A 101068-nucleotide genomic window follows, 5' to 3' on the forward strand; every position below is an offset into this window, starting at 1 on the left:
ATTTCAACATTGACATCTATTTCAAATCCACTGACTCCCACAACTATCTGGACTAGACCTCCTCTCACCCACACTCCTGCAAAATTATGATCCCTCACTGCCAACTCCTCCGCCTCATCTGCTCCCTCGATGAGGCGTTCCACTTTTGGACATTCCAGGTGTCTTCTTATTCAAGGACTGCAACCTCTCTCCCTTCCGGTGATCAAAAATGCCCTCAACTGTATCTCTTGCATTTCCTGCACTTACACTCTCAAACCCACGCCCTCCAACAAAATAGTCAGAATCTCCTTTGTCCTCACATACCACCCTACCAACCTCTGCATCCAGCCTATCATTTGCTGCCACTCCCGCCAACTACAACTCAACCCCACCACCAGAGATATTTCCTTTCCCATCCCATCTGCCTTTCATAGATTGCTCAATCCGTGATTCCCTCGTCCACTCCACACTCCGCACCTTTCCTTGCAACTGCACAGTGCTACACCTGCCCGTAAACCTCCCTCCTCACCTCCAAGGGCAAAATCAAACCGTTCATATCGAACAAGGGTTCACTTGTAGATTCTCCAACTTGGTCTACTGTATGTGTTGCGCCCTATGTGGACCCCTCTATATCAGTGAGATGATCAGGCGTAAAAGTGGAGACTATTTTGAGGGGCATCTGCACTCAGTATGCGACAAGCATCACCACCTTCCGGTCCCCAAACATTTTAACTCCCCCCCCCCCCCCCCACTCCCTCGGTGACATGTCCATCACAACGACACCACACGCAAACTGGTGGAGCAACACCTCATTTTCTGCCTCTGGAGCCTACAGTCCGATGGCCCAAAACATAGGATTCATCAGTTTTAAAATCTCCGCACACTGCCCCCCCCAACCAAAATCGGCTTCATCTCGCCTCCTTGACCTGACACAGCCTGTCCATCTTCGCTCCCACCTATCTGCCCTACCCGTCCTGCTGACCAATCCCCAATACCCACTATGTGCATCCAACCTAACACCATTCCACTTACCTTTCCCCAGCCCCATGCATCCTCCCTCCCACTTCCTTCACCCAAGCACATGTCCGTCTTCTCTCCCACCTATCCGCCCCACCACTCCCTACCTGCATTCACCTATCATCATCCCACTTACCTCCTCCTGTCCCACCACCCCTCCATTCACTTTCCAGCTCCCTTCCCCCTCTCAAATTTCTGAAGGGTCCCAACCCAAAATGTCAACTTTCCTGCTCCTCTGATGCTGCCTGACTCTCACTCTACATCAATTTGCATAGCATTCAAGTAATAATCCAGAGACCACAAAGTTTGAGGCTTGCCTTTTAATTTAGTGCTCTAGCTTCTCATACCCTCTATGCAGAAGTTCTTACCCAGCTTTATTTGTGTCATTCGCACCCAGCTAGATCACAATTTGATGATCCTGGTCCTGCGACAATTTTGTCTTTAGTCTGAGGAGATATTTTGTTCTCCTGGTACAAGACAGACAATGCAGTTGTCTGGACTGTCATCCATTGCTGAAGAGGATAAACCAATCCTCTTGAGTATACTAACTATGACCACAACAACACTTCTTGTTCTGCATGCTCCACTCCCACCCCCCTTACCTGCCTTACTCTGTCACATCTTCCCATCTCTGACCACAGACCAAATCAAGACGCTGTTCAAAGTAATGTGAATATTTCTTGCTACAAAGAATTCAGGTGACCTTTCTCCTCCCCGACGCATCTCAGCTCACCCGCCAGCACATACTGTGAGCCAAAGCAGTTCAAGCCTAAACATTAATAAATGATAACAACATAGAGTCACTGAGGAAGTAAAACAAAAAGGTTTAATGGAATACCATAAGAAATGAGAAGTTACGCCTGTCCAGAAAGATTGATTTAGCTCAAGTTCTTTTCTAGAAAAGAGGTGACTTCCAAGTGGCCTAATCGAGATCTTTAAGGGTAAGATCAGGGAGATGTTGCATTGCAGTTAGAAGGTTGGCCTTGTTACCACATTGAGTGGTTGAGTAGATGAACACATTTTAAGAGAAGTTAACTAAACACTGGAAGAAAAGGTTAGAAGGATGTATTGTTAGGATGAATAAAGAAGAACAGAAGGCAAACACTAGATATTTACTTGTATCAAGCCACTTCAAAATGGTACAGTTTCAATGTGAGTACAAAAGCAGAAGAAAAGAATAAAAATTGATCTGCAGTAGTTCAAGGAGTCCCCTACCTGTTCGGGGCAACTAGGAGTAGTACAATAACTGTTAGCCTTGCCAAATTCCCCTAGTTTAGAGAATAAATAAAAAATATTTATATCCAGAAGTGCAGTTCTTCATAGCAAAGCAATTCAAGCTATGCCAGCCAAAAAAATGTTCATTGTTCAAATCCCCACTCACTCCTCTTCCCCAACACATGCATCACAAAAGGACTTCACTGCAACACTGCATTTTTGATTTGTAGACACAGCAGCCTATTTGCACACAGCTGGCTCCCATAAATGGGCAGATTTCCCTTGGGTTACTACATCCCAGATGTCCTGATTCAGCAAGTACTTAATTCAGTGATCGGAGTAGAATTCTAGATTATACCCTTGCAGTAAGCTTTATAATCAATATCACACAAAGACACTTTCTAATGCAGTATTCCCAAAAGTCACATTGCCTTTTGCCCAATGTCAGTCATGTTAATTTGAGCTGAAACACAAATATTTATTGAGAAGTGATATCCTACAAACAGCTTATATAATCTATTTTTTGATATCATCTGTACCACCATAGGAATAAATTTACATGCCAATAATGTTCGCTTTAAACTCCACATTAGCATATTAAACAAAATGATCGCATTATGTATACTGGTGACTGCTCTGTGCATTAGAATTCATTTACAGCAATGATGGGCTGCACAAATGTAACATTGTATATACCTGAAACTAGTTTTATTGAATTTTAGAAAGAAGAATCATAGAATTTTACAGTTCATTTGACCCATGGACTGTCTCCCAAAAGAGCTAGCTGGCTAGTCCCATTCTTCAGCCTTATCCCATAGCCCTCTAAATTGATCACTTTCAAATACATATGCAGTTCCCTTTTGAAACCTCATAAGGAATCAGTCTCCACCACTATCCCAGGCAGTGCATTCCAAATCCTAACAGCTCTAAGGAAAGAAGGGTGTCATGAATCGTGGCTGACAACATTAAAGTATGATAACAAAGTGTGAAGCTGGGTGAACATAGCAGGCCAAGCAGCATCTCAGGAGCACAAAAGCTGACGTTTCGGGCCGAGACCCTTCAACAGAGAGGGGGATGGGGAGAGGGTTCTGAAATAAATAGGGAGAGGGGGGGAGGCGTACCGAAGATGGATAGAGAAGATAGGTGGAGAGGACAGTAGAGGTGGGGAGGGGATGGGTCAGTCCGGGGAGGACGGACAGGTCAAGGAGGTGGGATAAGGTTGGTAGGTAGGAAATGGAGGTGCGGCTTGAGGTTGGAGGAGGGGATAGGTGAGAGGAAGAACAGGTTAGGGAGGCGGGGACGAGCTGGGTTGGTTTTGGGATGCAGTGGGGGAAGGGGAGATTTTGAAACTTGTGAAGTCCACATTGATGCCATTGGGCTGCAGGGTTCCCAAGCAGAATATGAGTTGCTGTTCCTGCAACCTTCGGGTGGCATCATTGTGGCACTGCAGGAGGCTCATGATGGAATTGTTGTCTAAGCATGGGAGGGGGAGTTAAAATGGTTCACGACTGGGAGGTGCAGTTGTTTATTGCGAATTGAGCAGAGGTATGACCCCTTAATTACTGACAAACCAATTAATGGAAAGAAAATATCCTTCTTTACTCTGTCAAAGTTGTTCATAAATTTGAATATCTCAATAAAGGTCATTTTTTAAACCTTTACTGTTCAAGCAGAATAAATCAAACTCTCTCATCTTTCCTCATATTTAAAATCCCTCATTTTACATAATATTCTGGTAAATCTTTGCACTTTCTCCAGGGCTTTAACATCTTCCCTGAGAAGCGATGCCCAGAACTGAACATAATATTCCAAATGTGGTCTGATCAATGATTTGTCGATGTGTACCATCACTTCCTTGCTTTTATACTCTTTGCCTCTATTTATACATCCAAGGATCATTGAACTTAACAAACTTAACAACTGTTTTCAACCTACCTGGCCACCTTCAGAGAATTATGCACTTGAACCCTTCTGCTTTTGTACTCACGTTGAAACTGTACCATTGAACCTTAAAACGTCTCTTCGTGTTTCTTCTGCCAAACCATTACTTTAGCTTTCTCCATACTGAATTTTATCTGCCAGGTATCTGCCCATTTGGCCAACATGTCAATGTCACTCAGCATCATCTTCAAAATCCATTACTCACTAGTTTATCATCATCATCTGCAAATGTAGATATTTTGCCCCCAACACCCATCCCCAAATTATTTATATAAAATCAGAAAGTAAGGATCCCAACACCAATCCGGGGAGCACCACTTTCAACTCATCTTCGGTCTGAGAAATGCCTATCAACTCCTACCAACTGTTTCCTATTTTTAAACCAACTTCTAATCCAGGCTGCAAAAGGACCCATCAATCATAAACTGCTCTAATTTGCGAACCAGCTTGCCATGTGGCAGTGTCAAATGTTTTCTCAAAGTCCACATATACAACATTCACAACACGAACCTCATCCACTGTCTGTGATACCTTGTCAAAGAACTCAAATTTGCTGGAGATGACCCACCCTTGATAAAGAAAAATAAGTTAATATTAGACAATCAGCAATGGTTAAGTGTATAGGTATCTCATCCCATATTATGGCCTCCATTAGTTTTCTCAATACTGATGTCAAGCTGTGAACATAAAAGCATTGTAATTGCAGAAGGAACTTGTTAAATTCCATAAATTTTCAACATATTAAAATACAAGCAATATACAAGATTTTTAAGTTTGAAAAGGAAACTTGAACACCTAATGATTAATTTAAAGAAATATGTACAAAATTTAATGTTTTAAACAAAAAATAAATTTACCATTTATAAAATAAAAAACCTATCTTAATACTTTAGTTTATCAAAACTGAATATAATGCTCTCCTTTTACTGTCTAATTCTTCCAAAGTTCCCCATATTTTCCAGGATCTTGAGGATTGTTTTACTTCTCCTTCCTTAACCAAATTGTTCTTTGGAATTAACTTTGATTTCTCCTCAGTGTTCCAACTATTCCTTAAGATACAAGATTTCATGGAGATTCATCTATTAGCTCCTGGCTAATTAGCCCTCCGATTTTCTTTCAAAAATCTTACTATTGTGAATTTCACTGATTAAGCTGGAATCTGACAGTATTTGTGTTTCGTGATTTAAAAATCAGGAATATTCTATAGCCAAAGGTGTGAATTAGGTTGTACCATTGTCCCAATGATGAAATTCTCCCCTCAAGTTTACCTGAAGTTTGAATTGCATTTTAGAACATAGAACACAGAACAGTACAGCACAGAACAGGCCCTTCAGTCCACAATGTTGTGCCAACCATTGATCCTCATGTATGCACCCTCAAATTTCTGTGACCATATGCATGTCCAGCAGTCTCTTAAATGACCCCAATTACCTTGCTTCCACAACTGCTGCTGGCAACGTATTCCATGCTCTCACAACTCTCTGTGTAAAGAACCCGCCTCTGACATCCCCTCTGTACTTTCCTCCAACCAGCTTAAAACTATCACCCCTCGTGCTAGCCATTTCTGCCCTGGGAAATAGTCTCTGGCTATCAACTCTATCTATGCCTCTCATTATCTTGTATACCTCAATTAGGTCCCCTCTCCTCCTCCTGTTCTCCAATGAAAAGAGACCGAGCTCAGTCAACCTCTCTTCATAAGATAATCCCTCCAGTCCAGGCAGCATCCTGGTAAACCTCCTCTGAACCCTCTCCAAAGCATCCACATCTTTCCTATAATAGGGCGACCAGAATTGGATGCAGTATTCCAAGTGCGATCTAACCAAAGTTTTATAGAGCTGCAACAAGATCTCACGACTCTTAAACTCAATCCCCCTGTTAATGAAAGCCAAAACACCATATGCTTTCTTAACAACCCTGTCCACTTGGGTGGCCATTTTAAGGGATCTATGTATCTGCACACCAAGATCCCTCTGTTCCTCCACACTGCCAAGAATCCTATCCTTAATCCTGTACTCAGCTTTCAAATTCGACCTTCCAAAATGCATCACCTCGCATTTATCCAGGTTGAACTCCATCTGCCAACTCTCAGCCCATCTCTGCATCCTGAAAATGTCCCGCTGCAGCCTACAACAGCCCACTATACTGTAAACGACACCTCCAACCTTTGTGTCGTCTGCAAACTTGCTGACCCATTCTTCAATCCCCTCATCCAAGTCATTAATAAAAATTACAAACAGTAGAGGCCCAAGGACAGAGCCCTGTGGAACCCCACTCACCACTGACTTCCAGGCAGAATATTTTCCTTCTACTACCACTCGCTGTCTTCTGTTGGCCAGCCAATTCTGTATCCAAGCAGCTAAGTTCCCCTGTATCCCATTCCTCCTGACCTTCTGAATGAGCCTACCATGGGGAACCTTATCAAATGCCTTACTGAAGTCCATATACACCACATCCACAGCTTGACCCTCATCAACTTTTCTAGTCACATCCTCAAAAAACTTGATAAGGTTTGTGAGGCATGACCTACCCCTCACAAAGCCGTGTTGACTGCATTTAATCAAGCCATGCTCTTCCAGATGGTCATAAATCCTATCCCTCAGAATCCTTTCTAACACCTTGCAGACGACAGACGTGAGACTTACTGGTCTGTAATTGCCGGGGATTTCCCTAATTCCTTTCTTGAAGAGAGGAATTACATTTGCCTCTCTCCAGTCCTCAGGTACGACTCCAGTGGAGAGCGAGGATGCAAAGATCTTCGCAAGTGGCGAAGCAATTGCATTTCTCGCTTCCCAAAGCAGCCGAGGACAAATCTGGTCTGGGCCTGGCGACTTGTCAATCTTAATGTTTGACAAAATTTTCAGCACATCAGCTTCCTCTATCTCTATCCATTCCAGCATGCACACCTGCTCTTCAAAGGTTTCATTCACTACAAAGTTCATTTCTTTCATAAAGACAGAAGCAAAAAACTCATTTAGGGCTTCCCCTACCTCCTCAGACTCCACACACAAGTTCCCTATGCCACCCCTGATCGGCCCTTTGACCGATCCCTTGGCTCCTTCCCACTAGCTGGTCTACCTCTTGCTACGGCCTCACCTGCATCAACTCTCACCTCTGGTATACAGCTCAGGTTCCCACCCCCCTGTCATACTAGTTTAAACCCTCTCGAACTACTCGAGCAAACCTTCCACCCAGGACATTGGTCCCCTTCCAGTTCAGATGCAACCCGTCCTTCTTGTACAGGTCTCACCTTCCCCAGAAGGCATCCCAATTATCTACATATCTGAAGCCCTCCCTCCTACACCAGCTGCGTAGCCACGTGTTCAGCTGCGCCCGCTCCCTGTTCCTCGCCTCGCTATCTCGTGGCACTGGTAGTAAACCAGAGAACACTACTCTATTCATCCTGCTCTGCAGCTTCCATCCTAACTCCCTGAAATCACTTTTTATATCCTCAATTTTCTTCAGGGTTTGTTTCTCTCAGTTTCAATACAGTCCTAGATTTCATTATTATAGCATTAGCTTCAATGTTACAATACTGAGAATTTAACTTCATAATAATGGCTAATCCAATGAGAATAAGATTACCTATTATTACCTAAGTAATTACTGGTTCAGTGTTTAAGGATGTTTGGTGAATTGCTGCAGAGCATTGTGCAGATAGTACACACTGCTGATACAGTGGTGGTGGTGGAGGGAGTGGATGTAGTGCCAATCAAGCTGGCTGTTTGTTCTGGATGATGTCAAGCTTCTTGGTGTTGCTGGAACTGCACCCACCTATGTACGTGGGGAGTATTCCACTACTCACTTGACTTGTGACTTGTAGTTGTTGGATAGGTTTACAGAAATCAGATGAAATACTTGTCACAGTATTCCTAGCCTCTGACCTCCTCTTATAGCCACTGTTTATGTGATGAGTCCAGTTGAGTTTCCAGCTAATGGTAACCCAAAGAATGTTAATAGTGAGGAATAGTCATGGTAACACCATTGAAGGTCAAGGGACAGTGGTTGGATTGTATTTTATTGAAGATGGACATGCCTGGTATTTGTGCGGTGCAAAAATTATTTGACACTTGTCAGCCCAAGCTTGGAAGTGGACAGGATCTTGTTGTATTTGAACTTCGACGGCTTCAGTATCTGAGTCATCACAAAAGGTGTTTAACATTGTGTCCCATCCCCACATCTGAGATGACGACAGAAGAAAAGTCATTAATAAAGCAGCTGAAGATGGTTGGATCTTGGGCACCAAACTGAAGAATTCCTGTAAAGATGTCCTGATGCTGAGATAACTAATTTGCGACAATGATAACCATCTTCCTATGTTCCAGATATGACACCCAGCAGCAAAAAGTTTTCCCCAAATACAAACCAATTCCAATTTTGTTACGGCTCATTGATGCCAGACGTGAGTGGAATGTGGCCTTGATGTCAAGATCTGTCACTGCCACCGCCACCAGCCCTGGAGTTCAGTTCTTTAAGTCCACATTTGAACCAAGGCTGTAATGAGGTTAGATGGTGAGTGGCCCTGGCAGAACCCAAAATGTGTCACTAGCCAGGTTATTGCTGAGCAAGTGCAGCTTGATAGTACTTCTGATTTCACCCTCCTTCACTTTACTGATGATTGAGAGTAGACTGAAGGAGTGGTAATTATTTGGGGTGGATTTGTCCTGCTTTTTATAGACCGGATACATACTTGGGCAATTTTTGCCATCGTCAAGTAGATGCCAGTGTTCTAACTGCGCTAAGAGAGCTTGCCTAGGTGAGCAACAGGTTCTGGAACACAAGTCTTCAGTATTATTACCAGAATTTTGTCAAGGCCCAAACCTTGGCGGTAGCCAATGCCTCCAACCGTTTCTTGATATCACGTGAAATGAACCAAATTGGCTGAAGACTGCTATCTGTGAAGTGCGGTACCACTAGTAGAAGCCCAGAGGGATTTTTCACTCAGCACTTCTAGCTGAAGATTGCAGAAATGCTTCTTCATTGACATGAATTTCTGCTATGCATCCCTAATTACCCTCGGAAACCCCTGCCATTGCAACCTTACTATCTTCCCCACTAGGGTCCTCTTCCATTCAACTCTGGCTAGTCTCCTACTCATTTCATCATAGCTACTTCTGCTCAATTGTAATACTATTAGTTCTTATTCCAGCTTCTCTTCCCAAATTGCATGGAGAATTCGATCATATCATGGTCACTGCCCCCAGGGGTTCCTTCACATTAGGATCCCGAGTCCTGTCTGCCTCATCACAGCACCAAATCCAGAACTGCCTGTTCCCTAGTGGGTTCTACCACTAGGTGCTCCAAAAACTAGAACGATCCAGACTTTCCACAAATTCCTTTTCCACTGAAAACCTGATTTTCCCAGTCCATCTGCATATTGAAGTCCCCTTAATTATTGTAATAACAAAGACATGTAAGATACTATGTATCCCCTGATTTACTTTCTTCCCTGCATCCAAACTACTGCTAGGAGACCATTACAAAACACTAATCAGTGTCTGTTTTCTTTCACTGTTCCTCAACTCTACCAATAGATTCTACACCTTCTGCCTTTATATCACTTTTTGTTGTTAATTTTTTTTAAATAAAAGAAATGAAATGAAGACACAACCCCATCCCCTCTGCCCATTCTTTTCAATAGGATGTGTATATTGGATATTTAGTTTCAGACCTGAAGCCCTTACAGTCATGTCTCTGTGATACCCACAACACTGCACCTGCTAGTTTCAACTGCACTACAAGCTCACTTAGCTTGTTTTGTAAACTGCACGCATTTAAGTATAACACACAATACCCCTATTCCTGCATAGACTTCCAACCCCGCCTCCAAATCATCCCACCCCCACCCCCCTTCTGTTGTCCCCTCAACTGCTGTGCCTTAAGTTCGATTTCTGACTACTTCCACACTCTGTGGTATTACTGGTTTTGGAAACTTGAACAAGCTTCTGCTGAGCTCTCTCATCTTTATTTACTATACAACTGAACCCACCTTGTTATTATTTATTTTAAAACCCCAATTGTAATTTGCCAGGACTCTAGTCCCAACATGATTCAGGTGGAACCCCTCCCATTAGAACAGCTCCCTCCTTCCCCAATATTGTTGCCAACATCCCATGAATTCCAACAATTTCTCCCACACCAATCTTGGAGCCACATGTCTACCTCTTTCATATTGGTGACCCTGTGCCAATTTGCTCGTGGCTCAGGTCGTAGTCCAGAGAGTACCACCTTTTCAGTTCCATTTAATTTAGTCCCTAGCTACTCATATTCCCTCTCCAGAGCCATTCTTCTTTCTACCTGTATCATTGGCACCTCTGTGGACCACAAAACTGGATGTTTTCCCTCTCATACATAAGGTTCCTCTGCAGCCTAGAGGAGACATCTTGAACCTGGGCACCAGACATGCAACCTAGCTTTTGGGATTTCAGTCTGACCACAGCTAACAGTGACTATTTCCTTGAATACACTGTCATTATAATTACATTTCTCTGTTCTCCGTTCTCTTGAATGGCTCCTTGTACCACAGGCCTACGGTCAGTTTGTTCATCCACCCTACGTCCTCACTCTCATCCTTATAGGGAGGAAATAAAAGATCCTGAACCTGTCAGACAAGCTCCTTCAGCAACACTTCCTGGATGTCTCTACCTACATTGCTTGGGAGTCACACCCTTCTGTCCCTAACCACACACCAGATTTGACGTAGTTAACCTAAGGGGTATGACTATCTTCTGAAACAATGCATCCAAGTAACTCTTCCAACCACCCTCCCCAATGTGTTGCGGTGTTCAGATCTCAGGCTCAAGCTCATCGAATCTGAGCCAGAGTTCCTCAAGCAATTAATACTTGCTATAGATACCACTAACAACAACAATGGGGTCCTCCAGCTCCTACATCATGCAGTAACACACCGCTTAGCTCAGCATCTGCATTTTAACCACAGTTCTTAATTTTGTTTTTTTTTCCTAAATTGTACTGGGTCTTTTGGTTTGTAACCTGTAAATATTTTGTTTATTTACCTTCAATCTGAAAGTATCCAATAAAAAATAGTCAAATTAGTACATAATCAACAACTAAGGAACTTGTAGATTATCTCTGATGTCACACTTATGCAGGGGCCCTGATCCTAGGCTTCAAATTATCCTGTTGCAAAAACCTTACAAACTAGGAGTAAAAAAAAAAGCAGGCAAAACCACCTGAAATTTGTCAGTGTATGCCTTTTAAATCATGATTTTACCATTCCCCTTCATGTTTAATTACTAATGTTGCTCTTCACACATGACACTTCTGTAAATTCCCACCTTATCACCAAATTCCCTAAATTATAAATTTATTAGGGCTGTCTCATACTCTGGATACAATCACTGCTTCCTGACGCTGCAAAACTTATCGATCTTGGGCAATTGATCAATAGCTGCATCCCTGAGGAAGCACGGAATACTCTGGGTCTCCTAATCTCCAGTCATCTTTTGGAGTTGTAGCCTCAGCTTCAGGACTGTATAATAACCATCACACTGCTTGACAAACCAAGCCTTCCTAAGGATCCTGTTTACTCACATCCGCTCCAGAAAGCATCCTGAACATCTGCCACTGTCTGGGCTAGAACCGACCCCTTTTTGTATCCAGAAGTGTCCACGCTACAGAACTCCCAAACTCCTGAACACAGACAAGTTATCCACCAGCTGTAACAAACGTCAACCCTAAACATTCCAGCAAATAGTTTCCCATTTCCTCGACATTTCTTTCCTTGCTCTGAGGCAAAGTTAACTTATTCTGCCACGGTTGTTTCTACAAAACAGCGAGGGCAATATGAAGTGGGTGCTGAAACATTTATTTGCTGTTCAGAACAGAGACACGCACGAGAATTCCTACAAGAATGGCATTCCAACCGGAACTCCATCAACAAACACATTGGCTCCAAATCAATCTACCATCCGCTGAGAAAAAGAACAGGAATTGACATCACCAATGCAGGAAATGACATCACCAACCCAAGGAAACCTAAGCAGATAAATTGAAAGCAGGACATAACACCAGCGCTTCATCAGAGGCTCACTGATGATGTTACCCGGAATGGTGATGAAATGTCCGAAAACCTTCCAGCTCAGCGAGCAAGCTCACATCCAGAATCTCACCCTGAGCTACAAATCTTCTCAAAACTCGCTAGTTCAGAACAGTGTATGACACAGATTTGAACTAGTGCCACTTTTGTTTTCCCCTCACTTCTGAGTGAACTCTTTGCTGGTTCCTCTTTAACATGCTTAATTTCAGGCCATCAGGATGAGTGCGCTCCAGGTACTAGTTATGTCTGCTGTTGCACCAAGCCTGCTCAGGCCTGTGTCCTCCAGCAAGCACACATGCAGAGAACATAATTAGTGAGACTAAGTGGTGTGTAGTCAGAGGATTGATAGTTGTCAAATGTGAAAAGAAACATTAGTAATTAAACATGAAGGGGAACAGTAAAACCATGATGTGAAAGGGATACACTGACAAACTTCAGGAAAGGTGCAGGAGAACAATGAAGTCCCTTTGTGCTAATTAACAGGATATGTCTGTGACACTTGCTGGTATAGTTGGAATTAGGACTGAACTAGCTTGGCTCAGGATAAACCTCTCTAATGACATACATTGTTATTAAAAGATCCTTATTCACTGGTATGAAGGCAGATATATCTATTTACAACCTCATTAAAAGCAACTAATTACTGTGCAGGGGTCTGAAAGGGTTAGTAGTGAGGGTCATAAGCACCAGCTACTATGAGGGTCTCATACAGATGTGTGGTCAAAACATTTTAGGATTTCCAGACAGTGAGACCTAACATCCAGCACTCTGTCTCTGGAAAATTTATCATATTAACATAACATATAATTGATTGTTAACATGCAATGAATTACATCTGGTTAGCCACAAGAGATTCTTCCAGATAGACCAGAGAGTGGTTCCCCACCTCTCCAATCACATTAGACCAAAGCCTCGTAGCTTCTTATGCTTTTAAAACAGGATGATGGCAACAACCCTCACTGCAAGCAGCTGCACACACAGCTAAGTGAGTCAGAATGTCCATACAACAACAATCTCCATTCAATACATCTTGCTGGAATAACCACTGCTTTCACTGCTCGACTTTGCTGTAATTTTCAGACCCGAGTTCAATTTGTTATTGTTCATGTTTGCAGACGGTGACAATTCCTATTGACACACTTCTATACAGTGTGGGGTAAACAACTGGACCAGAGTAAAAGTCTTTATTTGCTGTAAAAGAGAGTCGCATTGCATGTGGAGTCCTCATTGTGTGACAGTCAGCCACTGTGCTACTGACAAACACACTGGATTCTTGACTAGCTTGGTAACCACGATGATAGAGCCTTCAGGAAACAGGGTGTCATCTGAGATGTATTCATTCGGATCTTAATTAAATTTTCAAGCCAATTCCCATCTGAACCCAGAAATGTTAGAGGAGTGACAAGTGCACTTGTGTTCCTTCAAACTTACAAAGTAACCTTAAAAAGGGAAAAATGGACACTTTCCTGGGCATCTACTGGCCACAATCCCAAAAGCCACCAAATTTCAATGATTAGCCAAGCAGTATCTGTGAATGATGCAATATGCAATCTAAACTGTCAATAGTGTAAGCACACCATATATTTAAACATCCTAAAGCTGCCAGGAAGCAGTGAGTTTGAACAGTGGTGGGACCAATATCAGGAATACAATTCTAAATTTATAACATTGAACTACACACTAGTCCATTATTGGTCAGTATATGCAGTTAAATTTGAATCTATTATCAGAGAAAATCTCAAAAGAATTCTATTAATCTTTAGACCTTTACTGCAATTTCCAAAAGACGATGCTAATGTCATCACCACGGGGAACATTTACATGAAGATACGGTAATAACGCTAAATGAACATTAAAGAGCAAGGCATAGATTTTGAGATTATCAGTAAAACAAATGTGTTAGCCACTGATGTCCAAGGAAGCTGCTCAGCATAACGATCCAACAATTGATCTGTGGTTTGGATTTCCCCTTTCCTGACTTCATTTTGAATCTGGCAGAGATAAAGAGATCTCCAGGCATCCAAAAACAATAATGTAATTACCTAAACATCCACATCAAACTACTGCCTCAGACAGCAATTCAGATAGCAGTAGATTACTTGTATCTAAAACTTTACAGAACAGAATAAATGGGAATGATATTAGGGTACGGGAAATATCAAAATAAAATCTTAAAACAATTTTAAAAAAATGAATAATAGAGGAAGTTTGACATTGAACAAATACATGCAGTTTTTAATGGAATGAAACTGTGTAGCAGTAAATAAAAACTCACTGTTAAAACCCCTAACACAAAAGGACCATCAGCATCCGGGAGTCCTTCCACTCACAAATCATCATGACTTGCAAGTATCCTTCACTACCGCTGTGAAAAAATCTTGGAACATCCTTTCTAAATGCACTGCAAGTGCAATCACATAACAAGCAATTCATTCCCATTTTCTCAAGGCCAGTTCGGTTTGGACAATGAATTCTGGCCTTGCCAGTGACGTTCATCTCAAGGAGAAAGAAAAGTTGCATTGCTTCCAACGAGTTTCTTTAAATTACTTCACATTGAGATTTGAAATGTAAAAAGGAATGTTTGTTAGTTCAGTGATTTTTACTTGATTGCAGTTTTGGTGAACTTCGACAAAACTCCATGAGAAAATGCTGAATTACTGAAAGCAACTTCTAGATTTTCACTTTCAATTTGTCGATGTAGGAACTCCCGGAGCTTCAGAGGTTCAATGACAATAAATCATGTCAGTTTTTTTATCATTACTGTTTCAAAATCTAGCTAATAGAATCAGGCTGGTATTCAACTGACAAAAATCTGCTTCAACTGGGTCATGCTTGATAACCAGATGCATAGAATATATACATTCTATGTGCATTTTCTTTAAACTGCATGGGGAGGGCGGCAAAAACCTGCAAACCTGTACAGAAAATCCACTGACAATCATGTAATCTTCCATGATTATAAATGCGTCATACAGTCTGCACCCAGATAAGATATACACATATGTACACCATTTACTTATCCATTGTTTTATTATTTGATTAGAAACTCACCAACTCAAGGATGAAACAATTTTTTTCTTGATGCAATTTCACATGCATGCTAATGGTTTTCAACTACAAATACTGGAAAAAACTTCTACCCACTGCGCATATACACATTGAAAAATCATTACTTACCAAATGAATCTTTTAAATAGCTAAAAAAAATTAGTACCTTTGTCTAATTACTGATGCTCCCACTACAAAATTGCACAGAAAACCCCACAAATATGATAAATGTCACTCAAATTTAAATTCAAGTGGTTTCTTGCTTGAACTGCACAAAGCATGTTTGACATCCAAACAAAATTCCCTTCATGTATTAGTTACTTAAGCTCAATATGAATACCTTAATTATATTTCACAATGAGAAACTCAGAAATAAGTCTTTTTGATTAGAAAACCCATTCTCAAGTTGACTCAACCTTAAAAACGTAAATAAATGTCATGAGTATGTTTCTGAAAGTATTATGCTAAACTTGTTTATAATATTGTATGCTTAGTGCATCACATTGTGCATAAGTTAAAGATATCAAAAAATATACTCAAGACAAAATAATCCAAGATAGCTGACGTTTCAGGCCATCTCTTGAAACAAAATAATCCAATTTATATTTGGGGCAGTGCAACTTCAACATATACCTGTATGGATTAAACCTGTTACTTGGATCTCAGTACAAACAAAATGAACCAACTTACACATCCCAGATGCAAGCTTAGTAAGAACTGTTTAAAGGCCAACTGCAAAATCTGAATCAATTAAAATGATACATGGAAATTCTAAACACATTTTTAGGATAAAAAAAGTTAATTTAACCAGATCCTATAGAACAAATTGATAGCTGTCTCAGATGTTGGTCATGCCTTAACTCAAAGCAACAATTTTCTTTTTAAACACTGTATGAGCCTGCAACACCTTTTAAAGTTTCAAAGATAGGGTTGGTGCAGTTGCCATAGAACTTTTAATTTCAAGTGCTTGATGGTACAGAACTTAAATACTGCCAAAAAGAGAGAAGTTGAAGTATTGTCCTGGAATTGAAGCATTTCTCACAACTATACAGCATGGGAAGAGGGTACAGTTTGATACACTGTGGTTAACATGGAGATGCAGCAATAACACGTAACTAAATCCACTGCATTCAACCAATCAGCACCCTCTTCTTATGCTGTATAAATTGATGTGCCATTTTGAAGTTTGGTTTCTTGTTGAATGCAAAATGAAAAGCTTCGACTCTGTCTCTCATTTTAGCAACATTTATAATTTTATTAGTTCTTAGCTTACCTTTAATTTGATCAACCTCTGACATATCAGAATTAACATTAAATACATTGAAAGAACAATAATCATTACACTTCAGTATATCTGAGCACTGACAAACTTAGAGAGAGCCCTTAAGATCCTTGTGCATTTTGGCACATAATCTGGACAATTATTACCTACAGACATCCCTGGTTATTTGGTAATTTAGTTCAGAGCAGTAAGTACACAACTGCCCATAGTAAGAATAATTGAAGAGGTACAGATAGAACTCTGGCCTAATATGCAATTGATAGAGCTTCACTGGGTTATATCACCGGACATGAAAGACTGTTGTACTAATAATGCAGGTACGCTGAATTCAAATTAGATGAAAAAGAAATGAGAGTATGTCACTAGCCCTTTCAGTCTGCTCCACCATTCAGTAAGATTACGGCTAATTGTATCTTAACTTTATCTCTAATTTCTGCATATCCCGATAATTTTTCATCGGTCTTAAAAAATATTTCCTTATCTGAAATAGACAATACCTTACTTTTCAACTATGACCCTTAGGTCTACATTCTCCCCCAAAAACAATATTCTTTTCCTCATCCACCCGTCAAGTACCCCTCAGGATCTAACATGTTTTGCTTAAGTCATCTGACTCTTCTAAACCCCACAGACCGCAGGCCCAGCCTTTTATCATAAGGTACGTGGCTTATTCCAGGTATTAGTCTAGTATTAGACTACTATTCTCTCAAATGCTTCCAAAACATCTACCTGGCAATCTGAGAATTTGGTTCAGTTTAAGACAATCTGCCAATAGAAAGCTATATTGAACCTGTCAGATTGTTGTAAATAACTATTCGCCTCAATAATGTCCTTCAAAGAGGTCTGATCTGCATACGATTCTAACATGGATAATTCTCAACTGATCTCTGAAGTAGTCTAGTAAAGCAATCAGCTTCATCAAAACCATTGCAGTAGTTCAAGTAAGCAACTCATCGATAATTATGGGCGACTATTGTTGATGTGTAAAAGGTCTAGCTTTGCCAGTGTTACCTGTACCCCAGGAATGAATAAGAAATATTTGCCAAATTCGAATGAGTACATGCCTTAGTATATAAGCTTTCATAAGCAAACTAATCTGACACACTTCTGCTCAAAGTGGAACATCTTTCAAGTTCATTTTACAGCTTGTCTCTATAGTGACTAGAGAAAATGTTTGAGAATTTGAAACTCAACTAGAGATGCCCCAACAGTCTCGTGAAAAAAATGCTCAGGCATCATATTATATGTTTTGACAGTATATATTGACAAGCATGGAGTACTTCTGGCAAACTATGAAGATTATCTAAAAAAAGACAATTCTTAAGAGGCTTGTGAACACCCCTTTCTAAAATGTGAAGTAAAGATATTAAGTGTCTCAAGTCACCATCCCAGAAAACAGTGACTCTACTTTCAAAAACCTATTAACAGCTATTGCAACAGCCCTTCAGAAATAAATGACTTCACTGAGATAATTGCAATGTTTTCAAAAATGTAGGGAGTATGGATGAACAGAGAAGTGTTTATCTTTTGACCCAAATTGTTCGCACTTTCTAAACAGTGTAATGCACTACTTCCAGGTTTTATAATCAAGTTGATGACAACAAGATCTATTAGAAACTTAAAGCAGAATGGCCTAATTAAAATACAAACTGCAGAAAATGGAAGGTTGACACATCTAAATAGGTGGAGTTTATATCAACAATTTCTCCAGTCAGTGCTTTTATTGTAAATGGACTTCATTTCTTTGTAGTATTGTCCTAGAAGTTACATCAAAACATTCAACTTTGTACTTTGTGTAGAACCTTTAATTTGTATTCCATTGGGTGGCACCATAACAAAGACCTTGGCTGAACTGGACTGATCGTAATATGCCCCTTAAAAAGCAGTACAGCAAACAATCTGACATTTACCTATAATAACAAACCTCATAACTTAAAAAAAAATCAACCTATTAAGATCAACCTTTTAAACATAAATTATCGTAGGTATACATATATTAAATGTCCCCAAAATTTTACTGAACGTTTTCTTATTTAAAAAATTAATCCCAGAAGGGATTACTTGCATCCATTCTCGCTCCACTATAGCGCTGGATAGGGCTTTAAGAGAACAACTCCAACTTAATCCTGGATACACTGAACAGCCATAATATAACCAGAGAAACTATAGATTATTGAGGTAGCACCTCAGAATATTTCAGTACAGTACCCAGGAGGCATATTTTACTATGTTGTTCGCATACATTAAAAGCACACTTAAAATTCACTGAGTCACAGCATCTCAAAAGAATCTTCTGCCAATTAATTACATAAATAATTTTCTGGGTATATTTCCGATAATCTAACTTGTGAAATTGGTTGAAACACATACAGATATGGATGGACATCCCTCAGATGTGTATGCTGTTTAATGCTTTGAAGAGGAAATAAACCACATCAGCCTTGAACATCCTTCCTGAATGGACACGGAATTTTACAAGAAGAAACATTACCACTCCCAGTTAAGAAGGCAAACTTGTACTTTTGAGGCAGTCTTGCTTAATTTTTTTTGCAAATGTATCTTAAAAATAAACTGCATGCAAGCTTTCAGTTCATCCACAGTTTAACTAAACAGGAGTTGTTCTTTAAAGGCTCCATCATAAAAACTGATCTATTTCATGCATTGTCACATCTATCTTAATTCATTTCAGATGAATGCTAAGATAGGCTAATCATCCCAAGAGATATTATGACTGTATACATCTTGTGTACAATGTGGATTTTCTCTAGTTTACTAATTCTTTTTTATTTTGAATTCTTCTGTCTACATGTAATGTGATGAAAACAGTGCCCTGTACAAGCTACCATCAGCAGTGAGTACAACAGCAAAAAAATATTATACATTTTATACACACTGAAATAAAACTTCAACTTTAGAAGTAACTGGGTATGAACTGCATTTGCCATTAACGAAATCAAAAAAATTTAATACAATATGGGCAGTTTTACAAGTGCCCCATCAATGGATGTTTACTGAAATAACTTCTGTCGTTCCGAATATCCAATGATAAAATATAGCAAGTTCAAAAAAGCACATTCTTGACATTTGAAACATGTTCGTTTTATTTGGGAGATCCCAGTAAAGGCTCTTCTCAGCAGAATATTGCAAAAAGCAGGGCAATAAAAGTAAGGCAGCTGGCAGCTGCAGTTCATTCGACCAGCTTTATATACCCAATCCTTACAAGCACAGAGGTGCCAAACACTTTTTTAAAAAATGCCATTACATCAACATTGAGAATCGGGGAAGAAGAAATTCGAACAGTTACTTTATTTTTATTGATGGTATTTCACGTTTTCTAGATTTTATTTTATTTTTTTACAGTACTGAAAACAAAATGAAAACACATTCACATTTTCCCGAGGAACTGTTAAAGATGATCTCTACATGGGTAAAACAGTGAGCAACCAGAAGTTGGGTCCATTTTTGTTCAAAATTATCACAGGGAATGAGGGCTTGATCTGAATAATCTAGTACACTTACTGCAATTTATTTGGAGAAGGTCTTCTTAATATTTTTAAAATGAACCTCCCAGTTCATGCGATTATACAGTCCAGAACAGATAAACCTGTTGAATGCATTTTAAAAACAGATAAACCTGTTGAATGCATCTTACGCTACATAAGTGTATACTTTGCGATCCTCAGGTGTTCGTGCCAAGTATTCTCTCTCGATAAGTCCCTCAATTCTTTTTTTAATTACCACGGGGCTTGGTAAGAAGCGAGCCTTCAGTTGCTGGGTCACCTAGTGATGAAAAAGTTAAAAGTTAACTTAAGTAAAATAAATCTCAAACTGTTGAAAATTCATGATTTCTGTAAATTAAAAGTGTTACTCTGGATTTTGGCAGTATCAAGGAGGACAAAGTTCTGGGATTTCACAGGACAGGAATGAGGGCCTTGCAATATTATAGAATTTTAAAAGCAGTGTAGAGGAGGATACTAGTTTTAGAAGATACAATGAACTGCAGACATGGTATGCAAGGCTTGATTCGCAGGAAAGGATGGGGAAGGCAAGGAGAGACTGGGGGAAGAAGCAGGGTTCCTGACAATATGGAGTCCCAATTTGCAACGGTCTACGGCAGCATTAAGGAGAACTGTAAATTCTAACGACATTGTGGAGACTCCTGGAATGTGGCAACATGACAAGGACGAGCAAAACAGTGATGGAATCAAGGGGACGTGTCAAAGGGAAACATCCAGAAAAATAATTTCTCACATCACATGGACCTAAAATATAGAGGTATATATAATCATTGTTGAATCACAAATAATTTAATCATTCTTGGACTTTGGCAGTAGAAAATACTTACTAAAATTAATTAAATGCAAATGAACCTTGTTTATTATTAGATATTTCACATGTACTTTTTGTTCAAATAAAAAGTTTTACCTCTGCTACAAGAACATTATGCTGCATCTTCTTCCTTGATTTCATGATGCGGACAATGGCAGCTTCAATTTCATGCTTTCTGTCATCATCTACTTTCTGGCGTGTTTCTTTTCGTTCTGGGTCAGACTCTCCTTGTTTGGCAGCAACTGTAAATTCAATCCAATATCTAACTTAAATGTTTATGAATCAATAATATATCAGTATCAAATATTATCCATGTTTAATATTGATATTATGTAATCATAACATCAAATCTCTAAATTTCTGACATTTCAATTTATGCTGAACCTAGCTTTCCTTCAGTGAAATCAGAAGAAATTAATTTATTTCAAGTAGGCCATGTGTACAGTACAACACAGAAAACTAATACTATCTTGAATAGTGGTGTTACAACATTTAAAATATCAAACCAAAAGAACAGTGAGGATACATGCTCCTGCAAATGCCAAGAGTCTCCTTCCTGTACGGTACTCGAGTAATTCATGTGAACACTTCTAAGTTACCTGATGAACAGGTGACTTTGGCAAAGTGAAATATATTGTAACAGAGTAGAATACAATCAAATAGAAAACAGTGAAGACTCAATTTTCTGATTTAGGTCAGATTTCAGATCAAGCACTTCAGAGCATGAGGACACAATAGCATATGCTGTTTTCACCAAAGGTTTCTACAAACACTTATTCCATTTACAGGATACAAAGGGAGACAAAATATACAGGTACCAAGCAACATCATTTCATTTCTGAATGCACTTTTGTAGAAAATTCTTCAATAATAGCAATGATGTCTTTCAACGTAAGATTTTTACAATCAATTTATTCATCGAAAATACTATGAAATTACAAGGATTCTGGTGTTTTGCACAAAAAATAATTTCAAGATATGGTAACCTTAACACTACCATGATTGTTTCTTTTAATAAAACTGGAGAGATGTTCTAAAAGAATGGGAGTTTGATATGTCCAAAAAAATGGAAGATATAATAAGGCAAGTTGCTGAAAGGAAGGTAAAGAAGCAGTTGTCAATGTGAATTATCAAAATTTGAGCTTCGAGGTGATCTTCAAGTCATCAGGAATGAAGAGAGAAGACTGAAGAAAACAAAAAGGATGAAACTCAAGCTAAAGAGTCGTTATGAGTTAGAATCCCTAGAGTGTAGGTAGATGCCATTTGGCCCATCGAATCTGCGCTGATTGTCCAAAGAGTATACCCCCAATCCTGTATTTACCGCAGCTAACCCACCTAATTTGCACAACATGGGGAAATTTAACATGGACAATCCACCTAATCCGCATATCTTTGGACTGAAAAAAAACCGTAGCACCTGAAGGAAACCCAAGCAGACAGAGGGAGAACATGCCTACACTACACATACAGTCACTCAAGGCTGGATTTGAACCTGGGTCCCTGGTGCTGCGAGGTAACAGTGCTAACCACTAAGTTACTGTGGTAATTATTCCACATCCATATTCTTGAACGGTTAATGTTTATGTTTTAACAAACAGGTAGCACTCTCAAGCAGAGGGACTGACCATTTAAGAATGAGATGAGGAAACATGAATCAGACATTATTTCACTCAGGAGGTCTGTAAATCTTTGAGGATTGTTGATGTCCTATCATTGTATAGGATTAATGCCAGGTCAATCAAATATTGAGTCGCTCATGGAACCAGGAAAATGAGCAGCAGTTTGGAAAATGAAGCTCAAGATCAGCCCTGATCTTACTGAATAGCAGCACAGGCTTAGAGGACCATAAGGTCTGCATCTGCTTTTGATTCTTGCCTTCTTCTGAGTCAGTCTTTAGATCGTGCAGCCCTTCAACAATTCACAACTTGGATGATTTTCTTGTACCATCAGAACAAACAGCAGGTATTTAAGATGCTGGCCTTTATCAGATGAGGCACAGATTATAGGAGTAGGGAGGTTACGTCACAGCTGTACAGAACTCCAGTTAGACCCCAACTGGATTGTGCATGCAGTTCTGGTTACCATATTATACAAAGGAGGTGGCTGCACTGGACGGGGAGCAGGGAAATTCACCAGGATATTGCCTCAAATGGACCATTTTAGCTAGAGAGGCAGGCTGGATAAGCTTGGCATGTTTTCTCTGGATAACAGAAGGTTGAAGGGGAACCTGACAGATTATGAGGGGCACGGACAGACAGATAGACAGAATCTAGCTGTCCCCCTTAGTTGAAGGGTTGAAAAGGAGGTACACATTTGAAGTAAAGGCAGGAGCTTCAGAGGGGATTTGAGGAAAGCATTTTTCGCCAGAGTGTAGTGGGGGTCTGGAATGCAATGTGTGGTACAGTAGCTGAGGCAAGCCTTGATACAACGGTTAAAAATTACATGGGCAAACATGAAGTATCACAACACTCAAGGCTACAGGCTTAGTGTGGGAAAATGGGACTACAATGCCAGCTGTCGTATATTTTCGGCAGTATAGATTCATTGTGCCAAAGGGATCTTCTGTACTGTACAATTCTATGAATTGGGAATGACAGAACAGCATGGAAGAGGTAAGGGCAAACATGAGCCAAGATAAATACTATCATTAAACAGAGGCCTTTAGTTGGCCTCCCGTATGAGGTATTAGCCTCTCCTCCTACTGAGTTGTCCAAGGGAGCAGCAGCAAGATGGGTGGCACCAATGCAAACAATCATTTAAATGCAGTAGGCAGCAAAGAGGCAAGATTGCAACAATTACAGTAATTTAGTATCGTACTCAAACTGGTAGCAGGTTATGCAGCCAAACACTGACTCCCTTTTTTTAAAAATCATATTGTGCTCTCTATGTCATAACCATGTAGGTACATGGAGAAGACTCCACTCTGCCATTTCAACACATGGATATTATTTTGCTGCTCGCTTGTCAGATTAGCTCATCTGGCAGTCTTCAATCAACATTGATGAGGAAAGACTCACTTGAAATGTTTTCTTGATTAAAATTTGAAGCAAACTCCTTCCCAAGGAAAATGGACAGGCAGCAAGAGGCTCTAATAATACTAGCCAAGCATTTCAGATCTACAGAGAGAAATTGCTTGTAGATCCAGACTCACCCGAGATTCCAGAGTAGATTGTGCATGGTTAATTTGAGGCCCGAGAGAAACCTAATGCTATTTTTAAAAAATGTATTAATCAGCATTAGATACAGTTGTCTCCTGAACATTTGCTGAAACAACTTCCTTACATTTAGGTCAATGGGATGCCAGATAGTCTAAAGGTGTGCTGAGCAAAATTATCCTTTGAAACTGAACTTTTCTTAAAAGGCCAAAAAAAACTGAACAGACGAAAATATTTTCAATGATCCAACTGAGGTACAGAAAACATCAACCACAGAAAACAGATAGTTGGCACACATAGAAGGTTTGAATACTTTTTCCACTGCTTACTTCAACCTAACTATCATTGCATACATCGGCCCCTACTTCAGCCCAACTAACACTGAAACCCTTACACATACCTACCTCTATCTCTTCCAGTCTCAACCATTTATACTCAAATTTCATTTCTCTGTACATTCAATCTGCTCAAAATCTCTGCTGCTCAAATCCTGCCAGATCCAAGTCTCTTCACTGATCACCATTACCCTGAAGTTGAACTGGATTGCTTTTGTGGAACTGAAAAGCAGTGTTAATTGCCCTGGTCTATAAATACTACCACAGTCTTTCCACTACTTTTAAAGTCCCAAGATCTACATCTGATTTTGTCATCATATCCAGTGGTAACGGAGTTTCGGATGCCTTGTTCTCCATTCTTGGATTTTCTCTCCATAATTAGAAGCCTCAAGGCTCATCCACTTCAGTAAAACATTAAGCAACTTTGTATAATCTTGTCTATTTTTGTTTAACCCATTTTCCTAGAGTCTATTTTGTAAGTGATTTTGGACTTCATTGGTAAATTATTCACTCTTAATTGGTTATGTATTTGCAAAAGATATTAACTTAAGCCTAATAACTTTCCTTTTTAAAAAGCAAACCTGTTTGAATCTTGACTCTGTGCAACTTTGATGTGAACTGATCGTTCACTATAAAAACATGGCCAGGCTCAATTTCTTTCGACTTGGGTTCTTTGCTAAGGACTCGTTGCGTTGGTTTTCCACATGCTAATGACTGAAGCGCCCTGATCAATTCTCGTTCAGGAATATCTGTCTCCTGCTGAATTTCCTGTAAAGACGTTACAGTACTTTAGAAAGAGCATATTTACAATTATATCACATTTCTACATGCATTGTTTTGTTCAGCATGAGGAAAAAAGTGGAAGTAATTAAGTAGAACACTGCTAATTCTGACTCAGTCTACATTACTATAGAGTGAAAATGTTTAATGAAAAAGCATATTATAGGAGAACAGAAAATGTTGTAATGTGGAGATAGATCAGTGCTATATCGCAGACATCCTCATAAGTACCATCTTTGGTACTGTTATTTTCGGTCTATGCATCAACAAGAAAAAAACGAAACATCAACATCTCTCCTATAAATACATTCTGGTATAAAACTTGCAAGTATCAGTGTGAAGAAAAACACAAGCTGAAATGACAAAAATAGCATTAAAATTCTGGTTTTCTGGGGTTTCACCAGAACAAACTGACAATAAAACATGTAACTACTTTACACCTTCTGTAGGCTCAGTTCTTTGGTGGGTCTCTACCAGCTGCTTTTGCTTTGAACCATCCCTTCTGTCAATCAAGCTGTCCTGTTTTGTAACCCATACTGATCTTCCCATTTAATTTCCTCCTCTCATTTCCTGAAAATCTATGAATTTCAAACTCTTTTTCAATTCTTAAATTAACTATTTTTTTCTGTCCACAGATGCTGCCTGACTTGAGCACATTGTTTGTTTTCTGATTCGGTGCACTGCTAAAACCTTAAGTAGCAATACAATTCTTCAGATCACTTTACTTAATTTTTTACATTAAAAACTGAGGTACAAACTCATTTGAAATCAACCGGCTATTTGTCCACTCAGGAACCTATTAAATTTAGTAATGCAATTTTCTGTTAATAATCATTCATAACATTTGTCAGTCTATACGGAAGCACATGAAGCAAAAATGATTAAAAAATAACCTATTTTACGCCAGCAATTGAACACATGACTTTTTACATGCAATTATATTGTGGTTAAATTGCCATACAACAATTTTGCAGGAATCCAAGGTCACGCCCTGTGAAGCCACTTCAGCAAAAATATATTTTTCCTAATATGACAGATTAACATGTATTGCATTTGTGTCATTCTCACCTCAAATGTGTATTTTTCTCTATTGTTAAAGAGCATTAATATAGTCATTTGGAAAGTTGATACTTGTAATATGTGCTTTCTGGTATTCGAGCCAGTTACTTGAGCTCCACCTACTCCAACCTCAGAACCATCTTCCTGTTAAGACAAAATGTATAAGTGACCGCATGGAACATATTTCAAAATGACTGCAACATTAAAATGTAATATATGATTTCACTGTCTTGAAATGACTGATAAACACAAGTTTTCCAGTTTAAAAGTGGTACAAGCTTGGCTGCATCTGAACTTTACCGACTAAAATTCACAGGCTCCACTTCAGTGAGTGCTTAGTTGTAAAAGTAAATTATGTAAAGCTAGGCATTTTCTTTCTACAAGTTAACAGGCCTGAAAAGGAATACTACACGTGGCTTTACACCAAGAAAGAAGAGGTGACTGTTTTTCATATTTCCTTTCAAACAGAAGACAAACCGAATGCTGCAACCGATGGTGTCCAAAACTGCAGTTAATTGAGACTAAACTTCAATTCACTATACAAACATAACGTTTCCCTACCACCCATTCAAACTGATTAGTGAGCAGTTGGTTACAGTCTACCACCAGAAAATTATAGTATGCTTAACCAACAAGTCATTTATCAGCATGCATATAAACTCAAATTTTAAACAAACTCCATAGTAGACTAAAAGCAACTCTGACTTGCTTTACACTCTAAAGTCTTGGGTTTTACGATGTTTTTAAAAATACAGACACTTAGAAGAGGTTAAACCCTTCCACAAAGAATAAAAAAAGGCAAGAATACATCTTCTGTATTTTTATTAAAGTTTAGATTGCTTAACCTTGTGCTTAAAACTGTAACTATTCAGAAAAAATACTGCAGATGCTGGAACTCAAAATGAAAAAATAGTGGAAGCATCACAGGTTAAGTAGAACACAGAAAATGTTAACATTCTCCAACTGGAACATTGGTTAGAATTTCGAAGAGTCACCAAACCTGAAGTGCTTCATTTACTTTCATGTCTCCATAGATGCAGTTTGACCTGAATGTCACTAACCTAACCTATACAATGATAAATTTAGCACTGCTACATAATTTTTCTGGAAAGCATCAGCAATTCTCAGGATTTTGCACAGACGCAATACAATTGATTATCCATCGTGCAATGTCGTAAAGGCATATTAGCGCAGGTAGAACATGATTAATTTTAATTACTTTTTCTTAAAAGGCATTAATATTAATTGCCTGTAATCAGCACTTGATATAACATCTGTTCAACTGACTCGGACGTTCTTGTGCACTTAACCAAGATATTTAACATTGAATTATTGAAAATAATACAGTGGAAATAGTTTTAAAATATAAGTGGAATCCTCTATAAAACTATTTTTTACTTCATTATACACAAAACGGGCTGAGTTCTCAATGCTGAAATAAACATTTCCAAAGATTAAAAGTTTTAGGTAAACCTTGAAGCCTTATTTCCAGTTTCTGAAAACTTAATTTGCAATTAAATTTGTGTAAATTAGGGCTTTTACCATTTCAAAATGTAATTTATGGACCATAACACCACCTTTGAAGTATTTTCTATTTCAATTCAACAGCTAAACAAAAGTACACATAACTTTTGCTAAATAGAACCAGACTGAATCAAGACTGCCAAGGTGAGAACTGCTCCCCTTACTTCCAGATTATTTTAACAATTAGCACATTTTCCTTTGCTTGCCTATAAACAATTTGTAACAATAGGTGTTTCTTTCATTAAGGCACTTGCCTTTTTCACAGGTCCGTAAAAAGTAGCATTCAGATCGGCTGAACCCATGTGGTGTTGGAGCGTGAGCTGTCGACCACTGTGCTTTGCCAAGTAGAATCTGCAATTAAAAACAAAAATCAGCATTTCCAAACATGTTCATAAATATTGTCATGCTAAAACAACACCACTTAATCATATTTCAGCATGATTATGATCAATGAAGTAGTTGATAAGAATGTATTTATCCTCGGTTGGTTTTGACCACAGTGTTATAACATAGGACTTTACAAAAGTGTGTGTTAATGAGGTTTCCTTTAGTTCGACCTGAAACAGTAGGCTGAAGTTTCCCAAAGTTTGGCTAAGTCTGAACTTCAGGGAGTTTCATGGAGAGTTTCTCAAGAGTTTTTGAGAATTGTTTCACAATTTTACACTGCTCGTCACCTTAATTATTTACAGTACTACTGCTGAGGTTACCAAAAGTGCACACTGCTGCTAGGACTTAAGGTTTCCTGCCACGGACACAAAAATTAGAACAGCGCTGTACACCAAATGCTACAAGCTAGGAAAAGTCTTTCATCGTTCCAGCTTGAAATGAATTGCATGGGAGGTGGCCAGAGGCAGGTTAACACCACACTGTGCAGACAGGAATGTGGGGTCCTGGAGAGAATGAAGAGCCAGATGGATTAGAATTGCCAGAGGAGACCATAACGCCAGATACTCCCAGCCTGGTCTGATGTTGCACAGATCAGTGTGGTGCCCGCATCCAGAGTAATGCCAGCAATGCTCTGCTCCAGAAAGATAAGTGCTATTCTCCCTTCCCTGCGATCTCACAATCTCCAACTCTGCCACTGCACACACCTTCCACGAAGGATCATTATCTACATCTCCCACTCTTACACACTGCATCTTCATTCAATTGCTCTCACCTGCCTCAGTCAGACATTTGACTAGCCAATGCACTTTCTACTACTCGTTTTATCTCACCATCGTTACACCATCCGCACCAACACTAACAGCTGAGCAATCACTTTTATCCAAATCTATCTCTGCCCTTTTCTCATGCCAGGAGAAACTAACCCACAACAGGGAAAGGGGGTCAAACCGGCTGGAGCAGTGATCAAGACTCGTCTGTTCACACCCAATGGAAACAGAATTCTTGTCTCAGCAGCAGCTAACGTGACTGCAGATGTGGCGATACCAACACCTCTGTGTCTCAGCAATCAAATACAATTCATTGTTAAATGCTGTGCTGCTCTCCCACAACCATAGAATATTCTTAACACATCCAAGCTGCTTCTCCTTTTTTGCAACACATCCCCCTCCTTTGTCTTGTGCAGGCATGAACAAAACCCAAGCAGATTTTACCCTTAAGAAACCAGCCTCTACAGACATTAGTTCCTCCTTCTCAGTGGAAGGTAACATAGATCCCTCAGAAGCAGCACTGGCAAAACTGTGCCCTACACCCTTCACCAGCTCAGATACTAAAATGGTGGATTAAATTAGACTTGGGAGCACATTCTGGTCAGCACATTATTGACACAACTCCACAGATGGCCAAAGAAGAAACAACACAGTCACTCTCAGTCAAGAGATAATGGGAACTGCAGATGCTGGAGAATTCCAAGATAATAAAATGTGAGGCTGGATGAACACAGCAGGCCAAGCAGCATCTCAGGAGCACAAAAGCTGACGTTTCGGGCCTAGACCCTTCACCCTGATGAAGGGTCTAGGCCCGAAACATCAGCTTTTGTGCTCCTGAGATGCTGCTTGGCCTGCTGTGTTCATCCAGCTTCACATTTTACACTCTCAGTCAAGGTTAGCTGAGACAAGCACCTGTTGAGCACCGAGTAGGTGGAGCCCACATGATGGGAACAACATGAAATTACAAGCACTAGATTAAAAAAAAGTCAAAATCAAATCGATTACCAAATACACAAAGGAATGTTGCTTTTTAGGAAGCTTTACCTTCTAAAGACTTCAAAGGCGTGTCGCGGTGCAGGGGGGATATTACATTTTGGTGTAGCAGACTGAGTAGGCCAATACCCTGTAGTCAAAACTCTTACTGTTAAGTCGACACCTCCTAGAGAAACCTGAAGTGAAAAATGAACCAAGCTCATTTCATACATTTCTATATTTACAAGAGGCACTGCACTTGCAAGTATAACAGCTTAGGTTTTGCTGTGAGTGGCGAATGATGTCGTTCCAGCTGACCGAAGAGAAAGGCCATAAGAGAGTTTGATGGTGTTGATTTCATCTTTCATAACATTAGTTTGATCTGAGAGGATTCATACAGTGGATTTTATTGTTAAGTAAATTAAGTAGCCAATCACAGAAGTATTTTCACAGATAGCAAAACACTAAAGTAAAAGGTACTGCTTATCTTTCACTTCTTAAAGATTGGGGCATACACTGCAGGAAATGGTAGAGATAACAACTTGGTAAACTTTTAAAACACAGAAACCTATTCAATTTAAGCAATGTTAAAATGTAACAGGCCACAAAGACACATTCACACAGCCAAACAGCTGTTCAGCAGTGTTTCATAGACTATTAAAAATCTAAGTTACTGCTTACTTAACAAGGTGGAGAGTTTTCATTTTCTTTATAACAGCAATATTACACCACAAAGGGGAAGCTCCTGCCAGCTGAAGTGATTTCCAAAGACTACAATTGCATGGGCATCCAAAGTACACCCCATGGAGGATGAGCAGCAAATCCCAACAGCGACTTCTGGATTTTGCATTTAACTGCATTAGTACAGGCTGTCATGGTTACCATCGGTTTCATAGTTATAATGGGAACTGCAGATGCTGGAGAATCCAAGATAATAAAATGTGAGGCTGGATGAACACAGCAGGCCAAGCAGCATCTCAGGAGCACAAAAGCTGACGTTTCAGGCCTAGACCCTTCATCAGAGAGGGGCATGGGGTGAGGGTTCTGGAATAAATAGGGAGAGAGGGGGAGGCGGACCGAAGATGGAGAGAAAAGAAGATAGGTGGAGAGAGTATAGGTGGGGGAGGTAGGGAGGGGATAGGTCAGTCCAGGGAAGACGGACAGGTCAAGGAGGTGGGATGAGGTTAGTAGGTAGATGGGGGTGTGGCTTGGGGTGGGAGGAAGGGATGGGTGAGAGGAAGAACAGGTTAGGGAGGCAAAGACAGGTTGGACTGGTTTTGGGATGCAGTGGGTGGAGGGGAAGAGCTGGGCTGGTTGTGTGGTGCAGTGGAGGGGGAGGGGACGAACTGGGCTGGTTTAGGGATGCAGTGGGAGAAGGGGAGATTTTGAAACTGGTGAAATCCACATTGATACCATTAGGCTGCAGGGTTCCCAAGCGGATTATGAGTTGCTGTTCCTGCAACCTTCGGGTGGCATCATTGTGGCACTGCAGGAGGCCCAGGATGGACATGTCATCTAAACCGGCGGATCTGCTCCCACGATAAGACATTCCACTCCTGCACATCCCAGATGTCCAAGTTCTTCAAGGACCGCAACTTTCCCCCCACAGTGATCGAGAACGCCCTTGACCACGTCTCCCATATTTCCCGCAACACATCCCTCACACCCCGACCCGCCACAACCGCCCAGAGGATCCCCCTCGTTCTCACACACCACACCACCAACCGCCAGATACAACGCATCATCCTCCGACACTTCCGCCATCTACAATCCGACCCCACCGCCCAAGACATTTTTCCATCCCCACCCCTATCTGCTTTCCGGAGAGACCACTCTCTCCGTGACTCCCTTGTTCGCTTCAGACTGCCCTCCAACCCCACCACACCCGGCACCTTCCCCTGCAACCGCAGGAAATGCTACACTTGCCCCCACACCTCCTCCCTCACCCCTATCCCAGGCCCCAAGATGACATTCCACATTAAGCAGAGGTTCACCTGCACATCTGCCAATGTGGTATACTGCATCCACTGTACCCGGTGTGGCTTCCTCTACATTGGGGAAACCAAGTGGAGGCTTGGGGACCGCTTTGCAGAACACCTCCGCTCAGTTCGCAACAAACAACTACACCTCCCAGTCGCAAACCATTTGCACTCCCCCTCCCATTCTTTAGATGAACTGTCCATCATGGGCATCCTGCAGTGCCACAATGATGCCACCCGAAGGTTGCAGGAACAGCAACTCATATTCCGCTTGAGAACCCTGCAGCCCGATGGTATCAATGTGGACTTCACCAGTTTCAAAATCTCCCCTTCCCCTACTGCATCCCTAAACCAGCCTAGTTCGTCCCCTCCCCCCACTGCACCACACAACCAGCCCAGCTCTTCCCCTCCACCCACTGCATCCCAAAACCAGTCCAACCTGTCTCTGTCTCCCTAACCTGTTCTTCCTCTCACCCATCCCTTCCTCCTACCCCAAGCCGCACCCCCATCTACCTACTAACTTCATCCCACCTCCTTGACCTGTCCGTCTTCCCTGGACTGACCTATCCCCTCCCTAAATCCCCACCTATACTCTCCTCTCCACCTATCTTCTTTTCTCTCCATCTTCGGTCCGCCTCCCCCTCTCTCCCTATTTATTCCAGAACCCTCACCCCATGCCCCTCTCTGATGAAGGGTCTAGGCCTGAAACGTCAGCTTTTGTGCTCCTGAGATGCTGCTTGGCCTGCTGTGTTCATCCAGCCTCACATTTTATTATCTTGGTTTCACAGTTATGATCATTATGGACATTAGTGCTTTTCCATTAATGCAACTGTAAAATCTGGCCCTTGTCCATTGTACACAAAGATTTAGCTTGTTGCAATTTTTAAAAAAAATGTATTGCTATTACAAACTTTAAAAAAGATTATCTGTAAACTATTAAAGACAAAGCTATCAGTCACCCTATGCTTATATTTTGATGCAAAACCAGTTCCAATGGTGATTACGTTTCACCAGTGGATGGCTAGGTGGATGGAGAAAGGAGGTCAAAACTTGTTGAATAAAGAAAATCTACACTTCTAATTATGCCATCCTTATCAATCTTAGTCTACAAACTTTCAACCATTAATAGATATTAGGCCAATAGATCACATGTAAAAACAGAAACTGATTTTCAAATCACTTGGAATTTTCCCACACCCAGTACTATCCTATACACTTCGTGGAAATATTTTCTCACCCCAGTAGTTTGTAAGTGTTGTCGAAACTCATCCATCGTTGTATTTGAGATACTCATGTCCCTGAACATTCCTTCCAGTTTAGATGTGAACTGGCAGCCACACTCCGTCTGGAGAAGAAAAGAAACATTTAACATGATTCAAAGTCAACAGATGTAATCCTAACATACAGAGAACAATTTAAATCCTAAAATAAAAACAAAGTTTCCGGAAAAACTCAGCAGGTCTGGCAGCATTGGTGAAGGAAAAAAACAGAGTTAACGTTTCCGGTCTGGTGACCCTTACTCAGAACACAACCTGCCAGACCTACTGAGCTTTTCCAGCAACTTTATTTTTGTTCCTGATTTCCAGCATCCGCAGTTCTTTCGGTTTTTATCAAGTCCAAAAATGTTGCTTTAAAAAAAAGGAAACAACTTTGCTGATTGAATGACAGTTACATTTTGCCTGTCCCAATCTCTGTATTCAAAGGATTAAGTTGAAACTAAAACATAACTCAAGATATCACAAGCTACAAAAGAGGCCTTGTTTAAGATTAAATGAAAATCATACTAGATTATGATTTTGTAAAGAAGTTGTGCAACGAAAGATATTTTGAATATCAGCAATGAAGGTATTGACAATTAACTTACTTGCATTCACTTCAATTGAATAATATGGAATCTGGTGAAGTATTGTGACATGCCCACTGAAATAAACAGTATGTTTGACACATTTGCTGCTTTTGCTGAACATTATTATTTTAGGTATTTAAGTTCAATTATATCGTGTTATTAGTATGTAATCCAAGCAAAGCTGTACAGCAAAGTACAGCTAATGACAACGTTTCATGCAGGAATGTATTCAAGTAGCTTTTGCTTAAATAAATAGGAACTGAAGGTAAATTAATTTTACCCAATTAAGTCACCGTTTGCCCAGACAACACATTTGTGGATCACAACAGATGGCCTTACTTCACTTAACACTATAGAAATATGCATTTTGCTAGCTTAATATAAAATTATTTAGACTTGAAACAATAATCACGCAATTTTCACACAGCTAGAAAGCCAACTTGCATAGCTATTTTTACTAGAACAAATATTAAAGTTTCAAGCTTGACTCTATTTGTGAAATCAGTGCTACCACATTTTATGGTAGTCTTGAGTGCTAAACTTTTCACTCTGCTTTTAAGAGTGTTTGGCAAGAATAACCATTTAAATCAGTGTGAAAGCTTTAGTAACATGTCACATTCTACTTGCAAAAATATCTTATTTTTAAAAGCTTATTTTGAACCTCACTATCCCTAATAACCAAAATTGCAGTTATAATTCACTGCATAATTTTTCACATTGTATCTTTTACTTTTTGTATACCGCTCCCTCGAAACAGTACGTAAAGTTAATTACAATTATGTCTTAGCAGTGGAAGATTATAGGAATAAGATATTCACCAGAATGAATGTAAATGTGACTAGAATGCTTTCTCTTTCAAATACTAGGCTACCATAACTTATCAGTTACATTTTTACCTTAAGTTTTGAGATCATATTTTTCTCCGAGTCATCAGAAACACTTTTGTTAGTGAGAAGCCTTCTCGCCAGGTGTTGCTTGTAGTATCGCTCAAACACATCTTTCTCCTGCATAAATCGGAACAGTACCATGGCTTTGTCCAAGATTGTCTCAACTTCTTGTTCTGTCAACTTAAAACAAAAAAAAATCACTTTCAAATATAACGTAGATTAAATTCCATTTTAAACATGAATTCAATTTCAACACAGGGCATTTAATTGTTTCATATCTGTGAACATAATTAGAGTTTAAATCTTTGAGTTCACATTATGTCTCCTCAGAGTTAGCAATTCAACCCAAATATAAAATCACTTGTTTGACCAAATGGATTTTTTTTTCCCCATTTACCTGTTCTTAATAACATATGGATAATAAAAGGTGACTGAATTTTTTGCAAGATTTTCATCAAATAAAATTGCACCTGGTATGAACCAAATGAAATAGTGGTGGTTGCCAGTATTTTTTAAAAATGGTTGTGGCAATAGCCATTTTATGCAGGAGGACTTTATGTAAATTCAAGGATTCATTCACATGAAGGATCTAGCACCCAGAAAATTAACCATGCCCCAGGTCAGAATGCCAAGTTTCAGATGACTGCAGTCATTTAGGATGTTCGCTGGCACCCATGGTCAAGTGAAATCAGTGTCAAGTCACTTGTATCTGAAGTCTGATCCAGGTCCAATTTTCTTGCAACCATGACCTGCATTCAGATGTCAGTAGTGAAACAATTGTTCACAAGCCCATCAGGAAGTTGTGATGACGTAGCATACTCAAGACCCTGCTGGAAAAGAAACAGATGCATCCTGTCATTTGATTCCTTGACCAGACCGTCAAAGTCATTTGGCAGAATGTCTCAAGACCAGAACTTTCTGACAAGCACCAAGATATTAACTGGTTGGTGGTGAGAAGGACACTACTTGTGAGATCCTTCTTGAACACTTGACTGATCTGCGCCACCTTCAAAGCAGCTGCATGGGGCTTGAGACAATCACACATTTTCTTCTTGAATGTGCCGTTGCAAAGGGAATCTAGAGAAAGACACTGGTCTCTGTGCTTTATGGTCTGTTTCCCAGGATGCACACATCAACTGTGCCTGGAGGACCATCAACTCTTTGAAGGGCGCTCTTTGGTTTGCCCAAAACTTGTTAGTCTTCCAGAACAGTGATTTGCCCGTGATCGAGTGTTACTGACTGGCACATTCCAAGATACTGGACTATGTGCTGAGGGACACACTAAAAAGGCTAGGACAGCTTCCGCTGAGACACAGTGGGGAAGACCCCTACCCAAGGTCTTCCGATCAGTTGTTGGATTCTCCAAGTGCCTCAAATGCACAATGTTTGTTTCTTCGAGATGCTAATACACACAGCCGAATTGCATTTGTGAAGAAGTTATTTTTATGAATGAAGTATATATTTTGAAATTAAAAAATAAGCAGGGCTCACTGTTGGCCTCATAAAATGCTATCAGAAAAATCTAACAAACTCCAAAGATTTCCTTTAACAAGATTAGTTTGAAATGGGTGTCAAGTCGAGGGCCTATCGAAGAGTCCAGCAACAGCAGCAATGACACTAAGCAAGGTAAGCAGCCAATCAAATTTTAAAATTCTCAAACAGCCAAGCAGGAAGTACAATACTCTAACTTTTCAATTTTAAGTCAAAACTTCACAAAGTGAAAGAAGTTATTTGGACATGTACGTGGATTTAAATTAGAAGGTGAATTATCAAATTTAAAGAACTTGACATCTGACTAATATAAAATTAGCTTTTCAGAACCAGTGCAGCTGCTCAACAGCAATTGTTATCTTAGTAAACCACATTCAACAAAACACAGTCCAGAGGGAAGACATCCCACAGCAATTCTGTGCCAACAGGGACCTTCTGAATGGTGCCTGCTGCTGTGACTGCAGCAGGCCCTGGATTAGTCAACCAGGAGGTAAGTGAGATCAATGTTCACTGGCACTCAGGTACCCTCAGCACGTAGCTGCTGCTAAAAATGGTGTGGGCGGGGCCTCCATAAGTAAGGGTGCCTGATCAAGACAGTGATTGCCACAATTCCAACCACAGAGTTAGCAATGAGGCAGCCAGGCTTTACTAAGCAGTCTCTGCAGGTAAAGATCCCATCCGTCACCGGTAAAATACCGACAGTAAGAAGGGATACATGTAGCAACTAATCAGTCACTAATGGACTTAATTAGCCTAAGGGCAGGCCAGTCATCTACCAGGTCACTGACTGAACACCAGAAGAGACAAGATGATTAAACCCTTTCATGTTTTCCCACCTTCCAGCCTGCAAGTTGGGAAGTATAAAATTCTGGCCATAGGATCACTGACAGCAACTTCTATATTTCCATGTTCAACTGCACACTTCAAATATTACAGGCACTTTCAGGGGAATGAGAAGTGAATACTGTCATTTTCACGATTATTAGGATCTCAAAATCTTGTGCAATTATTTTCAATTTGGTTTTGATTAGTTTAAATTGAATTAGATAAAACCACTGCACAAATTCATGTTTTCAATTGATGGTCATTCTGTCCTACTACCCTACTACAAAACAGGGTAGATCAAAGCAAGTTGAATTCAATTAACTAATTAAAACAGATCAAGAGCATTAAAAACAGCCAAAATGAAAAACAGCCCATTTCTGAATAATTGCACACTTCTGTGTTTCAATCACAGACAGAGAAGTGTTTCATTTCATTGGGAGATTGCAGAGTTGAGTTTATCCTATGAAAGTTATTGTGGAAAACTGTGCACAGCATCACCTCAGCAAATGTGCACATCGTGCTGATTGGCAGAGAGATTTTCGTGAGATGAGGGGGGGTTTTGGCATTTAAAGGATCAAAAATACACGATTAGGAATATGAGTTCACAAAGGACAAAATCAGCAGATTAACTACGGAAAATGTCAAAGACTTAATATAATTGTTCAATCCAAAACAAATGGACCAACTTTATTAAGGATTGAAATGTCAGGCAGTAGCAAACAACCTAAGCCTCGAATACAATCATGTCAGGCTACACTACAACAGTCAGAGTGTAACTGAGAATCTTGGATATTAACTATCAAGCAGCAACAGCAGAAAACAAACTGTACCATTTGCTTAAGCTCAGCATTTTCACTACAGTTCTTAAGTTATGCAAAATGCTGGCATATGCTTAGGAAGGATTGGAATATACAATATGTAGTTTAAAATGCATCAACAAAACATCTGGTAGAATGGCTCTCAAAATAAAGCAAAAGCTAATTTTGATTTTTGGACTGAAATCTGGAGAAAAGCGTCAGCTTGATGTTTGAGAACGAAAGTTTTGTCTGTGGTTTACATCTAAATTTCAGGCTGAATAACTCAAATCCCGCAAACTAAGTCAATATTTTCCTCAGTCAGACATTTTCCTATTCTATTCTTCTAGTCATCAATATTAATGGAGTAAAATTAAACAAAAAATTTAAACAATTTAGTTAGGTGTTGCATTGGTACAATGCAGCTCTCTACAAATTACCAATCATTCTGATTTGAGTGCCACTCTCTCACACTCTAAATGACCCTTCAGTCCCAGCCAACTTGGTAGACTGTACTTAGTACAACATTCCACAACAAACCAGTATTTAAAAATACAAAACTGAATATTCATCCATCCAAAGGTTCTGCATGTAAATTGCAGATATTTTATTGTGGCTCATACAGCAACTTGTCAAGTTTATGAGATCAAAAAGCAATTATTTTTGGTGAATTTATCAAGTCATTTGAAATTACTTGATTTAACATTGTACAAAAAAAATGCACTCTTAGAGTATTCCTCACCTTCAAGTGATATGAGCAAGTTAAAAACAGAGTATGAATTACCATGTTCAAAACAAACCCTGCAATTCAGAGGCCACTCCAAACAAAAAGAAACAGTGTACAACACTTAAACAAGCCTTCATAATATCCTAGGTTCTTTCCCTGCCCAATGTAGAGTTAGTGAAGCAAAACCTCAATCTTCAAATTCCTTTAGTTTCCAAAACTGACCTGCAGTACTTGATTACCCTGCCTATACAGTTTACACCATTCACAGTACTTTATGCTCTCACTGCATCAGACTAAAATAAACTCTTGCTTTCAAATCTCTTGTTCTATCTGGTTCACCCCAAGTCTGAAATAATCTCCACACTATTGCTCGTGTCTGTACTCTTCACTATTTTTTATTATCCTTCCATGTAGCCCACCTATTTAATCTAAATGCTGGTGCTATCTCAAGCTTGCCTCTTAGGAACTACCCCCAGGTTCCTTACTTTCTTTAATAACCTTGCTCTGATATTTTCACTAAATAATTTAAACATTTTTTCCTATTGCTTTATAATGTGCTGAGTCTCTTCCTAAAAGGGTAGAATGAGGATAAGGAAATTTGTTCACCATTCAAATATTTATCCAATCCCCAAACCATCCTGTCATGTAGTACAATTTAAATCATAATCACTGCATTAAAAATTCTCATTTTTGTAAATATCTAACAGAAGCAGAAATGCTGTAAAAATTCAGCAGGTCTGGAGGCATCTATGGAGACAATGCAGAGTTAATGCATCGGGTCCAATGATCCTTCAAGATTTCTTCCGAAACCTTTACTGATCATGATATTTCTAGTTTCATATTGATGCATATGAAAAAGTGCACAAAACATGCAAATTATTGTGGCAACAACATTCATGCCCATCAGTGTTTCTAGTCCAAGGGACAAGTGATGGTCAGGACATTGCTGTGCTATTACAATAAAAGGGCAATCGTTTCCTTCTATGCTACAATGGCTCCACAACCAGTGTTCTTGACTGCTATGCTACACTTCTAAAGTGGAAGCAGTAAACCCTTATTATTCAAATAGCATTAAGATTCTTGAGGTACTCAGATTCAAGATTGAAGCCTTCCTCGGAGTTAGGAGGATGGGTTCAAGTTCCACTTGCTCCAGAGTTGTGCAATAACATTTGATTAGAAAATATCAAAATAGCCTTTGAATGAGGTTTAGACATTAAAAATACTGAGGGAAAGTCCAGAAAAACACTAGATTCCACAATCCCGTATTACCGTCTCTTAAAAATAAAAAGGGAAAAATTGAAAGAAATACTTACGCCTTTTACTCCCTTCTTAAGTTTGTCATCAATAAATAATGACAAATACTCTGGGGATCTGGAGTTGAGGTTAAGAAAGTATTCAAAGTCACCAGCTATGGTCTGTTTAAAAAGACGATCATTGTTGAATGAATCTTGAAGGAAGCGATCAAATCTGCCTTTCAGATCAAGGAGACCCTGTTTGTACAAAAATATGTTCAGTATGCAGGCCATTAACTGCACTGGGTTCTGGTTTCAAAAGCCTATGATAAATCCTCATATTGCACTTCAACTAATTATTTCCAAATTGTATCTATCCTAGAATGATTTAAAATGGTTAGAAAATTTACATTTTTGACAGTTTAGTCATTCAAATATTTTAAAAACCACCTGTCAACTACCACAGTCTACATTTTTTAGAACACAGGAGTAACATTTGTGATGGCACAGCTGGGTCACTTATCCCAATAGCAAACTCACATCCACAGACGTATGGATCAGCAACAGTACTATTGTTTTAATAGTGCCAGCAGCCACAAATTACATATATCATTCTTAAGCAGACTCTCAGGATTGAAGATGACTTTCTTCCACTCAACAGTAGTGACTAAATACCCAATGCTGGATCTGCAAACCCTGCCACAGGTGAGGGAAAGCACTGTTCAAAGACATACTTGGGCAGGATGTTTGTGTTTTTGAATATTCCTTCCAATATTTGCACCTGACCTAACCGAGGTCTCTTGGAGATACTCAGAATGGGCTTCACAGACACTTCTCTAGTTTTCATGGTCTTTGAGCTAATGATTCCCAAAAATTGGGGGAAGGGAGGGATATTGCATTTTTCAGAGAGGCTTTGAGGACGACCTTGAATTTTTTTCTTGCCCACATGCTAACCACTTACCTTAAAGTTCAGAGTAGAAAGCTTAATTTAGAAACGTTGTGTTAGGTGCGTAGATGATGTGGTCTAACGTGACTATCTATTACCAATCCTTAAATAACTAGGGATGTGCAACACGAAAGCATCATCTGAAAGCAGCAATACAACGACAGAGGATAGGATGGTCTTAGCTCTGGACTAGTGGCAACACAGGTTGCGAAGTTTCCTGTACTTCCTGTAGACTAACTCCATACCAGCAGGAAGTTTCATACATATAGGTTTGACAATCATAATAAGGAAGATGAAGTTGAGTATTAGTATAATGAGCCTCACTTGATCACAGTTTGCACACATTTTGGTCTGTGGTACATCCATTACTGAGGATCACAGCTTGTATGTCAATTTGCAGCATGTAGAGAAATTCAGCACCATCCTCTATGTAATCAAATTTGAGGAGAACATTCCATAACTACTGCTGGCTTACAGGATCAAGACTTCTGATTAGTCCAAGAAAAGCAATGCATAGAAGCTGCTGTTGCTCTATCATGACGACAATGCCTATTACAGATAAAATCTTCCGTGAGACTCTGGTAGGAACACTTAATCACTGGAAGGAGACCATGAAGAATTTTTGCAATGATTTTCCCTGCAACCAACAGAATAACACTCTAGTTAGACTTCTCCTTTCACGAAGCTGGCCACAATTATGGAGTCTCAGAAATTCATAGAATCCCTACAGTGTGCAAACAGGCCCTTCAGCCCAACAAGTCCATACTGACCCACTCCTCTATAATCCATCTAAACACTATGGGTACTTTAGCATGGCCAGTCCACCTAGCCTGCACATCATTGTACTGTGGGAGGAAACTGCAGCACCGAGCAGAAACCCATGCAGACACGGGGAGAATGCGCAAACTCCACACAGCCAGTCGCCAAAGGGTGGAACTGAACCTAGGCCGTGGCGTTGAGAGCCAGCAGTGCTAACCACTGAGCCATCATGCTGCCCCACTCCTTAGATACCCTGTACTTTTCCCAGATAAGGAAAACAAAGTTGTGTACACAAAGTGCAATAGTGATATTTTTCTTATTTTGTGAACGTGTATGCCCAAATCTTTGTGCATTGGCCCATGCAGATATATTTAAGAAGAAATAACTGGATTGCTTCTTCCTCCTGCCAAAACACATGACCTAACATTTTTTGTTTAAAATCTATTAAAATTTAAATGACAATTCCACAAATTTATTATCGCCTTTAATTTTGCAGCTTTTCCTTAGCATTTCCCTTTCCTCATCAACACAGTAATTAAGCTATTTAACTAGCACCAATGTAAAATACCTCAGTTGTAAAAGTACACAGGTACATCTACAGAGGTCAGTCATCAAACCTCTTTCAACCACACAAATTTAAATTTATACTCAACGTATTTCTCCTCTTATTCGAATTTAAAATATATCTGATTGGAATAAATGTTAAGACATTTAATTCAATATAACCTGCAAACACAAGTGAATGCTAAACAAAAGCATTTCTAACATTCCACCAAGTACAAAAAAAATGAAAATGTATTAATAATTTTTTGGTAGCACAGAGCTTGAGCACTGAGGAAAACACATACTTTGTCATTTCGTTTTCTATTCATCAGGACAATTTGCAAGAAATACTAAAGGGGAAAAAAACACATACTGTGTGAAAGGAGAGTGCTAATTGGTTGACAAGTGGACTTGGTAATTCTTGCAAATTATCTTCAGTGCAAGATGAAAAGCTTCAGTACGAGTTTTTTTTCAGCAATACTAAAGCACATTTGTTAACTGTATGGATTGGTGAACCAAAAAGTGATTTTTAAAAAGCATATCCCAATCTAACTTATTTGCCAAATTTGATTCAGGTTACAAGCTTGTTTCTAGTTAAAAGGACCGAATTGTTCTGTGCTGACCTGAATGTAGTCCACTGGGTTCTTGCCTTCACCTTCTTCAGACACGAGTGCTTTGCCCTGTTCTCTCAGGTAGGAACTCATACATTCACACATGGTTTTCAGTCCATTTGGCACACGACTGAAGAGCTTGTACATGCATGCTAAGTCTGAAATAGGATACAAAAAGGAATTTTTTGTACCAGCTCGATTGTGCACTGCAAAATGGTTCCACGGCGCTATTTCTTTTAAAATACATACACAGAAACATAACTTTAAAAGGTTAACAATGACAAATATAGCTAAAGTGCACAATCAATCTTGTAGAAAAGAACATTGCAGCTAAATTAAAATTAAATCAAATCAGAGAGACTCAGATGCTAGCTTAGCTTGATTTGCCATTCAACATTTCCAGATAGCTCTCAAGATTTTGATCACTAAGTAGATTCTTCAAAAAAAAAATTAATGGTTCCAATAATCAAAAATGAGAAGCTCAACGAACTAAACGATGGACAAATACTGTACTTACATATACATCAGTCCACTAGGATTATTACTCTATTCTAAGAGGAATAAAAGTCTGTATGCATAGCAGCTTGTCAGATGACTAACAAAACACCCATGACTGAAGCAGTTCTACAGACACTACTTGATCTTAAAAAGGTATTACTTCTAGTTCTATTTCTCAGTGGTTTGTACACTGGGTCTAATTCAATGTATTTGTTGATGGCGTTCTGTTTGGAATGGCATGCCAAGAATTCCCTGGTATGTCTGTTTTGCCAAGCCAAACATGGTTTTCCAACTGGAACTCCATCAAATACATTGAATTAGACCCCGTGTATGAACCGTGGAGAAAGAGAACCAGAAGTAATACCAACCACCGCAGCAAACTGAGACTTCAAAATAAAAAGCAAGACAGAACATCGATGCTTCACTGGAGATGCACTGACGATGTTACCTAGGCAGGGTGATGAAACATTTGCATCCAAAACCACCAGCTCAGTGAGCACGTCTACAACCTCATCCACAACCCAAGCTACAAGTCTTCTTGAAAACCTTAAACTGTAATATTAGATCAAGTCCCAAAGTAAACTGGTCCTTGTCTGGCAGAAGGAGCTCCATGTTGTGTTGCTGAACATAAGTACAAGTTTTTTCAGGTAGCCATCTGTTAGGCTTGGAAAAAGTGGCTGCCTTTCAAATTGTACTTAAAACTTGGCCCGTACGTACTCAAGGAACTACTGTGAAATCGTGTTTACTTTTCTGCTCAATACATTACAATGTTTATGCCAGTAAAAACAAATGCAATGCTAGTTCTGACTAGCATAGGTAATATATTCCTCCACATTTACCCTTTGCCATTCCTTCAAAATTGGCAGAGCTGAACACAATGTCCTGTTTTTAATTCACAGGAACACCTGTAAGAGTAGACCACACTGTCTCACAAACACGGTTTACCATTTAATATGATCTATGCTGATCATGAGCCTTAACACCAAGTTCTCCACATTCCTTCATTCCCTGAAAGCCTAGAAGTGTTAAGTATGCAAATAAGTAGTGAAGAAGCATCCATAAGCCCCTGGAATAGAAAAATCCAAATGTTAACCACCTTTTTAATGAAAGATGTTTCCACCTCAGTCCTATAAGAAAGATCCCTTATCCTGAGACCCTGATCTGTAAGGGAAAGCAATCTTTTCACAGTCCTTCATACTTGAATAAGATCATGTTTTATCTTCTAAACTCCAGAGAATACAGGTTCAAATTTACTACATTTTTCATCACAAAATGAACCTTACCATCCAGTGACCCTTTGCTGTACTGCTTCCAATGCAAGTATATCACTCCTAAACGTGGCAACAAAACGCAGTGTACTCCAAGTGCAGTCTCACCAAACCTCTAAAACTATAGCCAGACTTCTTTAGTCTTGAACTTCAACACCCTTGCAATACATGGCATTTGTTTTCCAAACTGCTGTCTGTACTTGCATGCTAACGTATTGCGATCTTATTATACCCAAGTCCCTTTGAAATGCCCAAGTCTGATTAAAATGGCAGTCTGAACAACGCTGCAACTGTGATAATTTCCAAGAAATCAATGACTTTATTAATGTGGGAGACCCCAGTAATTATTGCTTGGGTCAACAGTCTTAAAAATCTCCATGGCTTGTACTCAAACTCATTTAGAAACTGGTCAAAAACACAGACAGTGCCAAATTAAAAATCTGAGAAGTGGCAGCTCCAAAATTATGCAATGAGCAGAATCTTGTGAAGGCTTTCGGTGTCTTGCCTGCCACCTGGACAGCTAGTGAGAGACTTGAGCTGCCTCTTCCAAAGAAGGGCCACCAAGCCACCCACATCTCTCCCACACACCAATACAGATGACAATCAGCCACAGGGTTGCAGCTAAAGCGAATGCAGCATAGTGAAAGGCCTGTCTGTAGGTGGGTTCATTCCATTCCTGGCGGACTGAGGTACTTCATGGTCCTAAATTTGTCACTCAAGGGGAACAACTGGCAGAGTGGGCAAGTCAACCATGGGCCTTCCTGACCAGAACTTATTTTTGGAAGGAGGACCTTGTGGTGCCAGATTTAAGGCATGACACATCCAACCACTATAGAGTTATAACAACAAAGCCACCAGAATACTTAATAGTATAGCTAAGGCAGAGAGGACAAAGTCAGATTCAAACACTGGAGTGTTCATCAGACCACACTAAAGCACGATGATCAACTCAGGTTGTCAATAAGAGAGACATTCAATGCATACAGACAGAAGTTGGAATTACAGTGTTAGGAGTTTAACTTTAGGAATAAACATTCCAAAGTGAAGCTTTTTGTCTTTCCAGATAAGTTTGCTGAAGCATATGAATGAAAATCATCAGCCATTCATGATTATTTTGACATGATTATTTTGAAGCTTGAAAATACAACAATAGAGTCTGCATTCAAAATATGATCAATGGACTTTACTGCAATAGATGCCTCTTAAAAAGTTCTTAACTTCCTAAGACAGCAAAAATGTGTCTGCTGGTTACAAAAAACTTTGAGAGAAACAATGGGGAAAGAATGGAAAAAGAGAGAAAAATCGTTAAATTCCTATAACTAATCTAAAAGCCCTGCGGATTCATGTTGAATGGAATCCCTGCCCAGAGACAGATGGCGCAGTAGATTTCCAGCAGCCTTGGGTAACTGTTTAAATCCAGGTTAAGCATCGGGTCAAAAAGGATATACGGGCCATGAAGATCCCAAGTAAATTTCATTCAGCATAGTTCCACACGGGCATGGTCATGGTCAAAATTAAAGATTCTAATTAGGCATTAATTATAGATCAGACTCAAAGCCAGAAAATAATTTTTGCAAAAGAAAATATCACAATAGCGCAGTTGGGACAATCAAAAAACAGAGATAAAAAGAAGTGATAGAACAGTATAGAGACAGTTTTGATATTGCTGTGTGTTATGGAGAGGCATTGTTGGTGCTCAGTTCCCAAATCCCAACAATGCTCAGATCGACGCAAAAACTGTACCTAGTTTATTGTAAGATTTAAAGAGGTGCACACAAGCAAAAAAAAATTGTTACTGAAAACAGAAATATTCAAGTTGAAAATCAGAAGTTTGTACACATTGTATTGAATTTGTGAAGTGTGTTCAAGGCTACCAAAGTGTTTGAATAATATTCAGAAATAGCCTTTACGATATCAACTTCAATTTTGCCTTCATTGCATAGGTCATGTAAATTCATGTGTTACAATCTTATGTCAATTCAAAGCCCTCCATTATTCTCATTGTAATTTATCTAAGAGATACATAAAACTTTAAAAAGGTAAGTTTGGAGTAAGATAATTACAGCCTTTAACTCACTCTCTAATGATCTACATTAAAAATTTAAAAACAACTTCTGTTTCTTACTATTCTTGGGATGGTTCTAGTGTCTCCGTACTGTGACAAAAGAATATTTTGTGGTTTCTACACAAAGGAGGCCAATAATGTCTGTTATAAATAAAGTTATACTTTTTTTCATAACTATAAATTTTAATGCCTTTTCAATTACTCAGATCATCTGTATAATTTAAGTTTTAAAAAAATCGATATTTGAAAGTTATGAGGAAAATCCTCTCTCATAATAATAAATGTTTAAATAAAAACAAATATTTGAGTCCATGCGACCAAACAATAATTAGATACTCCAAATACACCAGATTCAGCACTATAATTAGTACTTAGAGCTATTTTTGCCACATTCTTTAAAAAGGTACCTTATCTTCTTGTCCTAACTAAAGCAGTTTTTAAAATACAAATTGGGCCACACTATTCTAAGTGGCTTTGCCTGCTGCACTGGGGTGTGATAGCAATTTACTTGAAATATTTGTAAAGAGAAAATTCTATTGTATAATAGAATAAATGGTGACGGAAAGATAGTAATTCTTGAAGGTTTAAAAGACATGAAACCATGAATTTATTGGAAAATTATCTATGATCATGCAAATCCAAACAGTCTGTTATAAGCTTTGAACACATTCCCAAATGACCATTTTGCAACCTCAAGCAGTGCCATTCAGATCAGCAATTTTCAGTTCACTGTAATACTGAGGAGTTAGTCAAGTACTGGGGTTATCTCAAACTATTAAATCATTCAGATTTTCCATGGTCTGACCAGTTAAGCAAGGCCACAGCAACCTTAGTCTTACTTTCTTGATTAAAAAAACAATCCCACATATGGATCAATTTTAAGTTAAACTGCTAAGCGATTTCAAGTTATTAGATTCTGTCTAAATCTGAAATGGACAAATAGAGAAAGCACAGCAAAACAGACAAGAATATTGCGACTGTGCATGCGCGTATTAAATATAAATTGTGTCTTGGTTTAGGTATTAACGTAAAATGCCAAGCAGACAAAACTGAAACACAAGAAATAGAAATGCGGGAATGGGAAGATTGAGGAGATGTAAATATGCAAATGGATTTCAAAAAGCAGCTTTAAGTAGCTGAAATATTAATGCAAATAAATCCATCCCAGGAGCACAGAATTTCCTGAAGCTGCTGGGAGTTGCAACGTTATCATATTGTACAATAACATTTATATTTTTCTGGATACTTTTGTATGAAGATTCACGAAGAGATTACATTTTCCAATACCATTGCTAAAAGACACAGCTCCACAACATTTGCAAAGTATTGAGATGCTTTACAATACACAGCAAGCTTAAAAAAATTATACGTGGTACTTTCTCCAAGGACGTGTTCACAGATATACAATTTCAGTTAACAGACAACTTTTCACTTGGACCCTCAAACAGAAACTGTACGCTATTACACTTGAAGGTTAATAAAACATAGCACCTGAGTCTAATTCAAGCCAAAACATCAAATGAATTATCCCTGAACTGGAATAACTTTAAAGATGTTCACTATATCTTGATAAATGGTTCAGTTAATAGCAATTATAAACTCAGCACAAATTCACTCAAACACACTTAAATTTAAATTCTGACCATATATATCCCCAAAAATGAGATGCACACAACTGAACAAGTAGATGTCACTTGAGGAAAAAAAAGTTCCTTTGAATTCACCTTCTGTTTTTCCATTTTTTAACATGTGGACTAAGCCAGAGTTTTCCATTTCTACAATAGTCTTCATGTGTTTAGAGATTAGTTCCCTTTCCACCACCTTCACAATTGGTTCTTCTGTGGATTTATCAAGACAGTGCATGACTCGTTCAATTTCTTCGTTAATCCGTGCTTCCACTTTCTTAATGTACACAGATGCACTATTCTCTGCTAAGAACTTCTGACTTTCCATCTACATAAAAAGAAATATTTAACAATTTTTATATCAGAAATGGACTTGCATGACAAATGTTCTTAATGCTTCTAATTTGCTGAAAACTATTGCAATTAAATCACTATTAAACACCTTTAAATGAACTACAGTTACAGGTACCTGGAAGAATTCAGCAGACATTTCTAAAAACGGAGCCTCAAAATCTTCCTCATACACTGATCGACCTTCTAAGCCGAGAATCATTAGCATCTGACAGGCATTCCGAATTGCACCTCTAGTCAAACAAAGAAAATATGAGTACAGTTTAGTGCCACTATTATTTTTAGAAATTATTCAGGAAAAAAAAGGAAAACCTATACTGAAGTCAGAATACACAATGTAATGTTATTAAAATTATATTCTGCTGGACAGTTTTAAAAGTGTAAAAATGCATTCCGAGAACAAGACTGTATTCATCAAGGCTCACCAGGTATAATGGAATCTACAGCCTTTTCAATGGAAAATTCAATTCGCACAACAGTAAAATAGCTGGTCCTTCAAACAGCTTTCTGCTTCACAAGATGGCAAGAAGTACTGCTATACTCAAATTAATATTGCACAAGTAAATTTCTACCATTAATGGCTATAAAGTATGGTGTCACATTAGGAAACCGCGGAGACTAAAGACTGACAATATTGTGCAATGATGAAGCAAATTCAGACAAACATTTCCACACTCGGAATTCTACTCTATTTTTCTCTTCTAAGAGAGCCACACCAGTTTTGGGATTTGTCTTACTTATTTTTTTCAAAAACCAGACTGCACCAAGTAGAGCAATAATCACACAAGTACCACCATGAAGAGGTGCCAGTGTTAGACTGGGGTGGACAAAGGTAAGAACAATCACATGACACTGGGTTATAGTCCAACAGGTTTATTTGAAAACTAACTTTTGGAGTGTTGCTGCTTCTTCAGATGATACAGACAAAGGTGGCATCAGACACATTTCATAAGTAAAAGACCAAAGGGTCATAGAAATGATGTAATTGTATTGCACAAACCCAAGATGTCTGTTAAATCTTTAATTAATTAGGAAGGAAATGCAGGCTTTGATTGAATAGTACGTAAATTCCAGAATTTCTTTCATGTCACTGCTCCAAGATAACTAGAGGTTTTATTAGTATACCAGAAGTGTCATCTCGAGTCACACAATGCATTTTCGGTGTAAGGCCTTGTTTAGAATCTGTCCATGTTTAATAATGGAGTCAGACTTGTTTTATTTCCAAAGTAGGAATTTATAAAATGACAAATAGATTGTCTACAAATTGTGCGCTTTTTGAACAAAACAGAATATATCTGCAATTACAAATTCACCCGGCGTGTGTGCGTGATGGTGAGGGAGAGCACACCCGAGGGGAGAGGAAAACAGCGAAAGAGACAGTGCACACATGAGTGTGTATGAGAGAGAGCATACAGCGTGGTGGGGTCACTTGTAGTATATGAACCCAACATCTCTGTGTACATTCTTGCCTGCAGCATATGAGATAGACAACATTGGCTGAGTCACGAGTAAGTGCTGCGCACATGCTGTATGGTGTGATGGATGTGTGTAGGGAAGATTCACACTCAGACGGGGTGAATTTGTATTTGCAGATACATTCTATGTTCTTCAAAAAAGAACACAATTTGTAGACAATTTGGCATCTTATAAATTCCTACTTTGGAAATAAAACTGGTCTGACTGAGTTAAAACAAGGACTGATTCTAAATAAGAGATAATGGGAACTGCAGATGCTGGAGAATCCAAGATAAAGTGTGGGGCTGGATGAACACAGCAGGTCATGCAACATCTTTGGAGCACAAAAGCATTCTAAATAAGGCCTCACACTTAAAATGCATTGTTCTGACCAGAGAGGATGCCTCTGGTATACTGAAAACTTTGTTATCTTGGGGCAGTGACTTGAAAGGAATTGAGATTTACATATTAGATCAATCGAAACCTGCATTTCCCTCCTAAATGATTAAAGATTTAACAGACATCTTAGCTTTGCTCAATTATAAAATATGAGTCTGATGCCACCACCGTTTCTATTACCTGAAGGAGCAAGACTCCGAAAGTTTGTTTTCAAATAATACCATGCCACGAGGCATTTACAGATTAATAGTTTAAGTAATTGATATCTTTCATGATGCTATCAATTTAAGACTCAACTGAAATGTGCTTGTACAACTGCACAACTTTGTGCTCAACAAGTGGCCTACTAATTAGCTTTGATTAGGACTTCAGGAGGATTTTGTCGTTACAAAAGGAGCTTTAAAACTGATTTAATTGGAAATATTGTTTGCAAGTGTCAGAATTCTAGCACTTTTAACAAAACCTAAGCTGGCCGCCTCTTAACTCCTCCACAGCAGTTCAAGGCAGCAGCTTATCACCACATTGTCCTCAACAGAGACTGGCAATAAATGCTGACCTAACCACCAATATCTATATGGCAGGGAATAAAAAGAGGCATAAACTTTCGAAGCTTCGCTGTTAAATATGCACTGTAAAATCTCAACAATGCAGTGCTTGTTAAAAACATATTTTCAACTGGCGTTAAATATGTAGCGTTTGTCAACAAATATTTTGGCAGCAGATTCTCAGTACTGATAGCCAAACTATTCAAAAACTGTAGAAAATGGCAATAAATTGCAGTTGCTCCAGTTTAACTAATGAATATATGAAAGCACCTAGCTCGATCTCGTGCGTAAAGATATTTTTCGTTCTGTTTTATTATCATCATTTTATCCCCCCCTACCCCCGGAGGTTTTGCAGCAAATTTACATGGCCAGAAGAATGCAGATTTGTCTGGTGACAGCCAGGTGTTGAGATAACAGACTTCAGGGAGTGATTTGCAGCACACATTGCCTAAGCACGAATAGGGACAGTTGCCAATTGCGCAGCAAGAAGGGAAATACATGCAAGTCCTCACAGCAACAGACAGTTCAAGGGATTGTGTGGATTTACACAGCTAAACAGGGGTTACACAACAAAAAAAGATTTAAGTGCTGATACGAGACCACTTCATTCTAAAACATGCGTACCATCCAAGTAAATTGCAAGTGATTACATCATCATTCAATTGCACATTTACAAATGATCTATAAAAAGTTTCAGGTGGGATGATAAGATGTTCAGAGCATCTTGTCAACTACTATGGTATTTCCTTGCTGCATTTCTAACAGTCCTTAAGCTCTAATATCAACAAAAATCTGGATATTTCCATCTTGAAGAACATTGAACTTTTTTGATCCAGCACACTTGCAAACAATTTCTTTCATACATTTAAAATTCACTTGGAAAAATGTTTCTGCTGTAATTTCTACTCTATTTTCCATAAACTGAAAATACAACATAGCACTTACAATGCTGTACATGGCAAAACAAAAACTAACATACAAACTGTCCAGGTTTTTAATAAATTGAAATGGGTTATGAAACCAATTTTAGTGGTCTCTTTTGAAGGGGAAACAAAAAGATCTGGGGTAATGAAATCTTTCTCATGAACTATTGATTTGTCAGTCAACTTATTTGAAAGATTTTTCACTAAACTTCTTAGGAGACATCTTCTTGGACATATCCAAGTGAATAATTAGTACAACTGTCAAGAAATAGCACTGTAAGATTATATATACAGGACTATCAACGTTTCAAAAACTACTAGTGCCAATTTAATTTTGAAATATTACTTAGGTTTCTTTACAATGTTAGAAACCTCTTCAAATTAAAAGCAAATGGACAAATGAAGAGGGTCACATGTACAGTGTTCTGCTTGACAACAAGTCTATGGTTTGGTTATCATGGGGTCAGGGGTCTACTGGGAACTTTCTGGGAGAAAGGTATAAAATGTTCACACTGGAAAAAAAAGGCAAAGGCAAGAGCTGTTTAACTGTCTGTCCGCAGTTAGTCTGTTTCCAAAGTTTTTGCAATAGAATAACAGAGGTCCTGGGAGAGAAATAAGGTGACTGCAAGTTCTTTGCAGGCTATTAGGAACGATTTTTGTCAATTAGACACTATAAAGACTGGAAAAATTCCTTTCACATTCGCTGGGGCAAAAGTCACCAGAGTGGATCTTACAGCCAACAGAAGGTTTAGAAATTCCATAAAAGCTAAAGGACACTCCTTTCAAAGGTCACTCAACATTACAACTCACGGATACAGAGTAATGACAATCCATTGTAAACTTGCAGTGGCTGTAGACAATAAAATGTGAGGCTGGATGAACACAGCAGGCCAAGCAGCATCTCAGGAGCACAAAAGCTGACGTTTCGGGCCTGGACCCTTCATCAGAGAGGGGGATGGGGGGAGGGAACTGGAATAAATAGGGAGAGAGGGGGAGGCGGACCGAAGATGGAGAGTAAAGAAGATAGGTGGAGAGGGTGTAGGTGGGGAGGTAGGGAGGGGATAGGTCAGTCCAGGGAAGACGGACAGGTCAAGGAGGTGGGATGAGGTTAGTAGGTAGCTGGGGGTGCGGCTTGGGGTGGGAGGAAGGGATGGGTGAGAGGAAGAACCGGTTAGGGAGGCAGAGACAGGTTGGACTGGTTTTGGGATGCAGTGGGTGGGGGGGAAGAGCTGGGCTGGTTGTGTGGTGCAGTGGGGGGAGGGGATGAACTGGGCTGGTTTAGGGATGCAGTGGGGGAAGGGGAGATTTTGAAACTGGTGAAGTCCACATTGATACCATATGGCTGCAGGGTTCCCAGGCGGAATATGAGTTGCTGTTCCTGCAACCTTCGGGTGGCATCATTGTGGCAGTGCAGGAGGCCCATGATGGACATGTCATCAAGAGAATGGGAGGGGGAGTGGAAATGGTTTGCGACTGGGAGGTGCAGTTGTTTGTTGCGAACTGAGCGGAGGTGTTCTGCAAAGCGGTCCCCAAGCCTCCGCTTGGTTTCCCCAATGTAGAGAAAGCCGCACCGGGTACAGTGGATGCAGTATATCACATTGGCAGATGTGCAGGTGAACCTCTGCTTAATGTGGAATGTCATCTTGGGGCCTGGGATGGGGGTGAGGGAGGAGGTGTGGGGACAAGTGTAGCATTTCCTGCGGTTGCAGGGGAAGGTGCCGGGTGTGGTGGGGTTGGAGGGTGTCAACACCTCCAACCCCACCACACCCGGCACCTTCCCCTGCAACCGCAGGAAATGCTACACTTGTCCCCACACCTCCTCCCTCACCCCCATCCCAGGCCCCAAGATGACATTCCACATTAAGCAGAGGTTCACCTGCACATCTGCCAATGTGATATACTGCATCCACTGTACCCGGTGCGGCTTTCTCTACATTGGGGAAACCAAGCGGAGGCTTGGGGACCGCTTTGCAGAACACCTCCGCTCAGTTCGCAACAAACAACTGCACCTCCCAGTCGCAAACCATTTCCACTCCCCCTCCCATTCTCTTGATGACATGTCCATCATGGGCCTCCTGCACTGCCACAATGATGCCACCCGAAGGTTGCAGGAACAGCAACTCATATTCCGCCTGGGAACCCTGCAGCCATATGGTATCAATGTGGACTTCACCAGTTTCAAAATCTCCCCTTCCCCCACTGCATCCCTAAACCAGCCCAGTTCATCCCCTCCCCCCACTGCACCACACAACCAGCCCAGCTCTTCCCCCCCACCCACTGCATCCCAAAACCAGTCCAACCTGTCTCTGCCTCCCTAACCGGTTCTTCCTCTCACCCATCCCTTCCTCCCACCCCAAGCCGCACCCCCAGCTACCTACTAACCTCATCCCACCTCCTTGACCTGTCCGTCTTCCCTGGACTGACCTATCCCCTCCCTACCTCCCCACCTACACCCTCTCCACCTATCTTCTTTACTCTCCATCTTCGGTCCGCCTCCCCCTCTCTCCCTATTTATTCCAGTTCCCTCCCCCCATCCCCCTCTCTGATGAAGGGTCCAGGCCCGAAACGTCAGCTTTTGTGCTCCTGAGATGCTGCTTGGCCTGCTGTGTTCATCCAGCCTCACATTTTATTATCTTGGAATCTCCAGCATCTGCAGTTCCCATTATCTCAGTGGCTGTAGACAGTTTCCTTGAAAGACTGTAATCCTGTGCAATGAGTATTCTAATGCATATGAAAGTGGTATCAATGTACCAGACAAATTACAGGATTAAATCTTAACATTTCCGCAATTTAGAGTTTTTATTGCATGCTAGGAATTATTTGCTCAATTTTGCACTTGGCTTATAACAGTAAGTTTTAAAACATGATTCCTTGGTGTGCACCCCCTTTAAGTTGATTGCAAGAATTCATTTTTTAAAAATTACTCATTCTGGGGTTGCAGCTGCCACTGATTATGCCAAGATTTAGTACCCATCCCTAAATGCCCTGGAGTTTAAAGTCCATGGGGCTCAAGACAGTTCAGAACAGCTCTGTAATTAACAAACTAATTTGACCATATACCTTAGAAGCACTATACAAATTCACGAAAATGTAAAACATTTTAATTTAGTAAGTTTAACATGTTAAACAAATTTTATTGAAAGGAAACCTTATTAATCTATTTCCTTCTATAAAGTTTATATTAATAGTGATATAAGCAGCAACTCTGCACACTAGAACCGACCAATGAATGATTGCCTCAATTTACCTGTCTACTACCTCTCCTTTCCTCTCCCTTGCAATCATATCCAGAAGAGTCTGGCGTAAGTGGTCTCGAATGCAACCGTAGCGCACTACCTGATCTCTGAAAATGATCAACCCCAAGTTGTAAACATTCTCTACGTTATTCTGTTGTACATACACACGATCCTGCAATGAGAATAAAAATGAAAATGACAGTAGTTTGGGTGAAACAGATTCAACTAGTAAAACCATTAAGATTGAGAAAATAATTTAGAACATTTTATTCTAGTTTAGAAAAGTAGATACCTCAGAATTTCCACCAGAATTACTGTCTCAGAATTGGTCACACTTCCTTATGTAGAATAAATGCCCCAAGCAAATTTTTCTGTTCAGTTCCCAACAAACGATAGCATAACTTGTGGAACCTTAGATGTGTATACTAAGCGCTATAGCAGTGAAAAGTCAACATGAACTTATCCAATGTAAAATAAAAAGGTATACCATCAAGGTAAGGCACGGCTGTAAAGCACAAGCTGCTATTATAAAATACATGATTAAAAAACAAAAGAACTGCGGATGCTCAGAGGGTCTGGCAGCATCCGTGAAGGGAAAATACAGAGTTAGTGTTTCAGGTTTGGTCCACTGGGCTGGAAATGTTAACTCTATTTTTTCCTTCATAGATGCTGCGAGACCAGCTGAACTTCTCCAGCAACTTGATTATAAAATACATTAGTGCTCAGAATCTATTCTTACTGCTAAATCCAACTTTTCCTAAGTTACCTACTGCATGGAAAATAACCGAAAAACTCCTCTCACTCCCAAGATGGAAGCCCATTCCCAAATTTTACTACAAATCTACGTGGGCCATTTTCCTGCTACAAAAGGAAATGTTAGCAGACTGTATTTCAACTCAAAGACAAATGGAAAGGGGGGGGGGGGCGCGAGAGCGGGGAAAGGGAGGGAGGGAGGGAGAGAACGGAGAGAACGGGACACAGCAAGGTCGGAAGCAAGAGATAGAGGTTACAGAGATAACAAGGTATAGAACTGAATGAACACAGAAGACCAAGCAGCATCAGAGCAGCGGGAAAGCTGACGTTTCGGGTCAAGACCGTTCTTCAGCAATGGGAGGGGAAGGGAGGGAGGGAGTGGGAGCGGCAGATAGAAGATGGATAAGGGAGAAGATAGCCAGGTCAAAGTGGTGGGGTCGAAGCCAGTAAAGGTGAATGTAGGTGGGGAGTTAGGGACGGGATAGGTCAGTCCAGGGAGATCAAGGAGGCAGGATGAGGTTAGTGATTAGCTTCTGTTCCAAAACTCTGTTTGATGACTGCTACCTTAACTCCATTACCACTTGCACAAACTTTCACCCCATGTCCCACCTTTGGTGTGTGCCCCATCAATACCATTGTTCAACAAAAATTTACCATTCTAAATTTTGAAAATCTGAATTCACATAATGCACATCATTTTGGTGGCATTTTTCAAGATTTACTGCAACCTTAGTGTGAAAAAGTACATTCTAAATTGAGGTCAGAAATCATGAGACAAGGTTATGGTCCAGCAGGTTTACTTGAAGACACAAGCTACTGGAGTCTCACTCCTCCTTCAGGTCTCAGCGAGAGGTAGCATCAGACACAGAATTTATGACCAAAGGATAAAAGGGTCACAAATTCTGTGAGCAATTACTGTATAACTGCAATATGACACAATTGAGAACCTACAAATGCAAATATTTATTATAAGAATGCATTTTCTTCCATAGGATGTGCTGTTCTTAACATGGCCAGCGCTTATTATGCATAATTAACTATCTTTGGAAAGGAACTACAGCTTTGAACTACTGTAGCCCTTGTGGTATAGTTACATTCAGTCGTATCAGGAAGAGAATACAAGAATTTTGACCCAGTAGAAGAAGAAATAGTGAATTTGTTCCAAATCATAATACTGTGCAGTTTGAAGGAGAACTTGCAAGCAGTCATGTTCAAACACACCTGCTCCCTTCTCCTTCCAGGCAGTAGAGGCGGCAGATTTGGAAGGTGATTTTGAAGGAGCCTTGAGTGAGCTGCTGCGGTGAACCTTGCAGATGGTATACCTTGGAAGACCATAAACATATGGGAGCAGAATTAGACTATTCGGCCCATCAGGTCTGCTCCACCATTTGATTATGACTGATATGTTTCTCAATCCAATTCTTCTGTCTTCACCCTGTAACCTTTGATTCACTTACTAATCAAGATCCTACTTATCTCTGTCTTAAAGACTTGCCTCCATGATCTTCAGTGGCAATGAGTTCCACTGATTCAGTGCTCTCCAACTGAAGAAATTGCTCATCTAAGTTCTAAAGGATAGTCCCTTCTCCCACTGTGTGTTAATACTGGAAGAAGTGAATGTTTAACATGGTGGATAGGGCACTAAAAGTCAGTTGCTTTGTCCTGGATTCTTTGCAGTTCCCTGCATATTACTGGAGCTGCGCTCATTCAGGCAAATATAGAGTATACCATCACACTTGAAACATGTGTCTTATAGTTTGGGGGGGGGGGGGGGGCAGGCTTTTCAGGGAGAAAGTTACTTGCAAAGAGTTCCAAGGGTCTACCTACTCTTTGGGCTAAGCATATAAAAACTGCTAATGGCATGCTCCTGGATGTTGATTCTGCAATGGTATTGCTATTGAATACAGAGACGGCTAGCTACTCTCTTGTTGGAGATGGACATTCCTTGGCACTTGTGTAGTGCAAATGTTATTTGTCACATCAGTCAAAGCATAAATGTTGTCCAGGCTGCTTCAGTATCTAAAGGAATCATAAATGGTGTTAAAATGTTGTGCAATTGTCTGTGAACATTCCCATTTCTCACCTTATGACAGAGGAAATGTCGTTAATGAAGCAGCTGCAAGTGGTTGGGCAATGACCCCAAAGAACTTAGAGTAGCTATGTTCTAAGCAGCTTGTTCAGAGATGTTATCACACCACTGGAGCAGGTGGTCTGGGTCCACATCCAAATCTCACCTGCTCTAGAGGTTTGTAGTAACATCTACAAACAGGTTGACCAAAAAAAATCTACACTGAGGAACTCAATGCCCTTGTAGCTTGAAAATAATGTCCCTACTTTGGGGCCAGGAGTTCAAGTTCTGCTTGCTCCAGATGTATCACAACGTATCTGAAGAGTGTGATTAAAAATATTTACCCTGAGAAGCTCCTACAGTGATGTCCCAGGATTGAGATGATTGGCCTTCAACAACCACAGCTCTCTTCCTTTGTGCTAGGTATGATTCCAAACAGCTGACTATATAATTGTTAATGACTGTAAAAAGTCAATAGCTGGTCTGCTTGACTGCATTTGTGTGCCCATAGAATTTCAGAGGGCACACTAAAATAGTGTAAGAGTCAAGCCTCAGTTTTATTGGTTGGTGAGAGCAATAGATGAAGTAGTGAACAATCACACAGTGCTCCTGGGACAAACACTAAAATGGAGTTGAAAAAGTTACTGCAAGTAAGAATAGGACACACGATCAACTGTATGACCCTGTTAAAGAGCGAGAAAACTACCAGAAATAGTAGTTGAAATGGATAGCAAATGCGCAATTTAAAGAACGACAGATAAACATACAAGTTAGAATATAAGGTTATGCACACCATTGATCTGCTGAACATACTGCGCTGTCCATTCAATGGAATTCCATGCAACATCATCCAACTCTGGTGAGCAGTTATCAACCAGAAATACTAACTGCTTCTCTCTCCACAGATGCTGTATATTCCAAATATTTCCAGCAGTTACTAAAAACAATCTATAAAGAGTAGTCAAGTGCAAGATTGAGCCCCCAAAAGCGAGTAGAAAATAGCAAATTATTGGAAGGTAATCAGAAATTGGCAGATATGTTGTTCGGTGCTTGCAAAACAGAAATTTAGGAAGAAATCGATTAAAGAAAAAATGAGATATATTCCTAAATAACAACAAATAGATTAGTTAAGCTGAAGCAAGACAAGATGTTGCAATACGTCCCAGCATTCTGAGTGAAATCAAGAAAGAAATTGTGGACAGCTTAGAAATTGTACTGATGCTTTCACTGAGAACAAAAAGACTGTAAAGGAGTTCTAGAGAGTTGTTAATCAAATGCTGATTTTTCAGAAAAGAGAGTAAAGAATTTAGGAAATCACAGTTCAGTTAATAGAATGGTGTGTGTTTGGAGACAATTTCAGCATGGCTGAAATGCCAAAATTTTGGATCTTTCTTCAATACAAATTCATGAAAGATATCAATAAATAGATAAAATGGGTTAGTATTATAAGTGCCTTCAATTTTTAGTGACCTATTCACCTCTTCAGGTTTGAATTGATAATAAATACATCATGGAAGTTAGTTTCTGCAAAACAACATCTGGAGTGCATTGTAAACAGATAGAAAATGACTGGGGTCCTTTAAATTCATTTACTCAAGAGAAAGAAAGGAAGAATAAATCATGAGTAACATGATATAATTCCATTGGAAAGAAGTATAAGTTATCTTCTGCTGGGGTCAATTTTGTTTTGCAGGGTTCAAATAGTTTTTTTTTCCTAGGGTTACTTTGGACTTTAGGAGGCTATTTTCCTGATTTTCAGTGGCTCATTTTTCATTCTAACTGATTTATTAGATAATGCAGTCAAGAAGTTACAGAAGCTTCTATATTTGTGTTGATTAGTGCGCTATTTGAACGGGTACAGTAGCAGAAAGAGATTCATCAAATGTCCTCAACCATTGTCAATACTCCATATAACATAAAAATCACATCAACCAACAAGGAAAACAGTAATTTTCTGGACAACACAACACCTAATATTGGCAACAGGCATATGTCAGAAGTTCTTTCAAACTAATACCTCTACACAAACAAAAAAGATATTCTGAGCACACCTCGCTAGCACTGGTTAACGTATTTCCTTCACAGTCACATAAGGCTAGAACATTTTAACCAGGCAGTTATTACATGCAGCATTTTGGCTTTCTCCCAATCACGTTTCTGCACCATGTGGCAACAGGGCTCAGGCAACAGCAAGGGATTCTACATCCATTTGCAAAGAATTGATTACTTCAGTGATTTCATGCCTTCCTGGCTGTCAGCTGATAGTTCCATTTGTGTTCTCACTTCTGGCTGCCTTTACTGTCCACCACCTCCATCCTCCACCCAACAACTCCAGCAACATACTCATCAAAAAGTGCCCACTTTCCTAAACTTCTTGTTCCTGTCCTACGCTGTTTTACTTTATGCTCCCTGCTGACAGGCTCACTAATGAACCTATGAGCAGCAAGCTTGAGACAGAAACACCCTTTGAACAGGTGAGCGGCTTATCATTGTCCATTGCACGTGTAAATGGGAGAAGACGTATGAATGTGATGGCAATGCTAAACAAGTTACTCAACAAAATAGGCCATTACATATAACAGGTAGGCTAATTAAGCCTCAGATCAACCAAAGTTAGTTCTATAATTTGATACTGTGTTTAAAATTACAAGTTCTATTGGCAAAATAATTTCATTAGACCCTTCATTCACTGATTTTATCTTTGGGAAGCATTCCTAACAGCACTAAAAACTGTACAAGTGAATTAAATACTGTGGAAGAATGCACAATTTTGTTAGTTTAAGTAACATCTATCAAGCCTACCCACCATATACATGAGGATGTCTCTTATCATCACCATTGCAGTCTGATGGTCATTCCATGCTTGATTTAAGGTCTGTAGAAAGTTATTATTTAACGAGTTCAATACATCTTCCCGTACCTGAAAAAGAAACATGCAGTTAGCTTTCATGGATAAGAGATAATGGGAACTGCAGATGCTGGAGATTCCAAGATAATAAAATGTGAGGCTGGATGAACACAGCAGGCCAAGCAGCATCTCAGGAGCACAAAAGCTGACGTTTCGGGCCTAGACCCTTCATCAGAGAGGGGGATGGGGGGAGGGAACTGGAATAAATAGGGAGAGAGGGGGAGGCGGACCGAAGATGGAGAGCAAAGAAGATAGGTGGAGAGGGTGTAGGTGGGGAGGTAGGGAGGGGATAGGTCAGTCCAGGGAAGACGGACAGGTCAAGGAGGTGGGATGAGGTTAGTAGGTAGCTGGGGGTGCGGCTGGGGGTGGGAGGAAGGGATGGGTGAGAGGAAGAACCGGTTAGGGAGGCAGAGACAGGTTGGACTGGTTTTGGGATGCAGTGGGTGGGGGGGGAAGAGCTGGGCTGGTTGTGTGGTGCAGTGGGGGGAGGGGATGAACTGGGCTGGTTTAGGGATGCAGTGGGGGAAGGGGAGATTTTGAAACTGGTGAAGTCCACATTGATACCATATGGCTGCAGGGTTCCCAGGCGGAATATGAGTTGCTGTTCCTGCAACCTTCGGGTGGCATCATTGTGGCAGTGCAGGAGGCCCATGATGGACATGTCATCAAGAGAATGGGAGGGGGAGTGGAAATGGTTTGCGACTGGGAGGTGCAGTTGCTTGTTGCGAACTGAGCGGAGGTGTTCTGCAAAGCGGTCCCCAAGCCTCCGCTTTCATGGGTAGTTTTCCGATGAGCATCCATAAGTTAAACTATTGATAACTAGCCGTAAGACTGCACTACTTAAATTTACCAAGTGTAGACAGACACTGGATCGAAAACATCCCCTTTTACCCAGCATTATTTACCATTAAATGGAAATTATTTTAAGCACTTACTCTCCCACCGGAATTCTTCGCTAGTGAAGCAATTTTATTTCTTTGTTTAAATAATGTTTACTATCGTTCTTTATTCAAATTCAGACAGTGGGGTTTATGAATTTAATTGAAGTCAAGATGAAGTTAAATGCAACTTCCAAAACACCCCACACAAATACTTTCGAAAAATACTTTAAAGGGGGCACATACCTTATTGATCAGATGTTCAGTTACAACTTCTCTCAGTCCAGTATACAGTTTCTCACCATGCTTATGTAACACCATTGTATATGCATTTCTGTAAAGTTCCTCAAAGCTGAGCCCACTATTATTTTTGCGCTGAATCTCTTGGATGGCATTCTTTAGTAAATCCCAGATGCTATTTACATATTTCTCATCCATAGTCATCTACAAGAGAAAATATACAATTTAACATTTTATATCAAATCAAGTTGTTAGTTTTGAAACTTTGAATAATAATTGGATACGAATCATCAGAATCATTTCTAAGATCAGAACTTTTTCTGATCTCATATGTTACCAAAGGCCTTACACTTTATTTGCTGCAAAAGTATAATTAAGCGGTAGAAGAAGCGGAGTGCTCAGGAGAGATGGGATAGTTATAATTAGCCCATGCAGCTCTTGTAAACCTGTAGCAGGCAGTTCTCAAATCATCACTCAAAGAATCACTCGTCACGCAAAAGAAAATGACTACAGGCTGTCATTTTCCGAAAGTTCTTAACGTGCTATAAGCAGAGTGCACGAAGACCCATAAATCCAAATTACTGAAGTATCTGTGCCCATCCAAACATACTAGTGCCATTAGAGCAATTCACGCCTTTTGCTTACCATAGCTATTCAGCTTTTATTTTCAGAAACAAAATAACTGGCATTAAAAAGTTGCATTTATATGATCTGTAATATATTAAAACATGAAGTCATTTCAAAGAAATGTTATCATACAGTAATGTATACCAAATCACAAAATGGCTGTAAGAAAAGGAGACTAGAAATTTGTTCAGAAGTTTTAAAGCATATCTTGACGGGGCAGAAGCAGAAGGCACTTGGGTAGAGAACACTAGAGTTTAAAGCCTCGGCATCTAAAGGTACAGTGCTGTATCGTTTCACAATGAAAACTGCGTCAGTTCAGAAAGCCAGAATTGGAATACAGAAATCAAGGGTCGTAGTGCTGGAGGATATTAAGAGTTAGGTGAGGTACTCAATGTAGGGATAAGGTTTAAAATCAAATTGTTTCCAGACTGGGCATCAAAAAGGAGATAAGTAAATAAAACTTAGTGCAAACTTCAGATGTGTCCGAGTATAGAGTTAAGTCAAAGGGAGAGGTTAGCCAGAAGGGCAATAGATTCTTTAATCTAGTTCTTGTGCAGGATATGGGCATCACCATCTAGTCCTGAATTTATTTCCCATCCATAATTCTCAATCACCCTCAAGCAGATGATTTTATGGGCTGCACAGGAGCTCAGTGATTAGGACTGCTGCCTCACAGCACCAGGGACCTGGGTTTGATTCCACCCTTGGGCAACTGCTTGTGTGGAGTTTGCATATTCTTCCAGTGTCAGCGTGGGTTTCTTCTTGGTGCTCCTGTTTCCTCCCAGAGTCCAAAGATGTGCAAGACAAGAGGACTGGCCATGCTAGATTGCCCAGAGTGTCCAAGGATGTTTAAGTTAGGTGGGTTAGACGTGGAAAATGCAGCGGTAGGGGAATGTGTCTGGATGGGACGCTCTTCAGAGGGGCAGTGTGGACTTGTTAGGCTGAATGGCCTGTTTCCACACTGTAGGGATTCTATATAAAAGATAGTGGTGGTGAGCTGCCTTCTTGAACTGCTGCAATCCATGTGGTATAGATGCACCAATGCTATGGGGAAGGAAGAGTCCTCCAATGCTAGAATTTCAGCCCAGCAACAGTGTAAAAAATAGCAAGACAGTCACTGGTCAGTATAATGCATGGCTTGAAGAGAAACTCAAAAGTACAGGTGTTCTCATGCATCTTTTGCACACATCTTTCTGATGGCTGAGGTCATAGCTTTGGAAGGCACTTTTGAAGGATCCCCCTAAGTGCATCTTGAACATAGTGGTGAAGGAAGTGAATGTTGAAGATGATTTGTCAATCAAATAGGTTGCTTTGTAGATGGTATAAAGCTTCAGTATCATTGGGGCTGCACTCATCCAGGGAACTGAACTGCTGACTTGTGCCTTGTACTTGACTGTAAAGAAGTCAAAAGGAGAGCTACTTGCTGCAAACTTCCCAGCCTCTAATCTCCTAACTTAGCCACAGTATTTAAATAGTTGGTTCATGGTAACTAATCCAGGATATAGTTAGTGAGTGATTCAGTAGTAGTTATGCAAATACATTTGAAATGGAGATGTTTATATTTGCGCTTGATGGAGATGCTCATTGCCTGACACTTGTATGGTGTAAACATCACTTGCCATTTATCAGCCCAAGCCAAACGTAGTTCAAATTTTGCCGCACACGGACAAAGTCTGCTTCAGTACCTGAAAATTTATAACTGATGTTGAACGTTGTTTACTGAAAAATGCACATTCCTACTTCTGACTTTTGATGGAGGCAAGATCATTGATAAACCCTGAGGAACCCCTGCCGTGATGCCTGGAAGTGAGATGATTGACCTGCAACGACCAAAAGCATCTCCATTTATCAATATATGAACCAATCTTTGAGGAGTTCCCACCCCACTGTATTCATTTATGCCAAAGTGCTCCTGAATGCCAGTCAACTAAAATTGCCTCAAGGTCACGGAATATCACTCTCAGCTCAACTCTGTTCAGCTCTACTCAGCAGTCCAGAGTCACTGGACTCAAAACATTAACACTGCTTTCTTCTCATGGATGCTGCCAGACCGGTTGAGTTTCTCCAGCAATTTCTGCTTTTGTTTCTCACTTCAACTTTACTCAGCTCTTCGGTCTGTGTTTGATCAAAGCAGTAATTAGGTGGTCTTAGACAAACAGAAACTGAGCTGAGTATTGGCAGTTGATAGAACTATTGACAATCCCTTCCATCAATATATCGATGATTGATCATAAAGGGACTGTATCAGAACTATCACCCATGCTTCCACTTTCGCCCTTTCCCATTATTCTCAACAATGTGATTGGGTTCCCCTTGTCCTTGCTTTTCATCCCACCAGCCTCCACATTCAAAAGATTATTCTCCGCCATTTCAGACAACTCCAGCAGAATGCCACCACCAAACATCTTCCCCTCATTCCCACTCCCCACCACCAGCTACCAGCACCCCACACCCACGCCCCATCTGCATCTCTCAGGGATCGTTGTCCTAGTCCATTCACAACCACCAACACTACCCCTCCTCCACCCAGCACCTTCCCACGTAACCACAGATGATGCAGCACCTGCCCATTCACCTCCTCACCACCCAAGAGCCTAAATGGTCTTTCCAGGTGAAGGAGCATTTCACGTGTACCTCCTCCAATTTTGTCTATTGTATTCGTTGCATCCAATGTGGCCTAATCTACATTGGAAAATCCACATGTAGACTGGATGACCACTTTGCAGAACACCTCTGGTCAGTGCGCAAGCATGACCCTGACCTTCCCGTAGCCAATGACTTTAACAAATTGTCCTGCTCGCACGCCCACATATCAGTCCTCGGTGTGCTGCAGTGTTCCAGTGAATCACAGTGCAAACCAGAGGAACAACATCTCATCTTCAGACTAAGTATTTACAGCCTTCGGGACTTAATTATTGAGTTCAACACCTTCAAATTGTGAAGCTTTATTTGTTACATTCCGTCGTCATGTCGTCTCTCCCCTCCCTCCATCCCAGACACAACATCGTTCTGCCATTCTCACATTCTGATCACTTAATCTGAACTATCAATGCACCCACACCCAGGAAATCCACCCCCAAACAGAAGCATAAATGCTGTCCCATCCACACCACTTCAGCTCTGAAGAGTCATCTAGACTCTAAACACTAGCTTGCTGTCTGACCAGCTGTAATCTTGAACATTTGTTGTTTTCAGACGCAACTGATTTATGCCCGCTTTTATGGACAAATATAATTGGGCAATTTTTCATGTTGCTGCAAAGATGTCAACATTGTCTGTGTACTGGAATAGTTTGGGTAGGGTCTACGCTGGCTGCACAGCAAAACTTTTCAGTATTATTGTCAATGCCATAGCCTGTGCAACATCCAGTGCCTTCAGCTATTTCATGATATCACATAGAATTAAATCAAATAGACAATCCATTGTATTGTCAACTGCAAACTTGATTAACATTACTATCTATGCCTTCATTCAACTTTCAAATAATGTTTAAGACTGAGGGCTCACTACAGGACCCTGTGAACAACCAACTATCACAATCTCCCACTCAGAATAGATTCTCTTTACCTCAAACCACATTTGCGATATTCAAAACAGCTTTCAGTTCATTTCATGGTTGAATCAGAATCACTAAACTTTAAATTTTCCTCAATCTTTTATGCTGACTTTATTAAATGCCTTCCAGTAGCTTGTGATATACAATCTTTCAACTTTAATGACCTCAAAATGTTAGATACATCAGCTATGACTAAATTTGCACTGCACAATCCACAGACTGATACCAGTCAGAATCATATAGCATAGAAACAGACCCTTTGGTCCAACTCATCCATACTGACTCGCTTCTTAAACTAAATGAGTCCTCATTGCCCGCATCTGGCCTCTAACCTTTCCTGTTTATGTACGTGTACAAAAGACTTTTAAAATTGCAAATGTACCTGTATCTCCCACTTCCTCAGGCCACATACAAACCATCCTGTGTAAAAAATGACCTAATTAAATAGACAAAAGGGTAGCAGATTCACTGGAAATCACTTACTTTTGTACTTTCAGGAAATGTTGATTCTCTATTTATTTGGAATTTTAAAAATTTGAATGTAGGGAATAAAACCTGATTCAATACGGATTCTGGAGAGCTGACACTTCCGTTTTTTTCCAATTTGAGTGACATCCAGATTCACTCGTCATTAACAACATGTACTGTATTTCAAGGAAACTTCAATTCTACTCAATACTCCTCTTGATACGGATGCTGCTGCACCCGAGTTCTTCCCAGAATTTGTTTAATTAAGATTTGCAGCATCCGCAGTAAAATAATTTTATTTTATATATCTGTTTCCTCTTACATAGTGAATCTGACTTTTGTTTTTAAAATAAGCAGCCTAGTGAGATGCCTTATTGACACTTTCTGAAACATCACTTACACCACCACCATCCCTTAATGTCATTCGAATAGTAATCCAGCGCAGCAGGATAATGTTCTGTGGAGACAGATTTGAAGTCCACTGCGACAGATGTCAAAATCTGAATTTAATAAAAATCTGGACTAAAAAGTTGGTCTGACTGCAGCCGTGTAATCATTGTTGATTGTCATATAAACTATATGCGAGTCACGACTGCAATGGGGTTGGCTCTTAATTGCCCTCTGAAATCTCCAAGAAAGCCAGTCAGTTCAAAGGCAATTAGAGATGTGCAAAAATGCTGGCCCAGCAAGTGATGCCCACATCACATTAACAAATTTAAATAAAAACTTTTTTTTTGAAGAGGCGACCAGATGTGTAGATGAGATCAATGCTTTTGATGCAGTCTACTTGGATTTCAGCAAGGCTTTTGATAAGGTCCTGCACAGAAGACTTGTACAAAGGCAACAATCCAGGGAATCCAAGGAAATTTGACAAATTGGATCTACACTTGGCTGTGTGGCAGGAAGCCGAGGCAACTATTGTGCATATTTCTCTGAATGGATCAGTGCTTCCAGTGAGGTACCACAGGGGTTAGTTTTGGGGCCCTTGCTGTTTGTGGTTAATATTAATGATTTAGGCTTGATTACAGGGGAGTTGGTCAGTAAATTCACAAATGATACAAAAATTGGTGGGGTGGTAAGCATTGAGGAAGATATCTTGGATCACAGTCAGTCAGTCTCAAATCACTTTGTCTTCAGGATAGATTTCAGTAACTTACCCAAAAATAATTGAGGATTGGTAGGTCTGCAGTTAACTGTTTTCTCTCTTTTGACTACTTGAGATCATGGAGGCAATTTGCAATTTTATGAAGTGATTCTCAAATCATGTAAACTTCAGAATTTGTTTTTAAACACCATGCTCGAATAGGAACCTCACACCATGTGGTAAAACATTAAACACTAATGTATAGAAGTGTACAGTTGGTAGTCCATTGAAGCTTGAATGTTTAACTGCTATTAAATAACAACAGAGTTTTATAGATTAATCAAGACGAGGACATTTTGTCTCCGGTAACGTGCATTAATAGTTTGATTCTGTCTTACTATACATTGATTTAAATAGAGTAAAAGAAAAGTGTGAATGTGACACTTGAAGTGTGGGTATCTAAATGGGGAGGCAGTGGCATAATCGTAATGTCAGTGGGCTAGTATTCCAAAAGCCGAGGCCTGGATATATTGATTTAAGTCGCAACACAATATTTTAAATTTACATTCAATTAATAAGTCTGGAATATAAAACTAATGGCTGCAATAAAAACCTTGACAGCTATCAATTATTGTAAAAACCCTTCTGGTTTACTAATGCCCTTCAAGGAAGCAAATCATCTATATGTTATTCCAGTCTCTTAGCCACATGGTTCAGTTCTTAACTGCTCTCTGAGACTCTCTATCAAGCCTCTCAATTTAAGGGCAATTGAAGATGGGCAACATATGCTAGCCTTGCAGGGGCCTCCTGTGGCCTAGTGGTAGTGTCCCTACCACGGACTGGGTTCAAGAACTGCCTGCTCCAGAGGTGAGTAGCAACCTTTCTGAACAGGTCGATTGGGAAAAAGATTTCCACCGTAGTCAGTGATCCCTACAGCCCATGAAAGCATTTTCTGTGTGCCAGTTGTGTTTTTTTTCAAATACAATAACCTGACATTCTATTAAAAAAATCATTCAAGTTAATTGGATACCTTAATGCTTTTATTTACAAACCATTAACTCATGTGACACACTATGATCAAATGGCTTATTTTGTAATCTGTGAAGGTCACACTGGGCAACTTTGTTCAAAGATAGCAAACTTTTTTTCCAGCAAATTAGAGTCAATCTAAAGTGATAAGATTGCATAAAAGGGATTTAGATGAATTTTAAAAAAGGAGCCATCTGTCAAAAGTGGCTAGAACTTTTCTGCCACTCAAGATATTTTAGCACAGGAAACGGTTGTGGCAGACCATTAAAAGATTGCAAAGTAAAACAGATCCACATTTGAAGATCAAGAAAATAGAAGGCCATTGGCAGAAATTGCAGCAGAACAAATTAATTGTGAATTCCTTTCTTAGAGATCTATCATGGACATGACAGGTGAAATACTTCCTTCAGAACTACAAATCTCTACAAGAGCTTAATTATGATCTAAGCTGGAGGCCTAATTTCAGGCCTTGCTACAGCAAGCTTATTTACAGAACTGCTACACCAATACGCTTTATTTTTAATGCTTCAAAACTATACTCCAAATTATTAACTTCGTTCATAAAATCTTTAAGACATATTTATAAAAACATTATTAAATCCATAGTGCCAGTGCTTAATATAATGTTCTTGGAATAAAGAAAATGTTACAATGTTTGTATTCAACACTCCTGGAATATTTAAATCATGAGGAAACTTTATTCTAGCTCATTTGAAAAGTTACTCTCACAACTGATTAACTCCAAAAAAAATCTTCAGACAACTACATTTAAAGAAACCAAAAAAATTGTACAGTTCCAATTAAAACCAAACACAAAACTTAAATTTTAAAGAGAATCTTACTGTTTGGATACTGTACATCTTCTTTCATTATTCTTTTCTTACATAAAATACTATTTAAAGTATGTTGTGTTTCAGCTTACTTTCTAAGAACATATTGGTTTCACAGCAGCTCTAACTTAATTGTCCAGTAAATTAGGATGAAAATAAGTGTTGAAAATTTACAACATAAAGAGGGACACACGCAAAGTCCATTTTGGATGCATAATGGTTCTCATTAAGCACAGCATCCTCAGAAATTGTTGCAAGATGCACACATTCATTTGGAACATAAAACTGCAAATTTACTCTTCTCTTCAAGAATCATGCTGAAATTAACAAAATACAATTGTGTGGTGAAACTGTCAAGGTGTACAGAATACCAGGGACCAACTGAGATTGTCTTGTTTGAAGTCAAGGAGATCAAGGGTAGAGAGGTACAAATTAATGCCAGATTTGGAAAAGGTTGACAAAGAAAAGCTCTATACATTAGGCAATGGCACAGGAAAGCTGCCCAGGGATTGGGAAGAGATTTGAGGGATACATGCTGAGCACCACTTATGAGAACCTGGCAATTCTAGCTAGAGCTCCCCAGCTGTGCTTGTGTCCAAGAAGGATGGCTCCTCAAGGCCCGATATGCACGACTGAAAAGTTAATGACAAGTTAAACCTGATCCAATTCCCACTCAACACCCTGCCTGGAAGATTGCATAGATTGGGTAAGTAAAGTATGCTCAAGAGGTATACTGATATGTTCCCTCTACTGATTGCACAAAGGAAATCACCACTTTCTAACTCCAAATGGGTTATACCAGTATCAAGTCATGCCACTCTGACTGCAAAATGCACCAAAGGTGGACGAACTGGACAGAGGTGGGCTAATCCAACTGGATGGTGTCCCTAGACGACCTCAGTTAACAGCAACACTTGGGAAACACAGAGCAACGCCCTCTTCTAAAAAATGCTTTGAACTGAACTCACCATTAATCTCAAAGAAATTTTTTCCCATGACCCAAATGATCTATCTTGGGAGCATGTTGTAGGTCAAATATGAATACTGCCAGAGTTGCAAAAGTACAAGAAATTTCACTGTTCCTTATTCCTACAACAAAATTGGGAATAAGATTCTTAGGAATGTGTGGGCTCTATTAATGAGTTAATCCCAAATTTCAGCATAGTAGCTACACTGCTAACAGAACCACCACAGTAAAAATACAAAAGGTAGTGTGATTGAAAAATGCAAAACCGCTTTTGAAAAGCTGAAGTCCATTTTAGTAAGTGAGCCAGTGCTTGCAGCTCCAAACTTTCAGTATTTAAGATGGTCATTCAATGCAAGTGACATGAGGATTGGGCCATCCTTCAGGAAACTGAAGATAATGAAATGTGAGGCTGGATGAACACAGCAGGCCAAGCAGCATCTCAGGAGCACAAAAGCTGACGTTTCGGGCCTAGACCCTTCATCAGAGAGGGGGATGGGGAGAGGGAACTGGAATAAATAGGGAGAGAGGGGGAGGCGGACCGAAGATGGAGAGTAAAGAAGATAGGTGGAGAGAGTATAGGTGGGGAGGTAGGGAGGGGATAGGTCAGTCCAGGGAAGACGGACAGGTCAAGGAGGTGGAATGAGGTTAGTAGGTAGCTGGGGGTGCGGCTTGGGGTGGGAGGAAGGGATGGGTGAGAGGAAGAACCGGTTAGGGAGGCAGAGACAGGTTGGACTGGTTTTGGGATGCAGTGGGTTTGGGGGGGGGGGGGGGGAGAAGGGGGGAAGAGCTGGGCTGGTTGTGTGGTGCAGTGGGGGGAGGGGACGAACTAGGCTGGTTTAGGGATGCAGTAGGGGAAGGGGAGATTTTGAAACTGGTGAAGTCCACATTGATACCATATGGCTGCAGGGTTCCCAGGCGGAATATGAGTTGCTGTTCCTGCAACCTTCGGGTGGCATCATTGTAGCAGTGCAGAGGCCCATGATGGACATGTCATCTAGAGAATGGGAGGGGGAGTGGAAATGGTTTGCGACTGGGAGGTGCAGTTGTTTGTTGCGAACTGAGCGGAGGTGTTCTGCAAAGCGGTCCCCAAGCCTCCGCTTGGTTTCTCCAATGTAGAGGATGCCGCACCGGGTACAGTGGATGCAGTATACCACATTGGCAGATGTGCAGGTGAACCTCTGCTTAATGTGGAATGTCATCTTGGGGCCTGGGATAGGGGTGAGGGAGGAGGTGTGGGGACAAGTGTAGCATTTCCTGCGGTTGCAGGGCAAGGTGCCGGGTGTGGTGGGGTTGGAGGGCAGTGTGGAGCGAACAAGGGAGTCACGGAGAGAGTGGTCTCTCCGGAAAGCAGACAGGGGAGGGGATGGAAAAATGTCTTGGGTGGTGGGGTCGGATTGTAAATGGTGGAAGTGTCGGAGGATGATGCGTTGTATCCGGAGGTTGGTAGGGAGGTGTGTGAGAACGAAGGGGATCCTCTTAGGGCGGTTGTGGCGGGGGCGGGGTGTGAGGGATGTGTTGCGGGAAATACGGGAGACGCGGTCAAGGGCGTTCTCGATCACTGTGGGGAAACTGAATCTGGAATCGAGACACCATTTGGGCACTTCTCCAAATAAGGACGCAAATTTCAGAAACAACACTCCATAGCAAAGACAGAAACCCTTGGTTTATTACTGGTTCTCAAATACTGAGATATATACCTGAAATGGGTACAGAAAGACCACTGTCTATACTGACAACACGGTAAAATGTGTGAAAACATTTACAGAATCGGAACATCAGGTTAGTCCATTGGAGAACATTCATCCAATCATACCACTTAAAAATTGGCTATGTTACCAGAAAACCAAATGGGAGTGAAATTGCCCTGTCCACAGTCTAAAGGGATCCAGCTCGATAACAGTAATGTTACTGGACTAGTAAACGAGAGGCCCACACTAATATTTCAGATTCAAATCCAATAACAGCAGTTGAAGGAATTTAGGGTTACGTGGCCCAATCATCGAGTCCCTGAGCCAGAGGCTTGGGCTCAAGTCCCACATGCCCAGAGGTGTGCCTACCACCATCTCCCCTACCATTGAACAGCAGAGCAGACTTGATAATCTATAGCTACTCCTTGGTCTAGAACCAAAAAAAAATGTTGACAGACTAGACAAGTTGACAATATAGAGTGCATATGTTGTATTACATTTATGACTTTATTCCCTTTGTAACAAAATTTGAAAAACCTCATCTCATTCATCCTGCAGGGGTAGGTGCCACAATAAGGGTTCAGAATCAGAAATAGCATGGACAATGTTTAAAAACATATCTTGAAGCTCAACATTAACAAGGTCTGCTACCCGAAACGTCAGCTTTTGTGCTCCTAAGATGCTGCTTGGCCTGCTGTGTTCATCCAGCTCCACACTTTGTTATCTTGGGTTCTCCAGCATCTGCAGTTTCCATTATCTCTGCTACAGCTAAAAATTGATTTGCACATGTAAATCCAGTCACACTGGAGAAAATCTATGTTGGGGCGTATCCATAGAATGGCACACCTGCACGTAATGGTAATTTCAAACAAAAAGAAATGCAACAGGAAGAGATTACAAGGACATTATAGTTCCTCTCAGCAGAAGCCATTGCAGAAATATACGAAAAAGGTTTAAACCAACTGCAAACTAGTCCGAGTGTTGAAGATGTAACATCTCAGTGTGTGGACTAGTGTGCTGTGAAAGATCACAGCTCTGTGAACAGACATTTAAATACTCCAGCATCGTATTGCAGTTACAGCAAGAAAGAAAACTCTCACCAGGTGGCTGCAGTCAGCCGCCACCAAAAGGACTCAGAACAACAGTTTCAATCAACCTACAAAGTCAATACTCTCAAAACTGACTCTGCAGGTCTGGCAGCATCTGTTCAGAAAAATAATCAGATTTAACATTTTGGGTCTGGTGACCCTTCCTCAGAATGTTAACTTTTTTTTTCTTCAGATGCTGCCAGACCCGTTGAACTATTCCAGAAACTTCTGTTTTTGTTCCTGATTTACAGTTCCCGCAGTTCTTTTAGGCTCAATTTGACTGTCTAATTACCAATGGTTCAACTAGCAATGTCAGCAACACCAGGAACATAATTTCAATGGACACAAAGTTAAATATCCATTTCACACACAAATTCAGAGGCTGATCCAAATAACTACTTTTAAAAAACTGATCTTTTTTAAATCATCTCATTTCTGACCTGTTTCTACGTGTTACACTACACTATTAATTAGTACTCACTCCTTATTAAGTCAATAAAGTCTGGTTAACTTGGCTCCTTTTAATAGACAAGTTCATTTGGGTCTGGGAGAAAGTCATCCACAAGAGAACAGGCATTTTTAAAATTAACATTGTTGTGACCAAGGGGATAGATAAATAGCCAAGAGGAGCCTGTTCATTGTTAATCACCTAGGAGCTTAACAATTTGAAGCAAGTCTGGAACCATAACGGTAAATGTGATTATTTCCAGAATTAAATTTATTCAATTCAAATCATGGAACTTCAAATTAAGCTCAGACTGCATTTAAAGGTATTCATAACATTATTTTCATAGGTATGACATAAAAACATCAAACTGAAGTGGTATCATTGGACCAAAATAGATGGAATAATACACCTCATAGCCAGTAACATCAATTGAACTTTCTATCTCAACCTTCAGCTATTTACTCCAAGTTCTGGAAACAAAAAATATTGACATGCTGCTACAAGCTGCTCATCTCCCGGTCGAAGGAAAGCTTAATTATAGAACGTTGCAGCACCGTACAGGCCATTTGGCCCACGATGTTGTGCCGGCCTATTATCCTACGAAGATCAATCTACCCTGCATACCCTACATTTTACTATCCTCCATAAGTCTCTCCAAGAGTCGCTTAAAAGTCTCTAAATTATCTGACTCTACTACCACTGCCAGCAGCGCATTCCACACGCTCACCACTCTATGTAAAGAACCTACCTTTGACATCTCCCCTATACCTTCCTCCAATCACCTTAAAATTATGCCCCTTGTGACAGTCATTTCCGGCCTGGGAAAAAAAATCTCCGGGTATCCACTCAATGCTTCTAATCATCTTGTGCACCTCTATCAAGTCAACCCTCATCCTTTTTTGCTCCCATGAAAAGAGCCCTAGCTCCCTCAATCTATCGTTATAAGGCTTGCCCTTCAGTCCAGGCAACATCCTGGTAAATCTCCTCTGCACCCTCTCTGAAGCTTCCACATCTTTCCGATAATGAGGTGACCAGAACTGAACACAATGTTCCAAGTACGGTCTAACCAGAGTTTTATGGAGCTGCAGCATAGCCTTACAGCTCTTAAACTCCATTGCACGGCTGATGAAAACTAACACACCATACACCTTCTCTACAACTCTATCAACTTGGGTAGAAACTTTGAGGGATCTATGGACATGGGCCCCAAAATCCCTCTGTTCATCTACACTGCCGAGAATCCTGCCATTAACCCTGTATTCTGCATTCAAATTCGAACTTCCAAAATTAATCACTTCACACTTTTGAGTTGAATTCTATCTGTCACTTGGTTGCCCAGCTCTGCATTTGGTCAATGCCCTATTGCAAACTACAACAGCCCTCCACAATAACCATAACTCCAACAACCTTCGTGTCATCAGCAAACTTACTAAACCACCCTTCCACTTCTTCATCCAAATCATTTATAAAGATCACAAAGTGCAGAGATCCCAGAACAGATTCCGGTGGAACATCACTGGTCACCGAGTTCCAGGCTGAATACTTTCCATCTACTACCATCCTCTGTCTTCTATTGGACAGCCAGCTTTGTATCCAGACAGCCAAATCTCCCTGAATCCCATGCCTCCTTACTTTCTGAATGATAAGGTTCCACTTGGTAGGCTCAAGTGCCTTGCTAAAATCCATATACACCACACCCACTGCTCTACCTTCATCGATGTATTTGGTCACAAAGAATTCATTAAGGCTTGTGAGGCATGACCTGCCCCTCTCAAAGCCATGCTGACTATTTCTAAATCAAACTGTGCTTTTCCTAATAATCATAAATACTATCGCTCAGAATCCTCTCCAACAATTTGCCCACCACAGATGCAAGACTGACCAGTTTGTAATTTCCAGAACTATCTCTATTCCCTTTCTTGTACAAGGGAATGACTACAATTAAAATGAAAACAATAGAAAGGAAAACAAGTGACCATGCAGGTTTGTAGCACATACAGAGTCAAGTAATGACAAGAAATGTCAAATTAAGTTACGTTGGTGATATAAAATAAAAGGAAATAAAAAGGAAATAAAAGTTTTGAATTCCCTCTCAGATCAAACAGAAAAAGTAAGAATGTGCACAGAATGGTTAAAGTTAAGCAAACAATTGAGGTGGAGACTGAAATCAAAGGCAAGAATATACTAATAGAAGCAAAATGAGTTGGCAGACATTTCTAGTGAGCATGTGAACAAAGTTACAAGGCATTAATAATTTTAAAGCAAGACATGTGACCCAAATGCTCTGGAGCCAAAATGATTGTAGAGAAGTAAAGCCTGACGTCCTTATCAGATATGGAAACTGTCTATGCATGAATGTTCAAGAGTGAGGAGACTGCCGAGGTGTTCAGCAATATCAGCTATGTTTGGTATTGCAACATGAACAGTATAAATTAAGGAAAATTCAAACGCATCCAAACGGTGGTCAAAAGACAGCAGGTACAGATGGACTGGTAGTGGACTCAATAACATTACACAACTATAGTCATTTAGGATGCTGTTGAAGTCCTGAACTAGCTAAGGTTCCAAGCAGTGAATGCTGGATTGAAGGAAAAAAATACACTTAAGAGCTCTGAAAGAACAGATTCACGTAAATAGATGCCCTCTACTAAATACCTTGATATCACAAATCATTAAATATCTAACTGATTAGCATCACACAGATGTTGCTATTCACTAATCAGAAGCTATTCAGTTTGCAGCCCTCCCGATTAGAGCAACATGAAACTTTAAATGCAAAATTAAGGGTGGATGGAAAGGAGAAAATTAGAAACAATGAGCAGAAACAACAGATCAATACCACAACCTGTCATTTGCTGAATGGAGGCGAGTCTTCAACATGTGGGTTAACTAAATAATCACCATATTCGTTTTAGAAATATGCTTAGACAAAAACAAGATCTAACGAGTCCTAATTTCAATTTTCCAAGATAAACGTTAAAAGATCTGAGGTGCGGAAGAATCTTGATGTCCTGCTGCATGAATAACAAACGTTTAGTATATTGGCACAGATTGATGATAGTATAAGGTAACGGTGGAGGTTAGACAGACCTTAGGTTTAGGGTAAAAGTTTGGCACAACATCATGGGCCGAAGAGCCTATACTGTGCTGTACAGTTCTAATGTTCTATTCCATGTCCTAAGTACTTAAGAAAGCCAATAGAGTGCAATGGGAAACTAACTCAAAGTTCGAGGTTATCCTTCAGTAACACAGGCTGATGAGACAGCATCCAGAATATTCTCTACAGTATTGGACTCGTGATTTAATGAGGGATTAAATATGCTCGAAGCAATTCCGAGAAGGTTTACAGGTGGAATTGGTAGGATAGGTTAGACAAGCAAGGTTTACATATGATGGAGTTTAGAACAGGAGGTGACATGATTGAAATATACAGATTCTTAAAGGTCTTAGCAGTGTGGTTTGGAAAGAAGGGTCTAAAGAAGGGTCTAAGCCTGAAATGCCAGCCCTCCTGCTCCTGATACTGCTTGGCCTGCTATGGTCATCCAGCTCTACACCTTGTTATCTTGGATTTGGAAAGAATGTTTTCTCTTGTGGAAGAATTTAGAACTAGGGGTCATTGTCTTAATATAATGGGTCACCTTTGGCACAAGGTTGTAGCTCAGGTTGTGGATGCTGTTCTTTGTTAGCCCACTGAACAAGTTGTTCTGTGGTGTGCAGCTATTTCATTACCCTTCTAGGTAACATCAGTGTGACCTCTAATCAAAGCGTTGATATTCTGTTTCTTCCAGATGTGAGAGATCCTCTGGTGTGACAGTCTTGTCGCTTCTGGTTCTGTTGTATTAGCAAAGGTCTGTATATGGGGTCTATTTCTATGGGTTTGTTAATAGAGTCCATTGTTGAGAACCAGGCATCCAGAAATTCCCTTGTATGTCTGGTGTTTGCTTGCCCCAGTATGGTCACTTTGTCCCATAGTTCTCAACACAGGACTCCATTAACAAACACAAAGAAACAGACCCTGCATACAGACCACTGCTAAAAAACAACAGAACTGGAAGCGACAAGATGATCATACCAAAAGATCATATAAATCCAGAAGGACGCAGAACACCAATGCTTGGACTAGAGGTTGCACTGTTGATGTTGCCTAGAAGGGTAACAAGACGTCTGTACACCACAGTACAACTGGTTTGGTGAACTAACGAACACTGCAAGGGGGTCCCCATTCAAGATAAATGAGAAGTTTTTTTTCACTGCTTAGAGGTTTAGGAGTCTTAGGAACTGCTTTCACCACCTTTACAGGAAGGGAGTCAGAGTATTTTTAAGACAGAGATATTCTTGATAAGAAGACTGAAAGGTTATTGGGGTAGGCAGGCATGTGGATTAATCAGATCAGTTAATCTTATTGAACTGATTGAGCGGCTGAAGGGTCTGACAAGCCTATTCCTCCTCTTAATTTATACATTTGTAAACAAAAGGATACAAATTATACAGCATTTGTCAAACTGCTGGGAAGTAAATAAAAACCTAATGAAAAATGCTTACATATTCAAAAAAATCTCCATTCTGGAATTATGATGCCCTCATATCTTTAACTTTGAGGAATCTGATTGTAGAGAAATTTGAGATAATGCTAAGAGTCATTACAAAATACTTTTCAGACCAAGAGGAAGCACGTGTAAATGGCTACTAACATGGCATCGTGTACAGCATTGGCAGATCAACATTGATGAAACCACTTCTAAAGATTTGATCTAGTTGTCCTTAACTGATAGAAATTGATAACTGTGATATATTACTATTCTGTTCACAAAAATCAAGTTACAGCTCTTCGGGTATCAGTTTAGCCTCTACCAGGCATTAACACTAATAGTTTAAAAAGACGACATTGCTGAATGCTCATATTTCAATTTCACAGCATTTGAATTGTATGATAATCGTAATATTTCACAATGTTCACATGTCAATCATAAAAACATAGACAACAAAAAGCCTCACCATGCCTCCACCTCTTAACTTAGACTTTAAAATAGAAACTGCAAAGTGGTTTGGTGAAGTCTAGCTTTGGTGGTTTGATGGAACTCGTAGATGCTTTATAAAAATGATGGAGTTCACAAGTTGATATTCCAACACAATGTTTGTTTACGGACATGCTCCATTATATTGCCAAAAGATTTTGATACAAACTTTTGCTAAACTTCTAACAAAAAGGCATGAATTAAAGCACCCACTCTTGCTAACTTGCCTTGTCCACGGCCAGTCTAACTTAAACTCTTATGAGTCAGGTAGAAGTCATGAAAGTTTGCTTCCAAGATTAACAAATGAAATTAGTTGGGCAATCCCAACTCGTATATCACATATCTGGATTCAACCATAGGACAGTGCATAATGCAGCACAAAACTGAAAATTATTTCGTTACACATGTAACATGCATAAATATAGGTTGTCAAGCTGGATGGTGATAGCTGCCTAGACAAGTAATCTTTGACCAGCTGAGAAGGGGTCTCAGCTCCCCTTCATTTTAACCCTCTACCAATCACCCACCCACCCCACGGCAAGGTTGGAACAATTGCTTTTCCTTCTTTTTCTTAAGCACTTAGCTACCACATTTCAAATAAACTTAGAGAAAATTCCAAGATTTTCTTGAGTGTAACAATGGAGTTTTAACACCTACTAAAGTGAACAAAATAAGTGTGATAAAATGATAGGTTGGTTAATAGTTGGCTACACAGCTAGTTTGTGATGCAGTGATGCCAGAAGTGTGGGTTCAATTCTTGTACTAGTTGAGATTACTATGCAGGTCCTGCATTCTCAACCTCACAACTCACGAGGTGTGGTGACCCTCTGATTAAACTCACCACCAGTCATCTCTAATAACACAGCAGCCCTATGGTCCCCTGGAACAATGGCAACTTGATTGTTTGGCTTCTAGTGAGCCATTAGTAGCAATAAAAACTGATTCATTTGGGAAGGTAGCATACAGAAGTTACAAAACAAAGGATGTTGGGCTTGGAAAGAAGTTACCTTCGGTGCTCACAATCCAACTGCTTTAATGAAACTTACAAAGCCTGATCGTAATCTCATTACTTTGCTGCGTGTTGTTTTATTTTCATGAGACAAACAACAATTCTAGAAGTAATGACAGAGATAACAAGGTGTAGAGCTGAATGAAGACAGCAGGCCAAGCAGCATGATAGGAGTAGGAAGGCTGACATTTCGGGCCTAGTCCCTTCATCAGAAAAGGGGGAGGGGAAGGGGACTCTGAAATAAATAGGGAGAGAGGGGGAGGCAGATCGAAGATGAATAGAGAAGATAGGTGGAGAGGAGACAGACATATCAAAGTGGCAGGGATGGAGCCAGTAAAGGTGAGTGTAGGTGGGCAGGTAGGTCAGTCCAGGGAGGATGGACGGGTCAAGGGGGTGGGGAGGAGTTAGTAAGTAGGAAATGGGGGTGCAGCTTGAGGTGGGAGGGGCGGAGAGGTGAGAGGAAGATCAGGTTAGGGAGGCGGGGATGAGCTGGGCTGGTGTTGGGATGCGGTAGGGGAGGGGAGATTTTGAAGCTTGTGAAATCCACATTGATACCGTTGGGCTGCAGGGTTCCCAAGCGGAATATGAGTTGCTGTTCCTGCAACCTTCGAGTGGCATCGTTGTGGCACTGCAGGAGGCCCAGGATGGACATTGCAGTTCAATGGTATCAATGTGGATTTTACAAGCTTCAAAATTTCCCCTCCCCCTAACGCATCCCAACACCAGCCCAGCTCGTACCCACCTCCCTAACCTGTTCTTCCTCTCACCTATCCTCTCCTCCCACCTCAAGCCGCACCCCCATTTTCTACCTACTAATCCCACCCTGCCGCTTGACCCATCCATCCTATCTCCTCCTTACCTCTCCGCCTGCACTCACCTTTACTGGCTCCATCCCTGCCTCTTTGATTTGTCTGTCTCCTCTCCACTTATATTCTCCTCTATCCTTCTTTGATCTGCCTCCCCTCTCTCCCTATTGATTTCAGAACCCCTTCCCCTCCCCAATTTCTGAAGGGTCTAGACCTGAAACGTCAGCTGCTTGGCCTGCTGTGTTCATCCAGCTCTGCACCTTGTTATCTCGGATTGTGCAGCATCTGCAGTTCCTATTATCTCTTGTAGTAATAACAATTGCTTTTCAGATTTTATACAGACAATTTGAGAACAAAATTTAGAACTGAGAACAGCTCACACTGGATTTAATAATGAAAAGCAAACCCGAATTAACTAATAATCTGACATGCAGCTGGTTTGCAATTCCACCTTCTTGAAATTAAAGTTTTTAATTTAAAGTAAGCAAACTAAAGGAATGAGAAATAAATTGATCAAGTGAACTGAACTAAACTAATGATAAATCTACAGACAGAAGTGTGAAGCATTAATTATATTTAGTAAGATACAAAAATGATACATACTCCTAAATGCAAAAGCTCCACTTCTGTAGTTAAGCAACCAGAGTCAAACAGTACAGAAAGAGCTTAGAATGAAATGAATAGCTTTACACAACAAAACATGGAAACCCAATGTTAGTATTTGTTTAAAAAACTGAAATCAACTAAAATATCTTTTTCAAGGTTTCACAAAGCTAATGAGAGAAGTTATATTAATAGAACAGTCAAGGGAACAGTGACTTTTCAATGCAGACAATACCATATCTATTTCATATCCTTGAAATCAGTTAACAAGGTGTGGAGCTAGATGAACAGAGCAGGCCAAACAGCGTCAGAGGAGCAGGAAAGCTAATGTTTCGGCCATAGACCCTTCTTCAGAAAAAGGGTCTGAAGGAGGGTGTAGGCCCGAAACGTCAGCTTTCCTGCTTCTCTGATGCTGCTTCGCTTGCTGTGTTCACCCAGCTCCACACCTTGTTATCTCAGATTCTCCAGCATCTGCAGCTCCTACTATCAAGGATATGCTAATTTGAGGTTTTAGTTCAATTTTACAAAAGAGGATGACAAAATACCAATGATCACTTTTCTTTGGAATTTAGAACACCAAGGGATGATCTGATCAAAGACTTCAAAAATATTAACTGGAAAAGACAAGACACTAAGTTAAACCTTTTCCATTGACTGGGGACTCTTGAACTAAGCATAATCTAAAACGTAGGGCTAGACTGTTCAGGGGAGACGTTAGGAAGCACTTTTCCACAGAAAGGGTTGCAAGAGTTTGGAACTCACTTCCATGAATTTTAGATCAGATGTTAGTTTTAAATGTGAAGTAGATAATTTTTTGTTCAAAAGTATTAAGGGATATGGGCCAAAGAGAGGTATGTGGAGTTCAACCACAAATCAGCCATGACCTCAGTAAATGGCAGAACAAGCTCGAAGGGCCAAATGGCCTTTTCCCATTCCCATGTACAACATAAAACTAGAAACAAAGAGAGAAAATTTATTTTCCCCTATTTCCCAATGTCTTCTGTATTAAGTAATTATGTCGCTGGAGAGGAAAAGTGAAAAATAAACTTCAAATGTTTAAAAAGCAAGGCAAGTCTGTAGATGCTCGGGCCCTGGGTACTGTTGTAGAACAGAGAGACCAGGGGTTCAGTTACATAATTCTTAGAAATTTGCATCACAGGCAGACAGGCTGGGCATTTAGCATAATGAAATGTGAGGCTGGATGAACACAGCAGGCCCAGCAGCATCTCAGGAGCACAAAAGCTGACGTTTCGGGCCTAGACCCTTCATCAGAGAGGGGGATGGGGTGAGGGAACTGGAATAAATAGGGAGAGAGGGGGAGGCGGACCGAAGATGGAGAGAAAAGAAGAAGGTGGAGAGGAGAGTATAGGTGGGGAGGTAGGGAGGGGATAGGTCAGTCCAAGGAAGACGGACAGGTCAAGGAGGTGGGATGAGGTTAGTAGGTAGGAGATGGAGGTGCGGCTTGGAGTGGGAGGAAGGGATGGGTGAGAGGAAGAACAGGTTAGGGAGGCAGAGACAGGTTGGACTGGTTTTGGGATGCAGTGGGTGGAGGGGAAGAGCTGGGCTGGTTGTGTGGTGCAGTGGGGGGGAGGGGACGAACTGGGCTGGTTTTGGAATGCAGTGGGGGAAGGGGAGATTTTGAAGCTAGTGAAGTCCACATTGATACCATTGGGCTGCAGGGTTGCCAAGCGGAATATGAGTTGCTGTTCCTGCAACCTTCGGGTGGCATCATTGTGGCACTGCAGGAGGCCCATGATGGACATGTCATCTAAAGAATGGGAGGGGGATGGAAATGGTTTGAGACTGTGAGGTGCAGTTGTTTATTGCGAACCGAGCGGAGGTGTTCTGCAAAGCGGTCCCCAAGCCTCCGCTTGGTTTCCCCAATGTAGAGGGAGCCACACCGGGTACAGTGGATGCAGTATATCACATTGGCAGATGTGCAGGTGAACCTCTGCTTAATGTGGAAAGTCATCTTGGGGCCTGGGATAGGGGTGAGGGAGGTGGTGTGGGGGCAAGTGTAGTATTTCCTGCGGTTGCAGGGGAAGGTGCCGGGTGTGGTGGGGTTGGAGGGCAGTGTGGAGCGAACAAGGGAGTCACGGAGAGAGTGGTCTCTCCGGAAAGCAGACAAGGGTGGGGATGGAAAAATGTCTTGGATGGTGGGGTCGGATTGTACATGGCGGAAGTGTCGGAGAATGATGCGTTGTATCTGGAGGTTGGTGGGGTGGTGTGTGAAAACGAGGGGGGATCCCCCTCGACTGCATTTAGCATTGCTGATGAGACTGCATAAAATTTTACTGTTAGCACCCTCTCAACAAGGGTCAAAAATTCTTTGACATTATTGGTGAATTTTGACTCCAGTGCAACAATTCCAATGGCCTGACTACTTTTCAAAAATCAATTGACATAATAGGCTACAGACTTCAAAAATCAGAGGCATCCACTTAAAACAACATGTAAATAATCAAGAGGATTGAGAGATTCAAATATTGAACATGTTCAACTTAATAGCAAATTTGGGGAACATCCCTGCCTTTGAGGATAAACGGCATAAGTTAATATTGATTTTCCTCCAAGTTATAAATAGAGAGGTATCTGTAATCTGTATTGATGCACAAACATAGCAGAAAATACAAAGAGAATTTCCTTAAGTGTATCCAAGCTATGACAGGTGACAAGCTAACTTGTTAGCAATTGAAAAATCAGATTCTGGCACAGTATTCAGTATTGGTATTGCAAAATACCATGCAACCAAACAGCAAAATATGGGTAGACAACATGAATTTAGCGAGTTTTGAGAAGATTTGTAGCTCAGGTTGAGGTTCTGGATGTGAATTTGCTCGCTGAGCTGGAAGGTTAGTTTTTGGACATTTCGTCACCATTCTAGGTAACATCAGTGAGCCTCCAAAGAATGGTTCCCAATGAACACAGTCCGCCGATTTCTCAGCAACAAACCCAAACAAACAGACAAAACAGGCTCAGAAACCATAACCACTCTCCCCTACATCAAAGGCATTTCCGAAATGACTGCCAGACTACTCGGACCTCTTGGCATCAGGGTAGCCCACAAACCCACCAACACACTAAAACAGCAGCTAATGAACTTAAAAGACCCTATACAGACAACAAGCAAAATGAATGTCATCTACAAAATACCTTGCAAGAATTGTGACAAACACTACATTGGACAAACAGGCAGAAAGCTAGGCACCAGGATACATGAACATCAACTAGCCACAAAATGACATGACCCACTATCACTAGTATCCTTACATACAGATGACGAAGGACACCACTTTGATTGGGGCAACACATCCATCCTAGGACAAGCCAAACAGAGTCACGCACAAGAATTCCTAGAAGCATGGCATTCCAACCGAACTCCATCAAACATATTGATTTGGTGCCAATCTACCATCCCCTGAGAAAAAGAACAGGAAATGACATCACCAAACACAGGAAATGACATCACCAACCCAAGGAAACAGATAAATAGAAAGTGGGACATAACACCAGCGCTTCATCAGAGGCTCACTGATGATGTTACCTAGAATGGTGACGAAATGTCTGAAAACTAACCTTCCAGCTCAGCGAGCCATCTCACATCCAGAACATGATTTTTCTTTTGAGAAATCAATAATCTCTGCCACATTGTTCTGCATTCCACTGCAATGAAGGGAAAAAATGGCAAATCTACCCAAACTATACTTGTGCATAGCAACCCTCCAGGGAATGGCATTTACGACAGATCTTTGCTCAAGCAATGAAGGATACATGGCAAGGAAAGTCTATTTTAAAACGGAAACATGAATTAAAAAAACATTTTGTAGCATCCCCAAACTTGCACTATAAATCCAAAGATAGCTTCAACCTGAACTGGCCAAGTGGCTAAATTTATGGATGAAACCATATATTTTACTCTGATCAAATGCCGAGAAGGCACAACTCAGTGGCATCAAGCAGGGCACAAAAATGGATTTAATCATAAAACTTAATACCACCTGTTGATTATTCCATTTCTTTTCTGACCACAAAATTTTACCATGAAATTAGTTTTAGTGCTTAGCTGGTATCAAACAATTGCCTTTACTCCCTAAACATTTAGATTTGAAATGGTTTGTAGAATTCTGCTCTAAGCAGGAAAATTGCTGTTCTTATCAGACAGCCTAAAGTAGATACCTTGTCTTTATTGCCTGGCTTGTACACGTTGTCCACCACCAGTCTCTGTCTCTCTCAATGTCACACTCTGTTCACTTTTATTCTAGGAGTTTTATTAAAAGAGATCACAAATGTAACAGCACTTGTGGAGTCAAATGATGCGCATACTTCTGACTAAGTCTCAAAAGAATTTCTTACATTGTTTGGAATTCTCTAATGCTATAGGACTGTAAAGATGAAGAGAATGATCCTTCTTTCTTGATTTTGGATTATCTGTATGACCTTGATCCATGGGTGGCTCAACGAAACAGATTTGGTGATCATATTCTAGGACTAGATAGACATAAGCTTGAATAACTAAAGAGAATTCTGAATTTGGCTTTCTGCCAGAGTAGCTAACTGCAGCATCATATACAGTCAGCTGATGAATACAAATTCTACACAAAAGAAAGACTATTGAGCTAGAAAAAAAGTTGGAATGCAGAATGAACTACAGTCAAGAGACTCAAATATAGTTTGAATACTGACCAAGTGAAGTTGAATTGAAACTATTGATGTAACTGTTTATAATGCTAGCTGTTGATTCAAGTATGGCCAGAAATTACGATCAAAAAATTGCCTGCCCTGCCCAAGGCGTTTTATATAATTAAACATGTATAAATGCTGGGTATCTCTGAAGGAAAACAAAAATAGCAGCTCAAGTCTCGACCTATAAAACTTGATCTAGCAATATGCGTTTTATTTAGCTAGTTTTACCTTGCTTCCTCTATCAGCTAAATAGACTAGGTTCCCAACCCTGGGGACTGCAGCAGAACCAGGGTTCTCCTAATCTTGATGTCATAACTGAAATGGTGATCAGCTTCCAGCCATATATTTAAGGGATGTTCACGGCATAATGGTTCTATTCCTCCTCCTGAGCTCGAAGGCCTGGGTTCAAGTCCCACCTGCTCCAAAGGTGTGTTTTAGCACATCTGAACAGGGGTTGATATAAAGTTATTCAACTCCACACCTGTGCAATTACCAAGACCACATGACACTGCTCCTGCCGCAGCTCTTCCACATTATTGTTATCTCTAGATTGGGCCATTTCAATGTACCTTTGATTCAACCTTCTATCAGACACTGGGGATTTGTCAGCTATTATTCTCTCAAGTTTTCCCAATACTTTTTCCTCTACTGATAATGAGGTAGTTCCTTAACAGCCCTTTGGTTAAGCCTTCCCCTCCTCCTTTCTGGTATGTAATTTGTGACTTCCATTGGTGACAAACAGAATATCCCCCATTTTGAACTCCTAGTTCTTGATTTTCTCAAGGGAAAAGCATCTTCTCAGCATGTGCAGACAGACCGTCAGCCCGATGGCCTAAGCAGAATTCACCAGTTTTAAAATCTCCCCACAACCCGGCCTCATCCTATGTCCAACCATCCCACTCATTCCTGCTTCTTTTACCTGATACAACCTGTCCATCTTCTCTCCAATGTGTCCGCCCCACCCATCCCACTGACCAAGCCTACCACTCCCTACCTGCATTCACCTATCATCCCACCTACCTTCCCCAGCCCCACCCCTCCTCTCTCTATTTATTTCCCAGCTCCCTTCCCCCTCCCCAGTTCTGAAGAAGAGTCCTGACTCAAAACGTCAACTTTCCTGCTCCTCTGATGCTGTCTTGGCCTGCTGTGTTCCTCCAGCTCCACACTGTATTGTATCTCAGCATCTACTGGAGAAACCCCCCTCATAAGCATAAATACCTCAATAAAAGATCACTTTCATTCTTCTGAACTCCAACAAGTATATGCCCAGCCTTCTCAACATTTCCCAAGGCAGCCCATTCATCTTACAAATCAGTCTAGTGAATTTTCTCTGAATAGCTTCCAATGCAAGTATGTTGTTCCTCAGGTAAGGAGACCAAAATGGTACACAGTATTTCAGTGCATTCTCACCAATGCCTTGTAGATTTCTAGCAAAACCTCACTACTTTTATACTCCACCTCTTTGCAATAAAGACAAACATTTCATTTGCCTTCCTGATTATTTACTATAATTGCATGCTAACATTATGCAGTTTACGTACAATTCAAGGACATCCAACTCCCGCTGTACTTCAGTAATGACAGTCTTTCTCCGGTTGAATAATATTCTATTTTTCTATTCTTCCTAAAGTGGATAATCTCATTTTCATACATTATACATCTGCCAGACTTTTTGGTCACTCACTTAACATTTCTATATCCTTTTGCAATTTGTTTGTACTCAATTCAAACTTCATATCATCACTAATTCTGGTTTGAATGCATCAGTCCCTTCAGCTAAGTTATTATAAAGTCAGAGTTGTACAGCACAGAAACAGAACTTTCTTCGAACTCATCCATGCTGATCAGATATCCTAAATTAATCTCGTTCCATTGCCAGTATTTGGCACATATGCCACTAAATCCGTCCTAATCATGTATCCAGTCAGTTGTCTTTTAAATGCTGCAATTGTACTGGTCTCCACCACTTCACTCCATACATGCAACACCCTCTGCTTGAAAATGCTGCCCCTTGGATCGTTTTTGTATCTTTCCTATCTCACCTTAAACCGATACCATCTAGTTTTGGACTCCCCTACCCTGGGGGAAAAAAGACCTTGGCTATTCACCCTATCCGCGTCCCTCACGATTTTATAAACTTCTATAAAAGGTCACCCATCAGCCTCCAAAACTCCAGGGAAATTGCTCCACTTATCCAGGCAACATCCTTGGAAATCTTTTCTGAACCTTTTCAAATTTAATATCATTTTTCCTCATGCAGGGAGACCAGAGTTGAGCAGTATTCCAAAAGTGGCCTAACCAATGTCCTGCACAGCCACAACATGACTGCCCAACTCCTACATTCAGTGCATTGATGAATAAAGGCAAACATACTGAATGCCTTCTTCATTACCCCGTCTACCTTTTGACTCCACCTTCAAGGAGCTGTGAACCTGCACCCCAAGGTCTCTTTGTTTGGCAGTACTCTCCAGGACCCTACCATTAACAGTATAAGTCCTGCTCTGATTTGCCTTACTAAAGTGTAACACCTCAAATTTATCTAAACTAACTCCATCTGCCACTCCTCAGTACATATGATCAATGTCCCATTGTACTCAAATATCCTTCTTCACTGACACTAATTTTGATGTCATCTGTAAACTTACTAACAAAAAGCAGTGGACCAAGCACTGATCCTTGTGGCGTACTGCTGGTCACAGGGATCCAGTCCTAAAAATAACCCTCCAGCACCAACTTCTCTTTCTACATTCAAGCCAATTTTGCATCCAAATGTCTAGCTTTCCCTGGATTACGTGGGATCTAACCTTGCTAACCAGTTTACCATGCAGAACCTTGTCAAAATGCCTTGGTGAAGTTTATACATACAACGTCCACTGTCCTGCCTTAGTATTGTCAACAAGTAATTGAGACACTAGCATGGTGATACATCATTATTTTCTCAATCTGAAAGTGAGCCACTTCTGCCAACCAAAACAAAAAACTGCAGATGTTGGAGATGTGAAACAAAATCAAAGTACTATAGAAATTCAGGAGTTTTGGGAGAGTCTGCAGAGTGATAAAGAGAGTTAGATTTTCATGTCCAAAGTCCCTTCACCACAGGTTTTGTACTTCTCCCAACTACTGGTTCTATTAGTTAGCCATTCCTTGATTCAAATGTATTACTCCAATAGCATGACCTACACAGTAACACTGGATTTTTTTCAGGAATCCAACCACTGGTTTACCTTTATATACTTTAATACTGAAGATACCACTGCATGCACCATTTAACAATTCAGATTCATGGAAATACAAATTTTCTACTCTTGATAGATTAAAACATATCTAGGAATTTATTCAGATATTCTAATCATGCTTACAAGAATGAAATCTGATCGGAATGCATCAAGTTCTGTTCAGCAATGTTACATTCCCCTATTATGAGCCTTTTTACCCACCCGTATTGTGTCTATCATCCTGTTCAGTGTTGATAGAAAAAAATTGAAATGCTCTTCGTAATTTTAGGTAACTGCCAATCAGGTTAACCATGTTGTAAATAATTCAGTATTCATGCTACACCCCATTTAAATCAAAAACCTCTAGCACTAACTGAGTGGTCTTGGCAATGCTGCAAATACAATTGTCTGAATTTCACTTTAAAGCTATTTTTACAAATGGATCAACGTAGCCAAACAATGTATTTCAAAGTGTCTTTTTTCACACCATTAAAATGCATATTCTACATTAAAATGACAATCATGTGCAAACTGATTCTAAAACTGACCAACAACTGTTCCATTACGAAGATGTAAATTTTCTGCAGGGGGCCTTTATTTCTAGTTGGCATTAAATTCGATGAATGTGATTTTGCAAATGATACAGTACAATAGTAGTATAGTTAGAGAAGGCAGCTGAATCAGTAAAACAATAACTATATAATTAATTGTAGTAACTAACATTGTTTAGTCATTTCAATATAAACACCAATACAGCATGATCTCATTTACTTCTGAAACATTTATGATACTGAAACTGAATTTTTGTTTTTAAAAAGATATCCTGATAGTACAACAGATGGTAACTCAGAACTCAAAGTGGTAATGAGCAAGTAATGATCACCAATTCATAGAGGATCTCAAATCACTGCTGTAGGAAATGGGCAATGCAGGCAGCAGTAAATACCTACTGTTACCCCACAACACTGGGAGAAGCCATGAGTATGCTAACTAATGATCCTCAACTGACCAGAAAATGAACAATGTGGGTGCAGGTATTCTGTTTTTATATATGGAAGATATCATAAGCCAAACCAAAACTAAAAAAAAATATAGTTTTTGCACTTCAGCTTTTCATTTTACAATCCAATCTTTCAGTTGTGCTTTGATTAAACACAGCTGAATTAGTTTTTGGACATCTTGAACTACACTGCAAAGGGTTCCTATGGGAAGCACCTGCTGGTAGAAGTACAGAACTTAGTGAGTAGGCCCCTGTTCAATATCTCTAATGTCCATTTTCACAAACATATCAGCTAAACAGCAATCTTGGCTTTGCTCTACAGTTACTCCTGAGCACATGACAGAAGTAATAGAATTAAAGTAATTTACATTGGCAATACACCACATAATTCTATCCTTTTAATTTTTCAAATTACGGTCAGTGATCTTTACACCATTTAAAAAATAACTTTAGTTAGCTTAGGAGAATTTTTTGAAAGTACAAAATTGGTTAGTACCGTTTAATTCCACTCTGTTTAGTAATTAACAAAGTTGATGTCTTTCAGCAAATATACCATACAAAGAACATCCATAAAGTAACATACCAATTTCAGAATTATATACAGATCAGCAGTGTCAAAATGTTACAGAAGTTGCATAAAAAACAGTATGACGAACGCTTGGCACAAATTATTTTAATTGAACATGTTCCGCTAGTAAACTTGAAACTGTGAACAAACGTTATGCTGTAACCTTGTGCCTACGAAACTCTCAGTGTATGAACTTTAACAGTAACTTCTACATAGGAAGTGCTCCTTGTCCCGCTTATACAGAAGTTGTTTCACATGTTGAATGTGTTATTCTTCCAGGTAGAAGGCAATCACCGCACAATTTCAAATTCATTTGAGGGGAGGGGATAAAACACTTGCTATCTAGTTTGCCCTGCTTAAAAATTTATTAATACTGTTATCCTTTGCAAAATATTTTCAAGCAGTTAAGTGCTGTTTGAACAGTTTCAAACTTTCACCAGTAGTTGCAAAAATATATTTGAGCTTACTACATATGTATTTCATATGATATACAGCAAATCTGCTGGAAATGATTCGAGCATTTCTTTCAAGGTTTTCAACTCACTAAGGTCAATTCTGAAGGAGACATTCTTCTCACCTTTCAACTTATGCATATTGCAAAAGATAGAGAACCAAATATTCCACCAGGCGTTGGTGTACCAGTCCAGTCACAAAGCTCTTACCAATTAAGTTTTCAGAGCATAACCCAAGTTATTGTGACCACAAATCTAAGTATTCAGTAGTGAACCAGTCCATGTCACAGACCACCTAAAGAGTGTTTCAACTTGACTGAAAACACAGTAAATACTTAACATTCCACACTACCATTCCATCACTTTCAAAAGAAAGCTAAAAATATCCGAAGTTGTGAAACTATTTCAGAAAACGTAAGCCGCACCTTACAACTTATTACCTAGTGTTTCAATATGTCAGAACCAATAATATTCTACAGATTTTTTTGGGGAGGGGGCTGATGGCGAGAGAAAGATGGAGGAAGTGAATTAAAAAATGACAACATAACACAGCGCTTTGTGTTCCTGAATGGGGGAGGTCATCACAACAAACAGCCAAGGATTAAAACAGCCTCTCTGTTTGGCCTTCACGGAGCACCATGAATATTAATCAAACGATAAGGGGCCTGCTCCTGTGTTGACATCCGTAGAAGCCCGGGCCCTCGATTTGAAGCATTCGCAGCCTCTCTGTCCCCGTGCGGCGCATTTCCTTTCATTTGTTCTGTTAAATTGCGGCTACGGGGTCATTACTTACGGGAAACGCTCGTATCCTCATCTTGGTGTCTTTCTTCGTCCCAGCTTTGCCCAGGTTTGACATGTTGGCGGATGATTTCTTTCACATAGGACTCACTTACAGGGGAGGAGAGAAAAAGAAAAGGGGGAGTGGAAGTTCCGATAAAAGACCGAGCTACAATTAAACCTCTCGATTAGACGGGATCCACGGCCAGTGATTCGGGTTGATCTGACCCCCTTCAAGTGAGAGGCAGCAGGACCTTCGACCATGAAACAATTTTTAATATCAAAAAAAATCTGTTGGAAAATACCAGCCCGGCTCTATGGCGGCCGAAACCTTCAGTGCGCAGGTCAGTCGACAGTCCGATATCGCGAGAGCTCGGCCCTGTACTCGCAGGGAGAACACGAGACTGACGTCCGCAGCAGTGACGCGTCAGGCTCTGTCAATCAACCTAGGAACTGTCAATCAATCTGCAGCTGTCAATCAACCTGGGAACTGTCAATCAACCTGCAGCTGTGAATCGACCTGAGAACTGGTCAATCACTGCAGCTGTGAATCAATCCGAGAATTCTCAATCACTGCAGCTGTGAATGAACCTGTCACTGTATATCAACCTGGGGAACTGTCAATCACTCTGCAGCTGTTAGTCAACCTGTCACTGTCAAGCAACCTGGGAGCTATAAATTGCTATGGAGCTGTCAATCAACTTGTATCTGTCAATCAATCTGGGACCTGTCAATCATTCGGCAGCCATCAATCATCCCTGGAACTGTCAATCACTCGGCAGCTGTAAATCGCCCTTGGCCTATCAGTTACCCAGGATTTGTCAATCACCTGGAGTTTTCAATCAAACCCAGAGCTGTCAGTAATTCACAGAGTTGTCAACCACCCAAGGAACTGTCAATCAGTCCACATGCTTTCAATCACATTGTGAGCTGCCAACCATTCTGTGAGCTGCCAACTACCCAGGGAGCAGTCAATCACCAGAAGCTGGGAACATCACTCACTCTAGGAACTGTCAGTTACCCAGGGGCTGTCATTCACCCTGTGAGCCATGAATCATTCAGGAACTGTCAATCACTCTTGGACTTGTCATTTACCCAGGGAGCTGGCAATGTGATTAATGCAGTGATCAAAGACTCGAATAGTTTCACACTGCTGCAATCCTGTCAACCCACTAGGAACTGTGAAAAACCTAGCCAACCGTTAAACGCGAACTGTAAATTCGCCCCACAAGCTGCCAATCTTCCTAAGAGCTGTTAATCTCCCAGAAATTTGTCAATCGCCCACAATCCGGTGTGTTGTAGATCCTCTAGGGAGTTGTCAACCAACTAGGAGCTAATAATCATCCTGGGAACTGTCGATCATTGGCAAAGATCTCAGTTATCTAGGCTACAGTCGATCATAAGTTATGTCGTATTCACCTTTGAAACAGTGAATCACGTCAAGAGCTGTCAATATCCCTGAAAGCTGCCAGTAACCTGAGGAGTTGTTAATCATCCAGAAGGCTTTTAGTCAACAAGGGTGCTGTGAATTACCTCAAGAGCTATCAGTTATCTGGGACTCTATAATTAACCAGGAAGCTGGTAATCACTCCAAAAGCTGTCAACCACCCTGTGACCTGAAAGTCTTCATGGGAGCTGTTAGTTGCCCCATGAGCTGTCAATCACTTCAAAGTCCGTCAATCACTTGGGAGGATTAAATGACCTAGGAGCTGGCAATAGTTCAATGGGGGTAGTCAGTTGTGTTGAAAGTTGTCAATTACCCAGGGAGCTGAATTAACACAAGGAGTATCAATCATGTAGAGAGCAGCCAACAATCCAGAAACTGTTAATCACTGTAAAACCTGTCAATAGCCTGCTCACTGACGCTCATGAACAAAAACAAATTTCTGGAAAACTCAGCAGGTATGGCAGAATGAATATTTTGGGACCAGCCACACTTCTTCAGAACTTATTGTAGCTGGGAGGGAGTTGTTACATATGCTGATTATGGGGTGGAAGGAGGGGATCTGTCTGCAGAAATGACTCTGAGCTCTCACTAACTCTGACTTCTCTCCACAGATGCTGCCAGATCTGCTGAGATTTTCCAGCAATTTCTGTTTTTGTTTCTGATTTCTAGCATCTGCCGTTCTTTTGGTTTTTTGGTTTAGTGAGCTTTCGGTTGTCTGCCACTTCCACACACCACTATGTTTTGTCGCTAACATCTCTGTCTCGGGTTTGCTGCAGAGCTCCACAGAAGCTCAACACAAGCTGTAAGAACAGCACCTTATTTTCCACTTTGGAACCCTACAGCCTATGGACTCGATACCGAATTCAACAATTTTGGGGCTTGAGCACCTTCCCCTTGACCTTATTTCCAACCCCACACACCAGACCTTGTTATTACATGGGCTGCTGCCAAAAACAAACCATTGTCAGCCACTAAGAGTCCCCATTAGCAGCTGCTAATTCTCCTAGGTTGACCTGTACCCATGTTTTTGTCTGCACAACTGTTTTTCTCTCTCTCTGGTCTCCACCTCTGCCTATCCCTTACTCCAACCCCCTTCCCCCACCCCCTCTCCATAGATCCTGTACAGTCAGTTCTGAAGAAGGGTCATTGGATCTGAAATGTTAAAATTCTACATTTGCTCCACATACATTGCCAGTCCTGCTGAGTTTTTCCAGCAATTACTTGTTTTTGTTTCTGATTTCCAGCATCCACAGTTCTTTGTTTTTTTTTCACTGATCATCAGTTTGGGCTCTGCTAGGACCACTCAGTTCCTTACCTTATTATAGCATTAGTTCAAATGTGGACAAAACAGCTAAATTCTAGAGATGACGCGAGAGTGATTACCCTTGATGTCAAGTCTGCAATTTTACCAAGTTTCACATCAAGGAGCTCCATCAAATCTGTAGTCAGTAGAAATCACAATTGTGAGGGGAATCTCTTTGCGGGTTCAAGTAATATCTGTACCAAAGGACAATGTTTGGGATGTTGGAGGTCAGTCAACTCAGTTCCAGGATATCTCTGCAGGTATTCTTCAGGGGAATGTCCTAGGCTGAATCAATTTCAGCTGCTTCATCAATGACCTTCTCTCTGTCATAAGGTCAAAGTGGAATGTTTACTGATAGTTGAACAATCTTCGGGCACTATTTGCAACTCCTCGAATACTGAAGCAATTGACATCTAAATGCAGCAAATCCTGGACAATATCTAGGTTTGGACTAAAATGTGGCAAGTAACTGCCAGGCAATGACCATTTCCAATAAGAGAGGATCTTACCATTGCTTCATGAAATTCAATAGCATTACTGTCATTTATCTCTCCATTCTAAAAATCTTGGGGATTAACATTGACCAGAAAATGAACTGGACACTCCACACAAATAATGTGACTACACAAGCAGGTAAGCAGCTAGGAATCCTGCAACAATAACTCAACTCTTGATTCCCCAAAGCCTGCCTGCCATCTACAATCCACAATTCCTGGGTGTGCTGGAATACTCTCCGCTTGCATGCATGAGTGCAGCTCCAACAACACTCAAGAAGCTTAACACTATCCAGAACAAAGTGGCTTGCTTGATTGGCACCACATTCACAAACATTAACCCTGTCTACCACTGATGCACAGTAGCAGCAAGCAGTATGAACTGTTTACAAGATGCACCACAGAAATTTACCAAGGCTCCCTTGAGAGCAGCTTCAAACCCATGCCAACTTCCATACAGAAGGACAAGGCGACAAGTGCACAGGAACACCAGCTCCTGCAAGCTTCCCTCCAAAAGCATTCACAATTCTAACTTGGGAACATATAATTGTACGTTCAGTGTCACCAAGTGGAAGCCCTGGAACTTTCTCCCTTAGGGTATTGTGGTTTGACCCCACCAAATAAGTTGCAGAAGTTTAAGGAGGCAGCTCACCACCCTTCTCAAGGGCAAATAGAGATGGGCAATAAATGATAGCCCAGTGGACATCACCGACATCCCATGAATGAATAAAAACATCACTCACACATTCCATTTTGGGTGTAATCAATCCTGAGCATCATTCCCCTGGGGAAATGCCAATATCACATCAAGTGCTGTAAAAATCCTTGAGTGCAGCCAATCATCCAACAGTGTCCTGTTTCTGTAGCATAGTGGGTATCACATTCACTTTACATGCAAATGAATCCCGGTTTGAAACCAGGAAAGAGCATTTGTGTAGAAAACTGAATGCTGATTTACCCTCTCTTTCAATCACCCAGAGGACTGTCAATCAACTGATAAGCTGTAAATTAGCTCACGAGATGTCAATTACCTTGAAATGGATCATTAAAAAGGAAACTGTTAGTTACCCCGACAACTGTCAACGACAACTAAAGCTGTCAGTTATCCTGAGTGTTGCCAACTGCTGAGGAGTTGTCATAACTATGGTGAGCTGTTAATTTTCCTGTGAGCTGTCAGTCACCTGGGAAATTGTCAATCAGCTAGGATGCTGTTAATGACCCAGCAGCTGTCAATTATCTGGGGAGTTGTCAAACTAATCATGCAGAGATCTGTCAATCACTAGTGCTATCACTACTCAGGAAGCTGTCAATCAAACCAAAAGTTGCCGAACATGCCGACAGCAGTCAGTAACCCAGAAGCTGTCCATCACAAGGAGGGCTGTCGATCTCCATGAGACCTGGCAACCATTCATACAGCTGTCAATCAGACAGTGTGCAGACAATCATGTCAATAATTCAGGGAGCTGGCAGTCTCATTGAGAGCATCAATCTTCCTAAGAGTTGCCAATCACCCAAGAAGTTGTCAGTCATGCATGGAGCTGTTATTAATGGGAAATTTTGATCAGTCAGAGAGATTTTAAACATTTCTAGAGCAGTCAACCACCCAGAAGCTGTCAACCATCTGGGGTACCAGCCACTGTCAATCACCCAGTGAGACACAACTGTCAATCAGCCGAGATGCTGCTGCTGCTGTTGTTATCATCCCTCAAATTGTTGAATTTGGGAGTTGCTGCCATGGTTTTTCATGTGATGGAACAGATTATCTTTCAATCCACTGATCTTTGATTGAAGCAGGATTTATCACAAGGTTGTGGGATTCAAAGTGTAAGATGCATGTCCTTTCCTTCGCTGCCTCGCTCTGCCTTATCACTAAGAAATTGAGACAGAAAGCATGATGTTAAATTCACCCCAGGTACACAACTGCTTAATCATTAAACACTATTGTACACAGGTTAAACAACGAAAAGCCTTAATTTGTATATGTATTTGGATGTTATTGAAAAGTCAGGCAAGATAGTATCTAACCATTGCCCCTTGACATTCAATTGCATTACCAACGCTGAAGTCCCCACTATCTACATCTTGGAGGTTACCATTGACCAAAATATTTACTAGATGAGCCATAAATAGCTACAAGAGCATGTCAGAATCCTAACTCACCTCCTTATTCCACAAAGCCTGTTCATCACCTACAAGGCATAAGTCAGGAGTTTGGTGGAATACTCCTCACTTGCTTGGATGAATGCAGCTGCAACAACACTTGAGAAACTTGACACCATCCAGGACAAAGCAGCCCACTTGATTAGCACCACATCCATAGTCATTCACTCTTTTCACCACAGATGCTCAGTAGCATCTGTGCATTCCAACAACTAGATGCATTGCAGAAATTCATCAAGACTCCCTAGCGCCTACCAAACACACAACCATTATCATCCAAAAAGAAAAGATCAGCGGGTACATGGGCACATCACCATCAGGCATGGTAATATATCGCTATTTCTTCAATGGTGCTGGGTCAAAATCCTGGAACTCCCTCTCTAAAGTATTGTGACTGTACCTACACCAAAGCAGACTGCAGCAGTTCAAGAAGGCAGCTCACCACTGCCTTCTCACGAGCAAGTAGGGATGGTCCATTACTGCTTGCTCAACCCACATCCCATGAATTAATATATTTCATAAGTTTTATATTGTCATTTCTTTCAGGAGAAAAAAACGTAGGAGTGTACTGAAATTGTAATCAGGACAAGTTTTGCATTTTGGCTGCAATGAGTTTGGTATTAAAAATAAATAACACCAAAACTGGGACGCAGATGAGGATTAGTTGTGTGGCATATAGGTGAGAATGGTAAATAAGAGGTACAAATTAGATTAGGTTGTTAGAAAGAAGCCATAAGAAGCATTCCCATTGATCAAGAATTGGAAAATTTTTTGCAAATCTTATTAGTTGTCTTGAAACGTGTTCAGACTGAGCTCATAGTAGCAAAACTGCCTGTAAGAAGGCTATAAAAGCGCATTTGCCAGGGATCTTTGCAATTTGCAGGGGATAGTATTTATCTCAGGACATTTGCTAAGAGAGGTTTTGCTGGGAGAGAAAGTTAAGAAATAGTAGTAGAGCACTTGCTATTCAGTTAGCACTTCCCAGGGACATTGCCAGTTGACAGGTAATTTGCTGGGTTGTTACGATAAGGGAAAGAGGGATATTTTTCCTGTTTTTAACTCTTCGTGTGATATAACAGGTTTAATTCTGGTTTGAAAAATGGGCTTGCCAATCCAGTGTATGTACTTAATTCATTGTTCCATGGTTGTAAGGATTAGCCAGAGGTTGCTTTGAGTTTTTAACAAAGTATCAAGTTATGGATTGAGGATTGGCTGTCTGACAGAAGGCAGAGAGTTGGGATAAAAGGCTCTTTTTCGGAATAGTAACCGGTGACAAGTGGTGTCCTGCAGGGTTCAGTGTTGGGGCCACAGCCGTTCACTTTATATATTAATGATCTGGATGAAGGGACTAGGGGCATTCTGGTGAAGTTTGCTGATGATACAAAGATAGGTGGACAGGCAGGTAGTACTGAGGAGGTGGGGAAGCTGCAGAAAGATTTAGACAGTTTAGGAGAATGGTCCAGGAAATGGCTGATGAAATTCAACGTGAGTAAATGTGAGGCTTTGCACTTTGGAAAAAAGAATACAGGCATGGACTATTTTCTAAACGGTGAGAAAATTCTCAAATCAGAAGTGCACAGGGATCTGGGAATGTTGGTCCAGGATTCTCTAAAGGTTAACTTGCAGGTAGAGTCCGTAATTAAGAAAGCGAATGTAATGTTGTCGTTTATCTCAAGAGGGTTGGAATATAAAAGCAGCCATGTGCTTCTGAGACTTTATAAGGCTCTAGTTAGGCCCCATTTAGAATACTGTGTCCAATTTTGGGCCCCACACCTCAGGAAGGACATACTAGCCCTGGAGCGTGTCCAGCGGAGATTCACACAGATGATCCCTGGAATGGTAGGTTTAACGTATGATGAACAGCTAAGGATCCTGGGATTGTACACATTAGAGTTTAGAAGGTTGAGGGAAGATCTAATAGAAACTTACAAGATAATGTATGGTTTAGAAGGGGTGGACACTAGGAAGTTGTTTCTGTTAGGCGGGGAGACTAGGACCTGTGGGCACAGCCTTAAAATTAGAGGGGCTAAATTTAAAACTGAAATGAGACGACATTTCTTCAGCCAGAAAGTGGTGGGCTTGTGGAATTCATTGCCGCAGAGTGCAGTGGAGGCCGGGACGTTGGATGCCTTCAAGGCAGAGATCGACAAATTCTTGATCTCACAAGGAATCAAGGGCTACGGGGAGAGTGCAGGGAAGTGGTGTTGAAATGGCCATCAGCCATGATTTAAATGGCGGAGTGGACTTGATGGGCCGAATGGCCTTACTTCCACTCCTATGTCTTATGGTCTTCTGCTTATTGTTCTGAAACCAACCTGTTTGGGTTAGTACAAGTCTTGAAACACAATATATGCATTTGAAATCTAAGCACAAAATTAGAAAGTAAATGTAGAAATAAATATATTTGGCAATGAAAATGTATCACGAGAAATAAAAGAGTCCATTCGCAGTTTATGGCTGGTATCCTGGTTTGGCTGTAAGTCAAACGCTATTGATTCTCCTCTGAGGTGATGCTTTAAAACATTGTTGGAATTTCTCTTATCCTTCTGTTGAATAGCTTTGGAGAATCAGAATTTCTCTGTCTTCTTGAAGAAATGCAGACACAGGCCAACTGTCATCAAACTCCAAACTTAGTTGCTAGGTTGGAGAGAGAGAAGAAGATTAAGGGTTTAGTGCTGGATAGGTGGATGGGGTGGGGAGGGATGTGGCAGATTTTCCTCATTCCTGCAATAAAAGTCCACTACAGAGTTTGTATCAATGATAATGGGAACTGCAGATGCTGGAGAATCCAAGATAACAAAGTGTGGAGCTGGATGAACACAGCAGGTCAAGCAGCATCTCAGGAGCACAAAAGCTGATGTTTCGGGCCTAGACCCTTCATCTGATGAAGGGTCTAGGCCCGAAACGTCAGCTTTTGTGCTCCTGAGCTGCTGCTTGCCTGCTCTGTTCATCCAGCTCCACACGTTGTTATCCACTACAGAGCTTGATTGGTTACATGACCTCTCTGTAACTGTCATCAGAGGTTCAAAATTTTAATGAGTATATCTGTACATGGAGTCGTACAGCATGGAAGCAGACCCTTCGGTCCAACTAGTCTAAACTGAACATAATCCCAAAGTGACCAGGTCCCATTTGCCTGCTCCTGACCCATATCCCTCCAAACCTTTCCTATTCAAGTACTTATCTAAAAGTCTTTTAGATGCCTGCATCCGCCACTTCCTCAGGAATCTTTTTAGCCATGGTTTCATGAGTCCAGTACATAATTGTCCTGTTGCATAGTTTAAATCTGAATTTTTAATAAGTTTAAAATATTAAAGAATGGCATGAATCATGAAACCAGATATAAGTAACAAAGAAGAGAAGACCCCAAAAAACCCAAATCCATGGTAGGACCTATGTATCATGTCTTGCCATCATAGAATGCTCAGTATTAATCTACATTGTCCACTAAACCTATTAGTTTTTATTTCAGGTTATAAGTCCCTTTTTACCAATGACATTATTTCCCAGTAGAGAATTTTCTCACTCTGGAATTCAGCATTGAGGCCAAACCCCACTCATAATGTAGCTTGCTGGATATGTTGTTGCCATTCTGAACAATTGGTAGCAAGTTTCTCCTAGTCTCTTTTCAAACAAAGCTTCAGATTATTGTGAAGCTTTTTCTTTGTCCTCCCCTATTGAGTTGGCTTTTTGAGAGTTAAGAAAACAGGGCCTGAAAGAGAGGATGCTTTTCAAACTTCAGGATACAGTGTACAGTCTATCTGGAGTTTTGCCTGAATGCTTGTAGTGCTGGCTTCAACGCAGGTACAAACATTTGTTCAACGGTTCTCCTGTTGAACATAGAGGATGTAGGAGAAGCTGTATTGATAGAATTTCTCTTGTATTCAAATGTGGTTACTGATGGACAGTAAAGGTCTCACCACAGAGTAGGAGAGTGGTGACAATGACGGCTCTGCATATTAGTACTTGTGTTGACTTTTGGAGGCCTTGCTAACAAACACTTGCTGCTGTAGTTTATAGAAGGCTGAGCTGAATCTGTTTTGGATTGCCATG

The 101068-nt window shown here is 40.4% G+C and overlaps 1 protein-coding gene across 1 annotated transcript; it reads right to left on the reverse strand.

The window, feature by feature from the left end:
* Window positions 1–19829: 19829 nt before the first annotated feature.
* Window positions 19830–91960, reverse strand: cul3b (cullin 3b). Its single transcript, XM_048542227.2, has 16 exons — window positions 91628–91960; window positions 61705–61902; window positions 60479–60592; window positions 54863–55023; window positions 48412–48526; window positions 48042–48270; window positions 42499–42644; window positions 39709–39885; window positions 34568–34738; window positions 33063–33170; window positions 29919–30043; window positions 27975–28071; window positions 26206–26340; window positions 24939–25125; window positions 20964–21109; window positions 19830–20318 (listed from the first exon to the last, which is right to left on the reverse strand). The coding sequence occupies exons 1-16, from the start codon at window positions 91688–91690 to the stop codon at window positions 20187–20189; spliced, it is 2304 nt and encodes a 767-aa protein (XP_048398184.1). The 5' UTR covers window positions 91691–91960; the 3' UTR covers window positions 19830–20186.
* Window positions 91961–101068: the final 9108 nt, after the last annotated feature.

Source organism: Stegostoma tigrinum, chromosome 14, assembly GCF_030684315.1.
Source record: "Stegostoma tigrinum isolate sSteTig4 chromosome 14, sSteTig4.hap1, whole genome shotgun sequence".
NCBI classification, from domain to species: domain Eukaryota; kingdom Metazoa; phylum Chordata; class Chondrichthyes; order Orectolobiformes; family Stegostomatidae; genus Stegostoma; species Stegostoma tigrinum.

Bases quoted from the DNA above. Each gene is read 5' to 3' on its own strand.
- cul3b (XM_048542227.2), bottom strand. From the start codon at position 91,690: ATGTCAAACCTGGGCAAAGCTGGGACGAAGAAAGACACCAAGATGAGG. The intron at 33,171-34,567 runs GTAAAAATGTAA...TTTCTTCTCCAG, and splicing joins ATATGATCTCAAAACTTAAG to ACGGAGTGTGGCTGCCAGTT. The intron at 20,319-20,963 runs GTAAAACTTTTT...TTTCATCACTAG, and splicing joins ATAATGTTCTTGTAGCAGAG to GTGACCCAGCAACTGAAGGC.